Source organism: Meleagris gallopavo, chromosome 16 (assembly GCF_905368555.1).
Source record: "Meleagris gallopavo chromosome 16, MGAL_WU_HG_1.1, whole genome shotgun sequence".
Classification (NCBI taxonomy): Eukaryota; Metazoa; Chordata; class Aves; order Galliformes; family Phasianidae; genus Meleagris; species Meleagris gallopavo.
The window spans coordinates 9827657-9970272 of NC_139419.1; the positions used below are offsets into that span (position 1 = coordinate 9827657).

At 43.4% G+C, this 142616-nt stretch overlaps 3 protein-coding genes and 1 long non-coding RNA gene across 11 annotated transcripts in view; 1 reads left to right on the plus strand and 3 right to left on the minus strand.

Moving 5' to 3' along the window:
• The window catches only part of HAPSTR1 (HUWE1 associated protein modifying stress responses), a 15217-nt gene extending 10233 nt beyond the window's left edge, over positions 1-4984 (minus strand). Inside the window, exons 1-3 of one of the 2 annotated variants that reach the window (XM_085237311.1) lie at positions 4535-4984; positions 3763-3843; positions 101-376 (exon numbers count right to left, since the gene is read on the minus strand). In XM_085237311.1, coding sequence (XP_085093437.1) covers positions 101-376; positions 3763-3843; positions 4535-4754 — 577 coding nt within the window. In that variant the 5' untranslated portion in view covers positions 4755-4984. Of the gene's footprint in view, positions 1-100; positions 377-3762; positions 3844-4169; positions 4435-4534 lie in introns of those variants that run through there. The other variant, XM_085237310.1, reaches the window with a different exon arrangement.
• Positions 4985-14545: 9561 nt separating this feature from the next.
• LOC109370207 (uncharacterized) lies at positions 14546-27982 on the minus strand. 6 transcript variants are annotated; one of them, XR_014886819.1, is made up of 6 exons: positions 27867-27982; positions 24636-24896; positions 22846-24199; positions 22088-22247; positions 21050-21996; positions 18267-20343 (listed from the first exon to the last, which is right to left on the minus strand). It is a non-coding gene; the product is annotated as an uncharacterized LOC109370207 (long non-coding RNA). The 6 variants fall into 6 exon arrangements; XR_014886821.1 differs by lacking the exon at positions 18267-20343 and adding an exon at positions 14546-14681 and having other exon boundaries at positions 22088-24199; XR_014886817.1 differs by having other exon boundaries at positions 18266-20343; positions 22088-24199.
• Positions 27983-50103: 22121 nt separating this feature from the next.
• Positions 50104-113424, plus strand: USP7 (ubiquitin specific peptidase 7). Of its 2 annotated transcripts, none has more exons than XM_085237231.1 (31): positions 50104-50246; positions 74222-74326; positions 79134-79332; positions 80668-80806; positions 81984-82072; positions 82774-82882; positions 87949-88079; positions 90888-90942; positions 92027-92107; positions 92192-92282; positions 93063-93145; positions 94051-94160; positions 94562-94718; positions 95760-95904; positions 96469-96599; positions 97688-97822; positions 97978-98079; positions 98804-98909; positions 99299-99391; positions 100240-100307; positions 100847-100947; positions 102304-102457; positions 103742-103809; positions 104934-105042; positions 105141-105218; positions 105508-105608; positions 106022-106121; positions 106902-107021; positions 108269-108340; positions 109212-109302; positions 112060-113424. In XM_085237231.1, exons 1-31 carry the CDS (start codon positions 50165-50167, stop codon positions 112164-112166), a joined length of 3312 nt encoding a protein of 1103 aa, XP_085093357.1. In that variant the 5' UTR covers positions 50104-50164; the 3' UTR covers positions 112167-113424. The 2 variants fall into 2 exon arrangements, with proteins under 2 accessions (XP_085093357.1, XP_085093356.1); XM_085237230.1 differs by lacking the exon at positions 50104-50246 and adding an exon at positions 61716-61790.
• Positions 113425-117850: 4426 nt separating this feature from the next.
• Positions 117851-121731, minus strand: LITAFD (LITAF domain containing). Its single transcript, XM_085237514.1, has 4 exons — positions 121641-121731; positions 120165-120230; positions 118978-119137; positions 117851-118484 (listed from the first exon to the last, which is right to left on the minus strand). Exons 1-4 carry the CDS (start codon positions 121729-121731, stop codon positions 118376-118378), a joined length of 426 nt encoding a protein of 141 aa, XP_085093640.1. The 3' UTR covers positions 117851-118375.
• Between the last annotated feature and the right edge of the window lie 20885 nt (positions 121732-142616).

Sequence of the window (142616 nt, forward strand, 5' to 3'; positions counted from 1 at the left end):
ATAAGGATATCAGTGACCAAAATCCAAAGCGTAAGAGGAAGACATGCTTTATGAACCCCCACCCAGTTTTAACCAAGTAGTATTGAAAAATTACTGTTACCATGCAGAGCTATGGCTTCACGGAAGGGTTGCAAATCAGTCTCTACAGATGAGCTAGTTTCTGTTGAAGTAGCTCGGTTAGGGGATACTACAGTCAGTCTTGGAGGAGCTCTAGAATTTCTTGGAGGAGGAACTTTTCCACATAGGAAGCTGATCAAGTCTTCTCTACGAATAGTTCTTCTGCGTTTTTTAACCCAAGCTAACACATCCTTATTCCGACGTTGATAGCCAATCTGAATTCCTACATCAAAGCTTCGCTGATGGGCATCCACACTTTCTGCAAGAAGACAAAAGTATTCTTAGCAAATATTACAGATTGAACAAAACAATATATAGTATGGTACACCACTGATAGGATTTTCTTTCAGCCAAAAGAAATAAGCATGTGTTCGATAGCTAAAACAGCATTTCCGACATCTTTCAGTTAGGCTTCTTTTGTAAATATATTACCTAAGATTTTCCTTCCTCGTTTAAGAATCCATTACAAGTTTGATATACAAAAGCTTTGAATAGGTATTACTTACAATTAATCCTGCTAGAAAATGCAGTTTTATTCTCCATGGATGCTATCAGTCATCTGTGCACAACAGTTAACTTCACAGCAAGCACTATTTACTTGTATTACACTGTCCTCAAACATCAGCAAGTTCTTCTACTGGTAGCCAAGTACTATCAGTAAATTTCAGAGAATAGATGGGACAAGTCATACTCTTTACTCAAGTATGTTATCTTGTTTGCCATGAAAACCACTGCCATGTTAGCTCTCACTCCATTCAAAGTGAAAATAGCACCCACTCCAACTCAATTCACTTGACTTCCAGATTTGTTTTTAAACTTAAAGCCAGAAGAAACTGCTTTTGAATTCTTCCTTTACTAATGAAGTCCAACATAACATTATTTTGAGGAAATGGCTTTTGAGATTTATGAACAGCTGTCCAAGATATTGGTTTACAGATAAACAGAGATATACACATCTAATCTATTTCTCACATGCAAGAACAAGAATAACCACTTAAATGCCAATCTTGGACATTATTTTAAGGCACCACTGGATGGCCCATAAAGGAGTGCTAAAAGACTACCAAGTAACAGCATTTCAAATATAGCACAACTTACCAAGGAAGGAAATACTGGATTATTTCACTGTAAACCACACAAAGTATGTTCAGTACACTAAATCACCTTCATGCACTCTTTTTTAAGAATACTTTCTTATGCTGCTTTGTAACCAAAGGACTGAAAGGTCTACAAAAACTTAATTCCTGTCAAAGCAATGGCAACTTGACAAATTATTCCTCCAGGCACTTTGACTCTATACTATCTCTGACTCCAGTGCAATAGGGCAAGAGCTACCCAAACTCCTCAGACCTAGTCTGGAAGCTGACAACAGTCCGTTAATCCCTTCCTGAAATACCTTGAGAAAGCCCTGAGAGATGAAGAGCCCAGCTCTACATCAACAAGCCTGCTCTCCTTGTATACAAGAACATTGACAAAGGGCTAACTAAGGTCAGTTATGAAGGCAGCCACTGACTGTCAACATACCCTAGCCAAACTTCAAGCACCATTACCCTAGGAAAGATCAGGCATTAAAACCTACAACTGCTTTGTTCACAAAGTCAGACTGACAAGATATACAAGCAATCAAGTTGCCTACATTTCACAATTACAAATACTAATATTACCAAAAAAAGTTACATTTTTCAATAATAAGGTAAATTGCAGGCTCAGAAAATCATCAGAATGACTAAAACCATACCCTTACAAATCACATATTCACTTCTTAAAGTGAAAATAGAAATCCACAATCCAGATCTTCAGATCATGGTACTTAATTTATTTTGAAGAAAATGCTAATATACATGCAATCACACTATCTGCCCTACAGCTTCTTACATTGCTCCCATTAAAGGCTTCAATGCCTCGAAGTTATCAAACCAGAAACCCAATGGGGCAAGACAAAGTAGGTAACATTTGGTTCACAGCACCTAGCACTTCAACATTTTGTCAAAACTCCTTTAAAATAACTATTACTGAATGTGTGAGGGAGCCACAGGAGCTTTTTAAAGAGTAATTTTCTGTTTAGTACTCAAGGCAAATTCACATTAATGGACTCTTTACTTGCAAGGTACACCATGGTCTAGATGATCCTAGGCATGTTCTCCTACCTTCTAAGAGGACTTAATTAGGAATCAAGTGAGGACTGAAAGGAAGACTGCAGTTTTGAGTAATTAAGCACTTAAATCTGTTTAAGAGAAGTTTCAGATACTCCTTTGTGAAGTATTACATGGTATCTGCCTGAAGACAGCATCCTACTTTAATTCTAGTTTTCCTGATCACTGAGAAACTACATAATCTTCTCTTAACCACACCACTGCAGAAAAATAGGTCTCATTTAACTTGATTACTTATAAGTAATTTAAGCAAAAATTAAGGCTGTAGCAAGGACAGTGGAAAGGACATCATTTGCAACAAACTAATAATTCTAGATAATTTACTACCTGCTGCTCCTCTAGCACCATGCTCAAGAGACAATGGAGCCTGTCCATGTTTGAGCAGCTCTCTCCCTCAGGATGAGCATCTACCCCATTACATGATGGGCTGCCCCTTTACACGACTCACAACACATACAGAATAGTCATACACACTTCCCGCAGGAAAGATGATCAGTGCTAGTGAGGGCTATTTATCTACATCCCCTTTTTGCTTCCTCCACATCCCTCAGAAACCTGATGAGCCAGAAACATGCTAAGTTCAAGCAAATCTCACAAACCAAGAAATTCAAGACAATGAAAAACTTCCAGGGTGTACTACATGCCATGCTGTACAGACCAAGAAAAACACTTTCAGAACTTAAAGAAAAACAGCAATTTGAAACTCAAAAGTTTGAGTTTCTTCCTAGTAATGGAAGGCAGTAATAACAGGGTTCGCACTTCGCCAAATTCATTCTCTGCTCATACAAGTATTGAACAAAATCCTTCTGAAGCAATGAACTCTTGTACCAATCTAAGGAACAGCAGAGTCCAGAAACAGATCTTGACAGATAGAGTCAAACAGCACAACAGAACAGCCAGAAGTACAAGGAGCACAAGCTTTGGTTAAGACCACCTTCTTACCACCACCCTAATGAGAGTGAATGACACTGAGGTGCTTAACATAAAGTGAGAGACTTCTGCAAGGCTCACTTAAAGGGTCTCAGTAGCACAAGAACAAAATTGTTTTGGTTTTTTTTTTTTATATCTATAGCCAGAGTTCTGCAAACACTAAAGCCAACCTATATTTCAGTGAAAATGCACCCACGTTATACTGACATCTCAGCATTTAATACACAACAAAATAAAAGCTATGTAGGACACTGAAGTCCTGCAGAAGCTCTTGCACACTTCCCTGAAATCGTGAGAGGCACATTAAGAACATCCTCTTTCAAGGGTCGCAGAATAAAACAGCCTTTAAGTTGTTAGTCACTGACATGAGGCAACAGAAAAGATTCAACTGCTGTCAGCTAAAACAGCACAGGGAAAACTCTCAAGATTCAGGAAGCAGTCTCGGGTTAGATTTTATCAGGGTGAATAAGAGACATTAGCAGGCCCTGCTTATGAGTAAGCCGGGGCAGGAGGCCGAGCAGGCCCAGCTCAGCGGGGAGGGCCACGGGCAGCAGCCCCTTACCTTTGTAGAGGTTGGTGACCGCAGTGGCCGCGTTCTGGAAAGGGACCCAAAGGGAGAGCCCCGGCTGCTGGCACACCCGGTCTGCAGGGAGGGAAGGACACACGCTGTTTATTTTGGAGTCGCTAACTCCGAACGGCCATGTTAGGTTTCGCCATTTTGTTCCACCTCCCGAAGGCGTCTCGGCAGCGGGACCGGGAAGGGCGGCCGGCCGTCGGGGGGGCCCGGGTCACGGCGGCAGCTCCCGGGGCCGCAGGGGAAGCGCCGAGCCGTGCCCCCTCCCGCAGCCCCCGCCGCACAATGGGGCCGGCCCCGCACTTCGCCATTTTGTGGGCGCTTCTTCCCCGGGCTGGGCGGCAGCCGCCGCCGGCACAGCCGTCCGTCCGCTCCCCGCCCCGTCCGCGGCTCACCTCCGCGGCGCTCGGTCCGCCGCCGGGCCCCCTCCCGCCCGGCCCCCCGCGGCGGCGGCTCCGCAGGCTTCTCCCGACGGCTCCCCGCGCCGCCATCCCGGGCCGAGCTTTCAGCCGGCGGCCGCGAAGGGCGACGTTCCTCGGCCGCCCTCACGCCATTTTGTTTTCCCGTCCGCCTCCATGGACGGGCGCGGAGCCCCCGGGCCGGAAGCCCGCTCCTCCCCCTGCCCGGGCCGCCCCGCCGCCGCATCCTCTTTGTGGGGCCGCGGCCCCGCTCCCACCCCGCCCAGCCGCCCCGCACCGCCGCCCCCGGGCCCGGCCCCGCCACCCCCCGCCGTTCTCTCCCCTCTCTCCCGGCTGCTCACCCTTGTACAGCTGGGCCACGGCGGTGGCCGAGTTCTGGAAGAGGTGCCACAGCTTCTGCTGCTTGTGCTCAGGCTGCGCCGCCGCCTCGTCCTGCAGCTCCGGCGCCAGCGCCTCCTCCTGCTCGGCCTCGGCGAGACACTGCCGCTCCCACTTGCTGAACCAGTGCTCGGGCCCGTGCTCCTGGATCTCCGCCTCTCCTTCCTCCTTCTTGTCCTCCATCCTCCAGCCGGCTCCGCGACCCCTCCGCCTCCTCGCGGGCGCGGGCCCGGCCCCGCCGAACGGCCGCGCTAACCCTCCTTCTTCTTCCTCCTCCTCCTCCTCCGCCGGCCCGGCCCTACCTCACCCCCATGCCGCCGGGCCCCGCCGGCCCGTCCCGCAGCTCCAAACACACTGAGAGACGGCGCCGCCCCGAGCGCAATAAAAGCCCGGCGGAGCCGCCCGGGAACGCGCAGCCGCTCAACTCCGCCCCGCAAGGCCATTGGACGCCGTTACCCCGGCACCGCCGGTTTGAACGGCGGCGCTGCGCGGCACTGGTTCTCACGCACGTCAATCCGGCTTTACGTCACGGGGGGCGGGGCCGACCGGCAGACGGGTCTTGTCGTCATCGACTCGTGCGCAGACGTTGCGGCCGCGCGGCGCAGGCGCGCTGCCCTCCCCCGCCGCCTCGGCGCGGCCTCGCCCCTCCCCCTGGCGTGAGGCACGGCCCCGAGGCGGCTCCGCCCGCCGCCGCCCCTCGCCTCCTCGCGCCGGTGGACGGCCTAAGGCGAAGATGCGGCTGCGCGGGCAGCCGTGCGCCGCGGTTAGGGCAGGGTGGTTTTGTTGCCCTTGCCATATCGACGGTGGGGCGGGGTGAGGCGGTGCTCCGCCTCGGGTTTTCCCCCGCTATTGGTACGGGGGAGGGGGCGAAGACCGTAATCGTCAGCCGGCCGCGTCTTGACCCGGCGGAGGGGCAGATCTGCGCTGCCGGATGGCCGCCTCTGCCCGGCGGGAAGATGGCCGCCGGCCGGGTGCATCGCGGTGCCTCTCGGCCTGGCTGTGTGGTGCGGGCCGGGAGGGGTGCGTGGAGCCTCGTACCTTTTTGACTCTTTTCTTACCATTTTTATATTTTACTTATCATTTGCTTTGTATCAGAAAGCATTCCAACAGGTGGACGTAGGGCAGGATTCCTTTGTGCCCACTCAGAACGCTTCTTCAGAGCACCTTACGATCTCTTCATAATACACGCTCTTGTCTAGCTGCTCCAACCATGCTGCTTTCAGTCACAGCAAAAGCTCCCTCCAGCCCGTGTGCAGGCAAGTCGTGGCTTGCAGTAGACGCTGCTGTGCGAGCAGGCACGTGGTGCTTCCCGCTCTCTGTGCCCCCTGTGAAATAACCTGGGGCTCCACAAATAACTGGCTCCAATCACACAGCATCTGATGCAGTGCAATGCCCTTGCGTGCTGGGAGCAGGGAACCTCCTGTCCGTGGTCATGAGCCAGCACATAGCTCTGAGGGCACGGCCGGGCTCTGGCTGCAGCGCTGCGCAGCACTGTGGGAGCTGTAGTTTCCCAGGGCTGCCAGGGAAACGCAGGCTTTGCTGTGGTGCAGGAGGAACAATGGATGAGGAAGTTTCCTCGGCCCAGCAAGGAGAGCTGGGGAAGGATGACTGAGTGTAGCAGAGCAAGGGAGGAGGATGACTTCAGCAGGCACTCTTGCAAGGGCAGCCTGGCGGGGAACGAGCAGTGAGGCAGCACTAAGGAGCATTCTCCAGCAGAAGGCCTGGCAGCACATGGTGGCTGCTGGCCTCCTAGGAGAAGACTTGAGTCTCATGTGTGGCTGGGATGAGGGTGACAGTGGATTCGAGTGACAAGGGTAAGAGAGAAGGACTGTAGTGATGCATCCCATCCTCTGCATCCCAAAGAGAGGAGAGATTTACACCTCAATTTGTGCCTCAGATAAGCTCTTAGGCCAAGAGGGAAACTGAGCTTGTTGCTGTATCATAATTTTAGCGCAAGCATGATACCAGTGCAAGTATGTAATTCCCTATTCTAGAGCTGGAGATGCTGATATAAGCTAGATATCAATAGATACATAATTTACTGTCCTGCTAGCTGGAAATTATTTAACTGTTTGGGTTTTGTTTTGTTTTAATGCAGCCATGAATTAGGAGTCCACTGAGTCAAGCTACAATGTAAGTTAGCTCTGCAATTCTCAGTAACTGGAATTTCTAATGGTGTTGCTGTCAGCTGCATTGGTTCCAAGAATCCTTCCTCAGTTTCTTCTGTACTAGTCTTGTGAGCAGGACAATGCAGTCTGAGGGTATTGGCCAATATCAAGCTCCTTTATGTTTCTAGAGATGCTTAAAGTGGAATTAACGTGGGTTTATGTCATTTTGTTCCTAAGACACGCAATTTATTTTATGGGTCAGACTGAACTGTGATAGAAAACAAACATTCTTGTATTGCTTTATGGCCAGTCTTCACATACCAAGCATGTTTTCTCTCTCTCTTTTTTTTTTTTTTTTTACCTTCTTAAACCACTGAGACTAAGAACATCTTGCTTATGGGTTGTGCTGTGCCTCTTCATTTGAGTAGAAAGGAGTATCCATGCCTGTGCACATTTTTTTATAAGTACTTCCTAACATTAATGAACATATACAGAAGCATGGATATTGTCTTCCATTCTAGGTATGGCTCTGTCAAGTCCTAGGTTAGGATTAAGAACTTCAGCAGGTTTATAAATAGTCCTAGGTGTGAGTTATGGGGTCTTTGTGAATGTACAAAGGTAGTATTGAAAGGAAGGGAATAATAAATAAATAAACAGATTAAATATTGACAGTCTCTGAAATTGGTTTGTAAATCTTGCATTGATCAGTAGGCTGTTAAGTGTATACCATGCTGAGAGAGATTTTTCTCCTGTGAAACTGTTTTAAGGAAAACAAAAAGTGAAACTATGCTCTCTGTTGAATAGGATTTCTTACAAGCTACCTATAACTTGGAAATGTTCATTCTATATGTTCTTCAATTGTTTAAATATTGGAAGGCATCAAATAGGAATGTCTGATGAGATTGCATTCAAACACTACTCCTATAAATAGGTCCTTAAATCCATCTCCCTTACCAGACCTTGCTCCGTAAGTGACCAGAAATGCCCCTGTCAACTTCAGAGGGCTTTGCGGATGCCCTCTGTAAGATCTGAGATCAGAAGTTAGCATACATAGCTTGGTGTAGGACGGGGCATGGCTCTCCTGGATTTTGTGCCACACATCTGTTTTTCTGAATATTTCTAAGGAGTTGCATAATGTTGGCAACTCTGAAATAAACAGTTGGTTACTGCAATACAATGTAGTGTTAGTCATGATTTATCAAGCATACAGTTCTGACATTTGGCTATGACTGATGCCCATTCAGTATAAACCAAGCAGGGAGATACGTTACGTAATCCTGGGTAAAAATACAGCAGTCAGATTTCCTGGTTTAATTCAGAGAAACCTGGCTACATGCATTTCTCAATTCCTACTGGTAGAAATTCCTGATAGAAATTGATTTTAAGAGGGATATTTTCCTTTCTGCTTGTATAACACCAACTAGTACTGATTAACATTGGAGTTGTACTGAAACAATCTCTAGGACTGCAGTGTGAAGAGGCTTGAGAACTGGGGTATATATATATATTTTTCCTGCATATGATCAGATAGTTTTTAATTACATGTAGTCCATAAAATTACAAATTGTCACTTTTTAATAGGATTGATTGAATAATTTTAACGTGGTCTACTAACATTTTTATGCCATATGAATATAAAAAGGAGCCAGGGGTCTGGGAAGAAGTCATGCATTTTCTGGGACTAGAAGAATAATGCAGCAAAGAAGTCCTGGAGAACGAAGGCAAAATTGTTTGACTTTTCTCAGGTTAACTGTGGAGGAGGCAGCAAAGGAGAGAAGAGAAAGGAACAGCACAGTGTATAGGAGTACACTGTCACACCCGACCACTCTTCTCCCTGATGCCTCCTGAGAAACATAGTGCCTATACCTTCTGGGCAATAATGAGTTATTAAAAAATTGTTCTTCCCTGTAAATTAAAAACAAATTCCATGCTGATCCATCATGACCTACCCTAAGTAGCCTGGAACAAATGTAGCTGTGCTGGTATTGGGTGCTGTTAGGTCATTTGTTTTGGCTAGAGTCAAATGCAAAAAGACTAGAAGATCAATGGCTGATGCACAACAAATGTGGCATCTGAGTAATCTTGGTGTTTTGCCTCTTAATTTCCCCCATGGGAATGCTGTAGTGATGAGAGCAGCATGGCATCCCAACTGAAGTCTCTGGGGAGATAATTACTGGAGCATGATGAGGGTATGCTAATTGTAGAATGCTCTGAAGACTTGTTTTATTCCCTTAGCAGACTCTTACTGGGAGTTGAATTTAATGATAAATAATGGAAAACATCTTTTTAAATATGGAAATATAGAACTGGGGGAGGAGGGTTTATTGAATAATAAATACTCGAGATATGCAGCATTTGTTAATATTTGAGTATTTAGATGGTTGACTGTGGACATGAAAATGTTTTCTCAGAGCAGTAGCTGTGTCAGTGAAAATTTCTCATGTACAAGAGAACTCTCATGGTTTTAGATACTGGGGGAACTGAAGAGAGCATTTCACCAAAGCATAAAAAAATAGCTCTGAGTATTTTTATTTCAATTCACTATTTGTCCTTTGGGCTCAGACTGTAGATGTGTCATCCTCCAAAAAAAAAAAAAAAAAAAAGTCATCAGGGAAGGAAATTGCTCAGCTGAAAATTGTAGTGTTTCTCATGCAAAAGTTTTCAGTGCAAGTAAACCTGAAGTAAGTGTGAGAAACAAGGAGCAGGTATTTCTGGGAAGGCTGGCTTACAAAGACCGTGGCTCACTGACTATTGGTACCAGATAATCAAGACAGTTTAACTTGTTACTGATGCAATCAGCTGGGCTTTATTTATATTGACTTGATACTACTGTTCCTCTGTGAAGAAGCTGAAAAAATGGAAAACCTGGGAAGTAGGAAAGAAAGGAAATAGAATGAAAGTATTTATTTTCCAGTTTGTGTTCCTAGGTAAAGGAATGTCTTCAGCACACATAATGCAAACAGAGAGGTGGATAAGCACTGCCTAAAAGCTTCCTGAGTGGTGTTTTGCATGTTAAAGTGTTAATAACCTCAAAGACAAAGAATACTGCAATGGTGTCTGCATCCCTTCTGTGATTTCCTGTGTGCACATCAGTAATAGCTCTTTTTAAACTGATCAAAATGCAGCCTTGTGAAAGCAACTTGCCGCTGTGTAACTAAAATTTGGTCAATTTATTTTTGCCTAAAATAGATATCCTTGATTGTCAGCCCCAGAAGCTATGCTCAGTATGAGAAGGAAAGCAGAAAGTTCTCAAAACCTCATGTCAGGGCTCTGTTTTCAGTGTGATTAAACAATTGTTCCCTTAAAATAAGTGGTGCTTCTAGCACGGCCAGATAAAGCGCATGGTGAATGTGCAATTGTTCTGCTCAGGACTTCAGAGCAGTTTGATCTTTCTTCCTGCCTTAAGAACTGCTCAGAAAGGAGAAACTCTGCTTGTCAAGAGCACTTCTCTGAAGAGCGTTTTTACCCCGGATTCAAATTTCCAGTGCATCATCAGAAATGAAAATAATTTCTACTTAGCAAATTAATTAATATTCAAGAATGAGATCTTATTGTTTGCTGTACGCAAGTGAAAGAGCTGATCTTTGCTCTGAAGGACTAGCAATTAAAGCACAAAGGAAGAAAACAGCAAGTATCATATTTTCACGATACAGGATAAATGAGCAGATAATAGAACAACTTTATTAGTCTATGCATAAGCTGGTATTTCTGTTGTCAGTAGAAAGAAAGATTGATTTCAAAGCTGAATTCAGTCTGGGACCATTTATTATGATTGCCATAAATGTGGGCCAATCTGGATATTTTTACCCCAAATTCAATCCCAAATCTAGGCCCAAGGTTGCAGATTCAGTCCCTGAGGAGAAACAATATCCAATAATCTGTGATTACTGCAGGTCGAAGTCTGACTGTAAAGCATCGTAATCGCTCAGTGCAGATATATGACTGGCCTATAAAACAAAAAGACTATGGAATAAATGAAAGATTGGATAAAGCCATTGTGAGCCATCTGAGTGGAGTTTCCTTTGCTCATAGAGCACGTGGTTTGCTCCATTGACTTCATGAGACAGGAAGCCAAGGCTTTTAAAAATCCCTAATAGGATATAAATGAAAGCAGGAGTTCTCCATGAGATCTTGTGGTGTGATGCTGGGATGTTTGGCAGTACCTAAATTGCTGCTGCTGGCAGGCACTTCACCACTTACTGTCACTCATTAGCTGAAGGAGCTGCAGAATGCCAAAGGTCTGCAGCAGGTTGCCTGCATGCTCCCAAAGGCAGTTATGAATCACTGCAGCGTTTAGCTTCTCTCTTTTTTTAGAGCATCACAGGCAAAAGCCGCTTTGCAGAGCGGCTGGGAATCACAGGCAGCAGGAGTGTTTCTTGAGTTAACCCTGTGCTCAGAGGATTTTTTTTTGTTTCTCAGCAAAGCATCGGGGTAGAAATTACTTTACTTTTCTGTTGACAGCTTACCTGCATACAGTTGGTAATGTCACAAAACTCAGCACTTCTGTAATCAAGAGGCAGAGTAATAGGTAGAGCTTTAATTTTCTATGTAGCTTTTTGGGGTACAGCCGTAACAAAACTCATTTTATACTGCTGGTTGTAGCACTGAACAGCAGAGATCACAGAATTTTTTTACACCTCATTTTGTTGCAAGTGAGAATACATTTGCTCCTTTTATCTTGTAGCACACATCAGTCCTACAGCTGAGCTTGTCCCAGCCTCACTGATGGTCCTCGCTGTGCACAAAACGGGTGCAGGAGGGCTGGGTTGTGCTGTGCATACAGAGCTCTGCAGGGAACATTTGAGCAGGATTAACAATCTGAATAAGGCACGAAAAGCAAGCTCCCAGATAAAATTTGGAGGCTCAGCACAACCTCTACTGAAGCTACTGGGCATTTTGCATGTTCAGGATCAAATGAACTCAACTGAACTTTTTCTTTACATACCGTGCACAGCTGTGCATGGAAGTGAGTAGTAATGCAGGTAGAGCTAGCTATGAATTCTCTGATTCCAAGTTCAACAGCAGTGTCCTTTCATTGCTGTCCAAACTATCTCAAAAGGTTCATCTCACTCTGTGCTCTCCTTAGTCAGTAGAGTAGAAAAAAATAACCAAACCACCTACTCCTGTGTTGTAAGAACTGACTGTTCACGTTTAAAGAATCTCAAGTGCTAAATATAATATTTGCAGTTCTGCATCTCAGCTACTGGCAGATTCAATAGCTGTTTGAATACCACTAATCTCTTGGGATGCTGGCCAGGGAAGACTTCATTTAGTTTGTGTGGGAGCAGGATGCATAGCACTCCCAGAAATGGCTCTTCTAGATTTCTCCTAAATTCTCCACCTGTATAAAGGAGACGACCTATTCCTAAACGGGTATGGAATTACAACCACCCTTCCAGGGATCACAGTTGTGTCAGTTCTTTAAAATCTTTTTATTAATCTCTCTTATAAGCATGTTGTGCTAGCAAACTGGGGAAGTTAATTGAGTTTGTAGGAGCATTGACTGGTGCATCACTGGTATGGATAATGTATGCAGTTTCTCTTCCAGAATGTGTTTTTTTCCTAGTTCAAGGAAGGTAAGCGTGTTGTCCTATCGATTCCAGAAGTGCCTTGTGAAATGTCTTCTTTCTCCAGGAAAATTGTACAAGGACGGATTTTTGTCATGAAGTTTTAATGAGATGTTTAGAATGAAACGCAATGGAAATACTAACAAACAAGGGGTTTAACAAACAAAGTCTGGATTAATGGATATAACATGATGTTATCACCTCCAGCTGCCTACTTGGCATCTGCCAGAAGCACTGCTGTGCTGGCAGGGACAACAGGGCTGCAGGAGCCCGACCATCAGCTGTCCCAAATCACCTCTGTTGGGGTCACACTGTGAAATGGGACACTTTTGTCCTGGTGAAGGCTGACTGTATGGCAGAGGAGGGAGCATGGATAAAACTTCGTCTTATAGAGCCCTACCAGATCATCAAATCTCTGCACTATGTGCTGTAAGGAGAGGGCCTCAAGAGACTGATATGTATGGAAGGCATTTGAGAGATCCTTTTCTAGCTTTGACCCCATTTTTCAATACCTCTCTTCATCACAAGAGCTATGTTACTCATGCTTCCTGTTGCTGCTATTTGATAGAGTGCAGAGGACTTCAAGTGGCACTGGAGCTGGGACCCAGGCTTGCAAGTGCTATCTCAAAACTCAAATACATCGATTTTCTTTGAGAAGCAACGGTAGGGGAAGATTAGTGTTGCAGAGTGGAAACACTTGGATGGGGCAGTTTCTGAGTTGCTATGGAGAGAGTCCTGCTGTGCTCTGTTGTAACAGACATGGAAATACAATGGTTACAGTCCATTCCAGTGTCGATTTATGAGATTTTTTGGAGCACTTACTCCAGAGCATGTTCTTCTTCCCCATAGCTATAGTCACTTGTTGTCAACAAGTGTTCTGTAACTCTTCCTGTATTTTACTCCCGGGAATAGAACAGAATCAGACCTTTAAATCCAATAAATATGGCAGTGGGATAAGTTTCCTTTCTTTGATTTTTTTCTTTTGTATTTTCTTTGCCTTTTACTCTGGATTTGAAGCTGTGGCTCTGGCCTTACAGTTGTAGGTAGTTTGGATCATTTCTGCTTACTCTTAGCTTTCTGGCTCACCCCCATTTCACTCCTGGGAGGTGAGAACAGTGTGAAAACGAAACCCACATTTAACCAAAGGCTCAGTCACTGGAAGTGCCCCCACACACATTTCCCTCCATTTCTTTTATGTCAACGTTTACAGCTATGTACCCCGTAGCAAATTAGACCAGCTTGTAAATTAATTGCTTTATCTTATTGTGTTAGAAAAAAGAGTGGTTTTCAGTGGAATTGGTTCCTCGAGCTGGCTCACATGTGATGTGGAGAGGGTGAGACACATCCTGTGACAGAGCAGGCTTCAATCAGTGTAATGTAATTAAGTAATAACAGCTAAATGTTGGTTTTAATAATTATTTTCTTCTGTGGATAAAATATTAGCTGTCTAACCCCTTGTCCTTTAAATTGTCTTTTGGGGAGGAAACATTAGACATTGACCTTCTCTACAGAGAAAGTATCTACTCAGATGATGGGAAAAATCATAAGTAATTCCAGCCCAACGTGCAGAATGAATAAAGCATGCTTGAACAGTTCTGTTTAAATCTATTGTTAATTCTGTGCGTCCCCATTAGGAGTGCAGCTGCATCAGGCTCTGCTACCAGCCCGTGGATTCACATCCTTGCTGGTCAGGAAACTCCCAACCTTCATTAAAATGCACTTGTGTCCATGGATAGGAAGCCCAGGGTGTGGCAGCCTGCAGGACCTGGAGTGGCTGCTCACATTGAGAATGTCAGAGCTTTGTCATATTTGGAGAGTCTGTTTGGTTTTGTTTGCTGGCTTAGCCCTGCCAGAGTTTTGAAGAGCCTGAACCTGACCGCTCCTAGCAGGACAAGTTTGGTAGCCTGGTGCTTACCAGGTGTAAAACCTGGCTCCAGGTACCTGTGACGTGCTTTCAGTAGTGCTCATTTGCTCTTGTTAGATATTTTGTGAGTTTGTTTGGGGCTTTCTGAGGCCAAATCATCACAGAGGCAGTGACGTGATCAGATGTTTAATATGCTTCTCTGCCTGCTGTGAATTCTTCCGATTCTTTTTCTCAAGCTTTGCTGCTTGTGCTTTTTTTTTATTATTATTATTACATTGTTCTCATCCACACGACACATCGTGTTTTCTACATCGTATTTTCTTCATTTCGGTCAAGATCTAAAAGGGTGCATTTGTATTCATTTCTGCCGTCTAAAGACCAGTGTGCAAGGTCTGTAGTTGGGAAGCAGTAGAAGTGGGATGTAAAAATACAGATGGGCAAGGAAATGCCCAGATTTCCTTGTCTAGAGCAGGCTTAGTGCCCTGGCTCACCGTGTGCTGCAGCAGGCAGCTGGAGGGGTGTAGAATGAGGACAGTGGAGGAGAACATTTCTTTCAGTGTACAAATCTTTCCTGGGGAAAAGAAAAAAAAAGATGTTAATAAATGTGTTTGAAATAGTAATACATGCTTCTAAACAGCCTAGAAGCATCACACTGAGTTAGAGATGAGAAGGCAAGAGAGATACTGATGGTTTTCATTTTGAGGACTTAATACGCAGATGAACTTTTATAGCTGTTCCACCTGAATTTGTGATGGTTAGATTACCCCTTGGCTTCAACCCAGTGCAGATTATTTTTAATATTCACTGCTGTACAGTTCAGCAACTATAATAAAATAATTACACATGCCATTAGCTGAGTTATTGTCCCTATCTGGGTGTATTTCAATGGATAATAACCTAATAAAATTAGCACTTAACTTCTCTGCTCAGAAATGAACATGAAACAAAAGCTTATTTAACTGGTCTTACTTAACAGGATCTGAAAATTCAGAACTTATTTTCCTAAATTTCAGTGCCCAATGGCGTTCAGTTGAGGACACATTTGAAAAATAGAAGAGAATCTCCACGTCTACAGACGTGGGAGAAGAGAACTGAGCGGCGAAGCCCTCATCTCCAGCTCCACAAGTGGTGCAGAAAACACATCGAGTTGTCTTCATGTGTCCTTTGTGAATGGCATGTGATTGTGCCTGCCATGTGAACAGCAGGCACGGCCACACAAGTGGCAGGTAAAAAGAGGGAGGTCTCTGTCTGAAAGCATTTGCTCTCCTTCCCTAAAGCTTGTCTTTGAGAGAGGCTGCTCTCCGGAAGGATCAGGAAGGCAATAAATCCAAAGTGATTTTGATTGGGAAAAAGCAACAATGGAAAAGAATGAATTGGATGACAAAGTGATTGTTAGTGTTCTCCTCCAGTGTCTGTTAATTCTTCTGCACTGATTTTCCCTGGGGTGTTAATAGTTGGAGGACTAGAACCGGGGAGGAAGTGAAAAGAGGAGATTTCCATTCTTCTCTGTCTTCTCTGGGCTTCTTTGCATCCTTCCCATTAGCTGTGCCCATGTTGCTGGCAGGCTCCAGGCCAGAGGTGCTGATGGCCAGCCCTCACACTCACCTCTGATCTTTAAAATTGTACCTTTGTTTTACACGGTGTAAGTCGTAGAATTTGCAATAAATGACTCTTTAATGTGAAGCCACTGACAGCAGAGATTTGTGCTGCAATGCATTTGAACCAGTTTCAAATTCATACCGTATTTCTCAGAGAGGTTTGGGAACAGCAGTGTAACCCAGACGCGTGCCCAGCAGCTGCAGAGCTGTGAGCTCCCAGCAGGCGTTCCCTCCAGATGCTGCTGGGCCAGTCGGATGCCGTCTCACCTCACCCAGTTGTCTGAGCCTTCACATCCTTCTCCCATACGCACCAAACAAAGTCAAAACGTTTAATTCACGTGGCATCTCTTGGGGATGGGAATTGTGACAGCGAACCCAGCGCTGCAGCAGTGAGAAATACCCGCTCAGACTGTTCCTCCCACCCCCTGTGGGGCTGCCCACCTCTATCTGGAGGCTACTGCAGCCATTTGGGCCATAAACGTTAGCATGTGTGAAAAAAAGGCACCTCAACATTCACAGTTGGCTGAAATGGTGAAGAATTTCATTGTGAATCCAGGGGAAATAAAAGGATTGAAGAAAAGAATCCATTCACTGCTGTTCAGTGGGCACAGTGGTTGGATACTTCCAGTTTAGGAATTCCTGAAGTTCCCACTGTGCAAACTGCATTTGTAGGTCAGAACAAAGATCTGGTCAGGTCAACGTCCTCCAACAGGGATGCAATGGCAGAGCAGCTCTACCAGCAAGCAGCAGTGGATGGGGCTTTCTGAGTCCAAGCTTTCATCCATTTCCAATAATGACTCTATTAATTAATACTTCTCATCTGTCCCTTTATAAATAATAATAAAAAAAAGCTGTTGGGAAATGATGTACAGTGGGATGGCTTTCAGCAAGTTGCACTGTATGTAACTCTCTTCCTTCTGGCTCCCCTGAGAGCTAGCAGCACTTAGGTGCCCCAGGACATGGCTGTGCTGAAGTGTCAGCGTGGGCACTCTGTCCCCCTGGACACTTTGCATAGTAGTAAATGCTGTTGCTGAAATGCTCAGCTCAGTGCTAAATGGAAAATAAGGCAGATTTTCAAGGCCAGGCTGGATGTGGCTCTGGGCAGCCTGGTCTGATGGTTGGCAACCCTGCACATAGCAGGGTATTGAAACTAGGTGATCATTGTGGTCCTTTTCAACCCAGGCCATTCTGTGATTCTATGATTTTAATAACAGCGTTTCTGATAAGCAGAGAAAAATAAATGTAAGTTCTAGATGAAGTATTTAATTGAAGCACTACCCTATTTCTGGGTTTAAATCCCTTCTCTTTCTCAGCCCCATCCTTGGATGTGATTCTTCTCTTCAATGCAGTGTTGTTTTGTGCTACTAAGGGAATGTTCCACTTCAGAAGTGGCAAGGTGAAAATCATAAAAATATGCAGAGATGTTTCAGAATTTAAAGGACAATGAATTTGCAAGCTCTTACTAGTAAAAGACCTCCTTTTATGGCATATATTTGTAGAAAAATATGGTGTTTTCAAGTTCTAGATTTGACACATGGGTCCTTTCCAACTGGAATAGAAAGATGGCATCAGTCATCTGTATTTCAAGTCTGAACAGAGGAAAATGCAAATAGGAACTGGCATTGGATAAAGAAAGGGAAGGTGCCTGTGTTTCCTACTAACACTCAACATGTGGTCCTGAGCAGTTTCCCGACTCTGAGGCACAGTTAATGTGTGTACTTTATCACCAAGGATGCTGTGCAAGTTATTTAATGAATGCTTGGAAAGTGATGTGCTGCATTTGAATGAAAAAGGCTGTGTAATGGCAAAGCATTGCTGTATTGTATAATTGTGTATGTTGCTGGAAGTGTATGTACCGAGCCACTTGCTTGCTTCTTGCTGAATAGCCTATGAAAAAATGATCTTTTTAGTGCTGGAAGGAAAATCCTCTTATGGCAAAGCATAATGTGGGTACTCTGCTTTTCTGGGCAGAGTTATGCTTCCTTGGGTAAAACTCAGTGGTAGAAATTCTCCGCTGTACACAAAGCAGATTTTCATAATGGTGTCTTCCGGCTTGAAATAATTACTTAAGCAGAGAAAAAAACTGTGAAACTCAGGAACTGCCATCTCAGTAGTCTGTAGAAAATACCAATTCTAAGGCTGTTCCTTTGGGATCAACACTTTGCCTCCGGAGCATCTCTGCCCCACAGAAGGAGCGCAGTCCCTGCATGTGTGACATTAGTGCTCTGTGCTGCACACCCATGCAGCTGCTGGTAAGGCATGCAGATGTCATTTCTGTGTCACACAGTGATCCAAAGGAATGCATACAACAACAAGGGACTTGGTTGCTTCATCTTGGTTGCGGCATCTCCCAACACCCGTCTCTCCCTGTGCCATCACTGTCTCAGGGACGATGCTTTCTCTGGTGGCTGGTTCCTGAAGTACTCACCTGCAGCTCCAGCTGGGGGCTTGTCCTTCTGCATGTGTAAATAAAATCATATTTTGGGGTGTTTGCACTGGAACCCATGAACTGCAGCAGTGCAGAGAAGCAGTGGTTCAGTTGTCCCTTTTGCTGCTGGGTTTTCTCCAAAGTGTACGCCTTCACTACATGCACGATTATGCGGCAACTAAAAATATCTGGGCTTTAGAATGTAACTAAAAGCACTGGCAAGGTCCAGGAGTGGTGCACGCACGTGTACGTATGGCTGAGAACTACAGTCCTGGGACCAGAACACACTGAGCCTCCCCTTCATGGGCTCCAAGCCTCACAGCATTATACTGCATGGCCAGAGCCTGAGGGGGAGAGTGCCAGGAAGCTGGCTGGTGGGAAGGCAGGTGCTTCAGCCTATTTGCCTCACTGAAACAGGCACTGAAGCTTTGTTTCTTCCATGAAGATATAAATCTGGAAAAGCATTGCAGATTTGTTCTTTCAGCATGTGGAGCTCATTTTTTAGGCCAACTGAACAAAGTCTGTGTCTAGAGAGCTCAAGAAAGAGGAACAAAAGTAAACTATAAATATTCAGCTCTTGATTTTGGGTTTTAATAAATTATGAGCTCTGAGAGAAGCGTTTTTTCTTTCAAATATCAAACGACTTGATTCATTTTATAATTTGGTTGTATAGTGCTTGTCACCTTCCATCTGGATACAACACAGCATCTCTGGCAGCACTTCAAGATGAGAAATCCCAAAGGAACAAGGTCCAAGGGTCTGATGAGAGGCAACCACTCCCTCGTGGATGCTGAAGGATGCGTCCTATCCTCTGCACCCGTATCTGTATCTGTTCAGACACAGACGTGGCTATAAATAAAACCTCTGCACAGGAGGGTCTGATCTCAGACACGACGTTCAGAGATCACTCGACCTATTTAAAAGCTGTTTCTGAGCTGGTGGCTGTGGGGACGCGCTCTGCAGCCCTGTGGTGCGGGGTCTGCGTGCAGTCCTGAGCCACTGGGGCTCCTGCAGGGACAGAACACAGCGTGATCCAGGAGGATGGCATGATCCAGGAGTGCAACACGATTCAGTAGCGTGGCATGATGTTGGAGCACAGGGAGATCCAGGAGCACAGCGTGTGCCTGGGTGCTAAGCTGCCCAGCAGCGTTGTGGGAGGTGGGGCCTGGGGCCAGCCAGTGCTGCCAGCATTGGCTGGAAACCTTGAGAAGTGCATAGCTGCTCTAGGGGATGGAACCCAGGCTGATTCAGGCCAGCGTACATTTTTAGTGTTTCAATGTTCTTATGTTTATCAAACAACACATCTGGCTTTATGTGGTATCTTACTAGCACCACCGGAGTGTGTCCAATTCAACAGGCAATAGAACAGCTGGGATTCATTGTTGGCTCATACTGTTAGGATAAACAAGAAATGATTATTCTGCCAACTTAAAAACTGCCCAGTGGTTTTATAAATCTATTGAGGAGATATTCTGGATGGATGAAAACATGACAGGGCTGAGCTTGCTCTGGGTCCTGGAGCATTCACCCTGTGCAATAGGAACTCAGCCTAGATGTGAAATACACAGTGGGCTGGAGCAAAAACCCTGGATTCCAGCACAGCACTGTTACTTGAAGCAAGAAGAGCTGTGCCCAATAATTGGCACCAGAGGCAAAACACCCTTAAGCAGAGTGACTGCTGAAGGTACCTGAACTGATACCAATGTGTAATACTGGGGTGGTAAAATGTGCCTTTGCCCCGTGAGCTGGGAGCTGCAGGAGAAAAGCAGCTTTGGCCGAGGAAACAGCTCAGAATGTAAGTGGGTGCTGGCTCCCAGAAAGAAGAGATAAGATGTGCACTGCACGAAGACACCTAACACAACAGGCTGTCATTGCTGGCCTCAGGTTTCCTGGAGGAAGCCTTGGTTTTTGCAAAAATAATTGGAATCAAATTGGTAGATTTTTTTATATTTTTTTGAGGGACTGTATCTTAAATCCTTTAAGCTGCAGATTTAAGGAAGAGATAAGATCATTGTCTTCTGTAGGAAGAACTCCAAGCACGTTTCCAGGCAGTGCATTAGCTGGGCTGATGTTCTCCAGCCTCCCTTGGTTGCAGTAGGAAGTGCTGCAGCACTCAGGCAGTGCTGTGCAGCCCCGACCTGCTGGAGTGGTGCAGGTATGGCACGGGGCAATGGGCAATGGCTTCCATTTCCTTGGACGAGCAGATCCTTTGGAAAGAAAATCCACCCAGTAAATCTAAGCAGACACTGCTCCTCCAGAGACATTTCACTGGAACAATGAAATACTGTCACTGTGACAGAGCAATAGCTGCTGCATTCTCCTCCAAAGCCACATGTAAAGTTTACAATCACAGAATCACAGAATGGTTGGAAGGGCCAGGGTTGGAAGGGACCTCAAGGATCATGAATCTTCAACCCCCCTGCCACAGGCAGGGCCACCAACCTCCACATTTAATACCAGACCAGGCTGCCCAGACCCCCATCCAATCTGGCCTTGAGCATCTTCAGGGACGGGGCATCCACAACATCTCTGGGCAGCTGTTCCAGCGCCTCACCACTCTCTCTGTAAAGAATTTCTCCCTGACACCCAACCTAAATCTTCCCTCCCTAAATCATACAACCTACATCAAACTTATTCTCTTACTTAGAGCCAATTTTTTCAATTCACTATTTTCCAGAATTTTCACAACCCCAGACTGGGAATATTTACTAACATGGGGGTTTAGAACCAAGCTATTCTTCCATTTTGCTCCAGCTGCACATGGCAGTGCCTGTATATTCCATACAGAGCTGTGTGCCTGCTGCTCTCACAGGCAGCCCCTGCAGCACCCAGCAGGAGATGGAGGCAGGGCACTGCAAGGCACAGCCTGGCTCAAGGTCTGAGCCCATGGCAGAGCTGAGCTCTATCTCGTACCTCCGTCTTCAAATCCTCAGCAAATCCTTCTTTTTCACACCTCGGAGTTGTGCTGCTTGTCTGAGGGCACGAATATTGTGCTGAACTCTGCAGCTGTGGTGCAGGAATTGGCTCCGTCAGCCCAAAGCCATGCAGCCATGTTCCACCTGGAACCAAGGAACTTCGGTTAGGATCTGTGGCCAAGTGATGCAGGGTACAAGAGGGGGCATGGGTGGGCTAAGCTGGTAGGTTCTGCCCTGCAGGTTTCTGATTTCAAGCAGTTGGCTCAGTGTGTGCTGTGAATTCTTTGTTACAAGGGGAACTCCTGTTCCTGAGTGCCTTTTCCTTTGGATGCAGTGTGCCAAGCATCTTCCTGCTTCACACCCTTCATTGCACTTAAATTCCCTAATTCTCCCAACGAATTCCCTTTATAAGATACTTGAACTGTCACATTTCATACAAGTGCTGTTTGTTACTAACATCTTGAACTGGAAGACTTTGATCTTGAACAAACTCCTAGCTGATAAACATTGCTTTCACAACCCGCATAGCTGCGCAGGCTCCCTGCTCACAGCATCCTCTAGGAAATATATTTTGTGGTCGTTCAGAGGGCTTTTCCATTTTGGTTCGTTCCAAACCCTTCAGGATCGGGGCTCGAACCCGTGGCCGTGCCGCCGCCGCCCGCACGCCGCTGCCGCCCCCTGCTGGCCGCAGAGAGCCGGGAGTTGGGAGCCGGGCTGCGGGGCGGCTGTCCGGAGCGGCACTGCGGTGCTCGGAGCTCCGAGGAAAGGCGAGCGAGATGGGCTTTGCTGCGTCGGCAGATCTGAGCCGCTTCCCAGCAACGAGAGGGCAAAGCCAACGCGGGAGGGAATGTGTTCAACACCGATGCTGTGCCGAGTATCCGAGTGTCCAAGTCCCCCCCAGGTTAGAAGGGGCATTTTTAGGCAGGGTGCATCTCCCAGGACAGTCTGTGTAGGAAAACATTTCTCTGGTGAGTTCAGAATGAGTTTGGTAACTTCAGGCTAAGAGACTTTCTCATTTCCTTACCTTAGCACCTACCTGTAGGGGAGGGGACGTGGCATCCTTTCCTCCGGGCTCCACTTACCGACATTTCAGGCTTTCTTAAATACATTCAGGAATTCCGACAGATAACTTTTTGCTCCAAAATGAATTCCTCCTGGCACTGCATGAGTTATTACACCATCAGCCCCAGGCACTTCTAGGTATGAAAACAAATAACTAGTTGATTAATATATTAAACATAAATGGGACTTTAGCACTAAGAGTGCTGTACACATCAGCACAATTTTTAGGGGGGGAACATTTTCCCCCCATAAAAACCATTCTATTAAGTTCAACCTGCTACTTGAAGTGGGAGATTTCAGTTTACCTTAAGAGGTTATTAAACACTAATGAGAACTCTAACACTGGGCATCTCTTTGAGAGGGTTTCTTTAAAAAAAAACAAGCAAAAAAACCCACAACTTTTTGGAGTTAAAAATAATATGTGAGTAATGTGAATAAATACTACAGAGAAAAATGCTGAGAGTTTCTGGATCATTGGCTCTCAGGTAGGATGGTGAGCGCACTGGGCTTTGCTGGTGCACTCTCACCAGTGGGAGAAGCATTGGTGAATGATGGGGCCCACTGCCAGATTTCTCTCTCATGCCAGCATTTAAAAAATGAAGTATGCATGCACAGAAATAAATGAGTATCTAGAACAACCCACACAAGGGCTGCAACACGGAAGTTTCAAAAACTTTGCGGTGGCCCTCACCTCCCATCCATCCATCACAGAATGGCACAACACAAACTCACCTCTAGGCCATCTCCTTTAGGCTGTTAATGCTCTTCACAGGCACAAAATAATAATAATAATAAAACCGTAATTGCAATATTATTTTCTTTTCCATGGGCTGCTTTAGATCTCCTCTGGGTACTCTTCTCTTCGACAACTTGGGTCTTATTCTGGCTTTATTTTCTCCTACTCTTATATTTTCATGCCTTTCTCCTCGCAGCACTGCCTCAGCTCCTCTCCGCAGGCCTGATCTGCATGCTGAGCACTGATCTGCATGGTGTGAGCAGTGCTGCTGATGCCTGCTTCCCCATTTCCATCCCATCTGCAGGTTTCTGGTAGGAACCTCACAGCTGTTTCACTCTTTAGCACAACCCTTCTCTATAGAGAAAACCAATTCCCAGCACATTCTTTGCTGCATCTGACAACATTTAGGTCTCTATGGAGAAAGAGTTTCTTCTGTCTAAGAGCTGTTTATTTTTATATAAGATGACTGGGAAAGTCTGAGCTGATGGGGAGCAACCAGCCCAGGGCAGGGCATTGGAACTGCATGGCTGTAAGATCCCTTCCAAACCAAACCATTGTTTGATTCTCTGATTCCATGAAGACTGCAAGCACTTTTTCAAACCCCATTTTCTATCCTGCCCAGTGTCTGCTGGGGATTCAGATGGGTTTAAATCCCTGTTGGTGCCTTCGGAAGTACAGATGTGCCAAGATACAGAGTATTGTCACTGCGTACACTAAATGTTTGTATGGGTGCCATTGCTTGTGGCTAAAACAGTAAAACTTCCTTCTCCCCAGAAGCTGGAAGAGAGATGGTCCTTACAAAGCCTGACTGTATTTAATGTTAATTTTACAAACTCGAGGTGAACTGAGCGGGTTTGAAGAGGTTCTCCTTCCTGCATCACTGGGCTCACCCTGAAAAGCCTGTGCTGGGTTAGAGCCCTTCTCTCTCTGCAGGATGTCTTGGGAGGCACATGGCACCCACTGCCTGCTGGTTGAGCTGAGTGCCAGCACCAGCCTGGAGGGAGGACAGAGCTGCCGGCTGCTCTGCTGCAGCTGTCAGATGAAGGGGAGCAAAACACCAGCACTAAGGACCAAGTGTGTCCATGTGGTTGCACATTAAAAGCCAGGCACTTCGTGGGATCAGAGTGCAGAAACCATCCACGCTCATGTGATGCCATTGCCTGGCAGTAACAAACAACAGGTACAGGGTGGCAGTTACTGTAATGTTTCTATGAAATCAGCTTCCTTGTGGACACAGCGTTACAGAAAATCTTTCCATCAGAGCTGTTGTGTTTCAGTGAGGTATATGCACTGCAGGCCAAGATGGGCAGCAGAACCTCGGGTCTGTCTGGTGGCCCTCTGCCATAGTGCCTGGGGAAGGAAAAGAGGCGAGAAGGGTCTGAGGAGGGCTGAGAGCGGGACTGGTTTGTTACAGCTGCCCTCTTTGGCTTTAAAGAAGTGTGAAAGGTTGTCAGTTCCTCACCTGAAACATTTCTCTCCAGTGTTTGTGTGTGTGCTCTGCTATCCTTGGCTGGGGATTTAAGTGTCACGGTATATCTGGAGTAATGTTTAAAATTAAAATGGAGTAACTCGCATTTTTAAGCTGATCTTTTTTGTCATTGTGCACCTTGACAACTGGCTGCTGTGTCTTTCTGGTGAAACAACCAAACTAAAATCCAGTCCCGCATGACTAAATGCCATCAAAATTCTTCTAAAACAGATGTTCTAGGGATAGCCAGTGGACAAGTCATGCTTTTGGGAATTGATAGTTTTCACAGATATTTCACATAAAGCCCGCCCTGCTTACCTGCTCGAGGGAAGGGAATCTTTTCCCCCAACCGCTCCGGGCGCTGGTGATTAGCAGAACAAAGGTAAGAGTCAGCACGTGTATTTAGGAAAGGAAGAAGACTGAAAAGGCACGCACGGCAGCGCTGAGTGCTTTGGCAGCGGCAGCCGTCATTCAGATGATGCCCGGAGCAGAGGCCGTGCTGTGCTGCTGCCACCTGCATCCCGCTCTGAGCAACGCTCTGCTCTTGGCAAAACGCGCAGACGTGCCTCGGCCGCTGGCCTTTGAGATAGGAAAGACGGAATTAAGCCTTTTGTAACGTAGATTTATCTTTGGAGCTTTGGGAAAATTACAGATTTAGAGCAGAGATCTCTCATAAATTTCCCGATTCGTTGGAATCAGTGCCGTGCTGAGCTGCGAGGCCGGCAGAGGCGAGGAGCCAGCTTACATCGGAGGGTTACATCACCGTCTCTTGTGTCATCCAGTCATCAGTCTTAAAATACAATGCGTTAAATGCCAGCAATCCCGAACCGAAGCACGGAACTCACTGGCACCCTCCATAGCCCATGGCCCTACGGGGTTCTGCCCTCCATGTTCAGACCTGCTGGTGTTCAGAACCTCTGCTTGGTGCTGTTTGGGAATGAGAAGCCCAGCAAACACTGACAGCACAAAGAATTCATTCTTGCAGTGACAGAAGTACCAGGAAACAAAACTGCTGCCCACAAAACTGAGATGATTATGTTAGACACTGCCAGGTTTTTGGCAGTAAATTCATGTTGTCCTACCACAGTAATTCTTGGGAAATGTGGATCAGTCCATAGCTCTGGCTAAATTGCATGAGTGTGGGTGTTTTTTTTTGGTGGGACTAGAAGGTATCAGAAATCATCAGTTTTGCATTGTTAACTCTTAATGACATGGGGGAATGGTTTTAAACTGAGATGGGGAGGTTTAGGTTAGATCTTAGGAAGAAGTTTTTCATACAGAGGGTGGTGGTGAGGCACTGGAACAGGTTGCCCAAGGAGGTTGTGGATGCCCCATCCCTGGAGGCATTCAAGGCCAGGCTGGATGTGGCTCTGGGCAGCCTGGGCTGCTGGTTGGCGACCTGCACACAGCAGGGGTTTGGAACTGGATGATCATTGTGGTCCTTTTCAACCCAGGCCATTCTATGACTCTGTGACTTTTGTACTGAACCCTGAGTGCTGACCCTCCAAGTCCTTGGTTCACTGTGGGCCCAGCGATGCACTGCACTTCTCACTTCAGGATGTGCATTGTGCAGCGGGGGGTGAGCAGAACGCATCGCCCTACTTCATGTTTCAGGACCTGTGTGCTGCTGTAGGTTTCAGGAAAAGCATCCAACTTCATAACGTAGCTGCAGTTGGAAAAAGATTTAGGAAGCGCAGGCAGCTCAAATTTATAGAACTGGAGCAGTGCATGAGCGGGGTGTTTGGCTGGCTGAGTGAATTTGCATCAGATTTTGCTTTTTCAACAAAGCAATTGAAAAGAGTTTTCATTCTTTTTGGCTGTTATTTTTCCAGAATGTGCCTGCCAGGGTAATTGTCTGTATGAGGAGAGATAAGATCTGTTTCGCAAACAGAAGTATTATGAAGTTCTAATATCTGGCATTTCCACAGCAATACCCTGGAATCCCCATAAGATAAAACACACAGTCAGGAAGAACAACAGACATCTCCTGCGCTGTCACCACGGAGTCTCTGGCTTTAGTGCCTTTGTGCAGCTTAAAAAAAAAAAAAAGGAATTGAGATGTCAGATTATAATCATCTGTGATGGCAACACAATGCTCATAATGAGAACACAATGCTCTTTGGACTTCAACCCAGTGTAGCACCTGCCTCCTTCTCTTGCCATTCCTCTGCTATTACAAATATACACGACCCGGAAGAGCACTGAGGCTGCATTCCCAGCAGTGCCACCCCAGTGCCACCCGAGTGCCACCCTGTGAGCCACCTGAAGGCCCTGTGCCACAGCTCTGTGTGGGTTGGGCCCAGCCAGCTCCTGTGCAGGAGAAGACGGCGTTATTTTTTGCTTTGACAACAGGAAGTCTGAGACAAGGCATTTCCCATTCTTGTTCCAGCATTACATGAACGGCCTTAAAGAAGTGTTTTGGGGAGGTAAACACAAAGGCATTGCTTACAAAGGAATGGTTTTTAACAATGCTCCTGTCCTCTCCAAGCTCAACTCTGTAAACCTTGCTACAGAGCACTTTGGAAAGAACACTGAAATGATTCAGACATCGCCTGAGTTTTTCATAGGTCCTCTGCAGAGAGGTGATGTTCATCTGAAAGATCGTCTTTAATTTGCATCACATGGGGCAAAGGAAAGCTGAGTGCCCTCACCGGAGCCATGCAGCACCCCAGTGAGAGGTGGCTTCTTGACCCTCGCCCCAGACGTGGCCCCAAGCCACATGCCAGGTAGGAATGCCTTCAGGATTGTCATACTGATCTCATCACTAGCATCGCACTCACTGCTTTTTATCTCTAATTATGTACTGACATAATTATCCTTCATTACGTAGAGTGCATGCTGTGCACACCTAGACAGGAAAATAAAATACACGGTGCAGCTGGGGCATGCTTTATTCTGTCCAGAGTTAAAATTTAGCCACCATCATTCGTTTATAACTATTGTGCTAATAGAAACCAACTGGGGCATTGGGTTTTCTTTTTTTGTGATAGAACTGCCCTGGTGTTTTGGTTTGCAGTTCATCCACAAAGCTACAAATCATGTTCATGTCTGCTCACTTCTGTTCTACCGTTTTCTCCAATATTAAAGCATCTTCTGAAATAGGTGTGATAAAACTTCTATCACTAAAGCTCTGTGCTTGATTCAAGGCTCTTTCGTATGCCATCTACCTGTATTCTCCTTTGCGAGGATATCAATAGACAAAATGTACCATCCTAGGCAATCTAAGTATAAACCACTTCCTAAGTCATCAGATGGAAATCAGTCAGTTCTTTACTCAGTAAGAGGTGAATAAGGTTAAAGATTCCTGGCCTGAAGGCTGCCAGAATCTGCTTCATCCATCAGTAAGATTTTGGATGGAGAGAGGAGAGGAGGAGAGGAGAGAGAGGAGAGGAGAGGAGAGGAGAGGAGAGGAGAGGAGAGGAGAGGAGAGGAGAGGAGAGGAGAGGAGAGGAGAGGAGAGGAGAGGAGAGGAGAGGAGAGGAGAAGAGATTAATGCAGTAGTGCAGCACTGTTCGACAGGTCCACCCACCATAAGAGGCCCCATCTCACCTGCACAACGTGGCAGTTGGAGCTGGCAGTATACCAGGATCCCTGGCACAAGCTCAGTGCCCGGAGGCTCCCACATGCTGCTTCTGGTGCCGTTATCACCAGCACTTCTAACCGTACCCTTCCTGATAGACCACGTGCAATTAGCTTTGTTTGTGCAAATGAGGAGTAGAGCTGTACCTTTGCTCTGAGGAGTCACAGGGCTGCAGGCTGTGAGTGCCCTGCTGTGCTTGGCTCCCAGCTCCGTGCTTCCTGCCCGCAAACAGCTCCCATGCCTGATGCCAGTGGCCTTCTGCTGGCCTACATACAGCCCCTCCAGATAACCAAGGCGTTTGATGACAGGAGTTTATCTGACCAAATCTGTAGAGTGCTGTGTCAGTGCTATAAATACAAGCCTTTTTAGCATCTTGGTCCTTCCTTAAGATTTTCTCCTTTCATCTTACCTACTGGAGTCGACCTGAAGAAGAAATGGTTCCTGGTGTAGCCTAAACCTCCTTCGTACCAGCTGAGGGTGCGAGCCTATATGTTTGATACTGCTCACAAAAGGAAATTCTCTGTTGCCAAGAGCTGGCTTTCCCATTTAATTCAGCCTTCCATCATGCTGCCAAGGGAGTGAGTGTCAGATTCCTTTGGATTTTGTTGGATGAATGATTAGATCATGCTGGTTTGAAAACTTACTAAAAAAAGGAGACAAGGCTATGTTCTCATTTGCTGGTATTGTTCTAAGCAAGTTGATACGTTCCACAAATAAAAATGTTCTTTGTTTTATGCATAACAGCAAAAGAGGTTGGGAGGCTGAAGTTCTCCAGAAAATCCCACAGGAATTTCAGCCCAGTACTGTGATCTGGCCCAAACGCAGTACTGCTGGTAGGAAAAAAAGATCTCCATTGTCTCCTAACTGTTGATGCTTGACCGAAGTCTAATTTGAGACCTCCACTTCCATTCCCAGTGGTCACCTCTGGGCCACGTCTCAGCTTCCAGGGAGCTCACAGTCAGGAGGAACTCGCCTGCAGAACGTTCAGCTCTTAACAGTGCACACACTGGATCAGAACTTCTTCGCCTTGAAGAACCCTCACTCCTGGTGACTGCTCTCCCTGCCCATGAGGCACGACAGCTTGCAGCCCACTATCTGCTTGTAACCTGTGCAACCTGACAAGCTCACCATTGGCAGCATATGTGTGTGCCAGGAGTGGGATGCTTCACGACCAATTCAAATTTTAATAGTGCTGTATTTTATGCACTACAGATCAGGCTTTGGCACCATCAGAAAAGTTCTAGTCAAACATTTTTTGTGGGAGGCAGAATAGGAGGCAAATGGGATCACTATTTTCCCCTCTTTTGGTCAAAGGAATGAAAACCATTCAAATATCCATTTCTCCTCTAAGAGCCTTGCAACGCTGAGCAATGTTAGCACAGTCAAACAACAGCCCTGGTATTTGAGCGTTGTATTACAGCTTTCTGTAGCAGTTAACCATAAGCTTCTTGGGACACAGAATTACTACATACATTCAGAGTTTAACATAGCTAAAACAAAGCGAGAGGAGTTGAAAGTTGAGCTCTTTGCTGTTGACCATTCCCATCACCTCCTGCAAGCTCTTTAACTCTCATTTACTCCTGAAGTTTGCATCATACTGTTTCACCAGAGCCTCTTCATAAAGCAGGACAGTACTTTTTTCTCTTCCCTCTGAAAAATGTCTCAGGCTTTGAGCTTTAGGAATAGAGGCAGAAGGTGAACGAGATGTTGTCTAAGGACCTCATATTTTGACACTGTGCCAGAATTAATGGAGGGTTAAACCAAAATGAAAAGCAAACAACCTTAGGCAACCCAAGGTGATGATGGTAGGGAGAAATGTATGTTTTGGGAACTGCTAAATATTTCTGAGCCACTGTCAAGCTACAGGCTTTGCTTTCCATTGACTTATGACACTGGGCTTTATTGCTCTTGGCATTAGGATGACACAGATTCTCCCAGGCATCTGATAACTAGGGAGAATCCATCTCTGTGCACATGACCTTGCATGCACTGCATACCTTACATATGTGGTCTTGCAAGCTGTGATACTATCCTTCCTGAATAACTGCAGTAGATCTCAAGATAGAAATAACAACCAAATGTTGCATAGAAACTTTGGCTACATCTACATGCATTGCTTAGAAGTTTGTCACATTTATCATGTTTGGGGGTTGTCACGGTGATACTCTGGGCTTTACACCAAGCTCTAATTCTGGGTCTATTACATGTTGCTTTTGCCCAGGCAGTGCATCTCAGTTTGCCCCAATATCCATCACCTCACCTTGGGATCAACTGCGCATTTGGATTTCAGTCCATTTAGTGATGATGACCACCTGAGGAAACCCACGCCAGTTGTTTTACATGGCAGACCTCATCTGGGGCAGCTTACTGCAACCACACAAAAGACAAGCTTGTATCTTTGAAGACATGTCAAAATCTTCAAAATCTGGCATGAGAAGCCCTTGGTGTAAGCTCGCCCTCGTTGCTCTGTCTGTCCTCTGCAAGTTCCTCCCAGCAGTAGCTTAAAATGACTCCTGATGGGGAACATCCTCCACTTCAGTATGCATCTTTAAAAATAACTACTCATTTAGTATTGGTAGCAGAACAGAAGCCTTTTTCCAAGGAACAAGGTAACACTTTCGAGAATCTAGTTCTCAGGCTTGGCATATACCTGGAATACACATTTGCTCTGGCAAACCAAAGTTTCTGAGTGTGTTTTTCCCACATGAAGGGTTATTTGTTAAGAAATATACTCCCAGAATCCTTAATCATCCAAACTCAAGCTGTAGAATTGAGTGGCTTTTCCAATTTATGTTTTTCCACAAGTAGAAGCACCGATGCCTGGATGTTTGCTGTTCAAAAGGTTCTCACCTCCACTCTGGCAAGAGTTCAAGTAGCTACATTTATAGTTACTTTCATCTTTTATTTGCTTCTTGCCTCTCCCTTTTCAACTCTTTAAAAAGTAAGGTCAGCATCACCACAGAGAATACTTTCCACGCTGTTTTGCTGTTCTCTATTTCTTTAAGTTGCAGCCACCAAAAGCAGGTTGGACCTGGTCTGAACTTTGGTTCAGCCTCAGGACCATTTATTGAGCAGCCAGAAAGAGCCCATAAATTAAAAGTCACCTTCATGAAAGAGGAAAAATTATTCTCTTTAAAATTCACATTGATGTTTTATTTTCAGGAATGACTTGAAAATTCTCCTTACAAGAGAGACTCAGAGCTTTTCCTAACTGTGAAGCAGTGAAATATAGTATGATAGAGACGCCAAGATATCTTAGGATGCAGAATACTTGAGGCTCCATCTCCTAGGATGCAGTCAGTGAGCTTTTTAGGTACGTTATCACTTTGATGCCCCTAAATTCTCACTGCTACCTAACTTTGATAATAATGTCCAACAAGAAGGCTTCTGGAATGCACAGCGTGTTCTCCTGTGGGAACCTTTCAGTACTGCTGCTCCTGCACCAAGCCCTGATTTGTCAGCAAACCACTCTTCTTTTGAGAGTCCTACATGCTGGAAAGCAGATTTAGCTTCATTATTGTCTCCTATGAAACAGGGTGACTCAGGCCAGGGAAGAAGTAGGTCGTATTAGAGAGGCTAACAAGATTATGACCAGTTCAGTAGGACACCCAGAAGGCCACGGATTTCTCCCATGCTGCAGCTGACAAATGCCCCGCAGCATATCTGTAAGTGCTGAATGTCCCTAATTCAAAGGCAAGTCTTAAACTGTTGGTCCTCAGGTACACACCTGCTGTCACCTTGAATAATGAAAAGAACGGGCAATCTCATAAGGGGTCCAGGGAGTCAACAGAAAGACTGCACCAAATGATTCACATTTTACCCTTTCCTCACCTCTTCATTCTTTACTTCTTGAAGCCCCCAGTGTCCCCACTGGGAGCTGTACATGCGGGACGCAGGGCTGGGCACAGACCGCAGTCCCTACCCTAAATCTTCATCAGCTGTCATCACAGCAGCAATTACATCCTCTCCACTGCCTCTAGAGGGAACAGCAATCGTGAGTCTCTAGCAGGGAGGCAGGCTGAACACTGCTATTTCAGTCTCCTGAAAGCTTTAAAATTTCCTTAGCAACCCTGCACAAAAACTGCCCATCAGTGCAGCCAGCCGGCAGACCTGAGACTGGTGAGACAGCAGTTTAGCAGCGCTTTGCCAGATTCATCCCACTCCAAACATATTCATAGCAGTCTCATGGAAGTCCCAGGACTGCTTTGGCAGCAATTGTGCAGGATAAATAAAGCTCCCATTGTTGCAGATGACTCTGCTTTCAATTGCATGGGAATCCAGGGCAGCAGAGACTTTGACTGATAAAGGTTAGCACATTTGTACTGTTTTCTAGTAACACAGGGCTGGAACCAATGCACTAAATAGCACCTTTTTGGAATTTGTTTTTGGGCTGCTATCATCATTTTTAAGCAGTTAAATCTGCACGATAATTTTTAATTTTTGTGTAACTGTGCTGCCATTTGAACAAGCACGAGTTAATGTATTCTCAGCCACAGATACATCTGGATCTCCACATAAATAAGGAGGGAGTGTTTGCCTCAAAAATCTTTGGGGAGGAGGTCATTATATCATGGGAGCATATATATCACATCCAGTAGAAGAAACAGTGCTCTTTTTGTTCTGTTTTTTGATAGAAACTTTCTATCATTGAGGATGAACCACGCAGGTTCACTCAAAGCAGTCCTGGTCATGACCTCTGCAAGTATTCCTGAAAAATGTCAAAATTTCCCCAGCTATAAATATTTCATCTGTAGGAAATAATGCATCCTGATGCCTCTCCTTGTATGCTGCCTTAGCATTGCAATAGATTTATTTGTCCCTGCATCGATTTGCTGAACTGAACCTACTGCTCCTGAGTATACAGCATGTACAGAATAGAGACATAACCTGTTCAAAGACAAAAAAACAGTATGTCTTTATTTACTTAACCATCTTCTTAAACTTGTCTAGAAAGAGCATGCAACTTTCCTGAACCAGAAATTTCCCCACAGTAGATAGCTGAGTAATTAGTGGTGTTATTGAAAATTTAACTCCAGGAATTTGGTCTGCCTGTGCAGCATATGGGTTTTTTTTGAACCTAATCATGGCTCTGAAGGCAGTTTATATAAATTAGCCTCAGGATGGTAATATGATAGCAGCCAAGCTTGTTTATAACACAGACTTCTACATGGTGCAAAGTCTGAGTTTGATGGTTTATAGCAGCAATGAAAGGCATGCCTCTGCCATGCCCTTTGATTGTTTGACTGATCCAAACCATTGAACGTTGCAAAAAAAAAAAAAAAAATCACAACCATTTTATCTTCAACTCACTGTGTTACAGCCTGTAGAACTGGGGGAGGAAAGGTATATCATAAAGTTAAGGCATTCAGTTTTTCAAAAGTTTACCCTCCTTCATGTGGGTCAAAATCAGTGTAAAAGCATACAGGAGTTTCCCTATGCCAGCAGCGTAACACAGCTCATGGGGCATCCTGAAAGGACAGCCTCCATCACTTTACATCGGAACCCAGCCACGTAACAGCTCATGGCCTGCGTGCCTGCTGCCAGCCAGCTGGACAGTTTGCTTTCAGAGAGGAGGCAAACAGTGGCACTGGGACTGCGAGTGAGTTGTTTGTGTTCCCATTGCTCTGCACACCAGTCTCGATCTGCTGCAGTGTGGGTGTCTCTCCTGTGCAGCATTATTCAAGCAATTGGAAAACCCGGGGCCAAATGTGCCTGCACCTGGCAGGAGAGGCACACTGCCTCGATTCTGCGGGAGCTGGATTGAAAGGTGAAGTTTGGGCTGGGCCGTGGTGTATGGATGGGACTTTGGGGGGCAGTCGGACAAGAAAGGCCCAGGGCAGAGCAGGGGTGAGGAGCACATGTGGCTGTGTTGGATGTGCTGTCGCTCAGATGGGTAAATCAGGGCCAGCCATGAGTTGGTGCTGATGTGCACTGCAGACCAAGGCTTTGGGGGATCTTGTCCCCACAGCCCTTAGGAGCACTCTGGATTCGCAGTCTGAGGGCTGATCTTGGTTCTCCTGTGAAAGGAGAGCGAACTTCTCCTCAGGGAAGGCAGCAGAAGGGCAGATGGGATGCGGGCCTCCCTCCACACAGCCGGCACCGTGCAGGAGCACAGCTCGGAGTGCTGTGTGCAGGGCAGCTCCGTGCTGCCCAGAGCAGAGGGGCACATGTGGGCACTGCCGTGGATGATCACAGGTAACACTGCCTGTGCAACCTGGAGCTCATCAAGCAATATGAGTGACCAGGAGCTGCTCTGCAATGAGCATCCCTGCGTTTCATCGCTCGCCGGCAGTGCAGGCCGGGTTTATGGCTGCCATAAAGCTATGCGGAAGGTCACCTGACTGCTGGATTACTACAGACGTGCTTTATGGCTTATTGTTTTCCATTGTGCCCCTCCAGGAACACAGTGTCACCTGAGATCTGCAAATGCATACAGTATACTGCATAAACAGACTCCAGTAGGCTGCACTGACATACACGTACTGCCTTCATTGCACTGCTCAGTTTTACAGCAGTTGAGGATTTACCTTTCAAAGCCCACAGCATGTTAGCAGTGCTCCTTTTATAACGTTGCTATCAGATGATGCTGCAGCTCATCATATGGGAGGGAGAAGAGCTCTCACCCATTTGCTGCCCCATGCCGTCCCCCCTGGATGAGATGCTGTTGGCGGATGAGCAGCTGTGTGCCCACATCTGGGACCTGCTCCAGACAGCACTCTGTGGAAGACCAGGACATTGAGGTGATAGTCCCAAGGAGTCTTTTGGTTCCCTTTAGCAGTTTTCAGTATCTTCCTCTATCCTCAGTTTTGTGTGTATATGTTTGGTGATCACAATTACTGCCTTTCCTACCCTCTCTCAACATCACTGACTGTAACAGAGTAGCTACAGCGTTGTACTGTCCTGTTTGGGATTCAACAACGTAAAACTTGAGGAACTGATTTTAAAAGCTTAGAGAGAAATTAGAAATTACAATTGTTATTGCGGTGCTGACCTCTTTTATTAGAGAAGGGTACAGATCACATGACTCTTTTTTTTTTCTGTTACCTCCCTACCATATCCCTCTGTTCTCAAAGTAGCTGGCATTTCTTCTTGCACATCAGCAATGTTCTAAGAGAGTGATAAAACCTGGCAGCAAACTATCTTAGGAGTGCTAGTCCGAATTTGTGCATTTTCAACTCCAGATGCAGGGCAGAACCATTTTGCCTTTCTGATACAAGATTCCCCTGGAACAAAGTGAGATTACCTGCAGGGTTGCTTTTATCCTTTTGTGTCTCTTTCACCTACTTGCCTTTTTTTTCCTACTTCCCAGATTAAAATATTAGAGCTATCCAGTCCTTCAAGGAAAAATTCAAATTTCCCCAAAGAAAAGCCATAGTTACTTGACATGCCTCATTTCTTGGGAACCATTCCTGCAGGACATCTGCAATAGTTAAACATTTTTGTTTCTAGCGTAAGAATTAAAGAATTGGCCCAAGCAGCTTAGCCAACACCAAGCTGCTGACTGCAAAACATCACGGAAACGCATTCCATTTGTAACATCCTCATTCAAGTGTCTTTTACATAGTAAAAGCATTTTGCAACACATACGGCCATCAGTTTATTCATGTCATTGTTTAACGAAGAAATTCCATACGTGAGCATCTAGTAAAGGACAGATTTCTTTAAATGTCACCAAATGTACTGCTTTGAAAAAGAATCACTGCATCTGCTAAGTCAAAACAAGATGACAGATCTACAAAGGCTCTTCCAAATGTAATGCCTCCTATTTTATGATGTTGATACACAATGTCAGAGGTGGATATTGGTGGGATGGCAGTAGAGGTTGAACCTTCCTAGCAATATCCCATTACATTTTATTGCTGTGTGACAGATGGCAGCAGAGGAACAGTCTGACAGAACGGAGTCTGACATGGAAGCGCAGATGAAGCAAAGGTGTGTCACTGAATTCCTCCATGAAGAAAAATATGGCATCCATTGACACTAATTGATGTTTGATGAATGTCTATAGAGACCAAAGAGTGGATGTGAGCACAGTGAGGGGGTGAGTGGTGCGTTTCAGCAGTGGCAATAGCGGTGTGAACAACAAGCCATGCCATGGACAGCCGTACACAGCTGTCACACCACAAAATGAAGAGCATCTCAATCAGCCCATCCACATGAATCAGCTAATGGTGGTGCTATGTTGGAAAATAGCATTTTGTAGCTGAAAATTTGCTCTATCAAACAGCATTACTGTGCTCTTTGTATCTGTTGTAGTTTCCATGAAAATAAATAGGAGGCATTACTTTTGGAGTGACCTTGTTGTAAGATGTGGTCTATGCTCTTCCTGTTCTAATTGCAAGTCTCCTTCTGTCTCCCCCTGTTTCACTGAGATGAGCCTATTTAATATAATTTCTATGTTAATTTTTCTGTACACAAACATTCAGTTAGTACAATATGTGTGTAATTGGTTGTTATGTTAGTTAATCATGTGGCTAAGTAATCTCTCCATAAATAAAGCAGGAAGAATCATACACCATCAATCTAGGAAAACGTGAACATAAGAATTCCTACAGAAAGTCTCTGTAAAAGTCTTAATTCTCAAGAAGAGGGCACACTGCATAAGCCTTGCTGCTGCTGCTGCTGAGCTGGCCCTCTTCCCCTCTTCTTTCTAGCTTTGGTCCAGGCTGATGTTTCCACAATCATCCTTGATTCTGCTGTAGAAGTATTTGCTCAGCATTACAAAACATGGAATTCATTATTTCACTGATCAATCTGTTTTTCGTTCTGTCTTTGGGAAACTGAAAGAGGTGGATTCAAAAATAACAGGGAAAGAATGAGGAAGCTCCTCCAGGCAGGGACCGGCACTGATGGAGCCAGCAGAACAGGAAGAACAACAAAATAAGGACCAATAGGCCTTTCTCATTCATGCACATTATTGCTGTGTGTCTTCCTTGAGGTCTCCTATACCCAGGCACTCCCCAATCAGCCCTTGCTCCCTTCAGTTTCTTGATATAATGTTTTCTGGTGGAATTTCCAAACTGCTCTTGATGAATTAACCTCTGAAAAGTTCCAGCTTCCCGATGATTAACAGGGTATGAAAATTTTTTTGCAAAAGCAGTGATTTTATTTCCAGAATAAAGGGAAAGAAAAGGTAATGAAGCCAGGAGAAAGAAGAGAGGGTGAGTGTGTGAGCACAAGCTTTGCACGAGGAGCATGTGTCTGTGTGTCTGTGTGACAGCAGTTCCCTTGCAGCACTTCAGGCTGCTCCAGCTCACTGGCAGAAAGCTCTGAGCCAGGCACTTGTCCTGCAAAGTCACTTACACATAAAACGACTGTGCTTCTCTTCAGGGCTGTACCCTGTCACAGGATCTGGATCCCTGCATTGATTTCCCCGCTCCCAGGAACCCCCATTTGTGCTGTTTCATCCTTCCCCTCCAGGGCTTCCACCTACTCATGGAAAATCCCTTCCCCTCTGGCAATGGGTATGGCAGTGGTGCTTCTTCTCCCTCCTCCTCCTACCCCCACACCCAGCTGGAGCTGCTTCTCTTCAGCCACTGACTCCCATATTCTCTGGCTCTTTCCACATTGTTTGTGCAACCTCTTAAAAACCAGCTGTGTCTCTCCATCTGCAGTTCCTCCATGTGTTCCTCTCCTGTCTTTTTGCCGCATATATGGGATAAGACCTTTACTTCTGTATCTCTTCTGCTGTGGTAGAAGATAATGTAGGATCTCCCATGAATTTCTAGATAGCCAGTTCTCAACCTTTTGCTTGGCAGGGCCTGTCCATATGTCCAAGCACTCCCCAACTCCCAAAAACCCAGCTCTGGAGTGTAAGATCATGTTATTCCAAATCAGACCAACACTCTGCCTTCAGTACCACTCCATCACTTCCACTGTCTGATGCTTAACAAAGCTCCAAAACACTGGGATAGTAGATAAATTCAGCTGTGCCTCCAGCTGGTGGACTTACTCCTTCCCAAAGTGCAGACATCTGGAGCACCAGGTCCCATGCAGTTGCTGCAGTCAGCCTGCTTTGCTAAATGAGCCTGGGCTGCAGCAGCCGAAGGGCTGATTCACAACTGCATGAGCTGTTCTTACTTTGAGGGCAGTGACGTCCTGCAAGAGGATGGGAAAGGTGACTAACAGCAGTGACATCTTTAGGCGTACTGACCCTTGCAATGTAGTATTTCTGGGACTCTGATGTTGCTGACCCAAAAGGGATATCCCATACAATTGTTCAGAAACATAGGAAATGAGAACATTGGACTGGAAAAAGTTTCCTACTTCCTCAAAACTAGTGCCTAGCTACTGCACTGAGGAATAAGCCACAGGTTGGAAGTATCCTCAAAATGTTGAAACATCAAGATACCTTCATGATTAATTAACACTCCCTTCATTATAAATTGTTTTCAGCCCTCAAATTATAGACCACAGAGAGGAAGGCATTAATTGCATTGGGTTTGCAGGTCTGCAAATGCATATGTGTAAATCTATGCACTGAAGAGGTGGACATGAGCCTTAGGGCTTTCACGACTCATGCTCTGCAAGCTGCAGCTGTGCTGGGTACAGCAAGTACTGCCATCCTCCAGACTCAAATGTCTGTGTAAGCAGTACTTCTGTCTGTCCAACCTGCTCAGGCAGGGTTCTTCCTACTATTTGAAGCCCTTTAGGAACAGGCTTCAACCAATATGTCCGTGATTTAATAAGTAGGCCCCATAAAACGTTTTTCACATACTGTCCCTAAAGGTCTTGAAAAATGTGCTATCTTCTGTACATTTACCCAAATTCTCAGGACAATGGCTTTTTTTTTTTTCTTTTGCTTGTGTGAATACTCAAGATTTTGTAGAACAATCCATTTCTGCACTGCCGCATGCATGGTTTTGCCTTGTTGAGTTTTCTCTGGTTTTGGTAAAGCTTCAGTGCTGTGAATACCTAATGGGTTCTTATTCTGTATTAGCAATGTGTCAAAAATAATTGATTGTGTAATATATAAATCCCTAAAAAAAAAGTTACTGATCTGTATTAACCCTGTTTGCAGAGAATATTCAGGTTCTCATCTCAGTGAAGGTTCTCAGTCCTATTTCTTGACTACTCTTGACTACTCAGATAGATACAACTCTCTCAAGCCCTGAGAGGTTTGGGTCTCTATAGGGCTGGCTTGGTACCAGTGCCAAGCACAAATTGGTGGTCTCCACAGCTCTATCAGCTGCTCTGCACAACTCCCAGTTCAAGCAGAGTTAATGTTTTACCAGTGAGATAAATCAGTCAAGGAGAGCAAAAAAATAAAAGAGGATGGGAAGGGGAAGGAAGTCTGACAGAGCAGTACAGAAGTTACAAAATCAGTCTCTTTTTGGGGACTCTCCAACAACGGGACAGAGACAAATTGCCTCTTCAGGGCAGTGAGCTCTGCTGAGGGGGCTGCCCTGTCCTATGTCTGTCTGGATCCTCAGCCCTGGAGTGACAGGAGATGAGAGAAAAGGAGCTACAACAAGAATGGAAGCCATTCAAAGATGGAGTAGAGGAGAGGAATAGTTATAAAAGCAAAGTCGTAAAAGCAAAGTCATATTTAAAACAAAAGGTAACTCAGAGCAATCTCCAGCATTACATTTCAACTCTGAAAGATGCAAGCAAAACAAAAGAGACTCGGAGCTAAGACAAGTCATTCTGCAACGGCTGAAGTCTCCAGCTTGATTCCTATAATCTTGTGAACAATTTCCACAGTACAGAATGACTAAAATAGGATTTCTTGCTGTACATCTAATCTAAATCATAGTGGTTTGGTAAATCCACAGCACATGCACCATGCAACTAACTTGCAGTTGTCTTGGATGGAAAAATAGTGGAGGCTGCTTTGCTTCAGATCAAATGCAGCTTGACATGGTTTTCAAACTTCAGACAGGCTGTAAAACAAAATGTACTGGAGTAGCGTGGCAGTTAGACAGGATATTGGTAACCAAGTTGCCTGTTGTGTTGATACCAAGGGAGACAGTAAGATAGATGGGCCTTCCAAGTGCTTTCCTTTGCCCACGCCCTTCACAGCTGGTTTCTATTAAAAATTAAAAAAATAAAATAATTTAAAAAAAATAAAATAAAAATTGAGAAGGGCTTTAGTAGAACATGTAGAGCAGAAATGGCAAAGTAGTTCAAGACTTCTCTTTGCTCTGGTTCTCAGATGAATTCTCTGCAACATGGTACCATGCACAAAAAAAGATGAAGGACTGACCTGTGAATCTCACTCCAAGTATTTAAGAAACCAAACCACAAAGTGAGTAGTTCCAAGGAAATCAGCAATGGGAGACCCCATAAAGACTTTAGAGCAGAGCTTTCAGCAGGAGCTTGCAGAAATACTCATTGCCATATGAACCTCTAATAAAGTTTCTAGAGCCTACCTTGAATGGTGTTAGACTTCAGGGCCTGTAAAAACACCAAATTAATGTTTTGGTAGAAGATGCTGCATACTCAGGTATTAAGGAAAAACTCCTTAAATTTATCAAGGCACTTTGAGCATTGAGGCAAGGGGTAAAAAGAGTACCAACAACTGCAGTCTGCCGAAACACTGAAGTAGCCTCCAGAGAAGGCAGGAAAATTCAAGTGTCAAAGCAGGTTCCTACATGCATCACATCACTCAAGGCAGCAGCCTTCAAGCCTGGCAAAGCACTGACGATTTTGCAAGGACTTTCTTTGCCAGGTGCAATTAGGAAGAAATGTTGGAGGATCTTAAATATAAATATACATATGTTTGGTGGCAAAGGGAAGTGAAGATAGGAATCCTGCTTTTTGCTTAATGCAGCTACTGCAGACATCCATTACATTGTCTTATACAAAGGACCCCAGACCAAGAAGTAAATGCTGACCATATACACCCCAAACTGCCCCAAAGATATATTTTTCCTCCAGTCTTCTCAAAATAATTAAATGCTTTATTCTTGCTGGAAAAAAAAAAACAAAAAACCGAACCTCATTGATAATACCCCAGCGTGAAACAACACTCCACTACACTGGAATAGGACGGGTTACCTGCAAAGCAAGGCATTCTGAACGATGGCAGCTGGCTTCATGCTGCAGTGTCAGCACCAACTGAATGCTTGCTGCTAGTATTCAAAACACAAACCAGCTTGTATTAAATACAATTAATATTCATTGCTACATATTGAGATTGAATAAAGGTAGTCAGATGCCACATTTGGCTTTGACTTCACCGCTGTGGAAGTGTTAATCCTCGCTCTCATCTTGCCTCCCTCAGTCTGTTGCCAGCTCTACACCTATATTTTTTAAAAGCCCAGCTTACCAAACTCCCCTAAATGTAAACTACTGCTGATAATAGGAAGGAGTGCAATTATATGATTCCACCTGCAAACAATTCTACCAGTTTCAGTTCCATTTCAGGATTGCTGTTAAATTCATCCTTCCTATTTTTAAGTCTTCAAATGGAATTGCCCCAGGGAGCCTTCCAGATGTTTATCTCTGTGCTTCCAGCCCTGCTCTTTCTATTAGTCTAATTGGTATCTTCCTCCTCTCTGCAGCACAGCACAATCTTGGCATTGCTGGTGTGAGGAACTCCTCCACAGACCCCACATATAGCAGCAGTTTTCCAGCAATTAACTCTCAGTCTTTGCTCAAATACGTGTACTGCTATCTGTAGCATTCCTATTTAAATATTCCTCTGAAAATCATGGCAAAGAGGAGGAAAAACTCACGTCTCATTTGTTTTTGGTGGATTTTATGAAGCAAGAGAGAAGATACCTTTTTTATTCTGTCCTGGAGTTTTGGCTTGCTTGTGTTTTGACCTCTCTGGCTTTGCTGGCTGGCACAGAGCACAGGAAAACCAGAGGGGAGGCAGTGACAATAGGAGCTGACATCCGAACAATCAGGGGGCAAGAGTTCCTAATCAAACTTTTTCTTCTGCATCCTACTGACCTCAAATTCCTAATAATACTTAGGAGACAACTTTCTGGGGGAAAAATCCAACAGTCATATCCCTACCAAAAACCAGAGGACTTCAACTTCAGCCCTTTCCTGTAGGAACAATGAAGCTTCGTAATTCTGTTATTCCTTTCACATATGAACACAAAAACTGAGAAAAAGACTGTTGTCTATTGTGCTGAGAATTTCTGACCTGAAATCAAATCTCAAGACACTGAAGGACACTGCATTGCCTCTTGGATCTGCCTGCACAGAGCTCCCCACAGGATCAGAGCTTGCATCTGAAAGTTATAAAAACAGTCATGTCCTCTAGGACCTGTTTTTATTCACTGCCAAGCAAAACCTATTTTCCCAAGTTTATCTTTAATCGTTTTTTTCTGTCATTAGATTCACTTCTTCTAATTTATTCCCTTTCTAGGATCTGTTCTCTGCTGCTTACAACAGAAAGGATGAATTCAACCTATACTAGAACATTCATTTACAGAAAAAGTGCCAACTGCAGACATCTCAGTTGCCTTGTTCTATTTAATCACTGCGAGATTTAGTGAGGTTTGCTTGTTAAACAGGCTACAAAAATAATCTTCAATACTGGAATCTGATCCATCCATGCAGACTCCACTGACTTCATTGGGTTTACACGGGCTGATCAAATTGCAGGATCAGTTCCTACATTTGTTCTGAACTCTGCCAGACTCTAAATACGAGATTGAAAAGAAATCAGATCCACTTCTTAACGCATGGGTGTCCAACCTTTTTGCGTGCCTGGGCCGCACTGAGTAAAGAAGAATTGTCTTGGGATACATGTATGTAATTTGCTCTGAAAGTAATGCCTCCTATTTATTTCCATGGAAACCACAATCAATACAAAGAGCACAATAACAATATTTGATAAAACAAATTCTCAGCTACAAAATGCTGTTTTTCAACACAGTCACCACTGTTAGCTGTGCATCTTAAAAATCTGCACCAGCGGAGGTGACCTTCTGTCGTTGCTGCTGAAATGCACCACCCACCCCTCACTGTGCCACATCCAGTCTTTGGTCTCCACAAATGTTCAGTAAGCATCAATGAATGTCAATGGGTACCATTTTTTCTTCCTGGAGGAATTCAGTGACACAGTTTGCTTCATTCACACTTCCATGTCAGACACCAGTGTGTCAGAGTGCCCCTCTGCTGCCATCTGTCACACGACAACAACATGTAATGGGATGCTGGTGGAAAGGTTCAACCTCTACTGCCATCCCACCAACATCCACCTCTGACGTCATGGGCCAGCACCATAAAACAGAAGGCATTACCTTCAGAGCAGCCTTGGTAAAATATACAATATTGTTAATAGATAAGAAATAACAACAAAAAAATTTTTTTTACTATTTTTTTCTCAAAACGTTGAAAAAAGATAATAAAAACATAAAACTAGTGGGATATGTGGTCTTGTTTTGTGGAACTAACACATCAGGTTGGTTCAATGGCAGCAGATGCCATTCCCAGTGAGCTCTCAGGGTGTTCGTCAGAGATTTTGGAGGAAATTTCACTCTTCCTGAACTTCATCCTTGACAATTTCTCACAAATGTGTACTGCCAAAATAATACCTGTTGAATAAGGTACGATTGTGAACCAAAGGATATTTCTCTCTGGTAAGAAAGGTGTTGAGAAAGTCTGGTAAAGAGACGTGATCAGATTGTTGTGTTGAATATCTGACTGCAGATCTACACATTCCATTTGAAAATTTGCAGGTGATGTATTTATATTAACCGAAAATGGTGTCACAGACATAAATCGATGATATTTTTGGCAATCCTGAAACCTATTCTCAAACTCCTTTATCAAACCGGAAAGCACAGCTGCATGTTCTTTGCTGTACAGAGCACTGTGTGTAGCCCATGTACCAAAAGGCATACAATTCTTTGCCATCACTTGAGTCAGCAATGCACAGCACTGCCCTCCCTGTGCCCTGGTTTCAGTCAGCACAGCTTTAGTAGCAGTTTGGCTGTGGTGAGCAGTGTGTGCCTGGGGCCACTGAGTGGGGCAGAGCCACCTCTACTGTGCAGGGCAGAGGGCAGCCTGTGGGTTAGACATACCTGCCTTAATGTGTGATGGATAATTCTAATATAACAATTCAATATAGCTGAGGCATCACCCTGCTTCTGCTGCACCAGACCTGTTCTCACAGCTTGTTAAACCACCGGGGTGAAGGGAAGACCAGGGTGAAGAAGAATCAGTGGCAGAAAGGAGGCAATCATTAATGTGGACTCTCGAAGGAAAAAGAGAACTTGTGGAGGCAGGGTTCATCTTCTCAGGAAGAACCAGAGTCAGGAGGAAAGGAAGTGGGAGGGTAGATGGCACTGTAGGTCCCAGCCTTATGCCTGGGCTGTCATCTGCTCAGTGCACAAAAGCTAAACAGAATCCAAGTGGGGATTTGATGTGCAGCCAGGCGAAGGAAGGTGATTTCAGGGCGGAGAACTAGTCTGAATTTTCAAGTACTCTTGAAACTCTTGGTGACTCTGTTTATTTTCACTTGCACATAGTAAGTTGCCTTTACTTAGCAGCACTAATGTGGAAGACTTAGCCAACATGAGAAAATGTTATTTAGCAGAGACATATCTGCCTGTGTCCGTGACCCTTTCCCCTAAATTGGCCAAATAAGCAGACAACCACATTTATGGATGGCTCAACCAGCTCCTGTGCTCAGCAGACCCATGCTGAACCTTTGTTGTGGTCTTTTGGCTCAGGCAGCTGCTGCTTGGTGGCACAAAGGAGCTCTGTGACAAAGCCAGGAGCTCAAGAGCAAAGTTTCTGTTCTTGGTGTCTTCAAGAGTCTCATGGGTAGACAGCACAGAAACAAACTCTTTGGTATCCTTCACAGCTCAACAGACAGGTGGCCAAATACCACTGCAGGCAGTAATTGCCTTTTGATGTCAAAAGTCAAGAGACTTAAAAATTAGCAAAATTGCAGAAAGGTAATCACTGCAACAGGAGAATTCACCTGATTCTCATCTCGCTGCTCTGTGCCATCCTTCCTTGGGTGCATCCAGTCCCACAACGATGTGCATATGGGTAATGGGGCTGCATAAGCACTGCCTGTTGGGGCACACACAGAGTGTATCTGCCCAAGTCATCACGTAAGTGATACAGGGATGGCTACAGTAAAAGCACACAACAGGCTACATTTAATGTGAAAACTGAAACTATACTTTTTAATAGCTATGAAATGGTATATCTTGACTTGGTGAAAGTCCTATGAAAGATGTGGCTTTAGGTATCTTCTCAAACAATATACTTTAAATCATGTTGTAAAGCTTGAAAATATGGGATGCATTCAGGTGTAATGGATTTCCCTCCTTTTATTATTAAGGAATAATAATTTATATGTCTCCTTAAAAGCTAATGGTTGTTCAGTTAAAGAGAAATCATTAAACCGAAGAGCTCTGAACTGCAAAGTTATCCAAAAAAATATTGTAACTATGTATTTTTCCCATTTTCCTATGAAAACAGAGCTGAAGTTATGGCACAGTCTCCCTGTCTGTCAGACACTAAAAAAAAGTAATTAATGAAGGGGTAGATGACTGAAATATTAAATATCTGCAAACTTTGTGGAAACTACTGGCTAATTCATTAATCACAGAATAAATTCAGTTTGAAACAGCTTCCAACGGCCACTGGATCCTGCCCAGAGAAATACTGGATCCATTTGGAGCTATTTGGCACTTCCTGGAAACAAAAACCATGGTAATCAGGGGTTACTGCAAGATAGGAAATGTTAGAAAATGTGGAAAATAGGGCATGAAATGCTGTCCATCCAACCAGGTGTGCACCAAGCTGTTAAATACATGCATTGGAGCAAAGAAACTGACCACTCTTCCCATGCGGTTCTGTACCTTTAATGTTTCCTGCCTCCTGCTGATTGCCTTCCTGCTTCATGTGCTCCCCTCTCAGCCTGAAGGTGCTCCCAAGGGCAGCTATCCCCTGCCTCAGCTGGAAGGTCTCTCTGGAATTGCACTTACCTGGAGAGCTCAGGATTCTTGGACTCCTTAGATAAGGTATGCTGAGATCCGCCTGGGTACAGTGCAGGCCGGGCAGTGCATGGCAAAGCATCGGAAGGGGATGGACCAAAGAGATGGACCAAGGGGATGGAGAGCTTCTGGCAACAGTGAGAATGTTTTACCCTCCTTATACCACTGTTGTGCACAATGTCTCTGGTCATTGAAGAAGCAAAACTCTGAGAGCCCAGAGGCAGCCTGGTGGGACAGCAGCCTCAGACAGCCATATTGGCCATGTTTAGGAGTAAGGGCTGTGGTGTAACCATGGGCATGGGCCAATGAGCACATGCTGAAGTCTTGGAGAAGCACGTTGCTGGCACAGAGGTACATTGGCATTAAAATATGTTCACCCAGAAACATGGTAGAATACGCTGCACAAGTGGTAACCCCAGTTTTGCTGGTTTAGTGCACCTAAATTAAGGGTGTGCGCTGGTGTAATTGCCCTTCTGTGATTACAGGGCTATAAATTTCCTTAATTATAGACATGGGCATTTGCACTCATTACAGAGCATCAGAAGTGGGGCTAGAGGTGCAGAGCCTGGCCAGGAGAGGACATCTGCACTTGAAGCCAGGGCAGCACATGGAGCCAAGCGGGAGGAGAGATTAACTGAGATATGGAAGAGAAGGAGGAAAGGAGCAGAAGGGCAGAAATGCTGCCAGACACATTCTGCCATGGCCAGAACACAGTCTGGGCAGCACCTCCTTTCCTACAGCTCGGGTTTCTGTGGTTCCCCCATCCACTTCAGCAATCCCAGCTGGACCGGGGTCTCCCAGCTGGGGTCTCCCAGCCATGGTCTCCCAGCCAGGGTCGGCCACAGTCGGGACAAAGGTCCTGGCAGATGCTGCCTTGTGAGTGCTTCAAAAACAAACAGCATGAGCTGGATTTATATTTAATTTCAGGGAGGCTCAGAACAGTCAGCTTCACAAAGAGAAGCCCATTTCTTCAATGGCATTTTAAAGATGATAGCACCTCATCATCTCTCTTTATGGTGACTAATGTGGAGGGAATGCCAGGAGGCAGCCCTGTCGACCCTGGAGCACAAGAGGAGGAACTCCTCTGTCTCCTGAGATTTGCTGGGACCTGGAGGACAGAATCCTTTGCTCAGGTGCAGCTTCACCAAATTCCTGTTCTTTGCGTGGGCAAAGGGAGAAGGAGGGACCGGATTAGTTCACATGTCAGAGGGCTAAATTTAGACAAGATTCAATAAGTGGGCACAGGAAATGAAGAAGTGAAAAAGGAAGGACAAAAATAAAACTGATAGCAATGGATACATAAACTGTATTCATCATGTCTCCACTTGTGATCTGTAGGTTTTTTTTCCAAATACCAATAAAACCTCACTGGGTGTCACACAACTCTCCCAAGAGAGGCATTTACCATCAGCAAGCAGGAATCGTCTGCAGGAGCACACAGCCATTGAGGGTGGGGTGTGCAGCGCAAAACAGAAGGTATTTGTGGATCAGTTGGATGGGTGATGGACGTCACTGCTGGAGCAGAGGCTGGGCCACATGCTGGCAGCAAGGACATGGCCAGTGGGCTATGCAGAAGGCAGCCAGCCCTTCCCACAAAGCACAGAGCGTTTGTATCCTGCACCAGAGAGAGGTGAACAACGGGGAGTTTCACAGGGAGCGGCAACAGGCCAGAAATACTTTGCAGAAGTATTTTTCATAAAGCTGGGATAAAATGTTAGCATATGTTCAGATCTGGACTTCACCTTCAGCTTGGCAATTGGTAAGATTTGTATTTCCTGTCCAGGAACAATTGAATCGCAGTGCTATGACCACCAGTGGGCTGCATAACATGCTTACAGTTAATTACTTCACACATGCACGCAAGACAATTATACACACTACGTTTATTCTCTCTTAAGTATATGTAGCTGAAACAATTTTTGAGATTGTTTTACTCATTGCTATTCTGCAATTCGTGTGGACAGAGTTCACTTAGAGTGGGACTATGCAGAAAGGGCAGTGCTTGGTTGTGACGCTCCATCTCTACAGGAAGATTCCTGCCCCTCTTTTTCACTGCCCTCCCCACATTTGCGGGGCAGTCTTTTGCCTGATCTCTGCTCCTCCACAGCAGCAGGAGAACCCAATCGTTTTGGAAAACTCAGCTGCCTTAAAGCAAACTGAAGCAGAAAAACTTTCATATCTAACTAGAGTGCTTTAGCATTTATGATAACACTGGCTTGTGACTGTCTTTAGGGACTTGTTCTTCTTTGCAATAGTGAAATTGTTTTCCTCCGCCAATCCTTTTCTACAGCCATGCTGCCCGTAGCTGAGGAATCAGCAGTAATCTGGAGTTCACTCCTCATTGTGACATACCCGTCCGTCCTGTATTGGGAATCACTTGTGTAGGACTGACGGAGGGATGAGTTCAAACCTGTGTATGATTTAGGAGGCTGGAATGGAAGTCGTTAGGAAAGAGCAGTTCTTCAGGGAGGTAATGGTAGGGAAAGACTGGCAGTAGGGAATTGAAGTTCAGGATGTTAAGAAACCAAAGATCTCTGCATAAATCTCTGCCCTAATCCTGATCCTAGTTCCCCCCTCTTTCCCCCACCTTCACAAGAAGCTCGGGTTCAACAGATTTATCACATTTTTGTCCGGGTCAATAGCAGGAAAAGGTTTGTAAATTATTTTTCTTTGAACAGCTTTTCAGAATTGAGAAGAACAATGTGGAAAGTCAGAAAGAAGTACCTGAAAGGCAAACCGTCACAGTGACTTTTTAAGGGCTTATCTTCCCACTGACATCCCCAACCTGTTATTTTTCTTCCTTGCAGCCCAGGATTTTTACTACCTAAGGCAGGGGGATGTTATTTTCCTGTCCTGCCCACCCTGCAGACTCCTGCACTGCTGAAACACCGCCAAGCAGAGCCCAGACAGGCCAGGCCTATCCCCCAGACTGGGTGTGATTCGCTCGTTTTATACACTGGAAAAACAAACAAACTTCTGGACCACTTATCCACTGGCAGTCAGAGCAGCACTGGGGTGCACTGCCAGGCCCTTCAGGAGGCCCAGGTTGCAAGTCCTGAGCAATTCCTCCAGGTCCTCCTCCTGCCCAGGCTTCCCACTGCCGTGAATTGAGCGCCGTACCGCTCAGCGCCGCCCACCGCAGTGCCCTCGCTCCAGCCTCCCTTCACGTTCTGCCTCGAGCGGGACCGGCCGGGCGTTATTTCTTCACCCGCACCCTTCCCCTCTCCTTCAGCACGGGCACGCAGATCAGTCTCTGCCACAGCAGGAACTCTGTCCTCTGCACGAGACTCTTGCAAAACAATGGTATCCGGGCAGGGCACAGCCTTGTTTACAGACTTCTGCCTCTTCCCACACAAACACCCTTCTCCCTCCCGCCCGCCTCCTTCCACGCGAGGCCGAGCTCCGGCACAGCCCGGCCGAGCTCGGCGTCTCCCCTGCGCGCGGCGGTACGGAGGCGCCCGGGCCGGGCCTCGGCGTGGAGCGGCCCCGCGGAGGCCCGAACGAGCGCCGGGCGCGGTCGGGAAGGAGCCGCGGCGGCGCGGCTCCCCGCGCGGGGCTGCGCGCAGGTGTCAGAGGCTGCGGGGAGGCCGCGGCCGAGCCCGGCGCTGCGGCTCCGCCCCTCGGGCCCTCCTGTGGCGGCGGCGGCGGCTGCTGTTCCCGGCGCGGCCGCGGCGCTGCTCCCCCTCCTCGGCTCGCTGGGCTGCCCCTCATGCGGATGTGACATTTCACGGCGTTTACCGCAGCCGCCATTTTGAGACTGAGCGCTGGCGGCGGCGGAGCGGCAGCGGAGCGCCGGGCCACAGGCAGCCGGGGCGGCCCGCGGGCCGGGAGCAGCGAGCCGGGCGTCGGCCAGCGGCTGTGCCGGGGCGCTGGGGGGGCGGGAGGGCAGAGGAGGGGCCCCGCGGCGCCTCCCCGACTTCGCAGCGCCGGGGACGCCTCGCCGGGGGAGGGGGGAAGCGCCGGGCGCAGCCGCCGGGCCCTGACTCCTGATCTCCCGTCCCCCCCCCCCCCCTCCCCTCCCTCCCCTTCCCCTCCTCCCGCTCCCCTCCCCTCCGGCCCCCGGGGCGGCCGCCGCCCCCGGCCGGTCCCTCCTCCCCACCCCCTTCCCCAGACCGGGTGCCGCCGCCGAGATTGGGCGAATAGCGAGCAAATACGTGCGCGTCTCGCTGCCTCCCCCGGCTGCCCGCTCCCTGCCCGCCGGAGCCCAGCCGCAGCCCCCCGAGGCGGGCGCCCGACCCCGGCAGCCGCCCGCGCCCCGCCGCTCCTCCGCCCCGTCCCCTCCCGACGCGGCCTCGCAGCCCCCGACGGGAAAGGCCCGGGCCGCCGCCGAGCCCGAGACCCGGCCCGACATGAACCACCATCAACAGCAGCAGCAGCACCAGAAGCCCGGGGAGCAGCAGCTGAGCGAGCCCGAGGACATGGAGATGGAAGGTGAGGCCCCGCGCGGCTCCCCCCCTAGGCCCTCAACTCGGCGCCGAGTTCCCCCCAGCCCCTTCGGGAGCTCCGACCGTGCCATGCGAGTGGGGGCTGCCGGGGCGGGCGGCGCGACGCCGAGCGGGGAAAGTTGGGGCCGCGGCAGCGTGCTAGGGGCTGGGGGGGCCGCGGGAATTTGAGCCGCGGGAGGGGGAGGGCGCGGGGGAAGCGCCGTACAAAAGGGGATCAGCGGCCCCGGGGCGAGGTGCGCGGCGGCCCCCGGGAGCGGGGCGGGAAGCGGGAGCTGTGGGCGCGGGGCTGGCGGCGGGTGGGCAGGAAAGGGCCTCTGAGCGGCCGTGAGCCCGGGAGAGGGGCTGCCAGCGGGAGGGCGACACCGCGGGAAGCGCCCGGGCTCCGCTTTCCGGTGGGGCGCGGGGCCGCGGGGCCGGGCCCGTTCCGCCGGCCCTACGGCGAGTTCCCGGGGGGGAGGACCGGGGCTGGAGGAACCGCGCGGCGGCCGGGCCGGGGCCGCTCATTGTACGCCCGGCGCCACGCCGCTCGCCATTTTTAATTAACCCTCCTCGGAGGGTTATTTACAGCCAGCGCCGTCGGCCGGGCCTAGCGCGGGGTCGCGGGCTGCGCGCTGCCCGTGTGTCGCGCCCGCTCCGCACCGATCCTGCACCGTCATGCAGTCGCGCGGCTCCCGCCGGCGAGGCGCTGCGCGTGCCGCCCGCCGCTCCGCTCCGGGGCTCCGCTCCGCTTTGTGCCCGCAGCGTTCTCACCTCGCGCTGCGCCTCCGCCGTGAGCTCGGCTGCACGCGGCGGTGCGGGGCGGGCGCGGTGCTCGGAAGACAGAGCGCCGGGCCGCGCCGTGAGACTTGGAGGTCGGGAGCACCGAGCTGCCGGCGCGCTCCTGTGTGTGCCTATGGGTACGGAAAGCTCGTCGTAAACGTGTCGGTGAGATGTGCGGTCTGTGTCCGCCTTGGGGTCCTCGTTTGTGGCACACGGCAGCTGACACAGGGGTGCGTTCCTGGCATGAAAGAGTTGGAATTGCAGAGGTGTTCCCGTGAAAGTCGCACACGATAACTGTGTGACTGCGTTTCAGGACAGAAAAGTCGTTGCCAAAAGATCCTTTCTTTGAGCATAGAGCTGTATCATAAGGTTTAAGGTAGGACTTACTTTCTGCTGAGCTTCTTTAGAAGAATCTCCAAATTGGCCTTTATATACTATGTGACAAATATATAGGGAGGTGATTTAAAAATACTTCGTATTTGTTTGGGTGCGCACATGCGAGTTAACATTTTGCAGCTTATAATTTCCAGCAGGCTTTGATAGCCTTTATCAATCTGCTTTTTCTCAACATCCTTTATAATATTGGCTATTTAATGTTTCTTTTTGTTTGTTTGTCTGGCACGCTGTGAGGTGCTGAATGCTTCCATTCAGTTCAGTGCTCTGCGCTGCTCTGGTCGCATCCCCTCTGTGATGGGGATGAGAAGCCCGGGGTGCCCCTTTGGCAGTGGTAGGAGCCTCCTGCTGGCCTCTGCCTCCTCTGGAGGAGTGAGAGAAGAGTCTGTGTGTATCAACACCAAAAGTACGACGTTACCTCAGGAATCAGTGTGAGATCTGCTGGGCGCACACAGCTCATTCAGGGTGATGCTATGGATTTGTCTGTTTGTGAGAGCTTGCTGACTGTTCTGTGCAAAACCCAAAGGGTTTATTTAGCCTTTGGAGGTTTAAAATGCGTATTTTCTTGAAATGCCTTAGGTTTACCGAATTGTTGAGGTCGGATTAGCGATGACTTTTAATAAAAGTAGATATCATGGATGTGTGTATATATATATTCGTTTATCCTGTAAAACAATGTTTGTTCTCTTAAAACATGGGTGTTGATGCTTTCTTGGGAGAGATGTTTTGAAGCACTGAAGTAAACATTTAACAGCATGTAGTTAGTTTAATTCCAACATGTGTGCAGCAGTGTCAGATGCCATTCTTCCCTGAGCGATCACACTAGATTTAGGAGGCATGTGAAGAATGCACAGTGGAAAATTGCACATCTTGGGTCTGAATTCGTTGAGGGCTTGCGTGTTCTCCATACAGCCACACGAGACAAACCATGTTTAATGAGTGAAGTAGCTTTCTTGGAAGCAGTGATAAAAGCAGGCAGTTAAAATCCTCTGGACTGAATTGGATCTGATGTTCTGAGTGTCTGCAGCCGTGTGCTGATATGAGTGGGATCGGTGCTGGACAGGAGCAGCCTGCCCTGTGGGAAGGAGACCATGGGGTCTGTGCATCCTGAGCTAAAGAAGTGCTGACAGCCGTGCTGCAGTGTGTCCCTGTGAGACACCTCTGTGCGATGCAGGCTCACCTGCTTGCGGCACTTCAGCCAGGGTAGGGTGATGTTATGAATCAGTGCTTGTGTGTTCAGCCTTCCCGTGGATATTGTTTGAAATCAGTCTTATCCTTAGTGATGGCTGCAGTGATACTTGGACAGAGAAACTTTACAAGAACTGTAACAAGAGTTGTGTCCCTTCACCTGAAGGCAGCAGCTTCCCTAGTTGAGAATGGAGCTGAAAAATACAGCCTTTGCTGCTGGTGACTTTGTTCTCAGCCCAGCACTTGAACTGGCGCAATTAACAATCACCATAAAGTGATCAAAATTAAAAATGATTTTTTTTTGTTTGGTTCTTTACTCTTTAATTTGGTTCCCCTTGCAGTCCTCTGTAGTGTTGTGTTAATGGGGTGAAGGTGTGGCATTGGGGTGTGAGGGAAGGAGGAAAGCAGCAGTTACTGTTGGCACATGGCATCCTCGGGAATGGGGTTGGTGTGCATCGCTGCTGTGTGGAGCTCTGGTCCAGCAGGGCTGTGTTCCTCACCTCCAGTGCCTGCATTCTGGGGAAGTTAACGGCTTGAGAAGGTAATCAGTGAATGATTGCGTGGAGATTCTGAAGTTCGTTTGTTTGTTTATATACTGAGTAAGTTTAGTGGGGAAAAAAATTAGTAATAGCTTTTCTGTGTTGTAAGTAGGGTATGTAAGTTGCTTTATCATGCAAAGAATTACAGCTGTTTAGTTGCTAGTGAGTTGCTCTGTGGTGTGTAATTGAATCCAAATCCCCATACATTATATATGCTTCCTCTGTAACTTCTTTGCACAAATGTGTCTAGTTGAGCTTCAAAGAGCTCGGCTTAATACACATCTACAGTTACGTCTTTCATAAAGTTCTTTCAGTGCCTCCATGGAAAGTCTCATTTGCAGCTTAATAACTGGAGGTTTCCCCGTTTACATTTGGAGTTTGCCTCTTTGTAGTTTCAGCTCCTGCCTGCAGTTACAGACGTGTGTTTCGCATTAGGGAGGGTTCCTTTCATTGTGTGAGCACAGGAGTGCCACAGCCGGCGCGTGGTGCTGGCACTGGGGCTCCATATCAGCCCCAATGCTCTGGTGCTGCTGGCGTCCAGCTTTCCCAGTTGGGGCAGCTCAGAGCTGAGATTTGGTTTCCAGGTGAGGCGATACAGCTGCTCAGAAAGAACTTGATGTGTGTGGGAGAAAAGTTGAAAATGACACTTTCTTGCAGTGTCTGTGCAATAGCAGGTGTGTGCTGCTTGCTGTTCACTACTTATAGCGGTTACTGGATTGTGTCCCACTCTACCATGTTGGTCTCAAATATGTAATGTACTTTTTTGCCTGTATTCTGACTGTTTGCTTGCTTCTAATATTTTGTCCTCGCTGGCATTCGCATTGCTGTCAGTGTGATGCCATTTGTGCACGTGGGGTGGTACGCACTCTGTGTGCCTGGCTCCTGGAGCTGTGTGACTGTGCCCTTTCCTGGGCAGCTTCTGCCTTCCAGGTGAGCGAGTGGCTGTGCCTCTGAATGGAGGCCGTGCATCCATGGCAGGAACGTGGCTGTCTGCTCATCTGTCCTCCCTGCTCCTTCCCCTTCCCAGCCCTGACACTTTGTGTGATGGGTGCTGCTCACAGGAGAGGTGATGAAGGCAGTGGTGCTGCAGGCAGTGAGCAGGATTCAGCTAGTTCTGAGGTGACAGGTAGAACAGAGGCCTGCTCTGCTGCTGATGGTGTGCGGGGCACTGGTAGCAGTAGCCTGGGAGCTGTGTGCACTGCATCCCTCCCATGGTGCTGCTCTGTGCCTGCTGAGGTACTGGCACCTTGGAAAGGTGGAATTGACTCAGTGTTCTGTTGTGTGTTCTTCATGAACTAAGTGCCAAATGCCTGTTGGGTTAGTAAGTGTTCTGCGAATGAGAGGTGTACCAAGTCAAATAGTGGCAAATGTGTGTGCAGTTTGGAGGGAAGCAGGCAGTGTGCTATGCACTATTACAGACCAGCTGCATATCTGTATGGATCTGTCTTCCCTCCTTTCCACTTTTGCTGGCTGGACTCGGAGCAAAGGTGACATTGCTGCCCTTCCCACCAGGTTGCTCCGCTTGTAATGGAGCGAGCTGTGCTTAAGTGCAACCCTGAATTTAAGATGCAGCCAGAGGTGGGGTTTGATGGAGCCGAGCAGTTCCCAGCTGCAGAGTAACTTATCACAAAGTATCTGCAGGGTGCATCCAGCCCGCAGCAGCCGAACCAGTTCAGCCAGTACATCACGTGTGACATCACTCAATATTTGGGGTAAGGGTGAAAATGAGCTGGTTCAGAGCTCGTGAAGCACCCGCTTTTTTCAATGGCCATGCATTTACAAGTGGGCACTGTGTGCTTCTGTTGCTCTGTGAGGGGTCTCGGTTAGTTCTGATTCAGCTTTGTATGCTGGGGCTGATTGTGAAGGAGGAAAGCACTGGCTTGTTTGCAATAGAACATAGCAGTAGTCCACAGCAAATGTGTTTGGTTTTACTTCCAAACACAAACGTGTATCTGTAGATACAGAAAATGTAATATATGCTAGTTTGGTGTAACCAGCAGGTTAACATTTAATACAGAATACCTTGGTGGGTGGTCTGGGGGCAGGTGGTGTTACTTATCCAGTTATTGAATGTATAGGTAGTTCAAAAACACCTTCCTTAGTTGGCCATTTAAGATATTAATGCATTTTTCTCAGATTATTTAAGTGCAAAAGTGCGTGTATCTGCGGTAAGCATCGTGGATCTGCATATTGTTGCAGGTTTAAACTTAACACATTTTAATATTTCTGCTAAGTCCTTTTTTCCACCTTTGCTCGCTGGCTGTACAAAACAGGCTCTGTGGGGTTAGAGACACTGAGAGCAGAGTGGGTTTGGAATGACTTTGCGGCATGATGAAGAATGGTCAGCTTGAAAATAACATCCTTCTGGTTTGTGTCTGCCTGCTTTTTCTGGGAGGTTTTGTCAAGTAGAGGCGGTTCTGCTGGAAGCGGTGGATGGGTTTCAAAGCAGTTCAGCCGTGCTGAATACTTGCAGTTTGGAGCAGACAGTTCCAGTCTTTCACCATGTTTTAGTCTAGTGCCTGAGTGGTCTTCAGTGTATTTCTTTCAGAATTCAGAAAAGTACTTGAGGACGGGCTCATGTTGGACTTGATATGCACCAGGAATAACAGCATGTTAGCCAGTGCTAGGCAATGTGAGCAATGAGCTGAGATGTACTGTGAGAGAAAAGCTCCAAGCAGGGTTTCAGCAGTACTGCAGCAGTTTGCAGCCCAGAGGCATGGTGAGATTTGTTTATTTAACACCCACAGCTCTTTGATACGGAACGTCACAGAAGTGCTGGAAAACAGAACTTGGAGCTTTGTATTTGGGATGTTAGGGGGTTGAATGCAGTCCTATAGAACTGGATTTTAATGTACAAGGGTTTCTCCAAAAGTAATGCCTCCTATTTTATTATATTGGCTCACAGTATCAGGAATGGATGTTGATGGGATGGCAGTAGAGGTTGAACCTTCTCACCAATGTGCCGCTACGTTTTGTTGCCGTGTGACAGGTGGCAGCAGAGGGACAGTCTGACAGAACAGAGTCTGATGTGGAAAGGAGTATGAAGCAAAGGGGTGTCATTGAATTCCTTCGTGTGGGGAAAAAAATGGCACCCGTGGCATTCATTGATGGAGACCCAGCAGTGGATGTGAGCACAGTGAGGCTATGGTGGTGCATTTCAGCAGTGGTGATGGTGACATGAAAGACCATTGGTGATGGTCACGTTCTGGACAGCCACACAGATTTTATTGCTGGTGAAAATGCACAGCTAATGGTGGTGACTCTGTTGAAAAATAGTGTTATTTAGCTGAGAATGTGCTCTATCAAAGTGTTATTGTGCTCTTTGTATTGGTTGTCATTTCCATGGAAATAAACAGGAGGCATTACTTTTGGAGCAACCTCTGCAGAAGTCTGAAAATTCTTAAAGCCATTTTTTCCAATTTCCCTTTTCTTTGTGTAAATACGAAGGGCTGTGTAGGAGTAACATTGATAACAATGTTTAAGTCTGATTCTCCAGTGCTTTCACAAGATGTGGCTGAAAGGGGGTTCTGCGTAAATACAGCATCTCCAGCTGTGCAGTTGTATAACGACCTGGGGCAGACTTTGGTTCAGAGCTCTAGCTGTGGTGTTGCACTAATGTAACGATTGGATGGATTTCTTTGGAGCTCTGTTCTGAAGTGATGGTGTGTTTCCACAACGGAGCTTTTACTTGCGTTATTTTTCAGGGGTTTATTTTTTGACATTGCTGATGTTCAGCGCAACGTTGATGGAGTTTGGCTACAAACAGGTGGGTGCAGAGGTCTGCTAAAACTCAGTGACAGATCTAAATTCCAAATCTAGCATACTGAGTTAATGTTCTTTGTGCTATTAAATTGATTTGTTAAGAAGGCTGGGAGTGCTGTGAAGGCCCTGGTGTGCAGGTGGGGGGATCAAAAGGGCTGCACAGATACCAACCTGCCTCAGGACCCGGCGCTTCCTGCATGGCTGTTGTCCCCAGAGCCGTGACAGGGACCGTTCCCTGTCTGATTCCCAGTAGGGGATTCCCTGGCCCCATGACTGGGTGATACCTGTCTTAAACTGCACTCCCTTAGAACTTGACAGTATTTCAACAGTAACATAGTGCATTTTCTGTAGTCTCCAGTTGCTGGAAGAGAAGGAAGAGGTTCCTGCTTGGAAAGTGACCAGTTGTCTTTTTTTCCCCCTTGCCTTGAAACGCACTTTGCTTTGGGCGGCCAGGGCTCAGCTGTACTGAGATAAGGCAGTTTGGGCATCATCTTCTATTTATTTGTTTGTTTTGTTCAAAAAGGAGACTTTCAATTCTGTATCTGCTTAAGCACAGGCAGAATGAATGCAGCTTCATTGTTCATTGAGTCAGGCTGTGGGTAGCTGGATTTTCTTCCTCATTGGAGCTAAAGAACTAACTGCTTCTGGAGAACATTTCAGCTGGTTACATGCACCTGCTTAGTGCTACTGAGGGTCGAACCTGATTTCTGGAGGAGCGTAGGAACTGTTGTCAATTTGAACGCATAAGTAACTCTGGAGTGTCTGCAAATAGTGTGAATTAAACTCTGGGTCACAAATCACATGCAGACCTTCCAGCAGTGTCAGTGTAGCTGTGGTATTTCCCATTTCTGCTTTCCTTTCCCTCTGCTCATTCTTCCTGCGTGGCTTTCATCTCCGCTGGTTCAGGTGCTACCTGGGCTTCAGTAAAACAACCCCTGTGCCAATAAAACAGCCTGCTTAAAAACTGGCGCTGTGCTTTGTGTGGTAGCAGCCACACACAAAAGTTCTGTGTCCTTTTTTCCTTAACATGTACTTACTGCTGAGGAACTAAGAAGCAGTTAAATTGAACTGAAATGTTCCAGAAATGGAAGCTTAACTTTTTTTTTTTTAAGCTTTGTATTTTTTAACATTGTTACCAAAGCATTTGATAAGAACTGCTTGTTGCTTCTAATATGATCCTTCAGTTTATTTTATTCTTCTCAGCAAATCAGTCTTGGTTTCTGAATCTGTCTTGTTGATCAGGCTTATGCTTTGGCTTGCAACTTATCCTGGAGTGTATCTTCCAAAGTAGGAAAAGGTTGGTGTGGGAGGGATAGGATCTGCTGGGGAGGACAGAATCTGTCTGGAAAGGATTATTGGGGTTTTCCTCTTGAGGACAGAAAGCTCTGCAGTTCTTTCTCTGTAATTGGTCACAGCAGGTCTCTGCAGGGGAAGCCAACTTTTCATCTTGATATTAGCACTGATTAACTCAAGAATGTTGAGAAAGTTATGCAAAACAGGGTCTCATTTCACCTGCTGCTGTTCGTAAGTAGCTCCTGTTCAGCAGTTCTCTTAGCTGTGCCCCTTGTTTTGTTGGAAGGCAGCCTTTGAGAGGTGCTAACATTAATGCAGTGTCCTGAGCACTTTGCCTCAGCCCATTTACCTGCTGGTCGTCTTAGGGGATCACCTGTGCAGTGGCAGCATTTGGATTAATCCTGTTGCAAACTACTGATGGTAGCAAACCAACACTGAGATTCTTTGTGGCACTGTAAATAACAAAATTGATGTCAAATCCTGGTTCTGTTAAATCCTGAATGTTGGATTTTGAGCTGGGCGCTGCATGAAGACTATTTCTGTGCTACTGGAGCCAACTGTTCGTGCGTAGTTCACTCTGAAGCTGCTGCAGAGAACAGCTATCTGCTGGAGCAGGCTTTCACCCCGCACCTCCCCTTTGCCTCCTCATTGCACTCACAGCTGTTGGTGAGAGTAAATAAGGTGAAAGAAGAGATTCTGATTTCCTGAGTTTGAGGTTAATTTTAGCGTAGGTGCATTCACTGGTGTTGGTCGGTTTCACAGATGGCTGGGCAGGAGGCGGTGTAACTTTTAAACTTTTAAACTGTTCAGAGCTTCCTTAACTTTTTTTTTTTTTTTTTTTTTTAACTTTTTAAAGTACCTTACTTTGACAGTGGGCCCTTTCTCTCCCAGGAGGGTGATAGGTGGCAGGGCTGTAGCGGGGTTGCAAGCATGAGCATCAAACTGTTGCTTAGAGCTCTTGGTGCTGACACCTGGTTTTACCGTTACAGAAACAGAATATTGCTCAGATGCAAACCACTTTGGGGATGAAGTTGTTCCCATTGCAGATCTACTTCTGAGCGTCTTCACTTCTGTTATTACTTTAAATAAGGGTATTCCTTGTAGCTAAAAATACCCTCAATTTTTCAACTCTGAGGCATCTTCGTTGTTCTCACCTGTATATTAAGTGGGTTACTATTTTCAGGTTAAAGTAGATGTAAGATCTCCAACAATCGTAATGTAACCACTGAAGGGGGAAGGGAAGTTCCTGCCCAAGCCACTTTTCTTCTCATACTTTCAGCACAGTGGCTAAAATCGCCTCAAGGCTGCGTTCAGGTGCTCAGATGTGGAGCTGGTGCTTCCTGCAGCCTTCCCCATGTCCTGCACGGGTCTCAGAGATGCACTGGGTCTGGTGTGTTTGCAGCACGATGCTTAGAAGCTGTTGGAGGTAAACTTTTCAGATAGATTGGAGAAGATTGATTTTAGTCATATTAAATTTAACTTATGGTGCATCTTTTGCTATTAACGCCTAGTTCACATGTTAGACTTCAGCATTAAACTAATTTTATGTTGTTGACAGGACCTAGTTAGTGTATCCTGAGCAAAATACTGGCCGAGATTTACTAGGCTAGTGTTAATTTTTGATCTCTTGTTTTAGTACACCTTGAAATGCATGTTAACCACCTCAGATCCATGCTTAATTAAGTCAAAGGATGGGTATACAGTAAAAGCACTTGACATTTTGGCAGGGTACAGTTCTGTTAATAGAGATGTGAGTGTTTTCTGAAGTAGGAAATTTTTTGGTGTTGGGCTAGTTAACCTCTGAATGTGGCAAACCTTCTTGGTGGTAGTGCTTCACCTCTGGCTCCTACATCACACTCAGGAATTCGGTCTGGTCGCCTGGGGCTCCAGAAGGGATGCCCTGCTTGCTCCTTGGCCTCGTACAGTGTCTGCAGCTGAGCTGTCCGCTTCCCCAGGCGCAACCTGGAAGCTGGGGGAGCTGCTCAGGGCTGACACAAGCCTGCTGTATGCCCCTGTGTTTTCTACGGGAGTGTGCGTTGGGAAAACAGGCTCTGGAAATGGGTCACTACTTCCCAAGGAATGACTCTGGCCTACATGCTGGTTGCAGTCAGAGGAGTGCCTGCAGCCTGGAACCGCACGTGGCTGTTGTACGGGTTGGTTCTGACTGCAGCCTTGTCTTGGTGCTCTTCAGATGCGCACAGAGGTTGGAGGGGTGTCTGCTCCCATCCCTGCTGGCACTGCGATAGTGACAGCACAGCCGCCTGCCTGGTGAGGAGGGGCACCGCTGCTCTGACAGATAACTGCAGCTCCCACTGCTGTGTGCTGGCTTTCTATTCAAAATATGGCTGTATGTTTGATCGTATTGACTAAAGCATGAATTTTCTGGGCTTGCCTCACCCTGCCGTGGTCATCTACCACTGACATTCGCTCACTGAGGTCTGTCAGCGCTGGTGGTGCCGCCTGGCTCTGTGCAGGAGCTGTGCCTGTGCCTGCCCTGCTCACAGCAGCAGAAGTGCTTCTGAGATGGTAAAGCAGGTCAATACTTGGATGTACCTGAAGAATTCTGTTTTTTGGCCTAACCAGGCCATTTAACTGTCTGGCGAGATTGAAGAGATAATACAAACTGCTGTAGAAGTGCTGCTTGTGGTGTGAAATGCTGCCTTTTTCCTTTAGAGCTCTGACAGATCTTTCAGATGCATTTTTTTCAAGCTGCAATCAAGTAAGAGGATTGGAGTTAAGTTACTAAAGCTAAATGGGGGTGTATGTTGCTTTTGCAAAGTGTTGACAAAGCAGCTGTGTGGCTAGCAATGCACACAGCTGCCTGGCACAGCTCGTTGCATGCATGCCATGGTGTCCGATGGTTCTCCTTTCAGTTCTAAAGCTTGAAAGCACAACCTAGTCCTGAAAACACTTAATGACTTAGGAATAATGTGCTTTTTGTCTAATGATTTTCTCCCATCCTCAACCCCATTTTCACCTTAAGGTAAAACACCACAGGGGTCATGAAGCTGCATCAGCGGGCTCTGATGCTGGGCATCTGTATGACTGGCACTTGGGCTGCTGCGCATGGGTCTCTGAGATCCATCCAACCAAGTGCACCAGGTATGAATTGAATGCAGCGGCCATTTATTTCATCCTGGGTAAGCATTCATGTGAAATGAACCAACGCAGTAATAATATTATTAATAAAGACAGTCCTGTTGTCTCTGGTTTTACTCCTCATCTGCATAACTGAAGCTGCATCTTGTCTGAGTCAGTCTTTCAATTATTAGTGTATTTGTTAAAATCAGTATCAATAACATAAATTGGGTGAAAACTTTGCCTGACAGTGATGCTTGAAGTGACATTTCTCAAAATATTTCATATTAGCACATTAAAAAAATGTAATAAAAAAAGAAAAGAACATATAAAGCTATCCCTAAAACAGTAGTTGCATCATGCAATTAATACAGTGCATGTAATGCTATCTTGTAACAGGAGTTTGTCACTTAATACAGGTTCATAACTTTGGATGTGAAGGGGACCCAGAATTTTGCTGGAGTGCTTTGGACACTGCTGTCATGAGTTCACCTGTATGCGCATGGATGGGCAGGAAGGTAGGCCGTTAGCAGGCAATAACTTCTCCTGTCCTGCTGCAGCTGGAGCTCCACGTTCAAAGTGGCTGTTCCCTGTGTGGCTGGAGCACTAGGGGAGCTGGGCACTGTCGTGTCTGAGAAGGAAGAACTCTGCTGGTTGCAAGTGTGCTTGGATTCCAAGAATGCTGAACTGCAAGAGTGCTTATTTCCCAGCACTTAATACATTTGTAGTGTTTCTTTGCCTGTGAAGCAGGTGAGAAGCTTGCTCCTAGTAATGTTTGCAGAAGAGAAGATGATTCAAATAAAAACATGAACAAAGATTTGACTGTCAACACTGCATCTTTAGGTAGGGGTAATGGCAGAAGCAATAATAAAATCTAAAAACAAAGTGTCTATAAGCTATGTTGAAAAGGTACCCATTGTGTTCTGGAGTCAGTATTCTGTCAGCACTCTGAAGCAGATATTTGGATGAGGCAGTACCTGCAATGGTTTATATAATGAAGGAACCTGCTTCTGTTTTGGAACGTGCAGTCCAGTAGCAGTGGGCTGAGTACTTCAGTGTGTAGCATGGTCTTTGTGATGGATGGCCAGCCTGTGCTGCACAGCGGTGTATGAGCTGAGTCCCAGGGCCTCACCTTGAGTGGGCAGTATGGGGAGATCCCAGGGCCTGATGGGCAGTTTCATATCTCCCGGAGATCCCAGCACCCCACATGTGGCTGTTTGGATGTTGGATCAGTCTCCTGTTCACCAGGACTTCTCAAGACAAAGTGTGGAGGACTTCTCCCTCATCCTTTGAGTGTTTCCTTGTTCTTGTGGGGTGTCTTTGATCTGCGGGACGCAGCGTTGGGAGCTGACATCCACAGGAGCATTAAAATACCCCAGCATGGCCATGTGAACTAGGGCAAATTAAACCACACGTGCATATTTATTTCTGTAACTTTCTTATGGTCAAAGGATGCAATAGGAAAAAAAGCAAGTGTATCTGCTAGATAAAAGTACAGACACTGTATTGTTTGTGATGGGGTTTGAGAACAAGCTGTAACAGGTGAAGAAAGACTCTCCTGTTACATGGGCACAGATAAATTTCCTTTTGTGTAGCTTAGCTGTTATAAGTATGCCAGTGTTGTGTTACCACCCTGATAAACACAACGTATTGCCATTGGCAAAAACCTGGTGCCTGCATATAGGTGAAATAACAGAATGCTGCATCAGAGGCTTGGGCTGGTGCTTCTGCAGGTCTGCTTGCTTTGTCCGAGTGCAGCTCCAGCAAAAACAAACAAACATTGTACTCTTTTCAGCCTCAAGTCTATCTTGGCTTAGTTTTTGTTGTCTTTTATATCTCATTCTGTATTACAAAAGCATGACCCATCTTTTCCTTTCAGAAATGCAGGAGTATTCTGGTGCGAATAAAAGTTGCGGCTAAACGATTGCTGTTTCTGCAATCTCTCTCTGATCATTCTTAAATCTTTATCTCACTCTGACTTTGGCTGATAATGCCTGGAGCTCATTTCAAGTTGGAGTCAGACCTGGATGTAATGACATCTGTACTGGAGCTCTGCTTCTATTCTGTTGTTTCACAGTGTATAAAGAAGTAATACAGAAACTGACTTAGGTGAGAAACCTTTGAAGGATTCGAAATTGCAGTTGGAAGTTGCAGATTCTGTTAAATGTACAATTATTTCTTAAGCAAGATCTGTTAATTTGAGTTTTGTCTGCTTCAGAAAGGAGAAATAAATCCTTGTAAGATTATTAAGTGAATAACACTGCACAAAAAGGTCTGGAGCTTAGGAAGTGCCAGGAATTCTGTATTGGGCAGTCTGTGGGAGAGCTCTCCTTGCATTTATTTCTGTCCTCTCTCTGCTCTGCCTTGTGCTGTCCTGTGTGCACCCCTCCTCCGAGGACAACCTCAGCTTTCAAGTCATGGAAAGTAATCCAGGAGAAAGGGAGGAAATGAGCTGAGGAGCCAGCGGTGGGGAGGACTGGGGGAAAAAACTACTTTTGCATCTGGCAGGGGTATGCTTAAATTACTGACAGCGTTTGTGGGATTAAAGGTATAGCTGGAAATGTAAATGGCCTAGATACATCAAAAGCAGAGTGTGACTGGGGAGGGTTTGTTCCAGCTGTGTGTGTAGTCACCTAGTTGTAACTCTGATGATGGCCCAGGCCACAAATGATGCATTATTTGGGAGAAAAATTAAGGGTGGGGAGAAGGCTTCTGGGACTCGTGGCTTTCCTGAAACAAAGGAAGAATCATTCATCAGTGGAATAAGGAATTTGAGATGCTGCTTAATTCGGTGGTGATGTTTATACCAGCTCCTCGCCAGAGGCAAAGCAGGAAGATGGTAATTAATTTTGGAAGTCCTCAGAATTTGCTTCAGATGAGTGGTGCAAGCAATGGAGCAAAAATAGCAGTAGTTAGGAAGATTTGCCAGAGAGAATAGAGTATTGAGATTGGGAGTGTATTTGTGGAATTAGGGTGTTTTGCAGAGCATAAGAAAGATTTAATTCAGTGGCTGACACGCAGTAGTCAGCTGCTCTAAAACACATTTTCGAGTCTGGGTTGTTGCCTTTGTGCTCTGAGAATGAAGCCCAGAATGCTATTGAAATACAGGCTGAGGATTTGGCCTATCAAACAATAAATAAAATGGAATATGTAGTAAGAAAGCAAATACACAACAAATGCATAAGCAATGAAGTACAACTTCTTTTCAGAATGTGTTTTTGTCAGAAATATGCGGGTTCTGATCACTGCCACATGTGAGGCTACAAGCTTTTCAAGGAAGCAGGTAACGTTTGTGACCAACCTGTTTTCCTCCCCTGTCAGACAAAGCTAAGCTAAAGCTGATGATGTGAAGAGCTAAATGCTACTCTTGGTGTGGTGAGAGCGCCTTGCTTGGAGCGCTGTGACTGCTGGAGTGGAGGGAGCAGTGGGAGGAGGGGTTGGCTTGTAGGGAGGGACACCCATTGCTGCTCTGGGGATACCAAGTGCTCCTGGCCATGGGGAGGGCTGGAGGGAGAGAGAGTCTTATGGGGAAATAGTTAGGTGGGGCAGTGACACATCAGGGTGTTGAGAGAGTTGCAGTACACAGGAGCCGTGGCATATAAAATAAAACCCATCTGAAGCATCTCTCCATCCTTCATCCACGTGGTTGCACTGCAAAACGAGACTGAAATTGAATTACGTAGGTGGGAGGCCCCAGTTTGTGAATGTCTCTCTTAAATTCCTGTTTCTAAAACAGTTGTTTGCATGATTTGCATAAGCTGCGTATTTTTGAGGCTTGCAGCTGCAGATGGTGCAGCACGATGCATTTGGCTTGGGAAGCTCTGTCTGTGATAAAGAATTGTTTTGAGAATGGTTGCTGCTTTACGAGTGTTGCAGTGGTTGGCAGTAGGTATTTTTTATTCTTCTTTCTTTCCGAGCAGCTTGATTTTTAGATTTAGCTGTTGTGCTAATGCAGATGTGGAACAATCCTCAGTAGTTTTTCTGCCTCATTGATTTGGGGGCACTTATACTAGGTTTGCAAAGAGAGGGCCTCAGAACATTGTGCCTGTTATGTATGTATATCATTTTCTTTAAAATAGAAGGTGTACTTCTTTTCTGACAGTGAGCTGCTGTGAGGCCTTGGGTCCCCTGGCCGCCTTCTTGGCACCAGGACACTGGGGTGGATGTGTTACAGTTGAGTAGTTAAACGGGAAAAACTTTCTGGTCACTTCTTAAGATTTCTTTTGTTTTCATTCAAAAGGAAAAGAACCAACTGACTTGAAATTGCCGACCAAAAAGCGATAAAATTGTCAGTGGAGTGTTTACTGGAGAATTATTAAATTCCTGTTCTGCATGCTTTTAAGAATTCCTTTGTAAGTAGTGGAAGCTGGTGCCCAGGATATGTTCTGTATAAAACACCTTTTCAGCTGAAACTTGTTTGTTAGAAGAAAGACATTCTTCGTGTAGGCAGGAATAAAAAATTAACACAGCTCAGTCCTAATTTTGGCACCTGCTAACATTTGGGTGCTTCCCATATAGTAAGTTGCACTTTCCGAGCAGTTGAGAGAAGCTGATCTGCAGAATGCTCACAGCAACAGTCTGCTCTTTCTTGGAGCCCAAGGAATTAATTGCCCACGTTAGCACCGCAATGGAAAAAATGGGTTGCTGTCAGGAGGGAAAGGGAAAATCAAGTTTAAACCTTATGTACGAGTGAACGCTGGGGAAAGCCCAGCTGTTCCAGGATGTGATGGTGATCCTTGAGTCAGTCCTCTGCTAAGGCCTTTCGAATGTTTTTGGTGGTGTTTGTAGTATGGAGCATGGAAAGGCAGATGGATGGGCCTCTGAATTAATGCTGCCTGGAGTTTAGTGGCTGTTGGGCACATCCAGATCCCAACGCTTGTCTTCCTGCACAGTCATTGGATCATGGGTGTTGTTGTAGGATATGGAACAGTGCAACAAACGGGCTGGAAAATGTAGCTTATTAAATAATAGCCTGAAAAACTCCAGAGCCATGCCTTTCAGGAACTTGGAAACCGGTGCGAAAGAGAGTCTGGAATCTGCGCCTTGGAACAAAGCAGCAGTTCCTTGTCCAGCTCGTTGGAAAGCATCCCTTGTGAGAGAGGAATGGTTCTTGGTTTGCTCTCTGTTGGTGTTAGTTTAAGACAAGTGCGTAATTGCTATTGTTAAATACATTGAACGGGAATGGTGACATTAACCTGAAGTGTAGACTTTTCATAATAGGAATTACTTAATCGCTTGCCACATACACAAGAATATTGCTTCCCCACATCCCAGCAGCTCCTCGTGCAGTCATCTTCCATTCTTTTCTTTGTTTCTGGAAGTGAATGGGAATGTTACGTGCTTTGTACAAGTTCACCGTGCAGCCACGTCAGATTTTTGTGGTCCCACTGTGTACATCCATCCGTTTTTACTCACATTGCAATGAATAAAGAAGAAGGGAGAAAATAGGACCAGTGCTAGCAAATCTGTAATGTAGTGATAGAGAAAAGGCCATTAAAGCACTGCCAAAAGTCACAGGTAGAAATGCTGATGATGTTGGATTTTAGGTGCGAGGTCTCCTATGTGCAAATGTCACATTTTTCTCTAATTCAGACAGATCTGTTTTTTTGGTTTTTTTTTAACAGACTCTTTAGTAGCAAGGTACTGTTAGGCCTACTTAAAGTGAGGCTAAAAGTGAAATTCCCTCCCAGTACAACCAGTGTTGTTGCAGTGCGAAATCTGTGTTACTATCAGCTGATGTTCTCTGCTGGAAATTGATTTTTGCATGTAAGCTCTACCATGGGCAGGTGAACTGTGTTTCCAGTTTCAGGAAATGATGTCAATATTAGAACAAAAGAAGATTTATGGTGCCCTGCTACCTGTCCTGCTGCCTGCAGTGTAGCACAGCTCAGCAGATTCCAGGGCTGAGTTGAGGTGTGAGCAGTGCAATTAGTGTTTGCTGCATGCATGCGTTCTCAAACAGAGTTACAGTATCTTGCTAATAACATTTTGACTTTGTTATGAAAGTAACCATACAGAATCACTCTGCCTTCAGAGCTAGCTTAACAAAGGATAATGCAGCATTTTATTTTATTGTTTCAAATGCAAAACTTCTTTGTTGCTGAACTATATAGCAAGCATTCAGTTGTAGTGCTTACTTTGATGGATGTGCTCTACAGCTTTCTGAAACAGAAGTGTGCTGAGTCAAAATGAAAGAGGTTTGAGTTCTGAAGGCTTATGTAGGTTCCCAACTACTCCCAGTGAAGCTGAGTCAGGTGATAAAGCTGCATGCTTCCCTGTGCTTGAAGAAAGAGAGCTGCATCAGGAGTGCAGTCACTAGTGCCATAACGCACTTATACTCCTATCCAACTAAGCTTGTTCTATTACTGTTTGTCTCCTTTCAAAACACAAAGAACGTGGTCAGAGCACTACAGTTGTGTCACGTTCAGTGCTGGTTGCTCCTGGCTCCGTTTAACAGCATGTCACTTTCTCTCTGTTTCAGAGGTTTGGTTTTCTCCCAGTATTTCTTCAGCCTTTCTTGTGATGCTTGCTGAAGAGCTCTGCGTTTGTTGTTGCAAGAGACAAGTTGATTACTCAGTAAAGCAGTAAAACATAAAAGGGGTGTGATGTTGGAAAGACACGTTGTTTAGGGTGTGTTTGGTAGGCTGGGACCAAGCGCCTTGTCTGCAGTGCAGATGTAATCGTGCTACCATCTCTGGAATGTGCAGAGACAAGACATAACGAGTTTGGATGGTTGCTTCTCCGGCCTTGCTCCTCTAGGTGCAGTGAAGAGGAGGGTAGCACAAGTCTAGTAGTTGTTATAATGGCTCATGACACTTCTGATGCTTCAGCCTTTCCCTTATCATGGAAGAAAATGATTTGTTTTGTCAACTGTTCTGTTTACTGCTTTGAGTATTACATGGGAACCAGATGCAGTCATCTTTCCTTTTTCTTCTGGGTCTGATAGTTTTCTGGAAGTGTAACCTCAGCCAAAAAGCCCATCAGACTGGGAAAAAAACTGGGATGGCTCACAGCAGCATTTTCCTTGCCCTGCTGGCTGCTGAGGAGCTTGTGGCACTGCGGAATGGGTTAACATGGGTTGGGGAGTTGGGGGTTGGCATATTTGAGAAATCATAGCACTGTGTTGAAGAAAAATGCGTGCTGGTAGTGTTGACTGCCCCAAGTTTTTAAACACTTCAAGTGTATGAAAAAAATCTTAAAATGAGAAAGCAGTCTATAGAAACTGCTTCTGCAAGAGTATAAAGTTGTAGATATATGGGATAATTGTAGGTGTGTTGTCAATGTCCAAATTGATCTCTGGTTCATGCAGTCTTTCATTTAACACTGCATTATTCATAAAGCACCGAGTTAAGATGCTGAGAGCTGGCAGTAATTTAGTCACTGCTTGTTTTTGTAAACTTGGTGTGGAGGGTGACTTCTTGAATGGCAGCTTTTGGTTCACTGAATAATTGTGCTGATAATACCTTAATGATTTACATGTCTATAAGAAATTAGTCACATTTTTAAGGCTTAAGATGTTGTTTAGTAAATGCCATCAACGTGCTCATCTCTGTATAGGCAGGCAGATAAACGAGGCGCTGTGGCAGGCTGCTTAATTTAGAGAATAGCTTCTGGGTCGGCTGGTTGTTCTCAGCTATCTTTCTGCTCACAAAGTTACATTGTACCTCCCTTTTATCTTTAAATAAAGATAGCTTTCTTCGTAGGATGATGTTCCAGATGCTGTTTGCCTTGGCATGTACCTCTCATGGATGAAGTTTGGTGTTCAGGAGCTGCTTAGGGAAGTAACTTCTGGCTTATCCGGGAATGTAATAGGTACGATCACCTTCAGTTACAAGACTTTGGATTCACGAGGTGCACTGACACAACATACAAGCACTCATGCCATCTCATCTTTTGTCAGAATGTTCCCTTTGACAGGCAGACATAATGACAGGAACGTAGGGCTGTAATGGTCAATCAGTGGAATACAGGCGGTGGCTGCAGCGTCGCTGGCTGCCCGCTCCGTGCTCCATGTGCTGTAGGCATGGCAGGGCTGGGCCTGCTTCCAGGCAGCTCCCCACCCCAGTGATGTTTCTCTCTTTGATTGCTGTCTTTGTAGCATCATCTCATGCTGCAGAGGATTTGCAATTCACAGTCATTAGTGCGATAATTTATTTTGGACGCTTCAGAGGGCAGGAGACTTCTGTATTACTCTTTAAGCCCTCCCTCCCTCTTTTTTTTTTTTTTTATAACAAGCATTGGCTGCTTGTTCTTCTTTAAAGAGAGTTAAAAAAAATAATAATATTTCCTTTCTTTTAAATTTCCTAAGGCAAACTGTGAGAGCACCAATGACCCTTAAACCTTGTCTCCCTCTGCAGTCACCTCGCTGTCCGTGACTGTGCCGTTCTCCCTTACTCTGCTCACTTGTCTCTTGCCCTCTGGTACTTCTCCAGAAGCTTTTTCCCCTTACTTGGTGTCCTTTGTAGTTTTCTGGGTGAATTAATGAAAAAATAATAGAACAGGAAGGGAAAAAAAAAAAAAAAAAAAAAGCAAATTACCCACTCTTTTGCTAATATGAGAATTACTTCTTTTTATTTTTGCTATAATTTCAAGTTTCAGAAAGTCATAAGTAACATCTGTGGCATCAGCGTTCTGTACCTTAGCAACAGTCTTCAGAATGTTATGGGTCCTCTTCCCACCCTGAATAGTCAGCTTGATCTCCATCTCTGTATTTAGTCTTTTAAAATGTTTGGGGGGGTTGGTTTGTTTTGGGTGCTTTTTGGAAAGGCAGCAGTACTACAGAAATGGATCGATGCTTCCACAGGTTTTTATTACAGCAACCTAGGTAGGTATGCCTTAAAAAGGAAATGATTGAACACTATTGCTTACTTCCCTTTCTCCTGAGTCCCTTTGTGCAGCTAGGAAGTGGTGTTTGTATTCTGACTGTACATAGGGATTACAGGACGGGTACTTTCTCTTATTCTGAAGGGCTTTGTTTTTCCAAAGCAAGCAAATTTGGTCACTTTTTTTTCTATCAGGTGAACAATTTCCAGTTTTTTGGTCTTAAAGCAGTTCTAGTTGGTCGAAGACTGGCTGTTGTGGTTAAGTTACTCTGATCATGGGACTTGTTTGGTTGTTTCTGTTGTGTGCATAATCCCAGCTCCCTGGGAACTCTGCCTGTTGCTCTGGCTTTCATGCAGTGGGTCCCAGACTTCTGGAAGCCCAAAGGCTTTTTGTAAGCTGCTGTCTAGTTGCATAAAACCCAGTACCTCTGATGAGGCCATTTGCAGGCCGCTTCTGTGGTTTGGGGAATGTTTGCTACAGGGAGTTGTGAAATAATCTGTATTTTAACAACTCCTAGTGCATTTTGACTGCTACAAGACTCATTTTGTCCACTTTCCAGTGAAATTTACATAGTCTGTCTATATACTGTTTTATTTCCATGCATTTTTAGGAAAGGTACTAAAAGACTTTGTAGCATCTTCTATGAAATTACAGTGGCTTTGGTTCCAGAATGCCTGGTTCACAGAGGGGGAGGAAGACTGTTCTGTTAGCTGCTCCTCCCAGCACCCTGTGTCCAGCCTTCAGCTGCTGCAGGCACCATGGTCACATCATCGCAGAGGTCTGTACAAACCGTGGGACACCTCACAGTCCTCAGTGCTGGTGGTTTCCATCATAAGGCGGTTGTATGTGGTGAGGTGTCAATTTAGTGGCACCGTTGCTTCAGCACTGTGGTCTGCTTAACCTCAAAAGGAAACAAATTTTTCATAACCTGCCAGGCAGTCTGCTTCATTTTCTCCTCTGTGGCCACCAGGTCCAAAAGCTAATGAGAAACACTGTAGGTAATCTTTCAGAATTAGAACACTTGGTATGACTTGAGCCGTGACAGCAGCCCTGTGCAGCTGTAGCTCAGTGTTAAACTTCTGGTGGCCATGGTTTCGTTGCTGAGGGAGAGGACTCCTTCTGTAGCTTTAGTCCACGAGGGACTGCAGACATGGTCACTGCTGAGCTGCGCTTTGTATTCAGTGTTCTTCTCTACCAATATAACAGGCTTCTTATTTGTTCAAAGGCCACATTATCCAGACAATACGATTTTTACCTTCTCATCAATAATAGAAAAAATACGATCAACTTTGAGATTCCTTCCCTCTAGATTGGAATAACTGTGAGCAGCAGAGCAATGTGATGCGAAGTTGATCTTATTAAACCAGCTGTATTCAGCTAAGAGCTTTTTGGACTAAAGGTTTTTCAGATGTTGTACTTCTTTCTGATTACTCAACTGCACGAGTATTTTGGTGTGCTAATGTTGAGGTCACTGTCTGTAACAAAGATTTTAGCAATGTCTGTGAGTTACGGCATTGCATGGTATGATTGTAGCTTCAGAGGGTTTGGGCTTTTGAATAGCCATATTGCTCTCAGGCTTCTGTCTGAGCTGTTCAGTGATCTCTGTTAGTGAGCTGTGCCTTCACCCTGTCTTGTGCTGGACCTGTGAGTGGGCTGCCTGGCTTCCTGCTAATTCCTCACAGTTAATTGTCTGCATCAGCATCTTTCAAGTTGTGTGCATCAATTTGTTTGACTTGATTTCACGTCAGCAATCATGATCTTTTGGAAGATAAGTGGGAACTCATTGTTTTGCTCAAACTTAAATCTGAAATGCTTCTTCTCAGATGCCCTCTAACTGAACCTCCAAACTGCAGAGACTCTTTGAACACCTGAAGCTGTTTGGTTTCTTTATACTGCAGTGGCATGAGCAGAAAGAAAACTGTAACTCCAGAAGTTTGACTTATTGTTGCTGTTCATCATATTCTGCTTTCTTTTTTTTTCTAATGAAACAATACTTAAGTCATAACTATTGTGTTTTGGAGAGGTAGAAACCAATTTAGGTGTTCTTTACAAGGCAGCCTAACAGTGTTTGTCTGCTGTTACTGTCTGCTACTGTTACTACTACTGTTACTGTGTGTGCTCAGGAGCTGTGGTGCAGTGCTGCCGTGTGTGTTGGGATGGGCATTCGGGATATGTGCTGTGCTGTGGTTTGTTTTTTCCCCTCATAGTATCTCACATGTGCCTCTGCTGTGTCTCCTAAGGTGATCACTTTTGCTCTGATTGCTTCTGTGTTTTCTCCCTGCTCTCTGCTGGCTGTGCTTTGGGGCAGTGCAGTGCAGCATCTCTCAGAAGCCCGTCACTGTTAAAGCCAGGTCCTAGCTCACAGACATGTCAGTGTTCCCTGCTGCTGGCGAGGGACTGGCTGCACTTCGGCTGTTTGCTCCAACCTGTTTATAGGCATTAAGTTGCCCTGATGGTGACTGGAAACGAAGCAGCCTGTGTCAGTGTGCAGGCAGTTGCTGTGCTGCCGCAGGCTGTATGCTGTGTGCCCTGCAAGGAGCTCTGCCCCTGCCCTCTCAGACTTTGTGTTGTTGGAAGAGAAAAAGAAAGAAAGGTGAGCTGTGGAGATAAACGTGGTGATATAAGAAGGCTGCGGGGTGACCTCACTGCAGCCTTTCAGTACCTAAAGGGAGCCTACAGAGGGGAGGGGAATCAACTCTTTGAAAGGGTTGATAACTGCAGGACGAGGGGAAATGGTTTTAAGTTGAGAGAGGGGAGATTTAGGTTGGATGTCAGGGGGAAATTTGTTACAGAGAGAGTGGTGACATGCTGGAATAGGCTGCCCAGAGAGGTTGTAGATACTCTGTCCCTGGAGGTGTTCAAGGCCAGATTGGATGGGGCCTTGGGCAGTCTGGTCTAGCATTAAATGGGGAGGTTGGTGGCCCTTCATGTGGCAGGGGGGTTGGAGATTCATGATCCTTGGGGTCCCTTCCAACCCTGGTCATTTTGTGATTTTTTTGTTCCTTCCTGCTCCTCAGTTGCAGTTTAAGCCTTTCCCTTCCCAGTTAGTTCTGTTGTAATTAGGTAGCTGTTGTTTGAACCCAGCGCCGCAGTGCTGGTTGCTGCCGGCGGGCTCTGTCTGCCTCACCCAGCAGCAGCCTTCAGCACGAGTGGTCATCGGCGTTGGGATCGTGCTGATGAGACGCAGTGGGTGCCCGCTGGGACGCAGCAGATATCTCAGCGTCAGAGCTCTAATCCAGACAGAAATCTCAGCTCCCATCTGTTTCTGTTCGTTAGTTCTGTAAGTTTTACTTGGGGAGCTGCTAATCCAGTGACAGCGGAGAGCAGCGCCCGTTGTTGCAGCGTTTTCCTGCACGCCGGCCGTCTGCAGCCCGCTGCAGCAGCGCCTTACGGGGCGGCAGGGCTGGCCGCTGTCCGAGGTGCTGCCGCGAGGTCCCGCAGTCAGCGGCTTGTGCCGCGTGCCCGCAGCGCCTGCTGGTTAACCGGGATCGTCAAAGCGCCTTGAAGATACTCGGGTTTAGTTCGTGGTGTTGTTTCGTACTTACAGTTTTAGTAGCGTTTGATGTATGTTTTAGATTAGTGTCAGTAGTGGCTGGAAACTGGAGAATGTTACTTCTGAGCTGTTCCCAGGATGGGTAAAGTAAAGGACTTTCTTTGCATTTTTTTCCAAGTTAGATTTAAAAATGCACCTTTACGTTTGATTAGATACTTTTGTTTTCCTTTTAAAAGCAGTGAAACTGAAGAAGACATAAAGCATGCTGTTGGTTTACCAGTCTGTTACTAAAAATGTATCAATAAAGGTGGGATAGCAGGACAAAGTTATTTACGAGGTCATTTTCACTTTGAGACTTGGTTTTGAAATTCTGAGTGTAAGGCCATTAGAAGCTTAAGAATGCTGGCGTTCTCTGTTAATACGGGCTTTTTATCAGGTCATTAGTGTTCATTGGCTTGCAGAATTCTACAGTTGCACATCCACAAGTACAGTAGCTGTGCTGCTGCTTTGGTGGATGCTGTTCAGCAGGACAAAGTGTGCCTATGTTTGAAAAGTAGTCTGTCTCATAAGTATTACCTGAGATAGAAATGTCAATACAGTTGAGTAATTTTTGTTTTTCTTTTTCTGTGTTAGCTGGAGATGCAGATGATCCTCCAAGAATTACTCAAAATCCTGTCATTAATGGGAATGTAGCAATGGCTGATGGACACAACAACACCGAAGAAGACATGGAGGATGGTAAGGAAATACAGATGAGAACATCTAGCCGGCTGGCTTTGTTATTTTTATGACTTTGAGAACAAAATGGCCTATGTTTTATCTGTCCTTTGAACTGCATCTCATTAAAAAATCAAAGCCTCGGTAGTTAACTCCTTGTTCTCTGTGTAGCTTTTTACAAAGCTATCCAGTAGCTTCAGGGTCCTGACAGGTAGTTTACTTATTTTCTCTTTTAAGTATTCCTTTAAACACTGCTGAAAGTTACGCTGTTCATTGTTAAATTCTCTGACACATTCATTTATGCATACTGCAGCTGTGCATTACCAAATAGTGATGTGTGGCGGTTACACAATTCCTTCAGGACAGTTAGAGAGTCCTTATCTGTTACGTGGCAGCTATGATCAATTTTTCTTTGTGTAATAAGTCACTGTAACTATTCCTTTGACGAATATATTCCACCCTTGCACTTGAGTCCAAGGGAAATTGTGCCTACTGATGTCCCTTTTAATGAGAAGGAAAAGTGATGGAGGTTTTGAAATATTTTTGTTGACCTGTTAAATAAAAGTGCATGTGTAATTTGTTTTTTTTTGTTACAGAAGATATAATTTTAAAATAACTATGATAGAGTTACTTAATCTGAAGTTCACTTAAGTTTGTTGTTATATTCAGTGAAGGAAGTGCCCAGTTGTATTTCTTTTCTTAAGAGAGGAGGTGAGGGAGAAACTGCCTTTATTTCAAAGAACAAAATAAATGGAACTGGGAGAAGGGAGACAGTGTGAGTGGGATTCCTTCCCCTCTGATTCTTTGTCTCATGTTGTCTTGTGAGAGATAAATCTGAAGTACTTGAAGCTTTGTGGAAAATATTCACTGGTTTAGTTTGAGAAAAAATCACAATTTGAGTTTAAAGAGCAAAAAAGCGCTGCTTTCACGTGTTTATGGAACCTGATAGTAGATAGAGTACTGGTAGAAAATGGTAATATTCTATGAAGAGAATATGGTTTGAATTCAGGACATGCTCTAACATTGGCAAAGATAAAGTTTCCTAAGATTGGATTATTGCAAGAGAGTAAAAACTAGGTCTGTTCAGCCTGTGATTTTTGTTATTGATCTCATTCAGGTGACTTTAATTCACTGTAATTAAGTCTGAAACAGGAATTTTTGTTTTGATCAAGACAAATTTTTTTTGCCTGTTATAAAAGATCTTAAGTACCTTTTATGTTTATTGTGATATTAATTATTGTCCTCATGTACATTCAATGTGGTCAGGAGCATTGATGTACTGTGCTGTTGGACAGCTTTCAGAGGTAGAATATGATTGTTAAGCAATACTCTGGTAGTTTCTCATTACCATATTTGATGAAGGAGTGCCTGGATACGTCTTGGTGCTATGATATTTTATATACACAGATAGAAAGTGTTGTTATTGCAAAGACATTCCTGAAGACTTGCATCGTGTCAGTGCATGGTGCTGTTTCAAGGCCTTGTAAATCAGATGAGGTGTTTGTTATTGTGTTATTTACACATCAGTGCAATTGCTGGCTTGCTGTTGGTTCGTTTGCTATCCTGAGCTGCAGCACAGTGTGCATGTATGATGGGCAGCCAAGAGGTTCACAGGATAGAGGAGAAAGCAGGAAGGCACCGACCTCTGTAAGCGTCCTCCGTGTTCCTCTGCTGTTTTTCTTAGCAAGTGAGAACAAGCTGAGCTGAAAGAGGGTGCGAGAGGAGAATTTGGATACTTCAGTAAGAAAACTAACATGAGTTTTAACAGTTTCTGTGGAACAGGTGAAAAGTAGGATAAAATGTTGGTGCTTCCTTCCTGTGGGATCATAGAAACCAACTGTTTGAATTCAGGACATTTTTGAGATGTTTTTGTTTTTTCTGCTTAGCATGAGAAGAAACAACTGAGATGGGGGAAAAAGTGCAGCTCTCATCCCATTGGTCTGGCAGCAAACGTGGGCATTGAGTAACACAGCATGAGACTGCAGTGCACCACTGGCAGGACTTGAGATGGGGCTGTGCTCTTCAGGGGCTGGTGCTGGTCTGTGTGATGTGCTGGCAATACAAAACAACCAGCAGAGGGGAGCGTGCTGTGATTTGTGCAGGAAAGGGCTCAGAGACCTGATATTTGTGAAATGAAATAGTTTTGCAAATATAATTAAAAGCAATAAAAATAAAGCTCTGATCAGATTTGCTTCATAAGCTCGTCAGTATTCCACGCAGCACCTAACATAAATTCCCTCTGAAGTTAAAGGTCAAACAGAAGGTCCCTAACAAAACCAACTCAGTGCTTTGCAGTTTCCCAGTGCTGCCTTGTTTCCATTAAGAATTAGCAGCTAGGAGGGCTTCAGCAGTGCCAGTATTAGCCACGTGCCAGTGTTGCATGTGCTGCTTTTGCATCACTTTAAAAATATCCATAGACTATTCAGCTGGTTTTGCTATTAATAGTTCAGGTTCAAAATATTTTAATAACTTTAGTGTACTTTAAAGTTAGCAACATCTACTAAGGGAAAAAAGAAATCTGATTTTCTCAAAGTTTTAAACACAAAAATATGTACTTCATTTTTAAGATGGATCATATATTGTGTTTGGATCTGTAATTTGGAGAGTCTTTGTTGTGTCACGGTGTTAAGTGTGACGTTAGTGTCATCAGTGACAAAATCTTTTCCATCTAGCAGATGTGATCCATAGCATGTAACTTCAGCGGGCAGGGTTAGCTGGATCTGCTCTTCCAGCCTTGTGTTTAACTCTGTGTATGGCAGTGATTCATGGAAGCCTTCCTTGCCAGTCACTGCAAAATTATCCTGCTGCCAATTGCAGCCTTGTATTAGAGGTTGTCAGATATGATGGCAAAGGAAGGTTTTACTTATTTATGTGCTCAGACTTACTATTTAAACTTTGTTTTATTTAAATACAGTTCTTGTTTTAATCAATTGCACTTGTTTAAAGCATGGGCTTTCTGGAAGGAAGAGAAGGTTGTTATTTCTAGGGACTGTGTTTGTATTTTTAGAGAAACTTCTATTTCAGAGTTGACCTTTGCTGCAAGGCTGCATTTTTGTGACATAGTTTCTAGCGATTACTGAAGTTCTGTACTGAGAAGAGCCCTTCCCTGGTGAAGTCTCACGCACAGGCTTCCTTGAAAAGAAGACAAGAAGTACAGGCCAGCTTGCTTGGAAGCATCTGCAGATGCTGCCTGAGCCTGGTAGTGAAGCAGTGTCCTTGTGCTGCAGTGCTCTGAACGCACTTGGTCTGCTCGTTTTTGGATGCTGAAGTACTGGGCTGTGAACAGGGAAGTGTTTTCCAGCTGTTTTGAGATACATGTGATATAAGACAGAGTTAAATTGGTAATAACTGTTAAAGATTGTCTAAAAAGAAGCTTGAAAGTGTGGCACTCCTTTGTTCATAGAAGTGCAGCTGCCTGGGTTCTGTCAACAAGCAGTGAGTAGCTGAGCTGGGTGGGAAGCGAGCAATGAGTAGGTGAGAAACTGCTGGTTTGGCTGCACTTGCAGTGGGGGAGCAGGAGAAAGTAAACCCCAGCAATGGGAAAATGTCAAGGAAGCTGGCAGCACAGAGCATTGTGACAATTGTTACAGCTGTGGAGGGGAGATCAAGTAGAGGGGTTGGCTAGCTTCTGTTGTAGTAGTTACTTTTAAGAGCTGATTAGGGAAGCTTGTCTGTCCTGCCTTACACAGATATGGCCAACTGTGTTGCCAAAGTCAAAATCAGCAGCAAGATAGCTGCTTGAAAAGAAAACTGCTTTGCAGGGGCAAAGAAGGAACTTTGTCAAAGCTCCTGTGCAGTTGTGGACAAAAATTCTAGTTTGTTGTGTGGAGTGTATAATCTTTCCTCTATTGCATGTTGTAATTAAAATAATTTGGTTTCTTAAATAAGGTAATAGCCAAGACTTGACTCACCCAGTTCCTGCCTTGTCCCTGCACCCCAGTGCTCTTGAGTTCAGTATCACAGCACATGATGTGCCCAGGGCTGCATGCCTTGTGCTGCTTGGACCTCCCAATGCCCAGGAGCAAACCTGGCTGTGCTGTGCAGGACTTCAGATGAAGCCATGGAGGGAGAAAAATAAAAAAGGCAGGAGAGTTTGTTGGGCACCCTCTGTTACACCTTCCTTGCCCCATGCCATTGTTCAGATGAGCTTTGAGTTCTTTATCCCTATATACAATGTGAGGTGTATTGCAGGAACAAGAGCCCAGACTTGTGCCTTCCTGAAGCTGTGCAGCTTCCAGCATGCTGTTACAGCTCTGTACAGCAGCAGTGGAGCAGATTGTGGTATACAAAGAAGTGAGGATGTGGAAGGAAGGCAAAATTAGTTTCAGTGTGTCAAAATAAGCAGTGTTAAAGACTGTCTCATTTAACTTTATTTTAGACCACTAAAAATCTCTAAAGCTTCTGCATACAAGATGCAGGATCCTCCTCTTCAGTAATTCTTCTGCTGTCTGATAGAAGATTAAAAGGAGGTTGATTTGTTCTGAACAGACACTTTTCCAAGCAGAAAACAGTAAGTAGGCAGTGACTTGGTATTAAGAGTCAGTTGGACAGATTGTGAGAATCCTTCAATCATTAAGAAGAAATTGTCCAAAAGGAGTTTATTCCAGTACTCTGTCTTCCTGAATGCTATTGCAGTGTGTTCTTCAAAACAAAAAAAAAAGTTGAAACTTCGGTTGTGTGGGGGGTAAATGACACTGCAGATTTTGTTTTGTTTGGTTGCTTCCAGAACCTCACTATAGCAAACACACTGATGTTGGCAGGGATTGTTTTGGAGGACAATACATGAGATTTTTCAAATGCTCTCTGCACGTACATGTATATCTTGCAGATACAAGTTGGCGATCGGAGGCAACCTTTCAGTTCACAGTCGAACGCTTCAACAGATTGAGTGAATCAGTTCTCAGCCCTCCCTGCTTTGTACGGAATTTGCCATGGAAGATCATGGTCATGCCACGACTCTACCCGGACAGACCTCACCAAAAAAGCGTAGGATTCTTCCTCCAGTGCAATGCAGAATCTGATTCCACGTAAGACCCTTTAAGTATTATTGGAGTCTTCATGTGATACTATTTGAACTGTATTGTAATAAGTGTAGGCATCTGAAAACACCTACTTCATCCAACTTTCTTCGAGAGGAAAGAATTCTTGCAAGGTGTTGAGTCCTCTTTTCATCCTGACCCTTCAAAATCCTAAAGCACAGGACTAATCCTCTCTTTCAGCAAGATTGTGATAGAATTCAGGTATGTTTCAGTTTGAGTACTGAAGGGAAGTCTTTGACAGTTCTCTTAGCACGTGAGAAGTTCTGGGTTCATTTCAAGCGGAAGAGCTGCTGGAGCTTTAAAGCCCTGCTGAGCCATAGATCCCACCCTGTGAGGAGCAGGAGAGGGTCGTTCTCTGCAGCTGAGGCAGGGAACTGTGTTGATGTAGTCCTTGAACTGAGTTCATTGCTCAGTCAATAAGGACTCAGATGTCTTCTCAGATTCCTGTATGCAAAACGAGTTTGACCACATTTGACCCTTGGTAAATAGTATAATAAATTAAAAAGAGAATTACTGCACTTTATCCAGTTAAAGAGCAGGTGCCTCACAGGTATCCTTTCCAGTATGATAGCTTCATTCTTGCATCAAATCTTAGACCATTTTCACTCTGAGTAATGATTGTTCTTTCCTGTCATTTTTGTAACCTAAAATGTGAATGCTCAGTGCAAAGGTAAGGAGGAAAGATGTGTCACCAGTTCCTGTGAGAAGTGGTTCGCACATAGTAGTCACAGAAAAAGCGTCAAGTAATCTTCAAAAGTATTGAGCTAGATGCTAAGAAAGCAGTAATGCTTCTGTATGAGACATTGACAAGTCTGTGTCTGAACTGATGTTCATTCTGATTTACACCAGTGTCATAGATTTGAGCAGGATCATAAATGCTGCTGAGAAAATCTGGGGAATTGGGAAATGTATCTGATGGGAGGGAGGGAAGGCAGAAGAACCTCCTCCTTTCCTTTGTTAAAGACTGAGTTATCCCAGTCTGGAGACACCAAGAGCCCTTTCAGCTGACATGCATGTTGGCACCAAAGTAGATGAAAAATAGAACCTTAAACCACTGTTGCCTGTGATTCACCAACAGTCCTTAATAACACTGCCCAAGGAGAACCTCTGTTCCAGCTGAATTCAGATTTGTAATGTGGCTTCAGAAGGCCTCAGTGATTCATACCCTCAAATGATTAATCAAACCTTAACATCAAACAAGAGAAAATAAAAGAAAAATCTGTGTATAAAAGCAAGGTAGCAAAAAACCCAATCAAGGGTGTTCTTAGTGATTATAAAAAGCTGCTATTTGAATGATTTCACGTGCTTCTTCTGTATTCGTAGGTCATGGTCTTGTCATGCACAAGCAGTTCTCAAGATAATAAACTACAAAGATGATGAAAAATCATTCAGTCGTCGTATTAGTCACTTGTTCTTTCATAAGGAAAATGATTGGGGCTTTTCCAACTTTATGGCCTGGAGTGTAAGTAATTGGACTTCTATTAATCTGTTACTGTATAGGAGAAGTTTAGTACTTATTCTTCTGGAGCCTGAAATACCTGTGGAAATGTATTTTAAGCTGCTTTTCTTGTCATTGCTGAAGATTATTTTCAATTTCCTATGAATTCTTGTCCTTACTGTAGATTGATTTTATTTTGACTTAAATATTCCACTTGATCAGGTGGAGGCCTGTTGATTAACCCACAGAAATGATCCAAGGAATGGAGCACCTTTCCTATGAGGGCAGGCTGAGAGTGCTGCAGCTGTTCAGCTTGGGGAAAGATACAGGGAGACGTGAGGGCAGCCCTTCAGTGTCAAAAGTGGGGCTATGAGAAAGAAGGCTCTTTAGCAGGGTCTGTAGTGATAGGACATGGGGAAATGGTTTCAAACTAAAAGAGGGGAGATTGTTACTGGACATAAGGAAGAAGGTTTTTCTACAATCAGAGTGGTGAAGCACTGGAACAAGTTGCCCAGAAAGGTGATGGATGCACATTCAAGGTCAGGATAGAGCTGGCTCTGAGCTGCCTGGTTGAATTGCAGGTATCCCTGTTCATTGCAGGGAGGTTGGACTAGATGACCTTTAAAGGTCCCTTCCAACTCAAATGTTTCTGAATATCTGAATGACTGTCACTTGGTGAAAACAAAAGAAAACAAGTAATGTCATTCTGGAACAACATAGACTTTCTTGCATTTCCATGTGTTCTTCATGTACGTGTACATACACTTCAATGGACAAAAATACTACAGAAGCTTACCTTGAGACAGCTTTTTAAGCATTTTCGAAGGTTAGTCCTCTAATCTTTCATCTGGCTGGAGCAGTGTTCATTGGAAGCTCAGCTTTTGATTACTGACTCTTTAATATCCACAGGAAATTGAAATAGTTTTGCAGAAGCTTAAAAAGCTGGAGTAGGTTTCCTGTATTGAGACATTAAAAAATGATCCAACTGCATTAAGCTGAAAAACAGTTTTTCTTTTCTGCTGGCCTTCACTCTGCCCTGCCCTCCCCTTCCCTCCTTCCCCCCCAAGTCCCACTTTGGTTTATGATTACAGATAGATCCGGTTTGGAAATTAAGTGATGTCTAACTGGTTGCTTCACTGCAATATTGTAAGGTACAGAAGTTTTGCAGTTTTCATGTTCCTGTGTCATTTGTCTTCTACAGGAAGTTACTGATCCTGAAAAGGGCTTTATAGAAGAGGATAAAGTTACTTTTGAAGTCTATGTTCAAGCAGATGCTCCCCATGGAGTGGCGTAAGTACCTTTGTTCCAAAATAATTCTTGATTCTACTGTTTTTACCTTACTTCAAATTGTTCAGGTATTTTGTTAATAATAGTTGTAGCTCATTAGATATTCTCATTTAGTCACCTTTAATTGATGAATTTTCCCAGTGAATAGTTTTCATTGTCTCAATTTGTTAAATTTCAGTATGCATTATTCAGCACAATGTTTGTGAAACTTTTACTTTTGTACAATTGGTTTGTGATTTAATAGCTCTGCAAATCCAGCCTCAGTGTTTCTGATCTTGCAAGTGAAACTCTTATCAGATATAATCAGGTGACTCTGCTGTCTATGTCTAGCTTGTCTGGGTTTACAGCTGTTTAAAACCTCCTTGTCTGAGTCACTCTGCCTCATGTCATTTCTAAAGAAATTGGTTCTGCTGAAATGTAGACTTGCCCTTAAATGTATAGCTCTGGGTTCCAGCACACTTTCATAATAAATAACTTATCTGCCATATGGAATGTATTATAAAAGAAAATTTATCAAAATTGCAAAGCATGTAATTCCAAAGCTTGTTGCTGGTAGTGCTGGTGTTTTTAGTCTGTTATTTCAGTATTAAGTAATAGAGAGAAGTATCTACAGCACTGGTACCTCAGAACAGATAGTCTTTATTACACTTAATACACTTCTGTCTTGATTTCAACCTTAATTGATTGATTTTAACTTTTTCTAGGTGGGATTCAAAGAAGCACACAGGATATGTTGGCTTAAAGAACCAGGGAGCAACTTGTTACATGAACAGTTTGTTACAGACTTTATTTTTCACAAATCAACTACGAAAGGTAATTAGTATGTGGGGGAAAAAGAAATGAGATTGCTGTATATAGAAGTGCTTCAAAACAGACCTGATTGTCCCTTTTGCCTCCTTCATCCTCTTACAGAAGTTGTAATTTATGTGGTCATGCACATCATACTTGACGAAAAGGAAAGGAAGCTTCCTTTTCTAGTTTGATGAGCATAGGTTTTTGGTTTTGTGAAAGTAGTCAGGATACCTGGTGAAAAAAGGAATGTTTTTTAGCAACGCTAAGCATAAAATGTCCATTAATTGTACTGGGAAAGGAAAAAAGGACTGATTCAACTTCTTACAGATCTGAGGGAATTTTCCTTAAGTTAAAATGGAAAAATCAGTTGTGACTTCTCAACCCATAAACATAATTAAAAAATAAATATGACCATTTGTTCTGGTTTTTAATTTGTTATGTGGTTGAATTACCTGCCGTTGTGGTTTGTGTATTTGTAGTAATGAAAATATCATAACTTCAGTAGTTTGAACAACTTTATACTTGCTTCGTTTGTATGTTTTTCATTTACTACAGATGGTTCTTCTGTGGTGGAAAGAATAGAATTTTGACGTGTGGGCTTAATATCTCAGTGAAAAACGGGATGAAAGATAGTAGGTCACGTGTAAACTTAAAATAGTGCAATACTTCAATGGGTTAAAAACATAAGTGATGTCTTCATATTGGAGCGTGGCTGGCTGGAAAATCTGAAAATATGTATATGGGAAGATATAAGTACACCATTTCTTTGTTGGCATCTCCTGTTGATCCTGCCTACTTCATTCATTTACTGTTATTGGTGATTAGCATTCCTTAATTGAGAAAAGTTTTCCGCTTCAAGGATTTTTGAAGACTCTTTTGTCATTCTTAATTCTCGATCTGTTCTTTTTGCTTTCTATATTTTACAACTTCTCCCTGAGTGTTTAATGTCGGTGTTCTTGCCGTCTGTGGTTATTGTATCTCTCTTACTGATAGTTAAGTATTCTGACTTCTTTTTTCCCTTGAGTGTACAAGGTTGTTCCATTAAGCTTTCTTTTCTCCAAAACTTTCCTTCTGTTATATCATTTTCCACTGTCTTACCATTATTATTTGTATCACAGTGACCTGCAAGTGTTCCTGTTGAGATTTTTCTTTTGCAGTGTGCTGTTTACTCTGAAGTGTTGCAAAAAATAGCATGTTGAGCTCCAGTAGCCTGTAAGTGAGATCTTACCAGTGCCACACACAAGAAAAAAATACTTGATTTGCTTTGCATGGTGCCTCTGTTCCTTCTTAGCAAGAGGTGTAGCTTTCACATTCAGTTTATCGTTGTTTTAATGCCTGGTTTTTGCTCAGTGCTGATAATGTTTGTGACTTTTATGATTTTGGACAACTTCACATTGCTCTTGAAAGAAAGATATGTTTCTATAATAGCTACATCTAATCCAATTGAGTAGTTCCTTTCAAGAATGTCTGGTAGTCAGTAAATCAATATGTACCATGACGTAATCTTCTGTGAAGAAGAAATTCTTTTTGTGATACAGATTTGTTTCAGCTGAACTGATCTCTTCAGTCATTCTCCTGCACTCCTTCCTCAGAGCCCAAATACAGACCAGCTCTTAGGGATCTTAGGGCTAATATCTGGATAGTGACCAAAGGAGAAAGGTTAATTTACTAGCCAGGAACTGCAGCTTCCTTTTGGAAATGGTACTGGATTCTCTGCTTATTCTCCAGTTTTCAGAGCACCTGTAAATAGAAAAGTCACTAGTGGTTTTTTTGTAGACAGCTTTAGTACTCACTTGTTACTACTAGAGATGGGAAGACTCAGTAGCTGACTGGTCTGGAAAGTGACATCTCTACAACGTGTTCATTTTCACTTGGAACCAATTTGTTCTTTTTGAAACAATTAATTATCACTAATTCCATTACTTCTGTTAATCCTCTCTACTTAGGAGAAATAAAAGTCGTTTTGCTGTTATTTGGAGCTTTGATAACAGGAGTTGCTGTCAGGAATAGAGCTGGGAAAGCACACTTATAGGAAGTCAAACCTCTGAGGTGTGGGAGAGAGAGGATTAATGCAGAGATCTTTTCTGTGCTTTGTTTCCAAACAGCAGGCAGAGGGTTCTCAGGTAGCTGAAATGAAACATCTTTTCATTTGCAATTTGGTGGCTTTGGTGCTAGGGAATAAAGCAAAGGAAGTTGCTCTTCAGAGCATGTGTTTGTCGCTGGGAAGTGAATGCCACTGGCAAGGGACAGAGGTGGCTTCTCAGCTGGGGAGTCCAAGGCTACTCTCAGAGCATGCTCTGGTACTTCCCATGGCCATTATCAGTGTCTGCAGCCTGTCTGTCTCTGTTGCTTCATCCAGGAAGTTGTACAGTTCTTTGCTGGTTCTCCTGAACCTACGTTTTGTGAGCGCGTTGCACACTGTCTGTAGCTATGCTAAAATCATGTGTTGATGCAATACATTCCTTCCTGATCTGCCTCTCCTTAACTTAGCTAATATGTTTTGCCTTACCCTCAAATTTAATGCACAGCCTTTTCTTCCCTTCTTAAATAATTGTCTTGACTCTGAGCAGCGTCTTCAACCTTACCCATATCATTCTTTTGCACGTAACTTTTCAGAGTTTTTCTCATATCTGCCATTGCCTGTCTGTGTCCCTGTCATTCTTATGTGTTTGTTTCCTGGAGGAGCTTCTCAGGTGCTAAAGGTCCTGCTTTTTTCAAATGATCAAAATGCCCAATTCCTTGATCCTTGAGAACGAGTTACGAAGTTTGGGAGAGCAGAGCATGAGAGGTTGTGAAGGATTGTGTTTGAGGGGTGATTCGTTTTAGGATGGAGAAACACTTTGTATTTTGAGAAATTGTTTCAGTTGTACTCACCTACACAACCAAAGAAAGGCTATATGTTAGATGTTAATAATTCATTGGAACTTCAGAAGAAATAAAATGGGTGCTTTTATTCAATGGCGTCTGGAGTGCAGTCATTAAAAACAAATTTTAAGCAATTATTTGATTATTATTTGAGAGATGCAGGAATGGATTTAGTTATAAGAACGACACGAGGAAACCAAATAAGAATGAAACGCAAAAGACCTGATTTTGTTTAGTTGTCATTATATTCTGAGCACCTATTCATTCATTTTAAAAGGAGATAGCTGCATTGAGAACCACTAGGATGAATTTTAGCCTGCTGTAGTATCACTTGGGTTTGTCATGAAGGATGTTTAGCATTTGATTGTTGATTATTCATAAGTAAATACAAAAATACCTTTGGAAAATGTATCAGCACAGGCTATATTGGAATTTTTTTCTTTACGTGATTTTCACATCCAATTCACTTAAGCTTAGCAACTTGCTCAATTTTTGATTTTCAAGGAGCATTTACAAGATACTGAGAACAATGAGCAGAGGCTGATCAGATTCAGAAGACTTGAAACATGGTTGTTCAAATACTACCCATTCCCATACTTGCCACTGAAGACCAGCTCATAAAAGAGCTCATAAACCAGGATTAGGGGGAGGTTAATTCTGCAAGATGCTGACTCATCTTGATGTTAGTGTTTTCAAGCAAAAAATAACTCCTGCAAAATCAAAGGGATAATTTTAGCTATTGATGTTTAAATTGGAGTTTGCCCAGAACAGCGTAGTTAACTGTAACTCTGCATAAGGATAATAAAAATAGAGAAGCAGCTGAAAATGTATGTATGTGTATGTATGTATATATACACATATATATGCAGTTCTAATGGAGTTGTTTTGAAATCGTACGATCTGGTCTGGGGGAAGAAATTGTCAGAGCAGAGTGGTCAAAGCATACAGCACGTGTGCAGGAGGTGTTGGAGCAGTGCTGCAGGAGGGGCTCAGCTGGGCACACGCTGGGCAGCGGGGCTGCTTGGAGCTGGGTCTGTGAGCGGGGCACAGCACACACAGCCCCCCCAGGCTGCCCTGCTGGAAGCTCTGCAGCCCTGCTTGGCCCCGTGGAACACCTGCTGATGCAGCTGTGTCAGGATGAATTGATCCTAGCTGAGTGAAGCTGTGTGGGGTGGCTGGCTGGTTTCCCTGCTGGGCCGCCGTGAAGGATGATGGAGGTTCAGCAGATAAAACTTGTTCCTAAAGAATAAAATCAAGGATGTGTTTTTTGTCTTTTTTTAAATCTCAGTTGATGAAAGTGGTTTAAGCAAGCTCTGAGATTTGCAAATGCAGAGCAAAGGAAGATTATTAAAATTGGAGTGGCAATTGTTCTGTTTAAACAGGGTGTTTTCTCCTGTAATACTTAATATCGGTGTCTCCTTTTTTCACCTATTATTCCCTTTCAAAGTTCTCTATTTTCTTTTTACGTTCAGAATTTTTAAGTGAGCATTTCTCTGTAAATAGCTTTTCCGTAGACATATTGACCTAAGGTTTCATAAACAAGTCCCATTTTCCTACCTGTTTGAGCTCTCCTTATGCCTGCTGGTCTATTTGCGTAACGTTTTTGTTTTCTGTGTGGTTTAATTAGTGAATTGATTTGATGAAGCTGTTTACTCTGTTTGCCAGGCAGTGATGCTATCCAGTAGGAATGAATGTATCAGAGAATCTCAGGCATCTTCATGCTCCAGCTATACCCTCTGTTTTCACTCTCCCGATGCCCTCTATGCTTTCATGTCGTGTGCTTTCTCCCTGCAGTGGAGGTGATGGTAGTCACACAGAGCCAAGCTAAAGCACAAAACAACTTATTTTCAAAATCTTGTAGTGCTATCCAGTATATCAGATTCTACTGTGACGATTGCATGGACATAGGCATGATAAATTGTCCATGTGCATTGAATGCCTGAGTGTATTTACTTTCCTAGGGTAGAATAAGAGAACCATTTAGATAACGTTACCGTGAACAGAATCAGTTGTTCAGATCTTTGTAACCACTGTGCTCTAATAAGATGATTTTAGACAATTAATGTTTTTACATTACAGTAAAAGATTTTATTTCTCATTCTTTTGGAGTGATGATTAAATGAGTTGTATGAAGTTAAGTCACTGGAGAGGAAAGCGTGCGTTAAATGATTCGAGGAATGAACTTTTTCCTTTGATACTAATTGAACTAAATACTTTTTCAGGCTGTGTACATGATGCCCACTGAAGGAGATGATTCATCCAAAAGTGTTCCTTTAGCATTGCAAAGAGTGTTTTATGAGCTGCAACATAGTGACAAACCAGTTGGAACTAAAAAATTAACAAAATCTTTTGGGTAAGTTTTGGAATTTTCAGCTACTATAGGTTTCATATAGTATTTCTTTGAAAAGGTTTTATTTAAATCAGACTTTTTGAGAGGTGCAGAGAAGTGTTAATACAGCATGTTAATTGCTAGTCTTTCACAGGTAGCTTAGAGAGGTTTTTGTTAATAATCAGAACCAACGACAGCTGGTCCAGAAGTCAGGTTTTGGAACACACAGTCATCAAACACTCTAGCAGTGGGATTAGAATTTGCCCTACCTGAAAGTTGTGCGACACATTTGTCTAAGTAAAATTCAGAACCACATTGGTGAAACGCTGCAGTTCATGTATTGTTCATATCTCTTTTGTTTCTGTATTAAATGTAGGGAAATAGTGATCTGCATCTCCAGATTGTTAGTTTAGCACTGCTGCCTGTGACAGCACTTTCCTAGGACTTAAAAAGATCTTATATTTTCTCTCATCCTCGTTTTAGAAACATTTATCCTGTATTCTGTTTCGTGATTTAATGCTTAAAGAGTATCTGTTGCATGGAGAAAAGCTGTCAGTCAGTACACAGACACAATCTTTCTTTGCATTTTCTTCAACTAGCACACTCTTCTCTTCTGTAAAACGTTTGCTAAAAGCTTGGCTTTTATTTTCACTTCCCTCCAGTACCCAATTCATTGCCTGGCGTCTCTTTATGTGATACTACCTCCTGTGAGACAGTGTTACAAAACATACTTTTGTATCTGGAACACACAGGCAAATGGAAAATGGTTGTGCAGTATAGCTGTGCTGAGGATGGTGGTTTTGTTGTTGGTTGTTTGCTTGGTTTTTACAATAGCTTGGTAGCTCAGATGACCCTATAAACGTAGAGAATTTTTTAATTGAAAATTGTTCTAAAATGTTATTTGCATTACTTCATTACACGTGTGTTTGTAAGCTCATCATTTGTAACAGTATTGAAGGGATTATTTGGAAGTGGGTTAGAAAATTAAATGGTCTTCTCTGCAGAGCTGTCCTGGCGTTCAGCATAACAATCCCATTTGTGAGCTCTCTGATTCTGTTAAAGCTGTAGAAATGCTCTGCCCTGATAAGATGCTTTGTGCCCTTACATCTGTCCTTCTTTTCTCTGCACTTTTTGGGGTAATTTTAAAATGAAGTTGGTAACCTCAGTGCTCTGTCTGATGGCATCTTCTGCCTACTGCTATCCTGTTACACTAAAAGGATTTGCTGATATTGTAAATACTTCACCTTGAGTTAGTATCTTAACTGTGTCATCTTCAGTAGCTTGAAGAGATCTATCCTGAGGGTGTTGCACGAGCTTAATTTTGTAGCTAAGAGCAACCTTTGGAAAATGTGCTTCTCCCTGCTTTGGTTCTTGGAAAGGATTTTTTGAATGTGGTTGAAGATCTTTCTTTCTTTTTTTTTTTTTTTTTCCCCTCCTTTAAATTAAAGGGAAGGTTCTAACGTGGTGAGACCTGGCTGTATACTGTGTGGAGCTTAATTTTGTGCTGGGTCCTATGACTTTCTGAGGAACGTAAATAAGCTTGGCTTCTTAGAAGAAACTGATGCTGTTGTCAGAAAGAGTCCTCTTTCAAAATCCTAGTATTAGGATGTAACCTTCTCTTTGATTTTTTTTTGTCCTTTAAGTTGTCAAATGCTTAAAGCCTGCAGATTCAGAAGGTTATTTTCCATTCCTAATTATCCAGTGGATTAGTTCAATGGTCTTGTTCAGGTGGGGACCCCACACAGCTGTTTCAGCCTGCTTTTGGGAGTAGCATCCTGCAGTGTAACGGTGCTGATGAATCACTGAGAGTGGGAGGGGAGAGTGAGGTTAATACTGCTCCTGACTGCACCTCTGCTTCTGGCTTCAAGAGCGTGGGGTTGAACCTTTAGCTCACATGGAATCCTGTGGTAAATACAGCTTATTTTATACAGGAAATGATGACTGTTGAAAGAAGAGCTGTTAGAGTCCCAAACTCAAGAACGCTTCTTAAATCTAAAGAGTTTCTGTGAGAGTATTTTGTGGTGAAACCGAGAACAGCTCCTTTATGCTTCTTCCCTTTTACTTAGGCAGGGGCCATAGCAGCCTTGCTGCACTGTGTACCTTGGCCACCAGGGAGGCCTTAGAAGCCCGTGTTGTGCCTGCGCCATTCACACAGCTGCTTGCAGATGTACGGCACAGGTGGTGTGGACACGTTCAGTAACACGGATGTGTCCTTGGAGTTACTGTGCATCCAAGATTAACTGCTCAGATGAGCACAAAGGAGCCACTATTTCTTAGAAATCCATTTGCTTCTTCTGGTGTGCATAAATTTGCCTTGAACACGACTTAACTACACATGAAGGGCAAGGGCACTCAGTGCGGAGGCAGCGAGAAGCATGTTGAGGAAACTATTCTGACAGCACTGAATTGCTCCCAGGCCTCTTCTTAAGTGTTTTTTGACATGAACTGAGAATAGGTTTTAAACTGGAAGCATTCTGCTAGCAAGAGCCTGACCTTAGGCTCTTCCTATGGCTTGGGCTGCTTTACCATTGCCTGTCTCCAGGACTGCAGAAAGAAGGGAGATGGGTGCAGGGCAGCTGCCCACGTGTTCGCTGCCCCTTCCTGCTCTGGGCTCGGGGTACTGAAAGGAGAAATGGATCTGGGAGCAGGCTGTGGGCCAAGTGCGTGCTACAGAACTGAAGAACTCTTGCAATAGGCAGTACTGTATCTTAGAGTCTGTGTATTTTGCTATGCACTGCATCATTGATTTCTGAAGAGAAATCATGGAAATGTCTTCTGAACTGTAAATTTTCTTTATGGCATAGTAATTTTGTATTGATTTCTCTTGCAAAGGTGGGAAACTTTAGACAGCTTCATGCAACACGATGTCCAGGAGCTATGTCGAGTGGTATGATTTTGCTGTTTCTTACTGACACGTCTTGATATTGTGTGTGTATAAGTAGGTTGCTCCAAAAGTAATGCCTCCTATTTATTTCTGTGGAACCTACAATCAAGTACAATAACACTTTTGATAGAGTGCATTCTCTGCTACAAAACATTATTTTTGAACATAGTCACCACTGCTAGCTGTGCATTTCTGCCAGCAGTGAACAAGAGCCTACATGCCATACTCATAAAAGTCTGCCCCAGTGGAGGTGACCCACTGTTGCCACTGCTATAATGCACCGCCCCCTGCCACCCTGTGCTCACGTCCGCTGTTTGGTCTGCATAAACATTCAGCAAGTGTCAATGAATGTCATTAACTGCAATTTTTTCTGCTTGGAGTTCACACACACCTTTGCTTCATATGTTCTTTGGTGTCAGACGCCACTGTGTCAGAGTGCCTGCCCCTCTGTTGCCATCTGTCACCCAGCAGTAAGATGTAATGGGATATTAGTGGGAAGGTTCAACCACTACTGGCATCCCAACATCTGCCTCTGATGTCGTGGGCCAGCATCATAAAATACATTTTGGAGCAGCCAACGTAATACAAATTAGTAACATTCCTAGTTGTACTGACACTAATTAGTTTAAATCAAATCAATAAGACTTACGAGCTTTTGCCTTGATTTATTTATTATTTTTTAAGAATGGGATTGATTGTGGCCTTTTGAGGGTGAGGATTTTGTAAATGACAGAGAAGGCTGAAAATTAAAGAGAGTATATGAGTGGTCCTTAAACTGCTATAGAGAGGAATATAGTTTTGAAGATACAAGTGCATTACACCTCATAACACCTGTGAGGTCTTTCACACTCAAAGGATGGTACCTGAGGTGGTTCTCAGAGTATTTTCTAGGGGGAAGAGGAGGATTTGAAGGATTAGAGGAGATGCCAGTGAGAATAGACTAAAAGTTTCAGTGGAAGTAGCTTAATGTTTTAATTAGTGAAGTAGCAATTCGTAAGTGATGAATGAATCTGAAACTGTGCATGTTTATCCTGTGAAAAAAAAAAAAAAAAAACACACACACAACAAAACTTGATTTTTCTTTCAGCTGCTTGATAATGTGGAAAATAAAATGAAAGGCACATGTGTAGAAGGCACTATTCCGAAGTTGTTCAGAGGAAAGATGGTGGTATGTATTTAATCTAATATTTTTAAAAAATTAACTGTGTTACTTTGCATACACTGAAATTCTGTCTTGTTTATTTGTTTACAGTCTTATATCCAATGCAAACATGTAGACTATCGATCTGAACGAATAGAAGATTATTATGATATCCAGCTAAGTATAAAGGGAAAGAAAAATAGTAAGTGATACATTGAAATACGCACCAATGAAATACCTGAACATATTGGGCTGTTTTCTACTATTGAGTTTGATACCTGCAGATTTCAAATTCGTTTTTTTGTTGCTCATCATTTTGAAAAATCCTTTATTTAATTTCAGAGGAGATGTTTTTTATTTTTAGTCTTTTACCCTTTCTCCCATTCTCCTTCCTTGCTCCTTCCCACTTAATTAATTCTCTGAGATATTTTCGTAAAACACTGACTTGTAGGAGTTTTACGGGTGTAATAAAATAGCTTATGATGCCATTCTTAATAACAGTAGTGTTTTCACAATAAGTTATAATTTATATATGGAGAGTAATTTGTGGGGAATAGATTCTTATTCAGGCTTGACTGTAACAACAAGCAGATACCAAGAACAGACTAACCACAGCATCCTTGTAGTGGTCCCTTATCATTGCTTTACCAAGTACTTGGCATACAAGACATAGAAAAAAGAATGTGTAGGACTCTAGCAGACAAAATCATTTAGCTTGATATTTAGCAGCTGCACTGAGAACAGGAGATTTGGCAGACAGTTGTAACTGTGGTTTTAAAATCTGTTGAAATTCCTATTTTTGCCTCTACAATTTTGCTGTGTTTTTTGATGTTCTTAAACAATATAGCAATAAAGACAAATATTCAAATAAAAGCTCTGATGTCTTAATGTGTTATTTGCTGGATACTTTCAGCCCCCAGGCTAGAGTAACCTTACATTTTTCTTTCTCTTTCCCTACTATTTGCCAATCTTTTTCATGTAGTTTTTGAGTCCTTCATTGACTATGTTGCAGTGGAGCAGTTGGATGGTGATAACAAGTATGATGCAGGAGAGCATGGCTTGCAGGTATTTTTATTCTTTGATTTTAAAATTTATTTCTGTGTTTGTGATAAAATAAAAGAGATTGTATCAACTGATCTTGTTCATTTTTCTCTTTATGCAAGCATGTATGTAGTTCCTCTTAATTGCTTTTAAATTTTTCAGAATGGAGCTTGGACTTGAAAACAGTCCAATCAGCAGTAAATGTTGCTTTTGTATTTAAAACAGTTCTAGTGACAAGAATGATTTTCGTGAACTTCTTCTCTTCTGAGAATTCATTTAAGACCATCCCATTTGCCTATTGAAAAAGCAGCATAGCTCTAAAAGTTACATCAAGAGGTCATTTTTCTGTCATCATTAAGAACATCATATGAGCCTATGCAGTTTCAACCATTTTTCCGTGTGCATGTTCCTAAGCTTTTCACTTGTACTTTGTTGCTTCCACTGTAGGAAGAAGTCCTTCCCTCCCACCTAGGTCTTATTTTTGCAGCTTCCATATAGCAGATCTTGTCAATAACATGCTGTATATTCTTAGGTGTTCTCAAGAAGCAGCGTTTGGTAGCCAAGTATCTGTTGGCAGGGTACAGTGGACATGAAATTCCTAACTGATCAGAAATTAGTTTTTGCCTCAGTATTTTTTTTAAAATTTCATTTATCCATGACTTGCTTGTAATGAGATATTCACGTGTGCTTGCGTGAGTGACTTCAATTTAAATGAAGTGATTTCTTGGTTAATGATTCTGCTGGAGTAAGTCATGGAAGATGGTGGGGCATTGAGGTGGTTCAGAACTGGAGCAAAAGCTGACTATTCTTTGCATGTTGTGTCAAGCCTATAAGACAGAAGTCCACAGGAAAGTGTCTGCAGCAGACAAGTATTTTAAATTGTTAAAAATCTTGCACTTTCAACCCTTTGTTTCCTTTAAAATATGTAGGAGGCAGAGAAAGGTGTGAAGTTCCTAACATTGCCACCAGTACTACATCTACAGCTCATGAGATTTATGTATGATCCGCAGACTGATCAAAACATCAAGATAAATGATAGGTAAGTTTTCAGTGGAATTTGTCAGATGTAGAATTTGGACCTATTGATATGTTTTATATTAAAAAAAGTAACAATAATTATTTGAAAAAAGTCAATTCTTGAATCAACTGCAAGAGGAAGGAGTGTGTGTAGGTGTATGTTAGAGGTCTCCAAAAGGTGCACTGACTACTGTTTGGGTTCTGAATGACATACGGAATACTGAATCACTTACAGCTTTCGTATAAAGATTCCATGTAAAAGCCTGTGTAAAACATACCAATGTATTCATATCCTGGATAGAATTGTCACTGTAACTTGTTCACTTTTTGTAACTCTCCTTTGGCTTAAGTATTGGTGTTGTTCTTAATAGCGTGCATCTCTTAAATACAAATAAACCTGTCTTAATTCTCTTCAAAAATTAGGTTTGAGTTTCCTGAACAGTTGCCACTAGATGAATTTTTGCAAAAAACAGATCCTAAAGATCCTGCAAATTACATTCTTCACGCAGTTCTAGTACACAGTGGAGATAACCATGGTGGACATTATGTTGTTTACTTAAATCCAAAGGGTGATGGAAAAGTGAGTATTGAAAAACAACTAAATCTATTTGTGTTTTTTAAGTAGATATTTGATGTTTTCACGATGGGCAATTCTTTGCAATTGATGTTTGCTAACAGAGCATGCTGGTGTGCTCACTTAGTGAAGTCAGATGTATTTGACTTGCCTTGTATTTACAGAAGAAATCAAACCTGCAGCCCTGGCGTCTAGTTCTTGCACTTTAGAGAGCAGCTTACATTTGCAGGTGATAAAGACCCACTTGCCTTCTTAAGAGAAGCACCTTCCTATTTGCTGTTGGCTTCCACTAAAAGACTGAGGGAATCCTTTCAGTCTTGTGCCTGTGTGTTGAATTTCTGTAGCAAGCAAATTTCATTCTGCATTTCTTCAGACTGACTTCATGCTGAAGCAAATCTGAATCTTTCTGTGACTCAGAAATTCAGCATCTTTGCATGTCTGACTGTTATAGGTTCAGGTGACTTGATCAGATTAGATGTTTATGGGTCAGGTGCCTCTTCCCTTGAGCTCACTGGATTTCTGTGTAAATGTTCATAGGAAAAGGAATAGTCAGTTTTTACTGTGTATTGCTATATGTCTTTCGCTCTGAATTGCTTTTGTTTGTTTTACTTAAATTCCTGTTTATTTAATTTCCTGTAAACTACTTTAAAATTACAAGAAATTACCATTATTTGCATGTTGTACCATTGCTCTGTATATTTTGTAAAAATAAGGTCAGTTATCTGAGCTTCGCAGAGCAGTATTAAATATGTGAGGAAAAGTCTTAAGGTGAATTATTTGTATAATTATCGAACTAAAAACTTTCAGTATTCAGTGCAAAATGTTCACGTGCATCACTTAAGGTTTGGTTCTTATGGTCTCCATAATGCTGGAGCAGGTAGCACCAGTTAGGCTGAACTTGATTTAATTTTTTTTTTTACCTCCTGCTGCTTGAAGACAAATTCTGGTTACTTCAAAGAGCTGTAGATATGCCAGAAATAGGATTTATTTGTCACCCAAGAAAGTGTTCTTGTGTGTAAAATTACAATTATATAAAATTTTCTCTAGTGGTGTAAATTTGATGATGACGTTGTATCAAGATGTACAAAGGAAGAAGCAATTGAACACAACTATGGAGGCCACGACGACGACTTGTCTGTACGGCACTGCACCAACGCGTACATGTTGGTTTACATCAGGGAATCAAAATTAAGTATGTATATTCTGCGTGTGTTAGATAGGCATACTGCCACTTAGGGCTGTGTCTCACTTAGGAACTGTGGACGAGAGGCTCTATGAGTTTTAGATGAACTTTGTAGATTCTCTGGGGATCAGCCATCGTTCCCCTTGCTTATGGGAAGTGTGTTCTAATCCTCTGCTGCCTTGTCTTAGCACAGTAAGGCAAGACTGTATCGGCAGTGTTTTAGCCTTAATCGTTCTGTAGGGTGGAAAATGAATGACTTAAATCATAAAAACTAGAACTAATCCATTTTAGCATATGTAGATCTATTAAAAACAATTGAGTGGTGGTAAATAGTTTTTTAAGCCTGAAATGAATATTTAATTCAGAAATCTATGTTACTTGTTTCATGGAAATAGTCTATTTTGGCTCAGGATAGAAAACACTACTTTTGCCAAAACACAATGATATCAAATCATGTTTTTAATTAAAAGATGAAAAAGTCTGGCTTTGACTTCAAGTCAGCAGAAGTCAAGTGTGTTTGAAAACCTTGTTTGATGTAAATTTTGAAACGATATCATGAAACCTTCTTTGTAGGTGAAGTCTTGCAGCCTGTCACGGACCACGATATTCCTCAACAACTTGTGGAAAGGCTACAAGAAGAGAAAAGAATAGAGGCTCAGAAGAGGAAGGAGAGGCAGGAAGCTCACCTCTACATGCAAGTGCAGGTCAGCTTTGGAAACAAATCAAGTTGCAGCTGCCTTCCCATTAAAATGCAGAATATTGAGCATCCAGGCAGCAAGACAAACCTTGATTTTCAGTTTTGGAATAAGCTTGGAAGTAATGTTTTCACTGAGATAAAAATTTCAGTGCTTCTAAGTATGTTTATATGTGCAGTCAGTACTAATGAAACACTGCTGTACTGGGAAATCAAAGCGTGTTACAGGCATTTCTGCTTTCTCTAGAAGCCAAAGAAGTTCTTTGCTTGCATAGAAAAATAGTAAGTTCAAGTGAAAGGAGAAGGACTAGGTTATTTGAAAAGACTGCTCTGCCACTGCACTTCTATCTCCTTCAGGAATTATTTTCTAAAATTAGAATGTATCTAGCCATAGGCAGCAAGGCTGGACATCTGCCAAACTGAGCTCATCGAGTAGAAGCAGAAGGAGAGAGTGCTTATATTTGCAATTATCTTTTTGGAAAAGCCAGATGGACTAAATTGTTATGAATTGCCTTAAGGAACCCTGTTTATGACTCTTTCCAGAGCCCATCTGGTGAAAGAAAATAAAATCCATTTTCCATTCGCCTCCATGTTTCTTTGCATTTTCTTGCTGGAGTTCATAAGTGGAGATGCTGGTGAAGTTAAGCTCATTCAGTACTATGTATACACAGGGGCTGTTTTCAGTGGAAGGATTGGCAGAGTTGTACCTTTTGTCTGTCAGTTAAAAGCTGCAGCAGTGCAGGAGGCATCCTCCTTGCTTTACACAAAATATGCTGCTTTTTTTCAGGCTTTTTTTTTTTTTTTTTTTTTAAGTGCCACTGTTGTTGGAGTACATTTCCAAGATTGGGATCTAAGTGCTACTGATGTTTTATTGTTCAGAATTTGTAAGAATTACTTTATATTTATTACTTAGTGATTTGACTCACGAAATTTCATTGTGGTCTATATACTTAGAAATTATCTTTGTAAGAGCACAAAGTGAGCATTGTGATACCATCCAGAGAGCACAGTGGCACCGCATAGGAAATGGTCATAACATGGTACTGTATTGTGGAGCTGAGTTAATATGCACAGTAACGTTTAAATGTATACTTTCAGATAGTAGCAGAGGATCAGTTCTGTGGCCACCAAGGCAATGACATGTATGATGAAGAAAAAGTGAAATACACCGTTTTCAAAGTATTAAAAAACTCCACGCTGACAGAATTTGTTCAGAACCTCTCTCAAACAATGGTAAGCTTTCTGTAGCTGACTGTATGTGTTTGTTTTAGTATAATGTGTTTCAGCTTAGTCATTATCTTCTTCCAGTCCTTTTAAAATGTAAGTTCTGTTTGGCTTCAGTAAGCATCTTAATCTTTTTTTGTTTCCTGTCACAACTTTAATTTTAGGGATTTCCCCAGGATCAGATCAGATTATGGCCAATGCAAGCTAGAAGTAATGGAACAAAAAGACCTGCAATGTTAGATAATGAAGCAGATGGCAATAAAACAGTAAGTATTCATTGATAAAGAACATTACTTCTGTATGTCATCTGTGATTCTCAGTTGGATTTCAGAATCTAACTTCGAGACATCAGTTTTTAAGGGTTTCAATTTAATCTCCGTCTGGTAAAGTTTTATTTTGGAGAGGACTAGAACAAGGTGATCTTTAAGGTCCTTTCCATCCCAAGCTATTTTATGGATTCTAATATTTGAAATATAGCAGATTGTTTTGGAGAGAAGGAGGACTGTGGTGTGTAATTCTTTCTGTGAAGAGAACACATAATCATAATTTATATGTTAGGTTTTGGATGCAAATATCTTCCTGAGTCTTGTGCTATTTGGCCAGAAACAATGGATTTAATGAAATGTGTTGCTTAGAATTTAAAATATTGTGCCTGAGTAGTACAAGTAATCCTGTGTTTTTCCAGAGTTAATTTCCATGCATTAATAGTGATAACTGTAGGTGTATTTTCAAATGAAAAAGAGATACATCAAGTTTAAGGAAAATGTAATATTTTTGCTTCATTAAAATTTTGTATTTCTTATCTGGCATTATTTCTCTTGATAAACTTCACAAGCTTCCTGTCATTAGTCCAGCTAAAAGAAAAAAATCTCTCCCACTCAGAGAACATGTTAGAAAGTTTTGTATCTGACAAAAATTTCAATAATATGAATTGTCACTTCATATTATATTCTCCTGAGACTTTTTTCTTCTTCCACATCTTCCATTTAGATGATTGAGCTCAGTGACAATGAAAATCCATGGACAATATTTTTGGAAACAGTAGATCCAGAGATGGCTGCTACCGGAGCAACATTACCCAAGTTTGATAAAGATCGTAAGCTTATGTGCTAAATCTTGAGTAAATGCAAAATTCTTTGGATATATCTCAAGAAATGTTGTGCACTCTTATTTTTCGATGATGTCATTGATGTACTCATCAAACAACAGTGCTGGAATTGGTTTTTCTTATTCACCTTTTGCTCTCATTTCTCCTTAAGTAGAAGGCATGTTTCAAATATTACTGGAATAATGGAATAATTTATTTTCTGTAAATATATGCAGGTTTATATAAATCCACTATTTATGGATGTTTTAAGGATATTGATCAAATAAATGAAGGAGGGACTTTTTTTTACAGCTTAGAGAAAAGTACCTAAGTGATTTTTGTCCAGACGTGGTCAAATAAGCCTTATTTAAAACTAAGTTTTGTGTCTTAATTTCTAGATGATGTAATGTTGTTTCTGAAGATGTATGATCCGAAAACTCGGAGTTTGAATTATTGTGGACATATCTACACACCTATATCCTGTAAAATACGTAAGTTATAACATGTAGAGACAGTTAGATTGTATAGCTACTTTACTTCTAATATTAGATGTCTTCTTGAAATCAAAGGTAGGCCACAGAGTGAAATTGTGGTTTCTCCTAATGCCTGTGCAGGTCCTCTGATGTTTATTTTTCCCAGCGTAGTCAGTGAAATTTTCTACAAGGCTGAAATCATTGTCTTAACACAGCATTGGCAACCAACTAACTTCTTGTTACAGATTTACAGTATTCACCAGATCGTTCTGAACACGAACAGCTGTTTCAAACTTGCTGTAGTTTTGTGATGTGGTACTGCTCCCTGTTTTTTCCCTTGTACTTTGGATTATTTTGCAGAATGAATTTCTGAAGTTGTGTTTAAAATACTCTTGTACAACTTTTCACAGCGGTAGCCTGAGAACAGCTGCTTGGATTGATTTGGCTGTGAGCCTTAGTTTTCATGAGTCCATTGAAAGAATTCAGCACATGGCCGCTGAGTTATAATACCTTTTCATGTGAAATATTTCATTCTCTTGTTTTGTACATACTTCTTGTGTTTTTATTTTATCCATGTGAGTTTCTCAGAAAGAGGTGAAAATGCTTTTCTGGAGAAAGAAATGTTATTTAACCTCTCTGATATTGGATGGCCTTACACGTTTGTTGTTCAGATGAAGTGGAAGGAAACCTTAAAGACTCTCTCTGGGTTGAATCTGAATCTGAGAAGCTTTAACCTTGAAGGCTCCATTCCTTAGAAAGGCATTTTAAAACTGCTTAATGAGAATAGAAGAATTGGTTTTCTCTTCTTTTGCAGATAGGTCTTGCAAGCAGTGCAACACGTTTCATACTCCTTTCTTTTCCAATAGGTGACTTGCTTCCAGTTATGTGTGAGAGAGCAGGATTTCCACAAGAAACTAACCTTATCCTCTATGAGGTTTGGATTGACAGATTTGTTTATTGTAAAAACTGTAATTGCTGTGCCAGTAGTGTGTTTCCTTTAAGGATGAATTGCTATGTGATAACATTCTGATATGTAATAATGACAAGAAAAAATAACTAAGTATGTGATACAAAAAAATAACCAAGGTTGAGATGTAAAGCTTGATATGGGAGATACTGTGCTGCTAAAATTAATAACCTTAATTGATATTCTTCCATCTTTCTGGAAGCTGCATCAGTAGAAAGTTAATCTCCGAATTTTTATAAGAATTTGATAATGCCAAATGATAAAATACTTCAGGATTTTAATGGAAGTTATTTTTTAAAGTGAAGTATTGGTAAAACCAGTCGGTTTTACCAGTAACAGTGAAGTGAATCTGAATGTTAGCTAAGATTATGTTTATCTAAAATATGTATGTCTGTACTTGTCTCTGTAGATAGAAGGCACAAGTTACCTTATTTGGTTAAGTTTAATATTGTGACTTTCACTTTTGTCTCTTGTTTATTCTGTGTGGTTCTTGTTCTTCCTTGCAGGAAGTTAAACCCAATTTAACAGAAAGGATTCAAGACTATGATGTGTCTCTTGATAAAGCTCTTGATGAACTCATGGATGGTGACATCATAGTGTTTCAGAAGTATGTATTTTAAAGGGCCAGTTTATTGCTACAATTAAACAACGTAGTTCACTTTGAAAGCAGAACTTGCTTTAATTTAATGCTTTAACAGGAGCGAGGTGTAGTTTTCCAACAGTAAACATGTTCTCAGCAGTTCTCATTTGATCATTCCAGGAAGATAGATAGTTGTTTTTTAATTACCACATCACATCATTTAAGGAAATTCATCCTAGATTAGAAAACTAATACTCATAAATATTAAAATACGTCTTGCTCTTCTGAAGAGTGTGGTTCAGTAATACATCTGAGTTCTGCAGCTTTTTACTTGAAGCTACCATAACTCAGAGAAGAGCCTACCAGCAATTCAGGGCTTGGGCTCTGTACTATTACTACTATACAAGCTCTTGACTTGGAGCTCGTTTCACCTTAGAACTAAACTGCTTTCCCTTTTTCCTTTTATATGTGCTCACATTATGCTCCATATTGGTCTGTGATGATTCTCCCAGTTTGTCTGAGCGTATGCAACTCATAGGTGTACTGGTGCTTCAACTGGAGTTTTCTCCAAGGCAAAAGGAGAACTCCTGCTCCTTTATATCCATTAAAGGGATCTTTTGTAAGCTTGTCAGGGCTATAAATCAGCATTTCTATGCTCTCACTCCTGATGGTCACACCCAACTGTGTTGCTCTGTTTCTCTCCATGGGCTGACAGTGGGTGGAAGCCAGCTAGTCTATCTTCAGCACTCTTACCCCAGATTATGTGAGATGAATGTATTTCTCATGTCATGCCTTGGAACTCGCATTCCCTGTTGACCCAGTTGGTGTTATGCACCTTTGGCTGGCTGCTGACTTCTGGGTAAGTGCACAGCTTGTACCCTGGTGCTATTTCTCTGCTGAGAAGATAGGGGTACCAGTCAGTAGTGACCCAAACCAGCATCTGTGCAGGTGGTTTTGCTCTTGTGGTCCAAGGAGTGCTGGCCTCTGTGCAAAACGATTAACACAGTAGTGTATGGAAAGTTTGGCAGCGTCAATAAGGACATGCACCGATGTGCCAAGGTTGAGAGGGAGGGAAGAGCACTGCTGGAATACTGCAGTGAAACAAATGGAGTCAGCCTATTGCCAGATTACCAAATTGTCAAGCACGGTGTGCAAGTGCATTTGCTCTTGAACTGCACAGAAGTGTTCAAGGGTGTGAGTCACTACTGACTGTGCTGGTTCCACTGTGTACAAGTGGCAGCTCTTTAAAAAGGTTTCTTAACTTCCTTTCTGTGTTTCTCAACTGTCACTGACATACTGTAGAACCTGTTTTTAAGAGCCCTAGCTATGTGTTCGTGTAACAACGTAATACGTAATGGTACCATCATTTGTCTACTCTTGTAGGGATGACCCAGAAAACGATAACAGTGAGCTGCCAACAGCTAAGGAATACTTCAGAGACCTCTATCATCGTGTGGATGTCATTTTCTGTGATAAAACCATCCCCAACGACCCAGGCTTTGTTGTTACTTTATCCAATAGGATGAATTACTTTCAGGCATGTATCCTATTTGTTTCTCTATGTTTATTTCTTTCTGCTGAAAATGCCATCTGCATTAGTTCACAAAGGCATAATGAATATTTTTTAGAAGAGAGCAGACAGGTTTTTATATATTACTTGCGTTGTGGAAATAGAAAAATGAAGAAATGCTTAAAGGTATTAGTTGCATTAATAGTTAATTGGCAGCACAGTTCCCTACATACCATTCTGCTCTGGGAATTGATGTTCTGATGAAATGATGGGTTTGCTTTCTAAACAACATGTAAAACGTGCTGAATTTATTTAGCTGTTAATAGAAAAATACCTTGGGACGCTAATGGTACCTGCTTTCCTCGTAGTTTAGCAGCAATATTAATTTTGTAGACCAAACTACTGCTTTCTCCACACAGTGCTGTCTAGGACTCAGTGGCAGTAACAGACCAAATTTGTTGTATTCATAAAGGGTGATTACAAGACTTTTTAAAAGAGGCAAATTAGACAGTGAAACTGTTTAAACTGTTTATTTTTTTAAAAAATAAATAAAGTTGGACTGGTCTGCCTAGAGCCTGATTATTAGGTCTGGCTCCCTACATTCTCCTGCACCTGTTTTTATCAGAGTTTTACGTACTTTGTACATGAAAACAGATCACATTTTACCGTCATGAAAAGTGGGATCTTTGAGCACCTGAATATATAGAGAAAATCAGAGATTACTTCTGCTATCCTTCCTCAGTATCTGCTTCTCGGTGACTCACTTGTTTCATTTTTATATTAAGTTCTTTACAGCTCCTTTTGGCAAGGGAAAACTAGGCAGAAGATTACAATTCTTTCTGTGAGGCTGCAGCATGAAATACTGATAGGAATACTATGGTGATACCACCCAGAAAACTAATGTCCTTTGAGTGAATTGAAGAACCTTGAGAGTTTTTTGCCTATTTCCTGAGTAATACTATAATTATAAAAGTAAGAGTTAAGCTGTTATTGTGGATTTTTTGGCCTCTTGGTGACTGTGATTTATTTTAGCAAGAGAGAAATTTCTTCTTATTTTCTTAAATCTTATTCATTGTTCAGAAGTTACATACATGGAGTTTCTTTAGCCTTGGAGAAGTAAACACATGGTTTGTGTCTCACAGAATTTCTGTAGCATAATATTCTTGAAGTACTATAATGAATGATTGGAGTTGGACCGGATGACCTCCAGAGGTCCCTTTCAGCCATTGTGTGTGTTAACTATCTTGTATGATTGTAGTGCAATGCCATAATTGAAAAAAATGCAGAACTTACACACAATTTTATTTGCAGGTTGCAAAGACAGTTGCACAAAGACTTAATACAGATCCAATGCTATTACAGTTTTTCAAGTCTCAAGGGTAAGACAGATTTACTTCTATGTATGGTTTTCTGTGTCTAAAATACCCTTTAAAATACTGAGCCCAATAATAAGTAGGCTGCAGTTAATTTGTAGCTTCTTTCAGGTTGTAAACCATTTATTTACCAATAAAATGTTAGTGCAGCAAGTTGCCAAGACAGTTTAGTGACCATTACAGTGGCTGACACTGGAGACTCCATGAATTGCACGTTTTATAAGAGTAAGTAAAATTGAGAGACAGAAGCATTTTAAAGGATCCCTGTTTTAACACAATTTCTGAAGCCATTAATTGTTTGAGAGCCTTATTGTATGGCTCGAATTGTTAAACTAACGGAGATGCTATTTCAGTGAATGTAGATTTCTGGAATAGAGGAGACCAGAAGCAGATGCAGGTAAAAGCAGGATTTTTGCTGCTGTTAAAACGTTATGTGCAGGAGTTACTTGACTCTGACTTTTATTTCTACTGTTTATTTGTTGGGAGTCTGCAGGTGAAGAAAGTTAACTCCATCCTGGCCAAACAGAATAGAATTACTGTGATCTCCCTCAGCTTCTAAAAGGAATGCTTCTGTTTAAGTGGTGCTTTCTGGCAGAGTTCTGTAAAACTGGATTTGAATCCATAGAGAACAGAAAATTTGTCATTATAGATATATGCACACAGACTGTCTCAATGTCTTGTATTTGTGGAAATGTAGAGGCCTCTTTATTAACCTGCAGGTATCTCCCTTCCTCGCCAAGTCTCTGCCAATTTGGGCAGCTCTGTATAGTTTACAGACAGCTGTGGTCACTCTGGAATTTTGCTGTGTCCTATAACTCCACAAATTAATCTTTCACAGTCAAAAGCATGTGACTTTAGTCTTGCTGTAGTACTTTCAGAGGAATGTAGATCTGCTACTGCAGGATTAAAGGTGGGCTTTTTAACATCCAAGAGAGCTAAGGCACACAGTGACTGGTATTTCTGCTCCCAGCCCTTGCCTGTTCTTAAGAAAATCATTAATGCACCAAATATAATGCTGCTGAGGCTTGCTAGCAATTATGTGGAACTGGTAGCCAGGAATAAAAGCGTTCTTGGTACTTCGATTTACTGTTTGTGGAGAGAGATTTAGGGTTTTCATTTTTCTTTCATAGTTACAGGGACGGCCCTGGTAATCCCCTTAGGCACAATTATGAAGGTACTTTAAGAGATCTTCTGCAGTTCTTCAAGCCTAGACAACCTAAAAAGCTTTACTATCAACAGGTAAGAGTCTTTTGTTTTTGTTGGTGTGGGTAAAAAAAACAAAATACCATCTGCCCTATACAAAGTATGCCTAAAGTGTTTCTCTTTTCTTCTTTAAGCTCAAAATGAAAATAACTGATTTTGAAAACAGAAGAAGTTTTAAATGCATATGGCTAAATAGCCAATTTAGGGAAGAGGTGAGTGAGGCTGCTGTTACTCTTACTTGTTGTTATTTTTTAGTCCAAGTCGCTAAGGGTGGGATTGTGGTGCTGTTCACATGCTGAAAGAGCATCACGTTAGAGAAGAGCTGTGCCTTGTACAAAACTGTGCCAGTTCTTAACACGTTCAGGTGAAGGTGTTCACTTCAGTAATTTTTATTTTTAAAAGGTGGATTTTGATGAAGACTCCGCTGTATTCTGTGCTTTAATGTGATGGATTACAATTCCAGATTTTTCTGATTGCTTCTCTGTTCTAAATATCCCACAGGAAATAACAGTATATCCAGATAAGCATGGGTGTGTGCGGGACCTCTTAGAAGAATGTAAAAAAGTTGTAGAGCTCTCTGAAAAAGGTTCAGGGAAATTAAGGTAAGAGTTTGGATTTCTTTTGTGATTGTGTGGATTGTATGCAGAAAATTAGCCTTAGAATTTAAAATATTATGAAAACTTTTCAAATAAAGGCTGATACCGTGTTAAAAAGTTTCAAGATTCGCTCTAAGAGAGTTCTTACTAAATAAAAGTATGAACCTTATGTAATTATTCATCCTTTATTTCATTAAGTTACATTCTTGAGATGCTGAAGATTCATCAGTCACAGCTCACAATTCAGTAATGTTTCCAATTCAAGTATTCCATACTGTTCACTTCTCAGGAGCAAAAAGTGAGGTCATTTTCTTCAAAATGACTTTATAAATGATTGAAAACTCTTGGACTGGTAAAATTGAAAATAGATTCCTCCACCTTTTTTTTCTTTTAAAGCTTTTTTTAAATTTGTTTTTAAGGCTGCTAGAAATTGTAAGTTACAAAATAATTGGTGTCCATCAGGAAGATGAGCTGTTAGAGTGTTTGTCACCCGCAACAAGTCGAACGTTTCGAATAGAGGTAAGTGCTGCTTTAAAACTTGCCTTTGAATGAAGAAAGACTTCTAAGTGGTTATTGGGTTATTGTCTTATCCTAGGTGCTGATTTTTCAAATGCCTTGGTGCTTGCAGCAAGCTCGAATACATGTTGATACATGTATTTTTATAAAGATGATCTTTCCAAAGTTTTTCCTTTGTTTCGTCTGCCACCCTGTCACAGTTCCATTCTTTAAATTTTGACATATGTTTATATAACCATATGTTATATGGTTATATGTGGCCTATCCATAGGATGTCTTAGCAGTAATCCCAAGGGATGTTTGGGGGCTCATGATTTAAATTTTTAAGATGAAAACCCACTTTCATATGCAGAATTATATTCTGGAAGGCTGTTTCCTTTTCTTCTTAAATCAGAGTTTCTTCAGCTAAGTCTTCTATCTTACTGTGTAATTTCTCTAAACATTTCATCTTGCAAGTATGCTAACTTGCCTCTAAAATCAGAAATAAAAAAGAAGTAAAATTGTAATAAGATGACAGAAGGGCTGTGATATTTTCATAACTAGAGCTGATGGAAGATTGCATGTCAAAAAAGCTACTTGGGCAAACCAAGAGAGTGTTGTACTGAGTGTGGGAAGGTGCAGTGCTGCTGTGACAGGGAATGCCTTATTGGGGGTGGGGAGGCATAGACAGGACTTTGTCAAAGAGAGTGTTTATTTTAATTGTTTTAAATTGACTTGTTTTGCATCACTAACAATACAGTTAGCTTTAGCTAATTGCAGTCATAATTTTGTGCCTGGATCTAGGAAATTCCTCTGGACCAGGTAGATATAGATAAAGAAAATGAGATGCTAATCACAGTGGCACATTTCCACAAAGAGGTTTTTGGGACATTTGGAATTCCATTCTTGCTGAGGATACACCAGGTATGTCTGCCTCCTTTTTCTCCCCCCCTGTGGGATAATATCTTTAATGATTTCTGCAAGTGTAGTAAAATTAATTGATTAATGTAAAAATGCTTAGGAAAAATGCTGTATAAAGGTTCTGTGTTTGTGTATTTCTGTGGTTAAACCACTTGTCTCAGTTTTTTTGCACATAAAAACTGTTCAGTTTTTCAGTGATGCTTTGTAGATCTTCCACATCAGACAGATTTGAAATGTTGTAAATGTAATATTTGATTTTTTTTGTTTCATTTTAAAAGCAAAGTAACAAAACAAAACCCAACACCAGCAACAACTTCAAATCCTATTGCTAATACTACGTTAGGAATTCCAAAGTGTGCTTGTTGACAAAAGTGCCTAAGCCATGGTTGCTTGGCTTCTTGAGATACACTGTTATGGGAAATGATTGTTTGCTTTTTTGAACGCTTTCTGTATTGATACAAGAGGGAAAGCTAATTTTGAAAGCTCAATTTAATTCTACGTTTTCATGTGATACTGCTCCAACAGCATGTCGCACTCCTTCTTTCAATAGGAAAGTGTATTCCTAAGGGCAGTTAGCACTTGTGCTTCTAAATTGCTTCTTTGGTCTTTGTGTGTTAGTTTATATGAAATGTGCCTAATTTTGTAAATGGTTTTGGAGTGAGAAATAATGCCCATGTCTCTGAATCATGTGACACTTGACTGTATCCCTGTGTTTTTGAGCAGTGCACAGCAAAATCTGAAAATTTAGAATAAAATCTCGTCTTAATTTATGGTGGAAACTACGTGCACTATATTTCCTTATGGCAGCTATTGTGTTATTGATCTTTAAGTAAATGCCATCTAGCAGTGTATTTTCAGCAGCTCATAAACAGCATACAGAAGAATGCTACAAAATTTACTACTTGAGAGGGGAGCATTGCAGGTGCAAAGGTTCTAAGAAAATAGGGCTTTTCTGAGCCCCTGTTTTGCTGTGGATTTTTAAAATGTTCTTAACTTTAACCTGACTTGCATATGTCATGCAATGGTTTGTATAATGATGAATCAGTAAGACTTGCAGGTGCTGAATTTATAGCAAGTTGTACGTTGTTCGTTGTTTATTGTCGTGGATGATGTTGACACTCCAGTAATTTTGGTAAAATCTGAGAGATTGAGGTAGGCAAAGTATTCTGATGTAGCTCAAATTAGAAAATACAGCACCCCCTTTTGTTTCTTTTTTGTGTGTGTGTTAAAAATCTTGTTGTGATCATCAGGGCGAACACTTCAGAGAGGTTATGAAGCGGATTCAGACAATGCTGGACATACAGGAAAAAGAATTTGAAAAGGTAATGACAACTTGGCAGTGAGTTTTATTGCTGACTGCAGAGTCTATCATATTGTTTTAAGAAATTGGAAAGCAGTAGATTTAAGTGTAGATGTTGATCAGTAAAGCAGTTATTAGCCTTAATGCTCATTCTGACAATAATTAAGTAGAATGTGTAGGAATGGCACTGTACTGTATTGAAGAGATACTCAACAAAACAGCAGAATAACCTAGAAGAGTTTAGACGGTACCAAAGCTCAACAGGTCACAACTTCAGTTTCCTGCTTAAACCAGAGCTAACTTAGTTAACTCAGGTCACCAAGGATTTTAACTAGCTGCGATTTTAAAACTCCCAAGAAAAGGAATTCTGCCACATTCTGGGCAGCATATTTTAGAGCTGTACTGCTGTCGTTTTGAGAATTTTTTTTCTTAAGTGAGATAGAATTCATGGTTTTGCACATGTGATAATTACCCCATGTCCTCTTGGTGGGCTCTGTGCGAGTAAGTGCTTTGGTCTTCACTCTATCACCCGTCCATAGCTGACAACTAGGTGCCCATTAGCCTTTCTTTAGGCTAAATAAACACATTTTCCTTAGCTGCTTGTATGCCTTGCGCTCCAGCTGGCTGTGTGTTTTACTGGGCCTTTTGCTGGACTATCTGCAGTTAGTTGCCAATTTGTTTTCGCTGGGGAACCTGGACACTGTATTCCACGTGCATTCTCATGATTTCCTGACTGTTCATTTTATCCCACTGTCCTGGTAGTTGATGAAGATCTTAAACACGATTGATCTCAGTAGAATGTCATTCGTAACCAACTGTGTGTTAGGCTGTGAAATTAGACTTGGAGGCTTTATTTTAATACAGTATTTTAACAGTTTTCTTCCTTTTCATAGTTTAAATTTGCAATTGTAATGATGGGTCGACACCAATATCTCAATGAAGATGAGTATGAAGTGAACTTGAAAGATTTTGAGCCCCAACCTGGTGAGTTCTTGAACAACCTGATTGTTGTTTTGACCTGCTGAAATTGCTCTGCCAGTCGTTACAGTGCAGTTACCATGAACTCAGAATGCAGGAACAGAGTAGTTATTTTTACTTCATGTATATTATATAGTAACTAAGCAGGTATTAGTGTATACCTGTATGTACACTTAACTCTTAGTCTTGAGAATGCATATTCTATAGACACACAAGCTACTGCATATTCGGTTTGTTAGCATGTTAAAAGTTGGCATTTGAGTGGCCAAATGGGACTGTTTCCACAAAACATACTTTACAGGAAGGAGTTATGATGTCACTTGCACCATGTCTGTATTGCCCATCTGCTCCTATATTTCATTCTCACATTGTTAGTGAAGTAAGTGCTCATAGAATTCTTAAAAAATACTAAAGTGCATCCTCATAAACTCCTTATTTTAAGTGCACTACAAAAAGGTACTTCTCTAAGGTATTTCTTCTTCTTTCTTGATTTCTTTAATGAGTCTGAAGAATCCAACAAAAAATATTACATACGTGAATAGGATGCTTTTTGGATTCTTCAGTCATGATTCACCAAGCTACAAATACAGCTCTGTTCTGAATTTGTCTGTGGAGGCGGTCTGCCATCTTATTTACTTGACAAATATTTAAAGCTCTATTGTCTAAGAAATTTACACATAGCAGATACTAAGTTAATTGATCAGGAGTTTCACCACAGTCATCTTTTGGGAGTTTTAGTTGAAAATGGCACTTTTGGGCTTGCAGTCAGGGCTCTGTTGAAGGCCTTGAATTCATAAAGGCTTTTTCCCCCTAGCTTAGCTGACTGTTTCTTTTTGTCTGTCTGGTAGAAATGAGGTTGAGGACAATTTGCTCTCCAGAATTCTGTTTTTCTAACAATGATGAGCTCTGGTTTTTGTTGGCAGGTTGTATTAGGGCCAAATTTGCTCTGATTTTTCTCAGGTTATGTTCTGGGTATATTAACAGTTGTAAAGAAATCCTGTAACTGTCCATTTATTTCAAAATGCACAGAGACTTAGACCTATACCATCAATGAGCAGTTTGTAAGAACCCAGCAAAAAGCCATCTCATTATGGTATGTTACACAGCCAGGCTTATGGCTGTGAATATGAGGGGACTTGCCAAAGTCCCTGCCTTTGAACGAGCCATCAGTGAGCAGAGGGAAGAAACTGTGGCTTGTGTTGCTAGGGGTCCTGCTTTTCTGCACAAATTTTGTGGAGTCTCTAGATGACTAACTCAAAGTAGGCAATTTGTCAGTGGACAGATAACCCTTTCTGGTCTGTTTAGGGCAGGCAGAGTCATAGTTTGGTTCTGTGAGTCATCAGAGTGAGGGGAAATCAGAGGGCAATAGTCCAAAGCTAACTGTTGGACTTTCTGAGTAAAATTAGAGCTGTTAGTGCCAAGATCATGTGAAAGACCAGGTAACCAGGTTAATACTACCAGAACATGGCAGAAATGGGAAAAGGGAGAACGTGAAATGGTTGAAGCAGTCATGGGGGATTTGAGACTAAGGGGTTTCAATTTGAGAGTTCATAGAAGGTTGCCCTTTTTATATAATGTGCTTTGGTAGAATCTTGCCAAGATTGTCCTGTTGTGTGATAATACGACACTCTGATGCGTTCTTATATGAACAGTATTTCAGTATGCAGAGCTTACACTAAAGCTTTGGCTTTCTCTAACTTTATCAACATAGTTGATGTCAGTTGATGCTGTCACACTCAGTGATGCCTCTAATGACAACTGCAGCGGTGCTAACAGCATAGTACTTGATTCCTTTCTTTAAAAGGCACTAAGATGGTCTCTGTCAGATTGGCAGTTCGTTTGTATTTGCCATTAACCATTACATCAACTGAAAAGAAAGAATATTTTCATTGAGGAAAATATATCCAAGAAAAGATACAGGCAACATAAAGATCACATGGTTTATGCTTTAGTGATAGCAATTGATGTCTTGAAATGTAAAAGTTTGCTTTTCTTGCTGGGGGGGCTGTTTAGTTTCTGCTGTTACCATTTCACTTCAAAGGATGTTTGATGCTCTGCATTGCAGACATCTTGGGATGTCAGACATCTGCAAAGGGAACCTTGCCCATTTCCAAGGCTGTGGATTGTATATTTTTTCTATGAAAATTAGCAATAGGTAAATTCATGCTGAGTTGCACTAGTGGAAAGTTGCGTATATTTTCTTCCTGATCGAAATGTAACTATTTTTTAATCAGAAGACTAAGTACAAGGTCAGTTACATGTTTTCTTAATTAACTACTGATTTGCATTTTGCATCTATTTGAAGAATATTCCTACTCAAGCCAGGTGATAAGGATAGCTTAATAACAGCAGCAATCACTTAACCACCAGCATTTGCTGTATTAAATGATGTTTGGATGATACCTTTCTGTTTCAAACAGCCCCAGCAATTCTATGAAAGTTGGTACTGTGATTGGCGTGTCTATGGCTATAAGTTACAACAGCAAGCTTTTATTTCAGCAGTTGTTTCACTGCTGTTAACTCCTGTGACTGAAGAAGAGGAAAACCAGCTATCTGGCACGGAAACAATTGTAGAACATAGTAGTGGAATGAAAGCAGTGGTCAGGAGAGCAGCCCTATTGTCCATAGGCTAAGGACTGTTTTCAGTCCTCATCTGTGCTGTACGCTTGCTAGCAAACTGAACAGGGCACATATGAGTAGTTTGTGTAAATGAAACTTTTTAACTTAGTCTTACAACTTCATTTTTTTCTCTTTCTTTTCTAGGCAACATGTCTCATCCAAGGCCGTGGCTAGGGCTTGACCATTTCAATAAAGCCCCAAAGAGAAGTCGCTACACTTACCTTGAAAAAGCTATTAAAATCCATAACTGACTTAATAAACCAGATTGTCAAGGCAAGGGACAAAATAAGTGTGTGTGTGCACCTTTTTAACAACTGTAGAACTTTGGTACACGTGCACTATATCTGAAGTCTTCAGCAAGAGGATTTGCTGCTGATGTTAATTTTATTTTGTTGAGGCTGTTCAGTTTGGCTTCTCTGTATCTATTGACTGCCCTTTTTGAGCAAAATGAAGGTGTTTTTATAAAGCTTGGATGCCAATGAGAGTTATTTTATGGTAAACGTAATGCAAGGCAATTGTCAGCATAATGAGGGAAGAGTTTAGTAGAACAATTGACATTGGCAAAATATTTGTCTGTAGTACGTTTATAGATGGCATAAGCTGGCTGGCTGCCTTTCCTGGTATGGTGTTCACCATCACTGCAGCTAGTAAGTCTTATGTTTAGACTCACATCAGATTTATTTCCTTCAGTTATACTTTAAATGACATTTTTGTGCATTTGTAAATGCAAAAAACTCACATCATCAATAAATAGCGATCTCTACTTCATTGTGTACATTGTTGGCACTTATTTGGGATTTTTGTCTCCTCCAGCTGCATAGAATCTTTTTTAATAAACTAGTTTTCATTTAATTTAGTCACTACTTCGCATCCCGTTTTGCCAAGTGGATGCCCTGACTCCTACAATGAGATATTTGGGTCTTTTTATGAAAATTTCAGCCATTGTTGAATACAGTTGCAATTTATTATGCCATCTTCTGGCAAATAGAATGACACTCAAAGTTGGCAAAAGCAAGTGAAAGGATTATAAATATCATTCATTTAGTTAACATGGGAAGAGACGGGGAAAACACAAGAAATAGCCTTTTAGCACAGAGGGGCATGCTCACTAGTGTTTAGTAAGCTGTTGACTTTGTATAAAAAAGGAGGAAAAAAATGAAAAAAAGAAAAAATGAAATTGTATATTTAATGAATGAACATGTACAATTTAACACTTGGAGGATAATTTTGTTGGGTGAGTCTGCAAGTGAATTTCACTGATGTTGATATTCATTGTGTGTAGTTTTCTTTCAGTCCCCAGACTGCTACTTTTATTTTGGAGCTAATGCCAGCTGCGTGTCTAGTTTTGAGTGCAGTAAAGATAGAATCAGCAATTCACACTTAACTTTACATTCTTTTCCAGTATTTTATTTTGTTTCTGTAGCTGCAGTGTACAACAACTCTTCCTGTATATTGCCTTTTTTTGCTGGAAAATGTTGTATGTTGAATAAAATTTTCTATAAAATTTTTCTTCGGTGAGTGATGACATGGACGTTGAAGAAGATTTCTCTCTGGAAATAGAGTTCTGGGAAATGTCTTCTTTGATGCGCTGTTCCAAAAGGTGTGTTTTCTCTCTTTGGTGTTGACGATTGTATAACCCTCATATTGATTGTTTTGAAGTTTGGGGGGAAATCTGTGGGTTTTTCTGCTAGATTTTTTAAAGATTTTGGAATTTTTTTTTAACCTCTTAAGTCAGTTACATTTGAGCTTAATGAATGAAAGGGTTTTCCAGGAAGGAGCCGTGTGCAAATAAGATAATTACTAGTTCATTTGTAAAGCTTGTAGTAGCATCTTTGTGGTAGCCTTGACTCTGCCTGTACAAATTTCTGTCATCCAGATTCTCAAGTCTAATAGTACAAATGGTGTAAAGTTAAAATCTGCAGTCTCTAAAGGTAAGGTCTCTTAATAGAATGATAGGTTTCTGCTGTAATGCATTCCCCGTGTTCTTAACCAGAGCCAAGTTCTTACAGAATTTCTATACTCAAACCTTTCATTAAACTTGTAGTTGGGGCTGTATACATGTGATGGCCCTCATGTATGGCATTTATGGGTGCTGCTGATTACTGAAAATACCAGCAAGTATTTTTAAGTTAGATTTCAAGATATGTTTCTGGTACATATGTATTTTTTCTGTTGTAAAATGCACCACCAATCTTTATGTTAGGTACGTTCGTTTTTGTTCTTCATTCAAATCTTGTGGTGATTTTAACATTTCTTATTCCCAGTCAAGGCAATCAAGTTTACATTATTTTGTCATCCGTGTGCGTAGGTTACAGGTAGAGGGAAGTGAAGTGCTTCAATGGCACAAGCCTTCAGTGGATCAAGTTTTCCTTTGCCATGAATTTGCAATCAAGTGGTAAGAAATATAACACGGTGCAAGACAACTGCTGTCTCTGCAGGCTTACAGTACATGTCAGGATTTGTATTCCAGATTTTTCTGTAGATTTAGATACTCCGATCAGCAGTAGTATTCCCTATGCAGACAGCAATAAAATTGAGCTTGTATCAGAATGTCACTACATTCTAGCATTAATGTCTGGGATGTTGGCAGCTTCTAGGAAATATCTTAAGAAATTGCAGTTTCAGAAGAAAATACCGCTAGGAAAGTAAATTTTGGATGCATTCTAGTTTTTAAATGACAGGTTTAAACAAGTTTCAGTATTTGTGCTGTTCCCACGTCAATTTTGAGATGATACATTAAGACATTCCCTGTGTACTGTTTTCAGTAACTGAAGGTTTTTTAAATGTTTCCTTTTTTTCTTGGAGCACATGTACCTTATTATTCAAATAGGGAAACACACAACTCTGAAGAGAAGAAGAATGGAGGTTTTCTCAGGTGCAGTATCTCGTTCAGTTGGAGTACAGTCTTCAGAAGTGCTGTGCTTTCCATTTCTTACTCAGATTTCAGATTCTGGAATTATCATGATAAGAGTGAATGCATAAAATTACCAATGGTAATGGTAAGTGTTAAGCAATAAGAATGTCATTTCATGTTACACAGGATCAGAGGAGCACAGCGTTAACGGCCCATGTGAATTATTCCAAGTAGCAGTGGTTCCTGTAGGTTTACCTAGTGCCTTTTATTCTTAAGGAGTCCAAAGCATTCTGTGAAATCGAAGCAAATCACACCAGTGAAATAGTTTGATTAGAGAGTGACAGTCAACAAACCCACCCTATGTACCAGAAGGCTTAGCGCCACCAGGATGAATGTGTGCTGCTGCCAGCCGTGCCCCAGCGCTGGGGCAGTCCCTCCGGCCAGCTGTGGTGCCAACTATTGACCTACCTCAGCTGCTGCCCACACTGGGATCCAGCCTGCCATGCCGAGAGCCGGCCCCAGGCCTGACGCTTGGACCTCCCTCTGCCCCGTGGCCTTTGTGCCGGCTGCCATCAGCACGTAGGTCTGAGCTGCTCTGTGGTTTTGCTACTTAATATCCTTTGTGAGAAATCTTTTTTTTTTTTTTTTTCTGTAGGATCTGTATATATTGTAAATAAAATAGACTAGGGTAAACCCTGGATTTGTGTCCTGTTAATTCATTTTGGAAAAGCTTTTCGAAACGAAAGCAAATGGCTTGTTCAGAAGTCAGGATGGTTTTGAGTAAATGAAGGTGAATTTTGCAAAATTCAGCTGAATTGTGTCAAGAGTGACGTTCATGGTAAATGCTGAGTAGTTGTGTGAGTTTGTAGGTTTTTCACTCTTCTTATTTTTTCCTTAAAGGAACTAAGCAAGCATTTATGATTCCATGATTTGAATATTGAGGTGGGCAGTGTCGTTCAGTGAGCAGCCTGGTGTTGTTTGTTCCCTGCCTTTAAATGAACCTGGCCTTTAGGATTAGTAAAAGGGGGAATGTGTATGTGTGAAATGCCTAACTCAGACTTCAAATCTGTGCTGTGCTTGGTTTCTGTCCCAGGTGATTTTTAAGCTAGCAGGAGATGACGTGCCAACAACAGGCTGTAGCTGGAAAGCCTGCATTCCTTGTTGCATATTTGCATAAACTTCTGTCTCCAAGTACTGGTGCAAAAATGCTCTGCTTGTACAGAATGTCTTCTGCACATCTGAAATTGCATACGTTATTTCTTTCTGCTGTGTGGTCAGGGTTATTTGTTTCTTGGTGCTATCCAGCGCAGTGTGTATTGGTCACCATATAAAGGTGAAGCTTAACTTCTCACATCCAGATCTTAAAATGGTGGGGGAAAAAAAAGAATACTTTAAAAATGTCTGAAATGGTGCAAGAATGGTGCTGCTTGTTTGGCTGCTGGTGGATTTTCTCATTAGATCAGAGTGATTAAATGGGCCGTGTCACCTGAGGACAGAACTGCTGATGCTGGGCAGCTGCTCTGTGCTGCATTCCCCTGCTGCTGGGTCGGTCCTCACGCAGTCCTGGGGAGGTCAGCTCAGAAGCCTCTGTGTATAGCAGCACCTCACCAGCGAAGCACCACAACTGAAGCCCTCCCAGCTTGCACGTGGTTAAATAGTTTGGTGGTCACTCTTGGTTGGTTGGTTGGTTTTGCAGTTTGTGGTGCCTGCCAGGTTGAAACGTCAGCCTGCTGCTCTGGCACAGACCTGGGTCTGCACAGTAGTTCAGTCAGCCCAGAAAATAGTTGCACCTGAAAACTGGAGTTCTCAAAGCAAAACCAAGAGTGCCCGCACAAATGAGTTTAGCTAAGGCCACCCTAAATGTGTTACTATCTACATAGGTGCTATTTGTAATACAACCGAGGCAGGCAATTAACCATGACTGCCCAGTGAGGAATACCGTTCCTGGCACTGATTTCTCCCGTATTCTTCGAACCCATGCTTTCTGTATCCCAGCATAGCTCTGCAGAGCCGCCATTCGCCGGCACCGGTCCCACAGTGGCACAGATTGAGCCCAGGTGTGCTGGGGCTGCTGGGCTGGGACGGAGCGGCTGCAGGTGGCAGCAGAGCCGGTGATGGCAGGGAACGGGCAGCCCCGCTAGCACCTGTAGGTAGGCAAACTCTTGCTGGTGGTTTTTTTTTTTTGTTTGTTGTTGTTTTTGCTTTGTTGGTGGTTGTTTTGTTTTGTTTTTTGTTTTTTGTTTTCTTTTAAGTCTGTTTTTCTCATCAGATTGGCAGACAAAACTGCACGGCTGTCAGTGAGCTGCGCCTTCCTCACAGAGGTCTCCGGGTCAATTCAATACGGAGCAGGAGGCAGCGCGCTGCGTTCCGCCGTGGGGCAGGGAGAAGTGCAGGCGTAGCGCTGGGAGCGGTCACAGCACCGCTGAGCGACCTGAGAAGAAATGACCAGCAGTAGGCATTTCTTTTCAATGACCGCGTTTCTTTAGGTGTTAAGGCTGTCAGCAAATACAGGCAGCAAGTGTGGATTTGGGGATTTTTTTTGGTGATGGCCGTGGGTTTTTTTGTTTCCTTAGAGTAGTTAGATCCTCACTGGAGTCGGATCCCAGGCGCAGGGCTGCGCCGTTCCTCACAGCTTCCAGCCCGGCCCGCCCTCTGAGGGCTGCTGGAGCTGGGCGCGCTGTGCCGCCAGGGGGCGCTGTGTGCAGGGCGGGGTTGGGGGCCGAACAGTCAGCGCGCGGAGCCGGGCAGGGCGGGCTGCCCTTCAGGTTAGTAATGGGGAGAGGACCTCAGGCGGGGAAATTTGGCTGTTGTAGTGCTCGAAGTTGGAGTTTGTGATGATTGCAAAAGCAACAGGTCAGAGCCTTGGCTTGCGAGCGGCTCAGCTCGGCCTCTTTCCACAGGTCCCCCTGCACACCATATGCTTATGGTGGCTTAAATTTCCCAGAGAACTAAAATAAATCGATCTGATAACATCAGGCGGCTCTTCTGCTCGTTCTGCTGGTCTGCTGATGTGGGCAGGTGTCCCAGCATGCAGGGCGTCACGGGCACATTGCAGACAGCAGAGTTTTGTCAGAATTGTTAACAAGAACAGGTTTATTTTCTTATCTCATATGTAACACAGTAATGAGGATTTCATAACTTATGTTTCATCAATAAATAATCAGCTTGGCCCGTACCACCCACAGCCCTGCAGGGGTAGGGCACGTTCAAGGAAGAGCGGAGAGAAGCAAAACCCTGACAGGGTTCAGTACTGAGAAGGCAGTGCTGCTTGAGCAGCCGTGTGCCCAGCCACGTGCCCTGGGCTGCAGTGCAGGAGCCGTGTCCCTGGGCTGGGGTTTGGGAGCAGTAGAAGTGCTGAAGTAACTCACTAGCTGGTCGCTTTGTAACTCGGATGTCCTGTCCAAATTGAGCGTTAAACGAGTGATGGTGTACATCAGGGCTTTTTAAAGTCGGTCCAACCGTGCGATGGCAAACTGCAGGTGGAATTGCTGGCGAGGGAGCTGCAGAACCAAAGCCTGCTCTGGTGTTTCCTGTCAGTAGTTCTACACATGGAATTTTACGCCATTAGGAAACAAACTTGACATCGTCTGGTTGTGCTAACTGTCCCTATAGCCTTTTGTATCTGTAAATATGAAAATGGCAGTATGGGCAGTAATGGTCTGCGTCCTTGAAGATCCTCACAAAGAAAGGTATAAAGCAGCATCCAAAGCAGCACCTGTAGACAAAGAGGACGTGCGTGGAATGAGTTACTAACTTTTCTTTCTGTTGGCTTCATCTATTTTTATTCCATCTGCCATATAAGTTCATGAACCCACTTCTTTTCTAAGTTCTTCAGTATTTAAATTTTCTTCCCAAGGATTTATCTATTACTAATGTCTTGCGTGTTAGTCTTATTCTTTCTTTATTTGGCGTTTGAACTCAATGATCTCTAGAGTCCCTTCCAACCTCTACAATTCTGTGATTCTGAGCCTGATTCTAAATTACAGTAGGGAATTGTACTGTGTTGTACTACTTTTTACTTGTTTTTACAAAGAGTAATAACATACATGGTTAAATCTCTGGTAGCCATGATGACAGACTGACTTCTTAGGAGGTAGGGAAGAAGGGCAAACTGTTTACATAAGCATTAACTAGACCTTAAATTGTATTGGACCTACATTTGTATCCTCCTGCTGTTAGGAATCTGCAGTGTATACAGAAAAACTTACCCAACCATGCACAGGCTGCTGCACAGGAGGTAGGACAGTTTTCCCAACCTGTAGGTGACTTGTGTGGTGATGTGCTGGCGGCAGGAAGGACATATTGTGGACGTTGGTCTGCTTGAGAAGATTCCTGCTACGATGATCGGAGGCTGAGACACCAGGTAGACTGAGTTGAAGAGGAAATAAGAAGCAGCAAGAGCAAAAAGATGGGAAACCTTTTACAAGCCATCAATTCTTAATTGTATAATGTAGGTTCCTAAAATGGCCAATCCAGAGCCGCATGTGTTACTGTTACTGACTAAACATTCACGAGAACTACTCATAGGGACATACACTGCGTGCTGCCAGGGGGGAACTCCTTACAGTCAGGCAGTCTCCGCTGCCCGGTGGTGACACTGAGAGTTTATCTTCTGATATAAAATACTGTAAAAATGCATGTTCACCCTGAAGAGGAGATCTGAAGGATATAGAGGGGCTTTCTGGATCTCTACTTACTAAGAGATTCAAAGAAGGAGGTATTCTGTTATACAAATGTTATCAGTCACATGTCCCCAGTTAGGAAAATCTCTAACTTCTCTCAGTTGTTTCTAGCCTGGATTTGACTTTGTCATGTCTCATTGAGAGGTGTGCGTGCATTGTAGCTATCTGAAGGTGTTCTTTTCTTTTCCCAAGAATATTTTCAGTGAAAAATACCATCTTTTACAATAAAAAATACCACCGTAAAACAAGTATAGGGTATATTCAAACTAGTGCCTTAAATAGGATACCTGATATCTGAGTTTGTCTCCTGAATTTAGGGATTTCAGAAAACAGCTGCATCTCCTTCTCTCCTGTAAGAGATGGCACCTGACTTTCTTTGAAACCTTTTCTGAGTGTCTCCTTTGAGCTTGTCACTTACATAAAAGTGAATAGAACAGGAATGATGAAATAAACTGGACTTAAAATCATTTGTTCTGAAAGCCTTCGCTGCATAAAAGGGTGCTTCTGCAGCCTGGCTACTGCTGGAAAATGGGTCTGAGTCTGTCGTCTTAGTTTGTTTTTAACATTCCTAAGGAAACTTTCCATCCTCCTGGACTGTGTTTAGGTAAAAAAAAACAAAAAAAAACTCCGTGTTTGTTGACTTTAAAACCAACAGCATTCTGCTTTTGTTAGCAGTAGAATTATGAACGTTGTCAGAAATACCTGGCACTTACCGGGCTGCTCGACAGTGGCTGTTTCTCGGTAGGAATAAGGAGGGGGAGCAGGATATTCGTAGCCCCCTAAGGGAAGAAGGACAGTGAGACATAACAGAGTGGTCAGTTCACCTCCCAGAAGGTCAGGCTGGGGTGGGCTGCTGCCTGGCAGGATGGCCTGGTGTGACCTTCTGATGGTCAGGACAGGGAACAGGCACTATTGGTTTGCTTCATGGGTTTTTAAAGCCGGAATAGTCTGCAGTGAAAAGCTGCTCTCAATTTCTTAGCAACATCAACCAAGAAACCAAATCCTTTTGTCAACACATAACTGCATCTGTTCTGGTATGACACTGAAATGGTGTTTGATCTTATTTTAAAGGCTCCGCTGACTAAAGATCTGTAGTACCTCTAACTGGGTGCTTCCAGTGATTACCACCTTATTAATAATGTTTGGAACTTGTTTTTCTTGTTTGATTTTTTTTTTTTTTTTTTTTTTCCCCAGCTTCAAGCCAAGGAATTTTATTGTACCTTTTGGTCTACAGAAAAAGAATTTTTTTTTCCTTCTGTTGAGGAGGGAGTTGGGGAACTGGTGACTAAGTCACCTGAAGCATTTTCAGCCTTATTCCCCAACCTCGTGTGGGTTTCTCTGAGAGCTTAGAGTGAGGCCAGAGAGGTCTTTGTGAAGAAAAGTATGTGTGGAGAGAGCTGATCAGGGTAAAGCACTCTGCCACACGTCAAGTTCTGCACCTTCTGACCTCCATTCTGGTTTCTTCTCCAGCCCTGTCTGCTGAATGGCAGTTTCCTCAATAGCAGGAAGGCTGACATCAGTGTGTCTTTCAATGAGCATGAGCTCCAACAAGCAGAAGACAAAGGAGCATTGTGAGATACTTGTGTAGGTGTGGGAGCAATGTCTGGTGTCTAAGCAAAAGCCAACCAGCCGCACAGCAGTCACTGAGCAGAGCTGCCAACCCTTCTGCTGTGCCAGCCCCCATGGGATGACGTGGGGAACGGCTGCTTGTGCCCCTGGAACCCAGGTGCTACACTGACTCAGCTAGGGATTGATGGCAGCTCTGGGCAGGAGTGCAAGAGAAAGGGCCATTCCTCTGGAAGAGCAGATGGCAAGCTGAGCAGCACATGGCCAAGCTATTACAAAGTCTGCTGCCTGAACAATTGCTTGTTAGAAACGTAAAATTACTGTAGAGACATAACTGCAGCTCCAGTTAAGTGTTGTTGTTGGTAGAATGAATAATTAAACTTTTTTTTTTTTTTTTTAATTTTCCATTTTAAGTGGTGTCCACACTAGATCATATCGGCTTGCCCGCCCCAACCCTGGGTTTTATACACTGGCACAGGCACGTTTTGAGCCCCTCATGTTGTGGCCAAGTTGGGCCCTTTATGAGCTGCTTGGATTAGGCTCCAGAAAATGACCACTGATGTTTGCCACAGAGCCAGCCAGAAGCTTGCTCTTTCCATCCGTGCCCAGCAAAGGCTGCTTACCCCCTTGGCTGCAGTACTCAGGTGCAGAGGGTTCTTGGCGTGCTTCATACATAACCATGGGAATTTCCACACATCCCTTGTCACTAGCCATCTCTGGAGTTCACCTGCCAAAAGTAGCACAAAAGAGCATCTACAGTCAGTGGCTCTCACTCCCCTGCACTTCTCGGTGCCTCCTTCTAGTTCTTGCACTCAGATTTCACTTAGAGGAAAATGAGCAGTTCTCTTATTCTGGCTGTTTTATAGACTGCAGTACAGTCAGTTACTGTTACAGTTCCAGGTGAGGAAGATGAGGACAAGCAGAAAATAGAATCTTTATTTCTTTGTGTTGGAAAGCTGACAGCATTCACCCAGAAAGCATACTATATGAAGCACTCAAGTTTGTGTCTGCGAGTGTTACCTTTACAGAAATGTTAATGTGATTCTTTTTCTGTGAATTGTCAAAATAATCAAGAGAGGGAAGATTGCACTTCCGAGCACCTGCGAAAACCCTTCGTGTATCGTTAAATCAGAGCATGCAAGTGTGCAACCCGTGGCAATTTGGATCTTTCAGCAAGTTATTGTGCAACCTCATCATCATCATTGCCGTGACCAGTCTTGTACTGTGAAACTATTGTCTCATCACTGGCATGACGGGCGTTTGTTGGTCAATATCATTATTAACTATGACTGTGCTACCCGAGGCTCTGAGCAGGATCAGGCCACAAAGTATGTGTGTGTTGCAGGTGTTAGCAGGCACTGTTCTTCACAGTCCAGGAGAGTGGGAGGAAGAGGATGCAGCTGGAGATACGTGTTGTATTACTGTGAATAGAATGGTGTTAATTACTCTTAGCTATCCTTTGATCCACTGTTAACTGGCTGATTAATGATTTGATAAATTAATGTTAACAGTAGGAATTGTTTTGCAGAAGAAAGTTATAGCTTTACGTGCAGGTCAGCATAGAAGGGTGATGTGGGGGAGGAAAGGAACCAAAGATAGAATCCTGGTTTGAGTATTCAAAAGGACCTTAAAGCCCATTGAGGCCAACCCCTGCCGTGGGCAGGGACATCAGGTTGCCCAGAGCCCTGTGCCTCATGAGCTCAAACATTTCCAGCGCCGGGCATCCGCAACTCTGAGCAGGCTGTTCCAGTGCCTCACCATCTTCATCATTCTCTTAGTTTAGAGCTATTTCCCCTTCTTATCCAAACCTGGTTAAATGTCCCTCTGTCTTTCTCACAGCTCCCCTTTAATATTGAAAGGCCACAAGGAGATTTCCCCAAAGACTTCTCCAGATTAAACAAGCCCAGCTCGGCCTGTTTCCCAGGAGAAGCCTCCTCTGAACCTAGCAGGTCCCTGTCCGTCCCTCTTGTGTTGGGTCTGCAGAGCTGAACACAGTGCTGCAAATGGAGTCTCACAAGGGCAGAGGGGGAGAATCCCCTTCCAATGAGGAAGGATTGAGGATTTGGTTGCCTGTGAGGAGCAACTGAATGAGGCTGGTGAGGCTTAGAGTAACTCCACATAGCATCTTGCAGCCCAGCTACGTGTCTTCTGTTGCTGTGATGCAGTAGTGAGGGATTATATTGTCAAGAGACAGTTGGATAAGCAAGTAGAGTCTGCAAAACATAATGCTCAGCAGTTTGGCATCAGCTGCCTGAGTATGTGAGGTCAAACTAGAGGAGTATGGGGACTTCTGAACAAGGCAAGGTGATCCCAGCAGGTCTGTTTTCAGGTTGTGTTGGAGTGCCATGGATCTGGGGGAGTGTAGGGAGGGGTGGGAGAGGAGGTCAGTAGTGGTAAGATAAAGCAGCAGTCCTAGGGAGGAAGAAAGAAGGAATTTAAAAGAATTTCACAGGTCTGGATGAATGGGACATGGTGTGGAAAATGGTAGCAGAATGAATAATAAAGTTAGTAAGTGGGGTGGCATAGAGAAAAAGTCAGAAATAAAGCATAGGCCTTGTTAAGGCTGAAGAAGTTGGAGAAAATGGCTAAGATATGGATTATTTAGGCAGAATGGGAAAAAGTGTATTTCAGTGTGCTTGGTGTAAAGAAGCTAAAAGACTGGAAATGTTGGATACATTAATAGGGTATTGGTGAAGCCTAATGAGGATCCTACTGAGAAGAAAAAAGAAAAGCTGAGAATCAAGACATCCTGGGTAAGGTGACACAAAGAAAGCCAAGGAAGGGTAATGAACTGTAGAGAAGAATATCTCAGTAGTAACTGTGATAATAGACAAGTGGGTGTTAGCAATGACTGTGGGCTGTTTCTTTGAGACGAGCATCAGTGGCCAAATGTATAAGGAGTGTCTTCAAGTTTTTTGGCTTATTGCTGACTTGATACTTGAACAGCATATGCTAAATACTGGATGGTGACATTTCTGCTGAATTAATCTCATTCGTTGTAAAACAGGGAAAAGAAGAAAGAGATTTTGAGTTTCATCCAGTGACTGTAAGCCTAAGCAAAATGAAGGAATAATAATAATGGTTAACATAGCGAGAGCATTGCAAGTTAACAGCTGAATGCAAGCAAACACTGACTAATCCTTGCTCCACCCAGTGAGGTGTTAATGTAATAGCACCAGGTAAATGTACAGGGCAGGAGGTGCAGAAGAAAAGCCGGTGACTTCAGTGAATCAGCAGCAGAGCCAGGAATGATGTGAGTCCTTGTTTGTGTTGGCTCTGCTCGAGCCATGGGCACTGAAGCTGTGGGCTGTTGGCTGTTGCTAAGGCTGGTGCCCTGGATTTGGGTTGCTTTCAGCCTTTTATTTGCTGTTCTAACAGTGCTGCATGTTGGGATTGAGCAGCTGCCCCAAAGGAGGTGAGCCAGGAGCGGGATTTGATCCTTGCAGGTCCCTTCCAGCTTGAGGCATTCTGTGAGCCCCAGCTGCTGCAGGAGCTGCTTCTGCCCTCCTGCCAGGAGGTGCAGTGCTTGGGCAGCCTCTGGGTCTGAGTGCTGTGAGTACAGAGTTCCAGGAAGAGCATTCCTTGGGGGGTTTCCCACACCTCAGTAGGCCCTTTTGTTTAGGATGTGCTCTCAGCTCAGTTGCTGCTGTGCCTGTGATGTCTGAGAGGGGACTGTGAACATCCACATCTGGTGTTACTGCCAAGGGTTAGAGCTAGAACCTTTATCAGAGGTGATAATCTGCTGGAGATGTGGGAGAGAATGGACAGTGTTAGGAGCACTGAGGGAGAAAATAGCAAGAACTGTCAGGCAGCGACTCCTGAGGAGTAGGAAGTGTCCTATCAGCTCCCTTCCAGAAACTAGCAGTGTGCAGCTGGCCCACACTAGGTGCCAAAGGATGCGATGGGAGTTGTCCTGTTTGCAGCCGCAGTGAGCAAAGAGAGCTCTCTACCATGGCAGAGCAGAGTGCTGTGCACTCCGGGCATGGGTGCTGGGTTTATCTAGAGCTCTCAAGGTCAGCTCAAGCAATTACAAATGACTTGCAGGCAGGAATATACAGTCACAGGGATGCAGAAACAAGACTGTGTTTTTTCTCTCGTCTCAGTCTCTTTTGCATAGGGACAGGATCAGTTTGCACTAGGAAATAAAGCTTGCTTTAAATTCGGTGTATTTTAAAATGATGAAATAGAGAATGCAAATCACACCTTGAGGCGTATGCACAGACTCAGTTCAGAGAATGGAAGGTGTGAGGTCGTTATGTTTTAGGAAGGACATGTCCTAGGAGAGGATAGACAACAGCAGTTTCCATCGCCCTCCTCTGGGTTTGCTCCAGCCCTCAGCTCAGGTGTGCAGAGTGACATTCGTTGAGCCAAGCAAAGCTGCTGAACTGCAGAATTCCAGGGCAGGGCTCTGCTCTCCAGCACTCACCCACACCTCTGCACCTTCCTCCCAAACATCCCCAATGGCTAAATAGTGCCTAGTGTGTGTCCAGGTGCCGTTGGTGCTGTATGGAGGGGAAATGAAGGCACAGGGGGGACAATCTTTTCAGGAATCCTAAGAGATTCGCCAGTCAGCTTTCTGTGTATGGTCAAAATAGTTGTAATGAGAACAGAGACTTTCCTCTCTCTACATGGCTTGTCAGCTGTTGCATGTTTGAATGATGGGCAGACAGACAGACAGACAGTCCTGTGTATGGAAGTCAGTCATTTTTTCATCTTTCTAAAGTGTTTTTTGCAGTTTGATTTCAATTTTGAAAGGAATATGCTTTTCCTTCAGGCACCTCTTCTAAGGTGATATTGTGGCAGTTGAAATGATTGAAAAGTTGAAAGTATTTGTGAGACTGGAGAGCCCCATGGGATTCGTGTCTGTTTCAGTCTGGGTGCAGCTCAGCAGAACATAAACTGGGAGGTACTGAAGACTGATTCAGAGATGTCATTGCGTGAGCGCTGTTATGTTTGCTTTGTAAGTAGGAGCTGTGCTGATGATGTATTTACAATTTGATTTGAGGAGCTGTATTTGCTGCAGTACGAATTCCTCCCCGTTGAGATTGAAAATTCTCGTGTGAGAGGAGGCAGCTGGGATTTGGCAGGTGTGCTGTATTGGAGCCCACGTAGCTCTTCCCGTGCCTCTGTTCCATTGCAGTTCTTTGTCAGCAGTGGATTGGCCTGATTAAAACGTGATGTGGCACTTGGGTGAAAACTAATCAGGATTTTCGAATCCCTTTTGTATTTAAAGGGAGGCTTTTTTAGCAAGAAGGTTCACTGTTAATGTCATGCTGCAGGCTCCAAATGAGGTTTCCAAAATGCTTCCAGGAGCACTTAGTGATGCCAGCCTGCCTCTATTCCAGCTGAAGTGGTGCTGCACCCAGGAGCTGGTTGTGGATGTAACAGCACAGAATGCCTGGTGCTGCTCCGGGGGCGATGGAGAAAGTGTAGGGAAGAGCTGGATATTGTAAGAGAGGAACTAATGTTGCAGAGAGCTGTCCCTGTGCCCTGTCTGTACCACGCTGGCATTAAGCGCTTGGATCGTCATCTGGCAGGAGGCTATCATCTTTGGCTATCACGTCGTGTACCAGGATGGCATCCAGAATCTTAGGCAGGACAGGAAGCAGTGGCTGCATGAGGAAAATGTTGAATGTCTCTTCCAGCTCCATCTTATGTCAGAGTGTGATTTGACATTGACTTCAGTAACAGCCAGTTCAGGGCCAGAACAACACGGGATGCAGAATTTGGAAGGGAGCATTCTGTGATTCGGGTATTTGAAGGCCATGTAATTCATTCAGAAGTTTTGTGTTTTGGAATATTAAAATGCTTCAGAAATTGATCTGCAGATTTTAGGGATGTTTGGAGGTACAGCAGTGATCTGGTGGCTTTTAGGATAGTAGCTGAGAGATCAGTCTGTAATGATCATTACAGTGTAATGTGCTCTTGCTGTCCTGCCATCTCCAGTTCACTGTGTTTTGTGGGCATTCAGACCTTCAGCTGCTTTTATGAAACAATTTTGATTTCTACTATTGTAAGGAGTGACCATAAAATACCTTTGCTGGCGTACAGTTGCATCTGTGGCTTGGATAACATTGAGTGCATCTGTTTTATTTTACTGAAGCAGTTGTTTCTCATTTTTTGTCAGCAATGAAATGCTGAATTTCTCAGTGGAGAGGTCTTCTCTCATAAGCTCTAAGTTTGTTGCTGGTGGTAACATTTGCAATGTGCTGAGACTTGTCAGATATTCAGGAAGGAATAGCACAGATAAACAAAGAGCTGTGGAGCAGCATCCAGGTATATGTTTATTCGTGTTTTTAAAATAGAAACGCAGGACAGGACAACAGGCAGCAAATTAAAAGTTGGACCTTGAGAAGTATTCCGCGTGCCTGAAATAGGCATCCTGCCAGTGAACTCAACGAATGATGCTCAGTAGGCACTGTTGTACCCTGCTGCCATCTCCAACTTCTTCAGGCTCCTGGTTTTTAAGTGTGTATCTGGCTACCTGCTTCCTTTTTCAAATGGAGAGGATGTAGCTATGGGGGATTCAACTGAATCTGATTTCTGGTTCTTGTTGTGAACTCCTTGCTTGGTTCCACTGGTTTGTCTGTTGGCTGCATTGACTCACCAGCCGATGTGTGAGGTCACTGCTTCCATGGGTCGGTGCAAAAAGCTGGTTGTTCACCTGTTGAAGTCATAGGGATGGTTTTGTCATTGGCCTGGAAAGCTGGGCAGGACCCCGCCTCGTGTACAAGGTGGTACTGATGTGTAATTAACCCAAGGCACTGCAGCCTAAATGGCAGTTGAGAGCACAGTGAGAACATCCACTTTTGTTCACAAAATTAGGAAGAAGCATTTGCTGAAGAGCGAAATGCTAGTGAGCTGAGCTCTCTTCATAAAGATCTCTTTGCTTTCTCCAATTTGGAGCAAACGTGTTCTCATTCATGATATTGTAAAAGGTGACAAAAATGCAAAGATATTTGGAATGTTTATTATTATTATTATTAATCCAGCACAACCCAGGGTGTGTGTTTGCTGCAGTGTGCAGATGGAGGGCTGGTTCCCTGGCTGCTGGCACTGAGCAGGCAGCTGCACACTTGGGTGTGCAAACAGCAGCTCAGCCTGGCCTACGTGGACCCACATGGCTGCTGGCTGGGCAGGGACTCCGTGCATTTTCCAGTCCTATCCCAGTCATACTTCGTTGGGTTATTCCTTCATCAGGGGAATTCTGCTCTATGATTCAGTACAACTTCTGCTCCTGCTGCTCACAGCACTATGCAAGCTTGTTGTGTCCTCAGTTCTGGACAGTGAATTATTATTAACTCTGGACAGAATGACCAGATGAGCTCAGTCCTCAGCCTGCAGAATAGTATGAATGTCTTCTTATATTTAGGGGAAATGCTGTCTTTAATAGAATCGAAAGTACTTTGTCCTCTTCCACAACCACATCATGCCAATGACTTGCATTTGCGCTGTGTTTGTCCTCTGATGTCACTTTGTACTGAGGAGCTCCCAGTTGTAGCTGCATTTCCCAATAGTACTCCCTAAACGTACTGCTTTGGAGCAGTGCAGGTAGGTACGAATTCTGTCACAGCAGTTCTCTAGGTTTTCTCACTGTGCTGCAGGTTTTCTGCTTCCCAACATTCATGTCTTCATTCGTACGTTTTTTTGCCACTCCCACAATTCTGTCAAAACTACTAATTAAAATACTAAATAAGCTCTGTCACTGAATTCTGTGTGAACCTTTGATGTAAACCAGATATATCCCTTAATACCTGCTCCTTAATTTGCTGTTTGAAGCACAATGCCTTGCCTTCGCAGGCCAGCTTCACTCACATTTGAAGGGCCTCTGTTCTGAAGGACGAGGAGAATTGGGCCATGGGATTGCATTAAAACTTCTCCCTCCCTAATTACTGTTTCAAAAATAGAATACTGACCACGAAAAGGAAGTACTGGCCGGTGGTTCATGCATTAACCTGGGCTGAGGGGAAATAAGGGATCAGATCCTGTTCTACAACAGTGACGATGAGCGAAGTAATTACTCTTTGTTTTGTATTCGGAGACACTGTATCAAGAAGGCGCTGTGACCATTCTGCAGTGACATGGTCCAAATTTGGCTGTGGCTGGTCTTAAAATCTGAGCAAGCAACAGAGTATAGAGTATATGCCAAGTTTAGATTCCTCCTTTGTCCTCCACTGACACCATTTTCTCTTTCACATTTCCTTCTAGATGTCTGAACTGAGGACAGCCTTACACAATTGCTTTCAGCACTTCATCGTTGCCTTAACATTTGATGGTATTGCATCTTTTCATTAGGTTCTCTTATGGATTCACATTCTCTTACTGACTGCACTAAAGCACGGGTAGCTAGCATTTCATTTATAAACATATCAGTATAATGTCTTTAGCTTGTCCTTCAACTGCAAACTGATAGGACAGCATGAATAACATGTCACGTAGCATCTGGACCTGGTCTGACAACTCTTACAAAGTTATTATGGATAACGTTAATCTGAGGAAAGCAGGTGTGTGCCCTGCTGCTGTGTGACAGAAGCCCTTTCCGATGGCGCATCAGTTTGACTTTCTGTTCTTATTATTGTTCTCATCTTTACCTTATCAGATTGTTTTCCTGTTTTCCATCTTTGGACTGTTCTAGGAAATAAGCGAAGTACCCTAAGAACAATCTTTGCCTACAGATTTCCAAAGCTTGGGGAAGCCTGACAGTTCAATCACAGAGTTAACATTTACAGCCAAGAACCACAGCTGTCACACTCCCTGAGCTCCCTGTCCATCTCAGTCCTTGCCATATCCCTTTCTGTATTTCACAAGGAATAGTACTAATTCAGAGTAATTAGAAAGCTCTTACCTTTAGGTAACTCTGGCAAATTCTGCGAGCAGAAATGCTTTAAAAGTTGATCAGTTCATCCGTGTCTTTCCAATGCAGCTGTGTCTAGGAAAGGAAGCAGCACACACGGCTGGTGACATGACTTGCCAGTGTGCCTCAGTAATGTGTCTGGCTGAAGAAGCCAGCGAGTCAGGTTAGTAGCTGGTGTATAATTATCACAGCCTACAGTCACACCTGCTGTGCCACAGAAGGAATGTGGTGTGACAGGCTTGCACTGGAGTATTTCCCAGATAGTTTTCTAATACCACATAAATTTTACTTCATGCTATCCTGAAACCTGGATGCAGACAACTAGAAGAAACTTGGGAATAACTTGGGGTTGATGGAGGGAAGTGTGTAGCCTAACCCATCACACTTATATACCTAACCATCACAGGGACTTATGAAGCCATAGGTGCTGTTGAGTCTGGGACTCTGACATTTTGTTCTTGACGTCAGAGATTATTTTCAGAAAAGACTGATAAAGTCTTTATGCTTAGATCAACAAATGTATCTGTGCAGGGTAATAGCCTTTGACACTACAGCTATGGTCTTGGTGGCTAAGTTTGTGGCTGAACTTGACTTTTTGTGAAAACAGTGCTTTATCTCAGTGGTGGGGTGACCCTGGCTGGCCACCAGGCCCCCACCCAGCTGCCTTCCCCTTCTGAACAGGTCAGTGGGAAGAAGAAAGATGGAAATAATTATAGGCTGAGGTAAAGATAGGGAGATTGCTTGCTGATTATTGTCATAAACAAAACAGACTCGACCCATGGAAAATTAATTGAATATATTGCCAATTAAAATAGATTTGGATGGTGAGATTGGCTGAAGCTAAAAACATTCCCTCACCCCCTCCTTCTCCACAGGCTCAATCTCACACCTTCACTCCCAGCTCTTCTATCTCCTCCTCATCCCAAGCAGCACTGGGCAGCAGGGGATGGCAGCTTGTGGGCAGCCCATAAGGTTTTACTTATCCCAGATTTCAGCTTCTTCAACATCCTTTCACCAGCTATTGTATATATAGGTATCCACTACAGCTATAGCTTTCGACATTAAACCTCATGTATGTCTTCCCATTAAATACAAACATCTCCATTTTTACAATTTTTAGTCATGCACATGGAAGTGATCTTTCTTCTTCAATGACACTGACCAGTGAACCCGGAGAAATAAAACCTTCCTTAAGAAGATGGCGAAATAATACATCTCTTCCAAGCATTTCCATTTCAATAAAGCAGCATTTTAATGTCTGCATTCAGATGAAATTGTGCAATAGTACTGTTACCGATCTGTTATTCCTTTTACATGAAGAGAATGAAGGAGTGAATAACGTGCTTTACATCACACGGGAAACCTGTGAAACAGCAAAGACTTGAAGTGCAAATATAATAGGATCAGCCAAGGTTAATGTCTGCCATCCCTCCACATTTTTAATTTTGCCTAGAGACAAATCTCATCAGGTGAGCCTGCCGTTGTTCTGGTGGTGGTGAAGTGTAGATCACAGCTCAAGGTAGTGCTGAAAGTGCTGAGACTTCATTCTTGACAGCGAGGAGCAAGAGTGCTGTACCTAGTCCTTTGGGTCCAGCTGAGAGAGGCATCAGCCATCAGCAAATCATCCATTACCGACAAAAATCTCAGTTTCCAGGACTTTCCAAGACCCAGTGAGGCAAGGAGCATGAAAGGAGCTCAGCACATAACTCTGTTCTTCCTTCACCTGTTGCCAGTTTCTCAGCTGTACCTTAGTTGCAAAACAATTTTGCTGATCATTGTGGGTTCCTGACTGTTAGAGGTCAGGGGTTTCCTGCCCTGCTGCAGCCCTTTCTTTGGGGACGTTTTGTCCAGAGACCAAGCAGACAGCCTAATTTGAAGTGGCAGTGCTAATCCCCACAGAAAAGTGGGTGTGTTGTGCTCTGGCTGCTGGGAGTGCTGCAGATGGGCTCATGTTGAGAAGCCATTGTATTAAGCAGATCTGCAGTGCACTTGGATGGCAGAATTACTGAGATGTTCATACTTGGGAAGCCATAGCTGGTTTATTTCCACTCAGAACGTCACTTGCTAAGGCCAGAGCACCCTGTCTGCAGACACTTGGGTGTCCACATGTCTGTGCACGCTGCTGCCTGCCATCCTGTACTTCTCACCACAGCTGCTGATCACTGCCAAGTGAGCCTCGTCCGTGTATGTCAGGTAGGATCTGAGAACATTGATGTATTTCTTCCCCTGTTGCAGGGGGAGGGCAGGACCTGGGCTCATAGCTGGGGCTGACCCGGCACAGACTCTCCCTCTACTTGTCTCTGTGCTTTCTGTGCCATGCAGATGCAGTCATTAACAACTCACAGCTACTGTGAGATACAGACACTGGTATAAAGTTTTCAGTCACCAGTTGCTTCAAACTTTTCAGCTACAGATCCATCTGTGAACAGATTACCCTCTGCTGGCACACCAGAGATGTTTGTAAGTTTTGCCTGGAAGCACCTTGTTTGTTTCCACTCATAACATGCTTTGCACTGGCAAAAATCAAGAATGAAGGAGTGATGTTCATCAGCAAGTAATGAAATGAATGAAAATAGGAAGGATAATGAGCCTTCAGAAACTTTACTTGGCTTATGAATCCAGGACTCTGAGAACAACACAGTGTTACAGAATATAGAGCAAATATTGTCAAATACATCTGAAAGTATTTATACCTGTGCAGGTAGGTGTCCTGCTGGCACTAGACAAGCATCTAATGTGCACCTGACTTTTTAGGGGTCCCATAAAAGAGTTCACCTGTCTGTACAGGGAGAGCTGGATTAGGCTGGCAGTGACTGCATGTTCACACTGCAACATACCATTCATTACGGAGGTGTTCTAGGATCTAGTGAAAACACCGTGTGAAGAAAGATACAGATTGCCATCTGAACTTCAGCAATAGGTTTGGGTGTGCAAGAGTGTATGGAATAAAAAGCCATGGATACCAAAAGGTGCATATGTTACTCTTGGTTTTAATAGCATGTGAGATAAGAGGGGAGGAATGGCTACCAGGATGCATGCTGCAGGGGCTGTCTGTGCAGGATTGCCTGCTTCCCCTTCCTGCTCCTGCCCAGGTCTGTGGGGAGTCAGGGGGACACTCAGCACGGACTGTTTCTTTTTTTTTTTTTGGCTCATGCAGGCTTTTGATCAAGTAGGCAAAGGCTTGGTTTTAGGATGGACTTGGTTTTAGGATAGCCATAGTTGGTTATCAAATTCAAACTTGTGTGGCGGGATATTGGGAAACTGTGTATTTTAAATCAAATAGTTCTTCTCTGAACATATAGTGTGTTCCGGAGGGCACAGAGTTTAGATTCAGCTACAGTTCCACTCTTGTTGTTTGCATATACAAATGTTAGCTTAGTAATTATACATCCTTCATGTTTGTTGTGAAGATGGTAATCACAGCCCTGAAATCCTTCGCTCCTTGCTTCTCAGTGACTGCGCACTGCAGTCGGAGACACCACCTCTGAGAAGGACATGGCTGTGTGGAGAAGGGGCTCGTTTCTCTGGGGAGAGGTGTCTCTCCTTGCCCCTTTTTCACCCCTGAAGACTGAAGGGAAAAAAAAGTGATGAAGCCCTGAGCGCTTCCGAAAATGCTCACACAAGAAATTCTTAGGATGGCTTAAGTGCTGAAATATTTAGGACAACTTTAATGCTTGAAGTGCTGTCGAGCTAATGCTTATGAAAGAACCTGATGCTACTTAAGCTCCTAGGGCTGTTTCCAGGCATATAGGAGCCAGGCATTCACTCTAAAGATGGATCTGTTTCTCCTCTTCCAGATGTCTCTTGGCTTCCATGAGTTCTTGCATTTCCAGCCTGTATTGCAGGTGGGATGGGAGGACAGAAAGATAACCTTTTCTCCCTGCCATGCCTGCCTCCCTGACTGCTGTGGGCACCCACTGACCTCCCGATGGTTCTTCAGTCTGTGGGGGAAGTGAACGATATTGAAACTTTGTTTACCTGCATGTTGTTGGATTTCTTTTGCAATCTTAATTGCACTGTTTATTCTAAGAATGTAATACTTAGCAAAGAGAAAGATTGTATCAGTCCCCTGAATAAGTATGTCAATCCCCTGAATATCCTGTGTACTATCAGGGGAAAACAAGGGTATAATAATCATTATAAGTGAGTCCATCAGAGCTGATTGCTTTCTCTAGCATCACAAAAGATTGTTCCATGTTGTTGTGTGTAGGAGCTACACTGACATTTGTTTGGATTTCTCCCCCACCCTCATTTTTGCTTGCAGTCTTTCATGTGATGGGACAATTGATTATTTTTAATGTGTGCAGTTGATTACCCTAGATCTGAATGAAGAGCTGTTAGCATGCAGTTAAGATCAGAGGGATCACTGTGTGTGATACAGGCTGTAAAGCCTCACCCAGGTGTTCCTGCAGAGCTGCTGGTGGAGCCAGAGCACTTCTGGTACTGAGCCCTACACGGGCGTGTAAGGCATCACCATGGGGAAGCTGCCCCAGTGAAAGATCTAGCCCTGGGCTGAGAGCATCCCAGGGACACACACAGGATAGAGCACACACCAGCTGCACTGAGCCTGTGCTGGGATAGAGCAGCTGTCTTGTTTTGTCCCGGCCTTGCTCAGATCATGCATGAGAGCACTGTGAGACACACTGGCATTTTCTATATCCGCTGACTTTAGAAGGGCCTCGATCAGCTGCACAGTAGTGCTCCTAACCTTGCAGGGTGGATGAAATTGTGAGATGTGTTCTTCCTTTTGCTTCCTTCTCAATAGTCTGTGTGTTCTTTGATTCACAATTGTTTTTTCTCTTGCTGGTTTGTGTTCAGGATCCAGCCCTGTGGACAGAAATGTCTCTTAGAATGTGACAAAAACAAAGTTCAACCTAGGACTTTCCAAAGACAACACATATTTTATATAGTTTCTATAAAACTGGAAAATTAATAATGAATGAAGGTCTTTTCCTAATAAAGCAGCTGGCTATTAGCTTGGAGAAAAGGCTGAACCAGTTACACAGAGACCTGTCTATAGCAGGAAATATTTGTTTGCAGTCAATGGAATGTGGAGCTGACAGTGTTTTATGATTCAAGAAACCTCAGTGCCTGTGAATATCGCTGCTATTATGTTCTGGAACTTAGCATAGATAGAAGAATATTCCTCTCCCAATTAAAATGCCAATATACTATTGGTGAGCATACATCCCAATTACTGGGAACCTACCTGTCCTGTTTGGTGTCTGAATACAGCATATCTCTTACACAAGATGGATGATAGTGACTCAAATATGAAACATCATTCTTATCAGATAGGATCTCGAGATGCGTTGCTGTAATATGCAGAGTAAACGTTTGAGTGACACATGGCACATAGCTCAACACAAAGCAGAAACCACACGTATGCAGTCATTTCCAGATGAAGTTATGTGCAAGGTGAAAAAATTATACGTGGGCTTTTTCTAGTAATTTGCCTATTAAAATAAGATGTGTAACATGGAATCAGCCACATGCCATGCAGGAACCTGAAAAATCCATGTATGCTTTGTAAATAAGCCCCATCCAAAATCCCAGCCTGCTGTAGCTGGACTGTGTGCCTCACCACAGTGGGGACCAATTCTTAATTTTGTTAGTAGTGATTTTCCTTTTTTTTTTCTGAGAGCTCTGAGCTGGCTGTCAGAAAACATGATTGCAGCATAACTGTCTATTTTGAATTCATTCACTGAATCATTGAAAATTATTGAACATCCTCCTCTGTTTGTATGGTATATCTTTATGAAAAACGTTTTATTGTTTTCTTCTTAGTTTTGATCATGGCAAATAACTTGATATTTGAAACTCTAAATGGAAAAACTCGGTGATGACAATTCAAGAAGTTATTTAAAATATGTTGTCAGTGTTGGTTCTTTCTGACCAGCTGTTAATGGCTTTCAAGGGGAGACTCTGCCCTGCTAGCTGAGAATCCTTACATTCACAAGAGATGCTACCTTCATGTTCATTCATCCCTGCTACCAACTGTAATATTTGTGCTTCCAACCTGGCACAAGGCAGACAAGATTTCTGGAAGTCAGTTGGAAACTGTGAGATTACCACTGATCTCTTTGTGCCTGAGAGTAATGGGCCACAGCAGAGAAATCCTTCTGTAAGAATTAAATTGCATCTCCTGGTTCTTGTTACACCTTAATGACTGCTAGACCCAGAACCACAAAGAAATAGACTCCTAAAATGGGAAAATGCACGGAATAGAGAAATTTCCTGCAGAGAGGACAGAGCTCATTTTGCTGACATGACTGCGGTGCTCACACTGTGGTTGTACAATTGGGATATGATTGGCATGTCCAAGAGTTGTAAAATTTTCTGCTTGAGTTTATTGACTTTCTTTCTTTTCAGTAAGACAGATGGGAGTCTGCAGAATTTCTGTCTGCCTGATGCATGCAATGAAGCTGTCTTATGACCACCATATTGATCCCAGAAGGAACAAGGCTGGACAATTTGCCCTTAGGGGCATTTTAGAAAGTTAGTTATAAGCATCCGTAGCCAAGTGATCAATGTCAGCAGTAAGCAGAGAGGTGCTGGAAGGAGATGAATGATAGAGCTGGGTTGCAGGCCAGGGATGATTCTGGTGTAAGAAAGAGCATGTGGGTGGATGACTGAATAATTGTCTAATTACAAACTTTGGCACGGTCAGAGGAGTGAATAACTAAGTTGTCCTTAGAACTCTTTGTTTTAAATATGGAAGTTTAAAAGGAGATTGAACATGCTTTAAATAAGCCAAAAATACCCATTCTTTTGCAAAGGCTGTTGAGTCAGGGCTGCAGACCAGTTCTGAGTGCAATGAAAATATTTTACAGATGGCTTCCTGTGGCTTCAGCAAAGGATCCTGTCATACAAGAGAAGGTCAGTACGAATGTATCAGGTACCACAAATTAAAAGGACATCAAAGGCACAAATATACAGAGTCCCGTTGCCTGCTGCCTCTCAGAAGGGGGGCTTCGTGTCCTCATATTGAGGAGGAGCCAGGTGGGTGCTGCCAAGACTCATGCCCACATTGATGGGGGTTCTACTAGGGGCTCTTGAGTCACCTAATTAACTGGGTAAGTAATTAGTGTTGGTCCCAGAGTGAAGTAAGGCACTTCCTGGGAACATAGCTGCAGCTGGAACACCTACCAGCCATAGCACAGATAGCTGTTGTGATAGAGATTGTGTGCTAAGAAAAATGGACCAGGCGGTTTCTTTCTGAGCAAGACCAGAGAGTGGTGATAGTAAAGCCAGGTTCTCCTGAACTGAGTAGGGAAAACGTGAACTGGAGAAAACTGAAAAAATTACCCACCTATTTGTTGTATTTGGCTCAGACAGCTGAAGGAGCTTCTCTTGTTTAGGAGATTTGACTGAATGAGAAGCACTGAAAGCATTTAGAATTCTAGAACAGAATCACTTAAGTTGGAAAAGACCTTTAAGATCATTGAGGCCATCTGTCAATTCATCCCTACCATACCCCCTGACCTATGTCTCTCAGTGCCACATCTCCACGTACAATTAAAAGAGAATATGACAATAATATGTAAAAAGCAAAGCTGCAACAGTGGAAAACTAAAGTACAGATTAATAATACATTAATTACTGAAATCATTGTATTGAAAGTATGGTATCAAAATGGAAATTCAGACTGAAATTGTACAGACACCGAAGCACTCACAGTATAGGAAGTGGCTTAAAAACCATGAAGTCCTATGGGGACACTTGTCTGGGTTCAGCTCACCCTGCAGCTGGTTTACTGGGTGCTGCCACCTGCAGTCTGTGCTGGTCCAGAGCTCTCTGATTTGCTGAGTGACAGAACAAATGCACACCTTGTCTTCTCACTTTCAGAAGCCTCAGGTTTAAATATATTCGTATGTGCTATACTGAAATTCCACCTTAGCGATTTTGAATGATCAAATAATTTGTGAATGCTAAAAGCAGATACTCTAAACAGAATAATTTGTGAAGGCTAAATTAAAAAGAAAAAGATAAAAGCCAGAGGTATCTACTTAGATCGTTTACCAACAATTCCATCATTAATCTAAGGATAGAAAGTAGTGATCAGTCATAAAGTCTTTAATTTAGTATCTCTCCTTAATGGATGCTACATAATGGCGACCATCTGAATCCTTTCCATCACTGAATGCAGAATAGGCCATTCAAAGCTCTGTGTAGGGGTTTTGTTGTTTTGTTCTCCTGGAGCTCAAATTGAGGTCAGAATCTACAGTCCTTCATCATTCTTTATTATTTAGGCACCTTTGAAGTTATTTTTGGATTTGATCCCGGAGCCCTCTCACATAGGAATGGCCCTATTCTTGAGCCCTGTGCAGCAGCTGGGGTATCACGTCCTTACTAATTAAAATGATCCCATCTACTTTATATGCAGTGCTTTCCTTGACGGAAACAAGAGAGATGATAGCTCACCCTAGAGGAAACTAATCCTCTGCCTGAAACAGTTTCCCAAAACCGCTGTCCAGTGATGTCCACATATTTACCAGGCTGTATCTGGAGCTGAGCCAAGAGTGACTTGCAGGGGGTTAAGGTGTGCAAAAGCAGTGCAAGAGATCAGAGAGGGAATTATCCCGAAATGAGCCGTAAGTAGGATGGTTGTTAAGGTACTTATTGTACTGCAGAACTTGCTTAATGTTCTCCTGTCAGGCTGTGAAAACACATCCTTATACTGGTGTGTGACTGAATTTAAAAGTCATTTGTGCTTGGTGGAGTAGTTTAAAGCAATTTCCTGCTATTTCTAGTTTGAGTCCTGCTTAACTGCTGAAATCCTACCCTTTGTAATGCAGTCCTCATTCTGCGGGCACTGTGACATGAAAAAGCAGGCACATACTCTGGAGAGGTTGCTAAATGTGGTCACTGTGGTCGAGTGAAAACTTTGTTTTGGTATGGAAAGGCAGGAATTCTACCTGTGCATTGCTTCTGGCTGCCTAGATGTTCACTTAAACGCAGGAAATTGTTCTGACTGACTGAGAAAAGCTGTTCAGCCTTTCTTTTGTTTGGTGACAGTGAAGTAATTGAAAGCCACCACCCAAGGCCAGAATTCATGCATCCTAAAAAGTCGACCAGGGCAGGTAGTCCCATGAGCCCCGAGACTCATGTGTGTGAATGGGTGCGTATAAATGTGTAGAAACTGAAAGAGAAGACAAGTAAACTAAAGAAAGAGTCCTTGTGCTCTTAGCTGTGTTCTTCTGTAGAAGGTCCTCTAGGATGTAAGCCCCAGCAGATGGAGATATCGCCTGCATTGCGGAACCAAAGCTAATTGGATTGCGTGAGCGTTGGTAAGAGACAGCATTAGAGAGAAAAAGGCATCTTTGTGCCGCTGAGAGATGAATGGAGTATTTCAGTTCTGCAGTTATGCCTAAGTTTTGAAACCTCTGAAGTGCTGTAATGTCATTTTCAGTTATGTTAGGATGAAAAAAGAAGATACAGAGAACAGCTGTGACAGGAGTCAGCTGGAGTAAATTGTGCTGTGCAGTTAGTTGGGATTTGTTTGAGATGAAGCAGAGCCCTCAGATGGGCTCCTTGGCTTTGAGTCACCGCTGAGCAGCCCAGTCCCGCTGCCACCACCTGTCTGCGGTCCTTCTGTGGGTCAGGCAGAAAGGAAATGCCTGTGTCATGGCCCCGGTGTGTGTACACCCAACTCCTGTTTTACTTGGGTACTAAATCATCAAGATATCTTTACATGGAGATATTCAAGGGAGGAGTATTTTCTGTGCGGAAAATTAATCAAGAGTCTCTCTGCTCTCTACTTTGCATCTGTGTGCAAATAAGCATTGTTAGCAGAAGTGGCAAAATCTGTTCCTAGTAAAAGAGGTCTGTCATCAGTCTGTGTTCATCAAAGGTGACATGCTGCTGACTTGAGGAGTCTTTGTGCATTCTTTTCAGGAGAATTTCATTGCTGTCCATGAGGTCCTGTTGTTGCTTTTCAGATATTTCTGACTGAAGGATTGAAGGAAACACTGTTGCTTCTAACCAAATGCTTTCATTTTTGGAACGTGAGGAATTCATGCAAGTGACAGATCAGAGAGCAGGTTAATTCTAACGAAGCATGATTTTCTCAAGCAGCCTGACTTGGGAGGAGCGTGTTTCTTCTCAATAAATAACTATTAAGCAAGAGTAAGCTGGGTTAGGTGCCTCTGGGAATTCTTTGCGCTGCTCTCTCATTATCTTGAGCAAAAAATACTCAGCAGTATAATGCATGTTTCCCCATGCCTCTATTAGGAATGTAACAAAGACATTATGCAAGAAATACCTCTTTTCTTTTTTTTTTTTTTTTTGCCAGACCTGCTTGCCCCTCATATCCAGTTCATTTCATTTCCTAGAAAAGATGAGTGAATGCTAGAGAACAGCCAGTGGCATTGCTGTGAAATGCATAGCTTTAGCTGCAGAATAAAGAGAAGTATTTCTCTTACTCTGTCATCTGATTGTTGCTCTCAGTGGCTGGTGGCAAAATGGCTAATAGTTTCATATAGCAGTAAGATAGGCCCCAGAGCATTGAGAACCTCAGAAATATTACTCTTTTTCATCTTTTTTCTCCTCGATGTCAGCTGAGTGACGCTTTCCCATCTGCCATTGCAGCCTGTCTCTGGATTGTTGCAACAGCATTCATCAGCAGAATTGACAAAACCCAAATGACATGAATGACAACAGGGAAAGACCCAGATGTTACTTCATCAACACTTTTGCAGGGGGTGATCAGCCACGTTCTGCTCAGTCTCATCAGCTCGCTGTTTCGCTCTTAACAAACAGCGTTCCTGCACTTTGGCTCAGGGGAAAGCGGTGTGTGGAGGGCAGAAAGAGACAAAATGAGCAGTAGCTCCAAACAACCTACTGCAAGATTTCCCATTTTATGGTTTAGAAATGTATTTCTTGGTATTTCAGTAATTCTGTGATGTAGGAGTTCAGATTTGGATCCTTCTCACTCTGCAATACAAAGAGCCTGTGACAAAATCTGTTGGAAGGAAATGTGTTCGTGGTTTGTGTTCTTCTCTGCACTTTGCAGAGGAAGTAGTGAAACTAACCCAGCACATACTCACACACAGGAGTCTGAAAAATGGTACCGTTCCCAGTTAATCTGGAAGGGTGGGTCACCAGTGCCCTGTCCTGCTGGTGTCTTCTGAGAGCAAAAGTCACTTTCAGGATAAAGCCAGGGAATGTTGTTATTGGCCTTTCACATATATTCCTGACAAAGGCACAAACAGTGATTATAAAAACAGTTCCAATACAGAAGAAAATAAAAAAACACAAATGTTTGCTAAATTGTTGGGAAGCTGTATGGGAGCTGTTGAGTCACAGCCTGAACCACTGATTGAGCACCTGGGAAAGGAGCCGGCCAGCCCTGAGAGCACAGGTGAAGGTAATTCAGCTGTGTGACCAGAAGGGGTGAGCCTGGCTGCACCTGTCCTAGACCTCACTGGGGAAGGGTCTCTGATTGGAGATCCCTCCTTGTAGAGTTTCTCTTGTGAGCCTACGTCTTCAGAGATGGGTGAGCACTTTTTCTTTTTTCTTTGTGACACCTTTCCAGTGCACTGGTCCCTTTGTCATTCAACCTCCTGTATCACCATTCCATATCATTGATCTTTCTGATTGCTGCAGAACCCCATACCACTATCCTGTGCTCCCTCTGAGCCACCTAGCAGCAGCAGCAGCAGTAGTACAGATCTTTTGGCTTAAGTTTACAACAGGATTTACAATTTTTTGGAGGATTTTTTGAGTAATGATGTTGTACTGTCATTTTGAGCCTGCAGCATCTAATGCTGTCCACGTTTAAAAGGGTTTTAAGGTGCAGAGATGCAGCATCCCCAGTAAGGGATGGCTTGTGTCTAGAACAGAATATACCCAAAGAGAAAGCTAAAAGCAAAAGGCAATTTCTGATGATGGTTATTATACAATAGATAATGTGTTTAGCCTTAATTGTGTTTACTGTAAATGGAGCCCTTGAGGGCTAATATGAGCAGTTTCTCAGTCAAGAGTGGAGCCACAAAATAGGTATGGCTTTTTTAAATTCACGGTCTGATAGTGAGGTTTTCAATCTTCCACAAAGCAGGAACGTGGTTGTAACAGTGGCAGGGTGAATGCTCAGCTGTTACGGGGATGTTGACTACAGAAGGCCTGATAATAGGGCACAGCATCAGCAGAAATGGAAACATCCTAGCCGAGCAGCTCTGTAGTTTTGTGATGGGGTAGTGCATTTTCACAGTTGGCAATATCTTATTTTTCTGTGATACCTTAAGATACAATCCTTAATGTACCAAAGGCCTGCAGGCCAGAGACTGAAAACCACTGGTTTAGAGATACTGAGCAAAGTGGAAGAGTAGGCCTTTGTGATACTGTGTCTGGATGATCTCATGAGAACATCTGTTCCTTTGCCTATTAGAACTACTTTCTTTGATTATTATTTTTTTATGTTTTGACCTCGCTTCTGCGGAGAGCTGCTTGCTTGCACTGACAAGGAGTGGTAGAGCACTGAAGCTGAACTTGTTCACATACATGGAGACTCATGCTGTGTTCCTGCTTGACTAAGAAATGCAGTGATTATAATTGCTCCATTGATGGCTGTGGTTGTGTCTCAGATCTTTGCTAGACCCAGGCTTCTAAAACAAGGCCCAGCAAAATTCTTGGTCTTTCAGCATCTTCCATTGCTTTTTTATCTTTCCACAGTGCAACCATAACTCTGATATGGGCTTCAACAGAGATGGAAGGTGAGATTGGCACACAGCGTGTTTCTGCCATG

Bases quoted from the DNA above. Each gene is read 5' to 3' on its own strand.
- LITAFD (XM_085237514.1), bottom strand. From the start codon at position 121,731: ATGGCTAGTGACAAGGGATGTGTGGAAATTCCCATGGTTATGTATGAA. The intron at 119,138-120,164 runs GTAAGTGCCAGG...TCTTCAACTCAG, and splicing joins AGCCACTGTCGAGCAGCCCG to TCTACCTGGTGTCTCAGCCT. The intron at 118,485-118,977 runs GTAAGTTTTTCT...CTTTGTCTACAG, and splicing joins AGCAGCCTGTGCATGGTTGG to GTGCTGCTTTGGATGCTGCT.
- USP7 (XM_085237231.1), top strand. From the start codon at position 50,165: ATGAACCACCATCAACAGCAGCAGCAGCACCAGAAGCCCGGGGAGCAG. The intron at 74,327-79,133 runs GTAAGGAAATAC...TATATCTTGCAG, and splicing joins CGAAGAAGACATGGAGGATG to ATACAAGTTGGCGATCGGAG. The intron at 94,161-94,561 runs GTAAGTTTTCAG...TTCAAAAATTAG, and splicing joins AACATCAAGATAAATGATAG to GTTTGAGTTTCCTGAACAGT.